At 37.0% G+C, this 121,896-nt stretch overlaps 1 protein-coding gene across 1 annotated transcript; it reads right to left on the bottom strand.

Moving 5' to 3' along the window:
* Nucleotides 1–2,182: 2,182 nt before the first annotated feature.
* On the bottom strand, nucleotides 2,183–58,427 carry GABRA2 (gamma-aminobutyric acid type A receptor subunit alpha2). The gene is made up of 9 exons (XM_082051021.1): nucleotides 58,074–58,427; nucleotides 55,364–55,479; nucleotides 32,966–33,033; nucleotides 21,559–21,779; nucleotides 19,101–19,183; nucleotides 16,035–16,178; nucleotides 15,105–15,257; nucleotides 8,628–8,830; nucleotides 2,183–4,670 (listed from the first exon to the last, which is right to left on the bottom strand). The coding sequence occupies exons 1-9, from the start codon at nucleotides 58,142–58,144 to the stop codon at nucleotides 4,362–4,364; spliced, it is 1,368 nt and encodes a 455-aa protein (XP_081907147.1). The 5' UTR covers nucleotides 58,145–58,427; the 3' UTR covers nucleotides 2,183–4,361.
* Between the last annotated feature and the right edge of the window lie 63,469 nt (nucleotides 58,428–121,896).

Here is a 121,896-nt window from a genome sequence, read left to right as displayed (position 1 = left end):
CACAACCTGGAATTAACAAAGTTCTACTTAATTCCTGAAGCTTCTTTCCCCCCTCCACCCTAGATGGCCCGTGCTACAGGAAGCACACAACATCGCAAGGTTTTCACAGAGTAGTCAGCAGAAGCGTTTTAGTTTGAAAGGCACAACTCATGTCCCTCAATTTCTGCAGAATTATGCAAGAAATATTCCAATTCTACATGCTCTAAAAGTTACTTTCCTATAATTCATATATAGTAACGAAGGCTCAGAACTGAAGCTGAAACAAAAACACACATTACCTCCTTCAAAGGCCTCTTCCTCATTCTGCTGACAGGGTAACAAAGCCATTTTCTTCTTCTCTTTCCCCCTTTCCTCCCCCATACATCCCTACCTCCTCACAGCTGCTTCTGGTTGCTTTCAGGAAGGCTGTTCATGGTCATTGCATTTTAAAGTCACACCACTGCATGTGTTATCTATAATTGCTGGGAAGGGAGGGTGATTCAGTAAGGCTTCTTTTTGATGTCTCATGAAGCTCTCTCCCATGACTATAGAGGCAGACTAGCTCCATAACTTAGCATAATGTTTGGTGGTATGAGTAGTCTCCCAAGTTAAAGCTCCTATCTCAGAACATCTACCATAATATTTTTTTTAAGATGCTCCACAAAGCAGCAGTTACAAGTTAAATTAACCCAGACACGAAGGTGAAGATAATTTCATTGGCTACAACATAATTGAGAAGTTTGGAAGCCACTCTTTTTAAAGCAATCTGTTAAGAAGTCTCCAGCAGGCAACCCTGGCTGATAAACCCTGCTGATCTCTATATTCTTCATGCTGATTTATAAATTACTGTTAAATTACTGACCACATGCATCCAGAAGTACGTGCTCCAGTACTACACTGGAAACCTGTTTCATAAACCTTGTTCGGAATTATGGTAATTCCAATCCAAGTTTACCACAGTGTTATATCATTGTATTTATTATACTCATTTCTTAAGTCACACAAAATATGACACCCTGACCCAATAAAAATTGGAAAAATAAATTAGATTAACATGTTAAGCAAAGCAAAAATTTCACTGGTGGACTCCATGTGCAAGTCTTCAATAGCAAAGCAACTTGTGTTTGCTCACTCATGCTCTCTCTTCCCACTTTAAGTATTTAAGATCAGCAAGTTTTATGCAAATTAAAAGAAACTTCTAGATATTCAGGACATTTGTGAGACCAGCTTTAAAATCCCAGACACAGATTCTATACTGTTAAAAGGAAAGAAGGTCTAACTCTTGTATTCTGGTGTTCCTTGTGTAATGCTTGCATTCAGTTAAATGTTTACATTCAAATTCACTTATCCAGTTGTTAGTTTCACAAATTTGCAACTTATGTGTAGACAGTTTACTCACTAGAAATGTTTCAGTAGAGAAACAATAAAGCAGACTCCTTCCTCCCACAGAAAGAGTTTGCTTCAACACAGACCAACCGTACTAAATGTAAAAGTGACACTTTTCTGGAGTGTATTCACTCAAAAGCCTTGCTGATGTCCACAATAACTGCTCATGGATATTTAAAATGTATTGGGTTTCAATAAGTGTATTTATCTATTATGCTTATTTTTTTGTATTTGTGTGTCATGACCGTACTTTTAGCATGTGAAAAACACCTGGTGTTTTTTTTTTTTGTCTGACTCTAAGCATAACACAAGAGTAGAGAAAATGGTCAATGGATGGAAAAATAGTTGTACCAAATAAAAGCAGTAGCAGCAGAGCTGACTAACAAGGGACATCATTTGCCTTCTCGTGCAAACTGAAGATACACTGTTTGCATGCAGCTCTGAATTATACAGATGTTATCTTCCAGTGAAGAAGTCTTGTTGGAGGAGACTTGTACTGTTAAAAACATTTGAGGGGTCCCATTCATGGATAAGGATGCAAAATCCTTCCTTATCGAGTAATCCAACATAGCTCTGAGCACACTCATGTTGGTAGTCGGGAGAGTTCTGACTATACAGTGTCATGCATGGAGCAATACACAACATTGTTTAAACATTTTAAAGGGTTTTGAGGACCTGGGATGTGGCCAAGGGTGAAACACAAACCTCTGTTTCTCATATCTGAGACTAGTGAGGTTCAGAGACTCCCTAAATCTTGCTGATGCAAAGAGAAAGTAAGAACTCCCACTAGGTCACAGGAAGGAAACCTCAGCTACAGAAAACATCATCAAGCTACTCAAGTCCAAGAGCAGTTTAGCATGGGCCTCCATTAAACTATACAGCCAGAGCCCTTTGCCAAAAACAGAGTTAAAAGTAAAGGGTTTTTTTCTACAGTTCTAATATTTACAATTATTTGTACATATGTACATATATATATATTAATTCATACCTAGACAATGTGACATTAAAGGGATAATTTATAATTTACAAATGAAACATTTTAAAAATGTATAATTATACCATGAAAAAACCTTTTTTTTATTGCTTGCCTTCCAGCCTTATGCTCATAATCACACTATTGCACACACCTCCATGTTACATGGAAGATCAACATTTATATATAAATATATATGAAAATAAGGATATTTCAATTTTAATGTTCTGAGTAAAGTGCTCATTTTTTAACTACTGTTGATGAGGACGGTTTAATCTCACAGTTTAAGAAGAGGGACTTCAAGGGATACGCACTTTGTCAATGCTTCTCCCTTTCATTTATAACTTATGCAATGTCTTTATTTTACTGATGTCAACTCTGTCTTAGCTATTAATTCTATTCATAATATGCATTTGTGACCTTGGCATCTATACTGTCACACAAAGTACAAACAGAATCACATTGAAAGCAAAGAAAAAGCAAGAAAATAAACCAGCAAATAAAAGCAGTGTTTCTCTGTGTTTTTAGCACATTTCCATGTCTTAAGATATTCTTTTATTTGATTTTAGAAATATTTGTACAACTTTGTTAAACTCTGAACATACCTATTTTATGCACTATACTCAAGTACTGTACAAAACTGCAATAAATGACACTATACGACTACATATGTCTCTACTAGAAGACATCATCATAAAGGTGTATCTTTTTTTAAAGGTCAACTAATAACTGCTAATGTATGTGTGAATCAAAATATTTTTGATTGGCCAAGTATACTAAAATCTAAATACAATAAGCAATTATTACTTATGTCATGATTTACCAGGCCTTTAGGGGCATAAAGAATCTTTGCAAAGGCTCAGATGAAAAACAATTTTACTGATCAGTATTAAATGTTCATATAAAATTGCAAATGGCAGCTCCAATTTTGTTATATTTGTGTATACGAAATACAGCTGATACCTACAGATGATGCATGACCTTTTATTAAAAAAATAACATCCAAATCTTAGCAAAACCATTTCTAGTATACAAAGTTTTTGTAAAGTTATGTCAGCGAAATGTAAAGTTGCAATTTACAAAAGCAGCAGTAAATTTTATTGTATGGACAATATCCTGAACTCAAATAATGTTTCTTGTTTCCCTTGAAAAGAATGCTTTGTGGGAGAAATACAGGTAAATATTTTAATGGCAGGTTTTAGGGTAACATTAAGCAAGGAAAAATAATGTATTCTATTAGCGATATACTTAACCCTGAAAAAATTCTGAGTGCTTTTTTGAACCTGAAAATAATCCAACTTTGCCAAACCAGACAACTTGGGTTAGCAACATGAAAAAAAAAAAAAAAAAGGGAAAAGAATGAGTTTCACTGGTGGAAGTTGGTTGATATTGGAAAATTCATTAATACTTGCTTTTCCCTGAAATCAATTAGAAGAGTTTATTAACAACTTCAAACAGGATAGAAGTAAGAAACTTGTGGCTTTTGCCATAGAGTAGTCTTTACTACCTCTTCAGCCTAACTAGTATCCAGAATGTTTGTCAACATTAGAACCGTATGACCTCCGTATTCTGTTATGTACATGGGAACTGCTATTGTATGAAACAATTGCACCTTTTTAAAAAAATCACTTTTCTAAATGACAGTTTCTTTCATTAAAGTAGAATTAGTTACTTTATAGAAAAATATTTTAACTTTAAATTAAAAAAATACTGTTCCTAAATAATTATGTAGGATCATATCTTCATTTCATTGTATGGAGAGAATATAATTCTGTATATTTGAATCCTAGTTTAACAGAACTCCCCTGGGTATAACTTTTGAACAGCTGGCTATATTTGCCATGAGTGCCATCTGTTTACAGACCCATGAATTTACACTGTGTCCCTCCTTTGGAGATACACAGATATCTATATACACTCTGTACATAATGGTTCACAGATTAGCAGTTATTAGTCGTACTGTACATAGCAAACAACCTATCTGATTAGAATGATGCTTTAAGTCCTCAGTGCAATTCAACTTTTAGGTTGATGGCGCAAAGCCCAGTAAGACAGGCTCCCTGTTTAAATATGTAGCCCAATAGACTAAATTAAAAGTACCAAATAAGACTGGAAACACTATTCTAGACATTCTGTCAATTTTGCTGACACTGTTGAATGTCTTCTTTGCTTCCTGTGGCTTCGCTTCTGGTTTTGCCTTGTTGGGTTCTGCAGTTGTAGCGCTCTTGGAGATGGTTGGTAGCACTGAGTCCTTGGTAATATTTGGAGCATAGTTGGCAACAGCCACTGCATAGGCATTGTTTTTCTTAATGACAGACGCTTTTTCTTTTTTCTATTGGAAGACAGCATGAAGTTAAATATGTAAGGTGTACTTCCAGAATAGTCTTAATAAAACATCATTTCAAATGTAAAAGAAACATATTAGTATATGTGAGCATGTTAAAATAAATACCAGGAATACCATGCTAATAAATTCAAATATAAAGAAAGATATTCCAGTCTATCCAAAAAGAAGGTACAGGTAACATAAGAATGCTCTAAAAACATGGACTTTTGAACCATCAAATGCCCTGCTGAAGCTATATGAGGAAGAGTTTTTTACTGCAATTGTAAGGATAACTGCAAAAGAGTTGGTCTTTCTCTAGCTGCTTTGTTATCTGGCTCCCTACAACAGAACTGCAAGATTTTTAAAATGTTCTCTGTTAATAGAACTAGGAGTGAATGGGTGGACTAGGAAAAAAGATTACCCAGCATTGTGATAAAATGAAAACTAGGCCATCTTTCCTACGTAAATCTAGCATCACTATTTATTTGAACATCTCATAACATACCACCAATAAATAAAGGAATTTCAGTAATGGTCTGCATTTTTAAGTGATTCTAGAGAAATATGTGTGTGTGTTTACATGTGTATATACACAGACACACACACACAGAAGTCAGAAAGAGATTGCAATTAAGAGAAAGGAGGACTCCAGCATGGTAGCTGCAGAAGTGAGCTGAGAACTAGCCCAAGAACTAGCTCTGCTTTTCAGAAGTTATTGTTTAAAAAATGCATAACAGTGAAGAAAGTGGGGTTTAGAACCTAAAAAATAAAAGAAGATAAGAATGGTGGGATGGCATGACAAGAATTTAATGAAGTTCAGCAAAGGGAAATTTAAGTCCTGCACCTGGGGAGGAATAACCCCATCCACCAATACAGGTTATGGCTAATGGGCTGGAAAGCAGCTTTGCAGAAAAAGCCCTCGCGGTCCTGGTGGACACCAAGTTGAACACAAGCCAGCAATATGCCTTCACAGCAATGAAGGCAAATAGCCTTTTGGGCTGCATTACAAAGAGTACTGCCAGCAGACTGAGGGAGGTGATCGTTCCCATCGACTCAGCCCTGGCGAGACACATCCACAATGTTGGATTCAATCCTGGGCTCCCCAGTTCAAGAGAAACGTGGACATAATGGAGCAAGTCAAGCAAAGGACCACAAAGATGATTAAAGGCCTGAAGCATGTGAAATATGAAAGGCTGAGAGAGCTGGGACTGTTCAGCCCAGAGAAGGCTCATGGGGGAATCTGATCAATGTATATAAATATCTGGTGGGAGAGAGGAAAAGAGACCAGACCAGACTCTTCTCAGTGATATCCAGTGGAAGAACAAGAGGAAATGGGCACAATACAAAATATATTCCACTTAAACATACAAAAAAATGTATTTTACTATGAGCATGACTGAGCACTGAAACAGGTTGCCCAGAGAGGCTGTGGAGTCTCCATCCTTGGAGATACTAAAAAACTGTCTGGACCTGACCCTGAGCACTGTCCTTAGCTGGCCCTGTTTGGAGTAGAGGGGTTAAATTCAGTGATCTCCAGAGGTTCCTTCCAACATCAGCAGTTCTGTGTTTTTACAGGTTTGTGGAATCTTTCAAATGGCTGAAGTTTAGCCAATGGCAGTCCAATGGGGAGGCTATGTCTATAGATATATACAGGGATGTATAGCTAATGAGTATAGGCTTGAGTTCTTAGACCTGTACGTACACAGACCAGCTCTGCAATAAGACTGTAATGCTACAAACTGATTCACTGTTTTGCAGCAATCCTAAACTAAGGAACTTCTAATAACCTACAGGAAAGAATGGAAGGATTTCAGTTTCTCAGGAAGCAAGTCTCTCCATAGACTCATATAAGAAATCATTATCTGTTGTATTGGTTTGGTTTGATTTTCAATCTAATGGAAGTGGCACAAGTGAGAGAATTCTTGTGACATCTCTCATACCAGTGCATTCAATTTTTTTACTTCCACTGGGAGTCATCTACCCAATTTCCAATTTTGGTTTTAAATTAGCTCCAATTCAATATTTATCAGAGCCATCTACAAATCTTGATAAGATCTTCATGGTAAGATATTGTGTCCCAAATACCTTGTCTCAGGAAATGGTGTCACATAAAAAGAAAATCAGGGATTGGTGGGAATTCAGCATTGTTCCTTATTGACTAGAGTATGAAAAAGGACTGAAGAAACATGTAGCTTGTTCCTGCACCTGCTTTTCTCTGAGACAAATTCCATGTTGACAGCATTTAGATAGGAATTTCCATTTAACGTGAACACAGATAAATGTCACTGAGAAAACATTTTTCTCTTTAATTGATGAAGAATAATCCTGTCTTTAGCTCCGCAGAAGCATTCAACAAAAATAAGAGCAAATTACCAAATCAAATTATTAAATACTCTAACAGATCTATAATTCCTTCCTTTCAGACACAGTATGTTTTTAAAAGCTATCTGTAATGCCATGAATAAGAACTGCCTAATAAGGATGAACCATATTTTTATATGAGAAATTTAGCTTTTTGTTAAGTCAGTTTGAAGCAAATAGAGAACTGGACTTTTGAATGGTATATAAAACTTCAAATGGAATGGTTAAATTTTTCATTCCTAGGGGAGGAACACTGCCTAGCTGTTAGACAGCTGCCACTCCTAAGGTCATGAAACGACACTGTTATATTAATTTAAAGGAACAGCCAAAGGATCATTGGAGAGTTTTCCATACATTATTGCAATGCCAGGGCAAAGTGCCAGTCTGAAAAGCTTCACTCATGACATGCCGATAAACTTGCAGCGATTTGATAACTACTTCTAGCATGAGGGAACAGATCCTGAAGCTATGGAGAGTTCAGGCCCTTCCAGAACCCACAGGGGATTATAAACAATGTACTGATTTCCTCTAATTCTCCTCTATCATTCACTGAACATTTCGCTTCTTCATGCATTGTGCTTTATATGTGCTAAGAAATCATCAGTTAATTAAACTTTGCTTCACATCTACTGTTATCATCTAGAAAGCAAATCATATTCTATCCTGTTTTAAGGAAAAGCACAGAAATGAGAGTATTCTTTGTTAGAAGAAATCCTTTCCCATTGGTAGAATCAGGGACCGGGGAGAGGTTGAAATTCTATAATATACTAAGTCAGTCAAAATAATAAGTCAGCTTTAACATTTGTTCTGGATTATTAAAATGATAAACAGTAAAGCCTGACACAAACTTAGGCCTATGACCAGTTCATTTTGTTCACAAAATAAGAAGTTCTATCAGGTCAAAATATCTTCATGCTATCACACCTATGCTACTATTAATACCAGAAAATTAAGGCATGACTGTGCTTGTGCACACTCAGAGCATCATACATTATAGGTGAAGAAGTACTCGGAATTTTGTAAAACTGCTATTTAAATTAGTTTAAAAATAATGCCTACATATCATAAAGGATAGGTTTCAAAATACTGAAAACATTCAGAATTTCTAGGTTTTGTTATTAATAGTTTTTACATATGTCAGCATTCAGTTGTTTTTCTGATATTTAGTTACTAGGTGCTAGGGAACAGATTAACACCAGGAGAATTAATATACATATATCCTTCTGTAATCCTTTTCTTATTTCCAATTCAAATGGATTAAATAATAAAAAAGTAATCAAACAATACATTTTGCATTATTTTTTCTGAGTAACCAGATAAACAGTTGTATCTGAGGAGTCAAGAAACAAATCACACAGTTCCAACATAAAAAAACAATGTGCTTGGTAACTAAATCTGGATTATTGAAACCAAGTGAGACCAGCTACATCAGGGCAGATATATTTTTGTTCAGGAGAGAAAATACATCTACATTCTTTTGATTTAAAGCATCATATATATTTTTTTATGTAGCAAATTTTATATAAAATTATTTTATCAACAATATATTACAGCTGTTTTAGTGCAATTGACTGGAAAGAGGGCTCTTCCCTTAGGACTTACCTTATCATTCACTACACTTTTTCCATCCCAGGCCCATCCTCGTTTTGTAAAATAGTTTACAGTTGCGAATTCAATTAATGCAGAGAATACAAATGCATAACAAACAGCAATAAACCAATCCATAGCTGTTGCATATGCTACTTTGGGGAGTGAATTTCGAGCACTGATGCTCAGTGTTGTCATTGTCAACACAGTTGTTACTCCTGCAAGGGGACAAAAAAACAGATCATCAGTTTTACTTGGATTTTAAATGTTAATAAAAGTACAAACAAAAAAAGTATTATGGCTTGTTTAGGAAACACAATGGAAAATTTGCTTATCTAAGTTGCTGACAAACTGCCAGAATCATATTAAAGGCTGCAACTAGAGTTTTCTTTGAAATATTTTAGTTCAATTTTGTTGTCTGAACTTCCTTTTTTAAATCAACTTAAGATTTTACTTATAGGAGATAGATAATATTTTATTTTATTGGTTAGCAACCAGGACAGGTAAGGCACGAAATTGACAATTCCTTAATGGAATCATAATATTTTGTAGCATTTCAGTAATAATGATTAACACGTTAATGGTTGGTGGCTTGATTCACTGCAGTGGCTGCAGGTCTGGCACCCATCTTTACTGACAATATCACACAAATTTACCTTTATTATTAGAATAAATGACTTTCTTTTTCACCAGTAGCTGTGTCACTAACCATCCAGTGATGGCTGAAGACACAAACAGGGTAAGTTTTCATTCAGGTGTGTATTTTTTCTAGAACAGTATATTGATTTCAAATGCCAGATTATAACCATATATTATGTGTCAGAAAACAAGACTTGATGATCTGGAAAGATTGTTTTTTCACTGTGGCAGTTATTAAAAGCACTTTACAATACTTTGTACATAATGAAGTCCCAGCAGGAAGCCAGGAATTATATTCCAAAAAATCAGAAAAAATTATACACGGGAGGAAGAGAAGAACATTTTTCTGAATCAGCTTTAGCAAGCAGAAACCCACAGCCACAAATGCAGCATCCATTCCTTAAGTAAATCAGTTCTCCCACCTCAGGCTGAATCACACTTAGGCAAACTAAACTATTCCCTTTGTGGCACACCATTAGATATGTCTCCAGAATGAAAAGCAACACAAAGTGATATACTTAGCACAGATCAGCAAACCTACACTCCACTATGACAGGCAAAGGAGATGCCATGGCAGAAATATTAGTAACAGCACATCACAGCTTCAACAGCTACACACTCATGAAATTATTGTAAGAGGATTTCCACCAGAAAGTCAAGTCACTCTCCCAATGCCAGATCCTCCAACTGTCAGCAATCTGTCACCTGGGTTCTGCAAGATCAGCCTAGCCCAGATTTTCATTTTGCTACAAGAAAAGCATTCTTAACCACTGTGTGAGAGAGAAGAGAGGCAGCAATTACACCTACTCAGACCTCTTCAGACTTGGCAATTTCCACCTCTCCTGTAAAGAATCTCCATTTCTGAGGGTGCTACAAAGGGTGACAGAGCAAACCTAAGTGGACTCGGCCTCAGTGCTCTTCTCTTTTGATGAGCTTCCAAAGGCCCAGGCAGCAGGGAAGACACGCACAGAAACATCCTGCTGGGTCACACAGTACCCAGACACCATAACAAACATAATTCTCTAATTGCTATTTTTCAGCCTCCATAAATTAAAGAAGTGGATTTGGTCTGGAATCAGCCATGACACTGTTGGGATCTACTAGCATATAGAATGAAAAGGAAGCAGCTATCATACTGTATTGTATGAAAATGTGTAGACAATTTATTTTGTAAATAACTTATTCTCTCCTAACACTTACACAACATATGGCTTAATTATTTTCAGCACCTCAGGGAAAAGGCAGTCTATCTTACACTTAAAATTATTACATGCAAATTTTAACACTGGTCCTGAGCTGCAGATAAATCATTTTAATTATAAAGAAGTATCAGTAAAGTGATTGTTTCTCAGAGATAAGGTGACCTTATCCACATGTAAATATATACAGTTGCTAAGGTACTCTTCTATTTAAGTCCTACCTTTTAGAATAAACTAATCTTCCAGAAGCCCCATTGGCTTTTTCAGAAATCTAATTTAGGATCAACTGCTGACCTTTTCTAGTCTCAATTAAAACATAATGAATTTACATCTTGTATCTTGCTACCCATTGACAATTTCTCTAAAAAGTTCAGCAAGCCACACCAATTTGTGACCCAAATGCTAATCAAACAGCACATTGTCAAACAGTTGCCAATGCACTTTCATTTATTCCTTCACTCCATAAATTCAGTGATGTCCAAGCTACCACAGTAATTTAACCTGAACTGAGTGGTAAAAATTGGACAGAAAATTTAATCCATGATACCTGTCAGTTTAGGAATTGCTAGTATTCTTACACTTGCTCACTCAGCCTGGTCCAAAACCTGAATAGATTTAGAAATACAAATAAAATAGAAGAAAGAAAAGACTCTTGTCCCTTTAACAGAGATACAGATTAATACTTCATTTTATCACTCCAAGAGTAAACTCTTGGAGGTCTAAACAAAAGCTTAAGAATTCTGGAGATAGTACAATTTTAAACTTTTATACTATAACATTTGGCTACACAATGTACTGTTTCTTTTCACTTACACATATGTATCATTTGAGAATACAATGCCAAAGGAGTGTACATTGCTCAGACACTGGGAGGTAAGTCCGAACAACCATTGGGAGAAAGATTGTAGAAAATAACTCAAGTGCTCTGTCTAACCTTCTTACTAAAAGAACAACACAAAAGACCTTAAATAGCATGAGAGACCAAGGACCTAAGTATAATCTATTTCCAGAAAAATTGCCTTCAATTGTTTAAACTACATATACATATTATGAAGTTGATGCTCATGTTGGTTCACTGTTCCAGTACCAAGCAATGAAAGAGAGTTCCCCATCGATCAACAGCTGAACTAATTTCCAAAACTGAACATCAAATGCTATTTACCCCCAACTCCAATAAACATCCCATGTCATTATGCCACTATTGGAACATGAGGTAGTTAAGATTTTTTTCAACAAAATGGGAAACGGTATTTTGTATATGCAGAATTGTTCAAAAGGAAGGCTCTATGTTATTCAATTCCCATGTAAAAGTAACCAGAGAACAAATCTGAACTTTTCGTAAGTTTCCCTTTCTGTAGTTGCACAATTTAAAAGACTGTCAATTTCAGGTCTAAATGGCTTTTTGCTTCAAAATGTACATTAATTAATACAAGTTCAGAAAAGATAAAACAAGAACAAGAAAAACACAGGGATAGGAATACAGCATAAAAACAAAATTATTACGAAGAACAGAGACCTGACAAAAGAACATAGCTATATCAATTTAAAATTCAGCATCTTGGACAATGTACTAAAAAATAATACAACTATTATTTTTTGTCCTTCCCTGCTTTGGGTATCAAAGAATATATATATATAACTACATTCATGTTAACATTCTCATTCCTACTAAATGTAAGTTAAAACACATAGGTAACTGTAGCACTAAGAAAACTAATTTCTGATTCATCCATCAGCTGTATCTAATGTTGCTATTCAAATATATGTGATGCTTCTTAATGTTATGACCCATTAAAAATGAAGTGAGAATTCAATAAGCTGCACAAGATTTGCTTTGCTAATATTGTTGACACTAAATGCCTAACAATAAACACATTACTAAATAAAATAGATTGTAATCTTGCACAAAATGAAAGCATTATGAACAAGGCTTATTCCCTTTCATTAAAAATGCAATCAAACGCTTTTCATATTTATCTGTTAGAGAAAACACATTCAAGATTTATTTAATTAACAATGATAAAACTTTCTTCTTCCAATAATTTAAAGCAAAGTTGAAATGATATAACATTAGGCTATAATTCATTTGGGATAGCTTAGGTCAACAGTATTAAATAGATGCCATAAAGGAAAGGGATTAAAGAGCTCAACTATAAAAGGAGTCTCATTATACCAAGCCCTTAAAGTTAACCTAAAACTTGAAACAACATTGCGAGAGAATAGAAAGGGGAAAGAAAAGTAACTACTTTCAAACATGAAATAATAAATTTGAAGTGGTGCTTTGAATAACTGGGAGTTATGTTTCTTTGAAAGGAACATGTATTTTACCTCTGTACTCCAGCAGTTAGCTCCTTCCAGGTCTTGGTATTTCCCAAGAAGGTACTTGAAATACATTTCTCATTGATTCTAAAAAGCACTTTATCAAAAGTAATACTTTTTACTTAATAAAATTTTAATATTTATCTATTTATTAGGCCATGAAAATATGGGTATCTAGCAAGTGACTACATAAAAACCAAAAATTAAGTATGATCAATAAAAAAATAAAGTAAAATCTCCTACATTTTTTATATTCCATGCTGGAAATAGCTTTATTTTATTTTATTTTATTTTATTTTATTTTATTTTATTTTATTTTATTTTATTTTATTTTTTTATTTTTATTAGTAAGGTCTCCATGGATTCTACCTGAAAGTACCACCCAAATGAGACCTCGAGTGTACCTGCCCAGCTCTATCTGTCAAGACTAATTCAGGAGGAGACAGAAAACACAAAGTAGTAATAAATGAACTTTGTTATGAAACTGTGGCTAACTTCACATTTTTGTAACATATCTAGGCAGGAGACAGAGGGTATCGCAAATCCCAGTGACAACTGCTGCCAGTAGGTATGTAGAAAGACTGGGAGATTTGCCTGGGGCTGCATGATTAGAGAGGCTATTGGCAGTTTATGCTGACAATTTCATCTAGAGTGTAAAAGAATGTTAAGGAATAGATCCTCAGGGGACATACAACCCTAAGCCTGAGGTACAAAAGCTGCATGCAGGGGCTAGGGCTGCTCCACCAGGCAAAGCCTGGACACATCTAGACCCCCTGGGTTCACAGTGCCAGTCTGAGCTGGCCTGGAGGGGATAGAGCCCTGACTGTACATGAGGTGCATGTCTGTGTGGCAGAGACAAAATACTAGCATAGAAATTGCTATCTCCTCAATATATCCATTGTGCTTAGCAAATAGATTTTAGATTTTATGTTGCCGTGTTGTTCTGTTCTTGTGCCGACTCTACCCAGATCCCTCAAGACATCCCAAAGCAGGACACCATTCATTATCCATATTATGCTAAAGCCCCAGCAGAGTGAAGCAGATATTACTTTTTTTTTTAAAAAAAAAAAAAAGAAAAAAAAAAGAGACTTACAGGAAGGGACAAAACACTCAAGTAAAATTATCTTAGTGCCTTGTTACTGATGACACAGTAACAGAAAGTGTCTTTTAGGAAAAGAAAATGAGAAACTTTTTTTGGACAAATGAGTTACTGTGTCCTAAATGTATAGGAGAAGGGTACAGAAAAAGGCAAAGACAGAGATACAGAAGGATTTGACAGTGTACTTGCACAGCTGGCAAACAGCAAGGTGCATTTTGATGAGCAGAAATGGACAAATTCACAGCAGATTTTGAAGGAAAAAAAATCTGCCTGGTAAGTGTCTGGGAAAACATGGTAGAATTCTGGTCTCACTAAAACCACTGACCCATTTCACCTGACTTGAGTAAGGGTCATATTCAAACCTGCAATTTTCACAATTCTTCATGTGGCTTTTTCTCTACCAGGAGAGACAGTAAGTGCTTTGTTGTGTATCATACTTAACATGCATTTGAGTCTGCCCTGTTTTTTGAAGAAAGCACGGTGTTTGCTGATGACTAATTGTACAGTTTTATGCAGCATTTCTGTTGGCTGATTCCATACAGACATTACTTTCTTTTTGCTGTACTAGCCTCTTTTTCTTTAAAAGCAAACAAATTAAAAGAACTTTACATTATGCAAATAAGAAAAACATTGTTGCCTTGCTTTAATAAAGAAGAGAGCAAAATCTTAATGTAAGAAAAACACCATTACTTTGCACTGCTGAAGCTGTTTGCGGCCTTATAGTACACTCCAATTAGAATGAGTGAGAAAGATCTGCCTGAACGCCCAGAGTAGGGCTTCTTTTAAAGAACTGCAGCTTGCAAAGTTTAACACATTCAAGTAATTCAACAAATTCAAAATTAATTGTCTTCATTTACAAATATATTTAGAAATGTGCTTATCTACCAAGTACCAAAATATTTGAATAATATCAAGGTAAAACATTTCCAAAAATAATCTAAATTTACTTTTTAAACAGAAACATTATCATCTTTTTTCCATTCTGTGAAAACCTCTTCCTCTTAATAAAGTCAAGGATATATGGACAGTTGTCTCATATGTGCTAATTTCCAAACACTTTGTTATTCTCAGGACCTCTGTAAGCTCCAGTTGAAAGCTGTTTGGACTAGAAATAGTACCACGTTCTACAAACACACTAAGTTGAATGACAAAAGGCCTTTGCCAAGCAGACTTCAGAAATGCTTTTTAACAGCTTCAGCTGTTTCAAACAAAGCTAATGCTACTCAGTATACTCACCAAAGACTGTCCTGGCAGGTACAGACTCTCTGTTCAGCCAGAATGACACTTGAGAGAGAATGACAGTCATGATACAGGGGAGATAAGTCTGAATGACAAAATAACCAATTTTTCTCTTCAAGTGAAAATGAGCTGTCATTACTGTATATTCACCTAAGGTGGCACAAAACAAAACAAGACCAAAAAAAAAAAAAAAAAGGTTATGATCTTTGGCAAAAGAAACTTTGGTACATTTATGAGAACCAAATATGCTAGGGTTAAATTGCACAGATCATATTTTGTAGTAGAAAGTATACTAGAGAATATAAGAAAGTTTTTGAGCACAACTGCATCTTATTCCCACTGAGGTCCAAGAAAGATCAGTGTTCAGGAACTTACAAGAACTGTTTTATGCCTTGACAAGATCTTCAGCCCTGCAAGCTTCTGCACATAAGCAATTATCTGCATTCGCCCAAAAGCGCCATAAGAACTTAGTCTACAGACAGAATCAGGAGGGTCTATCACATGCAGGAACACAGTCTGGAGCCAGATAGAATAATCCAGCATTTATGGATAGGCAAATAATATGATGGAAGAAAAAAATGGTTGAAAACAGTATACTTCACCTTTTAGTAGACCAAAAGTGTCATTTATCATACAAATTAAACAATTAGCCAAGTTTTGGTTACAAAAATTAGGATTCAGGACTAAGCCCCAGCTAGCATTGAAAAAAAACAGTCTCTGAGGTGTTCACTTCTGCTGTCACTGGCTACTTTTAAACTTGAAAGAATCAGTAAGCTGCCACTGTGTGTTACTTGTACATTAAGAAATTCTGCCTAATATCTCACATTTTGCGACACTTTTTTTCAGTAGCCTTCTAACACCACCAGCGACGCCTATGTTATTCATAGCTGAGTGAGTGCCTTTTTCTTCAAAATATCTTCTACTAACCTGTACTTGATTTAACTGTTTCTTTTCCAATTGTTTGGCCTAAAAGATCATATTGATTCAATCTTGAACCATCTGGTGCCACTTGCACTGAATCTGAAGCATTGTAAGTCCAAATGTACGTCACTTCTGAAGTTGTGTATGCATCTGTGGGAAATAAAATAAAATATTTTGTCACCAATTTAAATTAAACAGCTTCCATCAAAACTCACAGAATTAGAAGAGCAACTTGTTTATTTTTCAAAAATATCCCAGCCCAAAAACCTAAAGCGATCTGGTAAAAAGTATGTTTGGCCATTTAAAATAGCTTTACTGCAGGGTAAATGCCTGTTGCAGCATGGGAACGTGGCACTCATTTGTTGATTTTATTAACTTCAATTTATTGCTATTAAATTACAAAAAACACCACTTCTACACTGTTAAAACTTGTCAGAGATTAGATATTATATGTATCCTAAAACTCATGGTAAGCCAAGTGAAAAGAACAACAATTTGCAAGATTTAGGGCACATTTCTGAAAATTCATTCCTATATTGTTCTGACTTTCCATTGTCCCCACTCTCCACTTTGGGAGTGTATCACAGGCATTTTATTATTAGCTGATATTCATACCTAAATATGGGAAGCCAGGCTCTGTGACAATGCCCTTAACAAACTTGTAGGAGCTCTGTGTTCTGCCTTGCGTACCACCTTAAATTTCACTCCTTATCATGGCGTGCTTTTGTGGGACACACTGACACTAAGTAGGCTGCTCTCTCAGTGCATTCCTGATCAAACATACAATTAGCCTAGGGTCTGTCAAAATAACCTAAATAAAAACAAGTCAACACAGTGTTTTAGATAGCATCAATGCCTCTCCTGTAAGAAAAATATTGAGTATGTCCTGCAAGTTTTTCCAGTCTAATACCCTACTAAAGCAATGAAGGAAAAGGGTAAACCACTGATGGAAGAAATTTTGTGTTCATTTTGATTGATTGAGACAAGTACATTTTAATTTTTATACCATAACTGTACTGAGGTGAAATAGAAAAGCAACATTTCTGTTGGTCTGCAACCAGTTTCACTTCAGAAACCTCTGGAGGCCCAGAAAGAAGCTTCTTCTTGCAACTATCTATAAATTGCATGACTAACAAGATCTAGCAGGTGGGCAGCATGTAGGGATTTTTAACACTTTCCTTCTATCTTTCCAGCTTGCCACAAGAAGACCTGTGCTTTAATGAAAACCAGCACAACTGTCAATTGCTGATTTGTCCCCATCCTCCCCACTGTTGGCTAGACTTTTTGATGAGGATAAAGAAAGGCAAACTATTAAGCTACAGCTTCTCCTATACATTGTTTGGCTTTTCTCTTGTGTATAACAAAAAAATGCCTGGGACATTCAGGCCAATGACTGTCCAAGCAATGTAAGATTAGCAGCACATGAAGACCTGTGACATATACATACCACTGGCAGACTTGCCTCAGCTAAACCAAAATCCTCAGGATTCCTCCCTATTTTCACCACTATTCATCATTCAAATTCTATCACAGAATAAAATCTGAAAAATGCACAGTAGTCTAAAAATTAGTTCTAGGTAAAGAAATAAAATGAATGTGAAACTGTTCAAAATGAACAGAAATAAGAGTTCCCTGGATGTGCCACCAGGGTGGCGCACAAGTGACTACAGGGGAAATTCAAAGACAGCTCACAGTTGAATTTTCCTGTTTACTAGAAAACCAGAAATGATGGACAGAGAACAAAGAACAAATTCGTAAGAAAAAAAAAAAAAAAAGAGATAGAGGAAAAAAATAAACTGTTCGCACAATGTCTAATATACTTAGTCAGAAGGGTTTCCAACTTAGGAATGGAAATGAATTCATATTATAAAGTAGCCACTTGGCCTGAGTATCAGTTTCATCATCCTGTTTTGTTTTCTTTTTTTTTAGTTGTTTTGAGGCTACATATGAGGCTTTTTCCCCCCAACACCTTATAAATCAAACATATATTGCTGGATACATATACATAAATATTATCAGTCAGCAGCTGATTTCAGCTAACATCTCTGATGTTCGTTAACCTGTATTATGTATTATAAAGATAATATTTAAGGTGCAAAAAAGGCTTGATGATACAAATATTATTAATTTTAATGATCTTTCATCTCCATAGTTAATATTTCCCTCTTCCCTCTAGGGCAGAAATATCATCAGAAACACAGGATTGGTTTAACTTGCTCCAAACTCCAAGGAAAGGTGATATGTCAGGGTTATGGAGTGAGTGTGCACAGTGCTCTGATAATGTTCATCTGGTCAATGATGTCTTTAGTGGCAGCATATCACTTGTTTTGTAACCCTTGGTGGCTGGAATTAATGTAGAATCAGCAAAAAAATTAAAGGTATTAATGAGTTTCCTCAGAAAAACACTCCCTTTCCTGGGCCCAGCAGAGAACGTAGGCTGCAGCCAAAGAAAAAAGGAAAACCTTTTAGCATACAAAATCCAGGAAATATATATAATGTGATCCTAATTCACAAAGAAGAAGAATAAAGGCTGTAATATAGGTAAATTAAGCTATGCTGCTGTTGAAATAATACTAGTGAGATCAAAGTCCACTTATCTAACATGGAGATGCACTGAGTGAAATTTTTTCTCACAAGGAGCCATCTGTTGTTGCCTACATTGACTAGGAATGTAAAAAGAAATATCATTAACAATGAAGAGAAAATAAATGTTTTAGTAAATGAGAAAAATATTCTTTAATCTGCCTTTCATTAATATGTCACATACATTTTATACAGGCTACACGGACCCAAGTCTGCATTCATTGGTATGGTTTGCATGCTGGAATAAAGGTTGATCAATGCAGTGCTGAATTTGGTGCATCGTGTTTATTGTTAACTGGAACCAAGAAAGCTTTAAAATACATTTGAAGACACAAGACTGAATAGAGAAACGTGTGTAAGGTTACAAATTTTTTAGAAGTGCCATCTTGTGTTTTAAATCTCTCATGTAACAACCTACTGAAAGAAAGTGATGTCGAGCAATGTTAGATATTCACAAACCAACAGCTATACTTCTGGTTATATACTTACAGCTGCCAAATTTCAGTGGGCATGAGTGAGCATCCATAGGGAAGTCCTCCAAGTGCATTGGACATTCAGCTTGGACTGTAAGCCTAAAAGGCAAAAGACCGCTATGCATTTAAGTCAGTTAGCAGGACAAGAAAATCAATTCCACAGAAATGAACAGAGTTCATGCTGATTTAGGAGATGAAACTGAAATGTTATATTAAACTAATTAAAATTTAAATCAGCTCTTGCTTCTTCCCTTTTATGTGTTCCTTTGGAAGGCATTGACTTATCACATCAAAAACTTGAAAGAACTGACCTCGAAACTATGAGGAAAGGCCATTTAAATGAAAATATGAATTATGTAACTGCAGGTTGTTAAGAACAGTCATTTTCCTCTCATAATATTCTGAGGTACATGTGTGGTTATATGGGTCCCAAAGGCTCATTACAAAAGCATATAAAATATGGTTAATTTGCCAAAGGACCATGCTCCATAGCTTTCTTAATTTTTTTTTTCAGTTTGAATGGAAGATGTAGGAAAAGAAACCATGTATGTTCTTTCAAAAGATTGCTGCTACTCATTCTCCATGTTACTTGTGATTATTATTTTATGTGTAAGCATGACAGTACGTTAACAATGTATTCACTTTTGTTCGTTTTGTGAAAAAATCCCAGCAATATCCCAATATCAAGTACAGTGATTAATATAATAAAAAATAATTTAAAACAGTTTGAAGAAAGTTTTTGACAGGCTTTTCTTTCCCATTATTTTAGATTAGATAATAATAATAATAAAAGCTCAGTTTCTCCTTACTAACCTGTAAGTCTCCTCTGTGTAGAGATTTTTTTCTGGATGTCTTTGTTCCTCTTCATTCAGCCTTAAACATCAGCTACATCCTCCTGTACTCTCAGTGGTTCATAGTCATTCTATTCCCCACTATGTTATCCCACCCTTCCACCCCAAAATATTCCATATTTGTATTTCCTCACTCCCCAGGAAAGTTTTTCTGAAGGCAAGGGGCAGAGAAAGAGGAGTCAGCAAACAGCTGAAGGAAAAGGAAAGAACTGCATGAGCTTCTGATGTAAACCACACTATCATTTTAAACAGACACAGATAAAAAATGTCTGTTTAAAATCTAAACAATGAAAATAGTTTACACATTAATCTCATACCCTCAGAAGCAACATGCTCACTAAGGCATGAACTTATGAGGAAGTCAAGAAAATGCTTAGTTAATTCTAGCTGACATGACTCATCTTACAGTTTTTAAAAATTCTTCATAATGGTTTCAAACACCTTATTATTTATAGCATATGATTACAATGCCTTCTATAGGGAATTACAGTCAGTTTATACAGATAGGAGTTCAAATATTGATTTGAGCCCAGGCAAAAGTACTATAAATGGGGATCTCTATTTCCAGCAAACTTTTCTGAACCTGTCCAGCAACCACATCATTCAACATCATTAGCAGTCTACCCATCAACATTCAATACTCTAAGGGTTTGGATGCTGTATAGTAAATCAGGCTTAAGGGATGCTGGTATTGCTGCAAGGAGAAAAATGCACAGTACATGTTTGCTTTACAGCTCACATTTTATATCTTTCTTAGGCTGGGGATTTTAAGTCTACATTAATGACAAATTCCATTTATTAAATATTCACAAAGAAAAAGAAATAAACTAAGTCAAGGTCTCCAGATATTTGGATAAATTTTCAAAAAAAGTCATACAGGTAACATCATTACAAAAAAAGTAGTCAAAGAAGAAATCAGTCTTATGCTGCTTATGCCTAAGCATATGTGATACTTACAATTTTTTGTAATTTATTTTCTAAGCAAATCGAATACATTTTACTAGCTAAATGTTTATCTTAGCTGTTAATCACACAAAGGATGCAAAAAGTAAAACTCTAAGTAAAATGTTGTAATAAGATATAAAGAAACAGTTATTACAGAATAAGGCATATTATCCCTGTAGTTCTTGCTGGAAAGAATTTGAGGCCTTATTAACCCTTTATTCTTCTTTTTTTTTTTTTTTTTGATTGCCACTGATTCAAATAATACATTAATACATTTGCTTAAAGACTCCCATGGTTGGTGTAATGGGTGCAGTAACAGGCAAAAGTCAAATACTATTTTAACTGTTCTAAGATGGAGTTGGTAAACTTTGAGTATTCTTAAAATTCTTAGTATTCTTACACGGTGATTCCCATCTGAAGGTACCAAAGCACTTTATGCAGCTGGTCAGTATCTTTAATACTTTATAGAGCTATGAAAACTGAGGATTATATAGGAAAACAGATCGAACTCATAATCAGCTGACAGACTTGTTACAGAACTGGAAACAAAACATATGTTTTCCTAGCTTGCTTTTTTGCGACAGAAATGAGACAGATCTCCTGGAACCTTATTTAACTGTTATCTGGAAAAATCACATTGAGAAATAGCTTGCCTACAGAACAGATGAAAAGACTTACCTCATGGTGTACAAAAGAGTCCCATCATCTTGGATTCGTAGAAGTTTGTTTGGCATTGTCATGTTGTGAGCCACTGACTTCTTTCCATTGTGAAAAAATGTATCTGGGGTCCAGATTTTGCTGGCCATTAAGTTGTTCAATCGAAGAATGTTCATTGGGCCCTTAAACTTTAACCTCTCATCCTTCCACCTCTGACGGAAGAAAACATCTATCGTGTATTCCTGTAATGGAATAGAGATATGCTGCTTTTTTTTTTTTTTTTGACACAATGAAACATTAATCTGCTTTTTGAGGGCTAACACAGAAAAGCTCTGCTTGAAAAAAATCACTTGCTAAAATTGTCAAGAGAGAATAACCATTACACTAAATTGTTTAATACTGAGAATAATAAACAGGAAGTCAATTTATTCAGAGTATGACATTCTTGTTCATGATTGCTAGCTGTTCTTTCTATACCAAGCCCTTCCAATATGTAGATTTCTGTACCTGATACACATAGTATATGTGACAAGGGTAATTTCAATAAACACAGACATTTTATATTAAGGAGTACGAAAAAATACACAGAAGGATATTAAATAGTTCCTGCAGTAGATGCAATGGAAGGAGAGTAACCCAGCATTTCAAGAGCACAGAGAAGGGCTGCGACTGGTGGGAAGGAAACAAGGCTACCTATATAGGGTACAATATATCCAGGAAGACTGATATAAGGAAGATTTTTGCAAGGGGGAAAGTATGGCTCTATAGTTGTATGGATTTTATTAACAGAAATACATAGACAAGGAACATCAGCTGATGATTAACAGGTGATACACACTGTCTGCTGAACTTTTCTCTGATGCCTAATCTTGGGAAGGAAGTACAGTCTGGAGAAAGGGATGCAAGCAAAACCAGACTGATGACCTAGATCAGATGCCTGTGTCACCAAGTGCTGGGTATACCATCTGCTGGGTCTTGTTACTGTTCAAAACAAACAACAACAAAAATGATACTGATTAAAAATTGATAATGTAAATTCATTAATTAACTTCAAATTGGAGCTGTAAATGGATTTAGTGGTTTGCCACTGTCAGCACAGCATATAAATTGGAAATGGAAGAGCTTAAAAACTTTGTTGGAAGCAAAGCCTACCTTGGTGCAGTTTCAGTTCTGTTAGACTGGTGCAAAATGGAGCAATGATTTTTAAATATTAGCATGTTACAACAAGCTGTACTATGGCAATTCTTCTGCAAATGTTACAGCTTAAGTAAACCATTTTCAGTCTATTATCTTTGAATGGATAGGTCCTGATAAAATTCAACCCATATAAAATATTCAAGTGATTTCAGTGTAAAAGCGATTTCAAGCAACCTATCAGCCCCCATCATTTTTCTGCTGGCTCCCTTGTGTGCTGATTAACAAGGCTTGAGTTTTTCTCAGTCAGTCATACAGTGGTACAAAGGGCTGCTGAGCAGACAGTGAGAAGCAACAGCCCTTCTCAGCTCTTTCTGACTGTGAGCCGGGAGATGTGAGGACCTTTTCCAGGTCAGGGCCAGAGGCTAAGATTAGCATGTGGAACAAAGCAAGGAGAATTCTGCTACCTGAAGGAGCATGGCAAGGGCAGGAGAGAAAGCAGTTGCCATTAGGAATTCTGACAGGTGCTTGGGGAGATCTTTTTGGAATGATGTAATGAAATACATATAAACTAACCTGACAAAATCCACAAGCACAATTTTTAGCTATATCAAGAGGTTTTTCATTACTACAACACAATTTTGTCATTTTTCTAATTAAAATTATAGTTACTCAAACAAATATTAAACTAACACAACAGTGCACTGAAATTTAATTTGTATGGGTTTCTTTAATGCCAGTTGCTATTATCTCTAATAATATTTTAGTAAATATATCTGTGAAATACAAAATTATGCACTTCTAAAACATGTATTTCTTGGACATTATATCTGATTTTTTACTGTATCTCATCACTGCCAGAGGCACAGCCACATCACAGACAATTTACCCATTTCTGTATGATAGATCAAATTCAAATGTTCTTTTATTTGCTCATTTATATGTTGTTTCACTTGCTAAATATCACATGACTTAAAATCCCATTTACAAGTTCCAAGTTATCTATAAGTTTATTTGTAGACCAGGGAAAGTCACAAAATGCATAAAATCATGGAGGATCAGAAGCAGCAGAAGCAGCAGGAAGAATACATGAAATATGGCTAGAAATACCAGGTAATTCAAGGGAAACAATTGCCCTAAAAGCCTCCTTGTGGTTTCTGTCTGAAAGCTTTGCCAATAAATCATTGCTATGTATGATAAGACTGATGTTTGAGGTATAAAGAAGTGGAAAGAAGAGCCTGAGGGAGTAAGACTTTGAAATCCCACTGAAATTCAACAGAAGTGATAAGTCCTACAGGTGCCTTTGACAAATATCCCTGCAAATAAATGATTAGAATATAAATCTTAAGTTTTTGTCATGTTTCCATCAATAAAGATTTTCAAAGGCCCCACTTCTTCACTGTCTTGCTACATGTATAAAAAGAATTACAAGAGATATAAAATAGAAAAAAAAAAAAAAAAAGCAGACATGAAATGCCACTAAATCAAAACAGCAATATTTCAAAAAAGCACATCTGATGCATGGCAACTTCTTAGGAAGCAGAATAAGCAGGAGAGAATCTGAGCTGCAGCCTTGAAAGATCTCACTGATAAATCTCTGACTGATCCACAGGTAATTCTAATCTCTCTATCCAATCCATCCAGAAATATTCATTCACAGAACAACACATGTAGAAGATGGAAAGAGGGAATAATCCAAGGTCTGGTGTGAATAATCATGAACACCTTCTCCTTCAATTTACCACAATAGCAATAAAATCTCAGATGGTTCTTAAATAACTTATCGTTCTGTTCACCTCAGTGCATTTTTCAAAGGAAGTACTGGGATCTCAATTTTGTATGAAGGGGAACCAAGGCACAGAGATGAAATTAACTTGTCCTGGTCCATTTACAGAGCGATTATGAAAAGTAAAATACAATCCATGCATTTTTACATTCCAGTGCTATATTCACTGGTGCCATGTTCTGTCCTGAGCCCATTCTATTCCACTTATGAACATGAATATCCCTAAAATGATTAGCATACAAAACAAATGAAAAAATAGGTGACTGTTAAAGTATTTTGAAAATAATCGATTTTATAATCAATGAGATTTATCAAAACATGCTACATAAAGATTTTTTAACTATTTCCTATTCCATAGATATACCACTTTGGGATAAATGCTGTGTAATGTTTACTTTCCAAGCAAGACTAACATTCTGTCAGAAACACCAATCTGGACTCTAGAAAAAAAGACTCAAATTAATACCCGATACTCATTTCATAAAATCTGCGGATATTCTGTCATATGAAAAAACCCATGCTGTCTCTGGACATTACCAAACCACCCTCCAGTACCTAGTGCAGTATCTCCCAAAATCACACACGCATACGTCCAGGACTACAAAGGACTCCTGTGATCATTTCTAGACATGCAAATGGTTCCTACTAATTTGTTTCTGAAATTGTGCTTTCACAACTGGATTCTAACACAGTACAATTAAACACAATCTTTCAAATATGTATGATACTAGTTTGCATCAAATTTTAGGTACAGGTGATGAGATACTTACTACAATGTTAAGAAGCACTTGAACCTCTGCCAGCTCAATGATCAGAGGAATAAAATGGTGAAGGAATTTCATTCTTATTTTAGTGTGCAGTTGTGCATAACTGTATGCACAGTAAAAAAATTGACGCTGGTATCTCTGGGAGAAACTTTAACTGACCTGAGTATAAGCAGTCCTTCCTCCTTTTTGTTTGCTAAGGCTAGATTTTATGGGAAAAGTTCAAACAACAAAAAATGTACTCTTAGCCTCTCAGCTGAGGGTTAGCAGATTGTGGTAGTTTTTCCATCTGGAGTAAAAATGCAAGAGTTCCAAACATCTCAAGAATTGTGAGCATCCATTAGCAAGCAGTATTGTCATGGAGTAGAGAGAACATTTTATTAATCACCCCCTGGAACACAGCACTTTGTTCAGTGAATAGTTCAGGCCAGAGTTCCTCATTCCCTACTTGTAAAGATTTTTCTCGTCAATCCTGTAAAGAAAGTTTGGCTTTTTATTGACCACTGTCAAAGCCCGTAACTGACACACATGTATAACCATAAAAGCAAATTTTAAATCATGCAAAATATTAAATGTTAAAAAGACAAATAAAATTAAAATAAGGAAAGGGAAAATGACACGCATATCCTTTTATTGATTCCTTAAAGACAGTCAGAAATACTGTGGTTGGTAGACTGATGAAATAAACACATTGGATTCACGTACCTAAATCCCATCTAGCTAATATGGGGGCTTCATATTAATATTTATTTTTACATAAGTATAATTTCTTAATTTTAGTTCTTAAAAAGCACATTCTTGGTGTCATATTTACCTTGAGGCAATGTGTAATTCAGGTTGAAAACATTAACAGTATTAGTATGCAACCAGTACTATTGAATATTAACACTTGGTATGCAACTAAGTATCAAAACCACTTCCAAGAAAACCAAGAAGGAGTTTTAGACAGGAGACTCAAAAAATACAATTATTAAAAGCAAAATAATCTTCTCATTATATGCATTCTTGCTATAATCCGATATTTGTGGGTTTGATGAGTGCATATTTGTGATGGAACTTCTGCAAATTAATTTACCAAACTTCCTCACTAAGCATTTAGATCTAGCTTTTGAGTGAGTGCTGAAATGAGGTTTACAGTGGGAGGTTCAAATCATTAGTTTGTTGTCTTGGTCATTTCATTCTCTGTGGGACAGATTTATGCATGGTGCAAAGAGCAGACACAAGGGCTAACACACAACAACAGTCTACAAAACCCCATAGTTCTTGAAGCACATTGTTATATAGCTTGGCTTTACCTAGGCCTGTGTACCAGATTGGACAATATTTCTACCATCTCCATCTCAATTTCTACTTATCTCTTCCAAAAAAAAAAAAAAGTCAAACAATATCAGGACTGAAAGAGTTCAGGATGCAATTCTCCTCTGTCCAAAACCCCCTCAGGACTCCAGTCACAAACACTGACTGCTCAGGCTCTGTAAAAGTACTTCACTAGCTGTATATCTAACATGAAATCTCACTGCACAGATGTATAAACTCAGTCTATTTGTTCTTTTCCAAAACTTACCTTCTGATGTGTACAAAGCACAGAACACAGAAGGAAATAGCAGACAGCCAGAATTTCCTTTCAAGTCTTTGGGAAGTGTGGATCTTACACACCAGTGAATAGAATTCTTGAAAATATTCTGAATAAACTCCATTATGAAGAAGGGTTGTGATTCAAAACTGCACTGTTGATTACTTTTTATCAAAACCCTTAGCAGCCCTGTTAAAAACTTAAACACTATCTCATCACTGCATTTCAAATGAACATGTATTCATTTTTAAATATGTAAGTAAAGTCTGGCAGATATATATGACTTTCAAAACTATTCTAGGGAATTGTAGCATGATTTTCCTCTATTTGGAGAACTCATTTCAAGCTTTTTATTTCTGCTTTGTCTGCCAACTTCAGTCGTTTTGTTGAAGTGTTTAACGTAAACATGAAGTATTGGAAAAAAATCTGTAAAAAATGTGTTTAACCAGTTTGAATGATAGTGTTTAGGGAAAAGAATGTTATTCCTATTCATACCCATTTATGAGAAGGAACTTCTCTTAACAATTTTCTCTCTCTTTCTTTCCATAGAGCTGATGTAGAATGAACCCTGAGTCTAAAATAAGCACTGAGGGGGGATAAGAGAGGGATGTGAAAGATACAAATAGGGATTGCTTAGACTACAAGATATTATCCACACTGCTGTCACTGAAAACACAAGCATTTCTACTTACCCTTTTTTATTCAGACACAGAGAAAGAGCAACCCTGAAACACAATGAACGCCTGGTGCCAGGGACAAGAGTCCAAACAAGAGGAACACTGAGAGCTAACGTCAGTGAAGAGCTTGGACACAACCTCTGACAAATCAATCTCCAATACTCATCCACTTGGCAGGATGCTGCACAGGGGTACAAGTCTTTCCAACAGATAAAAAGGACAGAAATTCTGCAAGACATCATGTGAGATATCCTCCTCAAAATTTAAGCCTATGGATTTAACTTACAAAAGCAATGACATGAGCCTATAATAAACGGGAATAGAGCAAACAATTTTTTAATTTTCAGAAACATATCGATGATAAAAAGACAATGTAGATGCTCTCCAACACCCAAGAAAGCCAAGTGTGTTAATAATTTCTATTTGTCTTTTACTCTTTAGTCTTCTGTTACTGAGTTAAAACAAGAGCTATGGTAAAATAATCGTGGTGCTGGTTTTCAATCTTTGTAAAAAAATAATCTTGGTACGTTCTGCTATTCTGTCCTGGCTTAGATATCATGCAGCCCTGTAATGCTTCTCTCCAGTTAAGGAACTATAACTAATAACCAGACCCTGAAACAGCTAAAAAATAAGTTTCATGGAAAGATTAAAGAGGATTTGGGGCCTAGAGTACCTTTCTTATGAAGAGAGACTCAGAGAGCTGGGTCTGTTCAGCCTGGAGAAGAGAAGCCTGAGAGGGGATCTCATCAATGTTTGTAAATATCTCAAGGGTGGATGTCAAGAGGATCGGACGAGACTCCTTTCAGTGATGCCCTACAATAGGCTGAGGGGCAATGGGCATAGACTGTAGCATAGGAGGATCCATCTGAATATGAGGAGAAACTTCTTTACTTTGAGGGTGCCAGATCAACTGGAACAGGCTGCCCAGAGAGGTTGTGGAGTCTCCTTCTCTGGAGACATTCAAGACCTGCCTGGACACATTCCTGTGCAACCTATACTAGGCGAACCTGCTTTAGCAGGTGGGTTGGACTAGATGATCTCCAGAGGTCCCTTTCAACCCAACCATTCTGCGATTCTGTGATTCTGTGAATGAGGAAATCCAAAAAATAGACGCAAAAAAAGAAATGTGTTTTCTAGTTCAGCCACTCTCTCTAAAGAACCTTCTGCAGTTGTAGTGAGAGATGCTGTAACAATCCTTTCAGTCATTTCTGGATTTGACTTTCGGCCTCATTGAAAATTTCTGTTCTGGCTATAAGTGAAAAATACGAAACACTTTTTCAAAGTTTTATTGAAAACTGACAAGATGGAAGTGTGTGTAACAATGAACTACCTGGCTATAACCATCTCCACGGAGAAAGGTTCATATTTCTTGACTCCAGAGTGAAAAAATAGAGGTCTATCATCAAGAAACTAGGGAAAATTGTTGTGTACAAACAATAGGGAAAACCAAAGATATAACCACACTAAACAAAACTCCACAAAGACAGAGGAAAGCTAAGGTTGAACTTTCAGAAAGCTTACTGGTTTAAAATTCAAGCAAAACTGATTCAGGCTCTGCCACCTACTTATTGTGTGTTGTAGGAAAGCAGGAAAGACTGTTCCTGGTGACAATTAGAAAGACTGCTCTAAGGCAAAATTTGGTAAAATCTTGGAAAATCTTTCTTCACAGCAGACCTCATATAAAGGCTCTCAGTGCCTATGTGATCTGTTTTACAGAGAATAACTATTGCTTGCAGAGTAAATATGTTTCTCATTTATTATTTATGTTTTTTCATTCTATCAAGGACATCAGCAGTTATGACTATCTCAGAAATTTTAGAAGTTAAAGTGTCAGTAGAGACTGGAAAGAAAGAAAGTCTGAAAAAAGCTGTGAAAGTACCTTCCTTGCAGTGCTAAAATCAGAGTTAGCAGCATATATATATTTATAAAGATATGTCAAACTATCAGACTTCAAATAATTGACTTTGAAAAAAAATCAGAATAATAATCAGTTTTAATGTTTAAATTATTTTCATTTTGTTATCCTACAAAACATAATCCAACCAAAAACCCCATTCATCTCAGAACTACCAAATATTAAATATTTAAATTAAATTACAAATGTTTTAATTAGCCTCTTTAATCATAATTTAGCCTTATAACTCTTTAGAAAATTCATATATGTTTTTTTTCTGATTGCTCTGTTCAATTTTGGTTTGTTTGTTTTTCTAAACAATGCAGCTTTTCTTCTCTTAGGCCAATGTCAAAATAAATTTGTATCACTGATCTGGTTGGAAGCCTAAAAGGCATAGCATCATAATACTGAACTTAAACATTTCAGAGAAATATCAACTCAAAAAGACAGAACAGTGAAAATAAAATCTGTTAATCACATGTTTTGGTTTGCCTTCCTTGATTTCCATTAGTTTGCAAAATGAAGTTGAAAATTCCTGTTGTACATTGGCATTTCCTTTGACATTAAATACTGTGGTTGACATACAATAGCATTTTTGTGACACAGCTAATATAGATACACCAATATTTTAGTCACAGTAGTTAATTAAAAGTGCAATTTGCAATAGAGTTCTGGCCAAGAGTCAACAGATTTAGTAGCTGACTATTTGGGGCAGAACAGAGAGTACCATCTTTTTAACTTAGTCAAAATGTTAATCCACAACAAAAATCAAAAGGTTTTCATGCTTAACGCATTTGGAGAATAATCTCAGCCTCAGATTTTACCTCCTAAATTTATCAATGACAACTTCAGCTAGCCTGAAATCAGTCAAAGACCAAATTCCCCTGGACTTAATTATTTTTCAGCAAAATTGTGATACTGGAGAAATAAAAGGAATATGAATAAAAACTTACATTCTAGAAATAATACTGAGTCACAGATTGCACAAAATATTATATTATCATTAATGGGAACCCCTATACTTAGTGAGGAGAAGAGAAACCTCACAAATTGCTATTAATTCAGCAACAATAAGGGTTAGAATGCCATTTTATTGACTTTGTGAATCAAAACAGCTACGCGACAACAGTGTCCTTAGCCCCAGTCCACCCATCATTTTCAACATGCCACCTCCTTCTTCCATACTGTATACACACATTAACATCTCCAATGGCAGTGAGCACCCTTTCCATTTTTGATAGGTTTTTCTCGTAAGCACTGTTGCTCTTCACAAAATGCTAACCCAGGGGAAGAAAAAAACAAAACACAAAACAAAACAAAACAAACAAAACTGGCAAACAGATGATGCAAAGCGGTGCAGTCATCTGCTGACTTTTGTTGCTATGAAAAATTCCATGGGAAGGAGTGCTCCCAGCAGCCATGGCTATGAGAATTTCAAGCAACAGTAGTGTCCAGCCTAAAAACCCATTGTGACTAAGGGTCTCGCCACTCACACTGTGAAAGTAGAGGACCTCAGGGGCTGGGACCCAACCTTCCTGAAAAGATTTGAGATTCAGTTTGGGATCCTCTGGAGAATTAGGAGGATATGGTCAAGAGCCAAACTTATTCTTCCCATGAAGCCTTTTACGGAGGAAGCTTATAAAACGAGAATATTTCCAAGCTTCCAACTTTTACAGAAGAAAATATCAATAAACCCTCAGTGTAGTAGTTTACATTATCAATTCAGTAAATGAAAGAGTACTCATGGTAAAAACTAGTCACCTTCATGTTTGACAGAATATGTGGTACTTTGGAAGCTATTATTTCAAAAATCACATGTTGAAATTTTCTACTTGACTGCTCATACATTTGAAAATTATTTTATAATTATCAAAGGAACATGCTAAATTAACCCTGAAACTTGTAGCAGCAAGTATTAAATTGCTCTTACTTACCTACTTACTTGCAAATAGACCTACCTATCACAGTACCAGCTGCCGTTCTGATGCACTGCTCTCTGTTTCAATTAACACCTCTGCACAGAGCCATTAGAGCCATAGCATCAAATGACCTGACCCCTTACTGTGGTGTCACATCTGCCTGTGGACACCCAGATTTCTCCACACATTTACACACCGATGTCAAAAGTGGTTTAGGAGCTAGGGATTAGGGTCAAGGAGCTTTTCATTAAATTGCCATTTAAGCACAAGTGACTTGCATAGCCTTAGGTAAGTCTCATTGTGCCTCAGTACCACATCTTTAAAATTGGGTTAATATCATCTCCCCATTTCACAGGAATACTGTAAGTGTAAACACTGTGAAGTCATGAGGTACTAGAATAACAAGGTCAAGATGTTCATACCACCTTGGTATGTAGCTGTGGATACTTGTATTTTATAATTAGTAATAAAAGAAGAATCATTTCAGAAACTTAACATCATTAGAAAAAAACACCTCGAGAGAATCAGTAATATATACAGTGACAAAAAGAAAATAAATGTCTGGTTTTCCTATGAAATGACTTTCATGTGAAGCCTTAGTAATGTATTAACCACAATTGAAGCAAAGCCTGAAAACTGTAATTATCACACACACAAAAAAGTAAATACAAAAATCCAGAATATCTTCTCCAAAGGTATGACTATGTGTGAGTCAGTGACCAAATAACTTTTAAATTGCAGAGCATATGATGAAATATTTAGTATCATTGCAACCTAGCCTGCAACATCAAGATGCTTACTGCATAACCTGAAAATTTTCATAGAAAAAGTAAATACTTCCTAGTTTTAAAAATATTCATTTTTAATACCTATACACATACATAGTATTTTATGTCTCATATATAATCATGACTGTTCAAAATAATTAAAAAAAAATTCATGCAGAAAATAACTTATTGCAGGAATGGTAAGGGCAGATAAAGTAACTTTCAGATTATCTTTCCCTTCTTTTCTCTTAGAGATTTTATATTTGTGAAGATTTTTCTCCCCAGTGTGACACATTCTCCATAATCTGTATGATTTGCAATGAGCTTCCCGAGGACCTCTTACCTCAGAGTTTTTTCCATTACTGTTTTCACCAAAAAAAATGTAATCCAGACCAATATCCTGACAGTTTATTTTTAATGTCACTGACTTCCTTTAAATGGTTACTAAATAGTGCAAATTAAAAAAGACAGATCTGTAGAACACCACAGTTGTGCTGATGACCCAACTTCCAAGCTAGATCTTTCAAGTTTATTTCAGACTGACTCCATTCAGGTCTTTCAGACTGTTCCCAACGTTGTGTTCTCCTACAGTGCACATCTACCTTAGTTTCATCCAAGAGGAATTCAGTTCACCCATCTCAAGACTGGTCCAGAATATAAACCAAAGTACAGTCAGTGGAGACAATCAGAAGATTCACTGTTCTAAACTAAACAGCTAATACAAGTGTTCTTATCATGTAAAGTCTATAAACCAATTCCCATCTTTAGAACTACCAGGATTTGGTACTTCCTTATTTCAGTGACATTATTCCCAATTTGTCTACAATAAGTAAAATCAGAATACAAGTTTAAAAGAAGTTAAAAGTATATATCTTATACCATTTACCATATATGCAAAAGATTCAGAAACTTACCATATCAGTATCTGAAACAGGTCCAAAACTGGTCACATAGATGTTAGTGAAGACTTCAGTAATACTGTCTGATATAAAAAGAAAAAAGCAAGCAAGCATTTTAAATGTACAGTACTTCTTCAAACTCTCAATGCAAAATTATGGGACATTTTGAACAATTTTTTGTCCTTATTTACTTCTAACCAGTATCCTGTTGTAAATACTGGGAGTCTCTACTTGACTTAACACAGAGGTTATTGGATAAGAGTTTGTCCCACTGAGTAGTTTGTTTTAGTTAAAGGACTATACAACCATCAGCAACTACACACGTATTTCCCATTTCTCCACCAGCAAAAATAGCCACACTGTTACCACAGTAGTACAGTTCTAAACATAAAGGCCTTTGTTGCAGAGGTGTTATCTCTGTTGTTGCAGATCGTTCCAACTGCAGTCTTTCTAGTTCAAGGCTGTATTCTCCATCCAGAATAGCTTTTTCAAAGCCAAAGACAAGAAAAACCTTAAAAAGCAATTATTGACTACACCAAATGCAACACTCAACAGCATCCTACTTTTAATTTGGTATGTTTTTAGGTGCCACGTATTTTAACATAATAGTTCCTTTCCTTGATATGCTGTGCTCCTGATACATTGTTGTGGTACTATAAACACTATAAGAAAATGTTCTTCCTAATCATTGTAGTCAGACAGCCATGAAATCAGAATATTAAATATTGTACTGCAGGGAAAAATAATTGCTGATTTTTCTATCTTCAGTTTTCAATTAGGCTCAAAATGGAATGATATTCACTAAGAGGGATAGCACACACTTGCAGGAAATTTCTTACAGCAGTTGCCAACTACTGTCTGCACTCAAGATAGTCAACATGAGAAATTCTCTGCCTTATAGCCAGTTGCTGGCTGGAAAATAAATATTTGAATACAACTAGCTGCAATTTGAATAACCCCAGAATTTCCCATTCCTAAAAGTAATACAACTGCCTTTTATATGAGTGATCCTGCTGTTATACTATGAATTCCATATTTAATCATCATTTAATATAGATAATTAATCATTTCTATATGCCTAAAAGCTACATTCTGCCAAATATGTGGTATAGGCAGATTTTACTTTTAATTGTATTGAGGCTAACAGTATAATCACTGCCCTCTCTTGGTAGAAATCAGCAGTGATCATCCATGATGGCAGATGCTCTACCAGCCACCAGGCAAAGGCAAGACCTTTCTATGAGTGCCCGCAGTGTATTTTCAAAGGGATGTAGCTGCAGAGATGAGGTGATCCTGTACTTTCAGGAAACTTCTGTAGCATGGGGAGGGTACATTCCTGCACTCACACCTTTAAAAAAGCTTGAATTTCCTTCTCCAGTGGAACACTACACCCCTGTTTATCAGAATACAGAACTTTGTAAAGCCTTCCCAACAAGAAGAATCTTCTTTCCCAGATTGTCTCTGCTTTTTAAGCAAATAAATGCAGGCTGATTCTTACTATGCATCATTCTGAAAGCTGAAAAAGCACACTTCCCCTGCGTGTTCTGAGAGATGTTGTTTGTGTAACAGAGACTTCTGTAATCCCATATGCAGCATCTATACACAAGCTGAGTTGACGTGTACTCCAAAAATCTTCCAAACTAATTTTAAGTCAGTGGACAACAAGAGGTGCTGAGTCTGTACTGTTCAACAAGGTTAACATATGAGTCTGGCTGAAATACCTTACAGAAACCACAAGTACAGTTCAGAAGGCTAGTGACTACATGTTGCCTGTGGGAGACTCTCCAGAAAAAACAATTATTCTCGCCAAATGGTTACCTGGCACAGGCTGAGATGAAATGGAAAAGTGACAGGAGAGATACTCTTCGGGGGGTAAAACAGTGCTGCAGGGACTAACTGTGAAATTTGGCCTGTACTGTGAAATTTGGTCTGTGCTGTGAAATTTGGCCTGTACTATAATGACAACATGAAATCTTAATTACAGTTACATGAAAAACAGTGGTGTTAAAAAAATATGACGGACAATCAAGTATCTTGACAGCAGAAAACCAAGGCTAATTTCAATTATACTGGTATAATCCGAAGGAACCCTACTATTAGCAACAAGGTCACTTGGCAAATCTTAATCTGCACATACTGCCCCTCAAATGGTTGGAAGCACAGTCCTCTCGTAACGTCACCCTGTTGCTATCAGTTGTTTGCATCTAACTTGTTTGACATATGGGAATGAGTTTACAATTTGCATATAGTAAACTACAGGACATGGAATATTCAGGCTTGCCTTGCATTTCAAGTTTTAATTAAAAACAAAAGTTCCATATATTATCATCTTATTTGTACATATTTCTGGATCCATCCTCCCACCAGAAATGAGCAGAGATGACAGAGCTGAGAACAAACAAATTGACCACAACACACCATTTAATGCTATTGCAACAGTCTGTAGATTCATCCTGTTGGTGTACATTACTCACTTCAGATCACTTCAAATTCTTGGAGTGAAGGATCAAGACTTGGGGAGTGGAGAGGGTATGGATGGGAAGAAGAAGAGGTTTTCTATCCATAGACCCTCAGCTGCAAGAGCTTCATTTCAGGTTGTCATAATTAAGAAAAGCACTTCAATGTATATAAAAAATTCTGAGGCAAATTAATCCCTCATAGTTTCAGGAATGGGAATGGATGCAAATTAATCATGCAACTTTTTTTTTTTCTTTTTTATTTCCAAACTGCCTTAAACCAGCATAGCTCGAGGCAGTGATGACAGCATGAGTTTCAAGGCAACCAGTTGCTCTTCCCTGATGTGAGGGTTAATTCCAGTGGCAGGCATCCCACCAGGATGCTTTTCCTCAGGCAAGAAGCTCACCACAGCAGAGAGTGAGGGAGTAGGTAGAACACCTTGAAATGGGGTATGAAAGGAACAAGGGAAGCTGAAAAGTCACAAGAAATGACAAGACTGAGGGAAAAAGGAAGGATAAGAAAGCAGAACGAAAGAAGAAAGGAAGAAAAACAAAAGAGGAAAGTACACAAAAGAGGAACCGGCAGATTTTTATTTCTGTCTCCTATTTTCTCTCAAAATTCTGCATATTTTAGAACTTCTAATTTATACCCCACATACAAGGAAACTGGTCCTTATAAACAAAAGAAGATGAAATGTAATAAATCTTTAATTACTCCTGTTCCCATCTGTTAGTATTAGCAGTCTGAGCCTTGTGTCTGCTGCTTCTTTGTTATTTGACAATTACAATTAAGTTTGCTCTGAATTACAAATTTGAACTGAAGGTTTCAGAATCGGTTTCCATTAAAACAAAAAAATTTATCCCTTTTTACAACAAATATTGTAGTTATTACTTTGAAAGAATACATGCTTGTCAAATAAAGTCTGTATTAAAACATATCATTTTGTCCCACTAGTAACTTACTGAAAACAATTCAGAGGCACAAAGCACAGTTTCAGATGGACTCTGATCAGAATTCATCCATCAGGCACCACAGTTACAGGCTTTTTATAAATCACATTCTGTCATGAACAGCACAAGTCATCACACTTAGCCCACTGGAGATTCAAACAGGTCTGGATCATCAGTGCTTGTGGAAAAGCCAAAGAATTGTACTCTAAAAAATTGTTCAATGCAACATGTGTTCGTGCACAAATCTAGAGTCTAGTTTTTTGAGAAAAATTTAGGTCAAGTTTTTTCCACTAGAGTTACAAAATCTTTTTCTTCAATTGACATATAAACATGTAACTAAGAGGTGTGATTTTCAAAAGTGCTTAAATCAATTAATGCCTAGTACTTTTGAAAAATAGTCCAGTTTTTAAGGAAGAATCCTCTTTTGGGAGAAGGGGTGGCTGACTCATTTATACTGTGAGCTCCTAAGTTATTCTGAATCACCGCCTTTGAAGGTTAAACAACAGGAACAGGAAAAAGTATGGATATAATTTCTATTTCTGATGTTTCTTTTAGAGGAAAAAAATCTTGGACAAAGAATATGACATGTAGATGACATTGTCCTATGAAGTGCTCTGAAATTCAACAAATGCCATTATGGCATTGTTGCTAACTTGTCTTGGCCATAAATGTTGAAAGAGAATCCTTATCTGACGTAGCATAGGCAAATTTCTCAGAATATGGAAGCCAAAGGTAAACTGACAAAAAAAGAATAGAGAGCTAAGAATAAAGAGAGGAAGAAAAGCATATCCTATAGAAGTAGTAAAAGCAATAACTATTATGTTTCACATAGTTCTCAAGAAATGGTTTCTTCTGAGTCCTTTTCCTTACTTGAACTGTCATATCAACACTGGGGGGAAAAAAAAAAAAAAGCAAAAGCAATAAATATACCAAATTGCAGAAGATTTATATATATATCCTTATCTATCCTTAGCTGGAAGGTTTACTGTGTGCTTTAATTACATTTACGATTTTGCAAACATTAATTATAATAAGTTTCTCTGAAGAAAATAATTTTATTATCTTAGTTTCTCTGTACTTGGGAAGCTGAGGCAGAAGAATTAAATGAAGTGCAAGTAATGTGAAGCATAGGTGTTTACTAAGTCTGGCTTCAGCTATCCAACATTAAGTATCCATACTGGAAAATGTCAACATCATTGACTCATCAAAATTAGGAGTTTAGAGCTCAGTTAAGAGTTGGCATCAGTGCCTTTGTCCATTCCATTATGCCAGCTCTTCTGCTGCTGGGATACCCTTTCTGATGGTCTGAAGTCCTGATGACTTGCTCCGCAGTAGAAGAGCTGACTCAGCTGAAGTAGGCCGATTGGCAGAGAATTTGCACAGGCTGAAGTCTAAATCAATCACAGGTTGAGTAATGGAAATGGTCAGATGGAAAGGTTCCTCATCAGCATTTACCAATTTGACAAAATTGGAAATTTCCACAGAGGCAACTCAATTTTGAATGAGTTCCTTTGGACTGTTGCCTCCCAGGCAGTTTTCAAAACTTCTCTGCTTTCTTTCAAATGTTGCTTCTCAGCTGCCTGCATCTCTGAAGGGGTACAGAGGGTTTCAGCGACTACAGCATGGGGTAGCTAGACATGTAGGGTTGCACACATCTGAGAGCTCTCCCTTTCCTAGAGAACTCGGAGGCAGGATTATCTTTCTTGAAATAAATTTTCTGAATATCTCTCAAATTTGAAAATTATCTGTGTTTTGCTCATTCCTCCTCTCCTCTTACCAGAACAATTAACAATCCTTTCACTTCAGAGAGTGTAGGGCCAAACACACATGGCTAGTTCTAGGTGCGTTCAAAAGAAGAGAGGAAAGGAGTGCGATCATTGCAAAGTCTTCAGAGTGGACCATCAGCAAAGTTCCAGATGTTTGTTTGCTTGAATCTGGCTACATTATCCATTAATGTGTCAAGGTTACCTTCAAAAGAAAACAAGCTAGCAGATTGGGTTGGACTTTTTTTTAATTTGAATTTTCCGTCAATACAACTGCAAATCCAGGGTCTGGGCAGCTAAAATAAAAGCCAATCTGTTCGAGGTAATCCAAAACCAAGTATTCTTGGTGGGACAGAGCTTTTAAAATATACATACACAGTTCTAATGCATAGCATGAAACAATTTATTTTAAATATTATTTTAAATGTAGAGTAAATAGTACCCAGGAGAACACTGCAAGGTTGTAACTGAAGGGCTGCTACAGCATGTAAAAAAATGTGAACCTAAAATATTGCTCTTTAATTATATCAACAAAAAATAAAAAAGGAGGTCAAGCTGCAGTGCTGTGGGAGCCTTAACTAAGGATTTCTGAGTTTTTGTGGAAATGCTGTCAAAAGTTTGATGTTACTTTAATTATTTTGCTATAAAAAGTATTTAACTGGAAATGACATTGTTCTGACATTGTAATATGGTCTCTAAGGGCACTCTTGGCAATGTTGCTCAAAGGCTTTGAAATTGTCATTCATAATACAAGTCAGGAATTGCACAGGTGAAGCAGCCAGGGTCTTAATCCATCAAACACTGCTCCAACTCAACATGCTCCCCTTATCTGACAAGCTCTTTAGTGTGTCTGTTGACAGCTCAAGACACTCTGGTTGTCAGGGAATGGAGGTCAGAGGAGGTTATGCAATGTGGAGCCGCAAGAACAGCAAAATCCATAGGAATGCAGATACTTCAAAACACTGTTCTGCCAGTTCTTTGTTTTTGGTGCTTTACATGACATTTTATGTATCTAACCACTTAGCATCTTCATTCTTTATCCACTGTTAAATTACAAGAGTTTCAAAGCCACATGTGCACACACAAATACACTTCCAAATTGTAAATTGAAGCCAGCTGTGAGAAGAAACAAATTCACTTCCCTTCTTGACATCAGCACTTCCCTTCCAATAGCCTCACTGTATCCTCAATCTATCAGCAAGACAATCTCTTAATATGAGCCATAAGTAAACTTCTCTTTCAAATCTCCACCTTTTAACACAGCATATGCAGAGCAAGTTCACTAGTAAGACCTAGTAATATGTGTGTTACTGTTAACAGTTGCTCTCTTGATTAACTCTGGTGTAAATGAGACATAAATTGGGCACTATAATTGCATTCTTATGGCATTCACTGAAATAAGAATATATTCTGGAGAAAATATTCTGGAGAAAGATACAGGAATTGAAAGCCAGTAGGCTAACAGACCCTGCCTGATTTTCCTCTGAAGAGTTTATACCTGTTAACAGACATTCTATCATATACTAAATAGACAGCTCCATGTAAACACTACCAGAGACCCTCTCAAGGCCTACACAGAACTCATGAAATTGGGAAAATTGGTAAAGCAATACTGTACTCTTGAAATAAATACCGTTATGTCATTTAGACTAACTGAATACTTGGTCCTGTGTATAAGCTTATTCTTGAACTGGAATTTTTATTTCAGAAAAGTAGCATTTATTTTTCTTAAACTGAATACAGAAGGTCCGAAATAGCAGGAAAATATAAAGTTGAGGGAATGCAATACTAAACTTAAGTTAAAAGTAAATGTATCTTTAGAGACAAGTGAGACTTTTTGACAGTTAAAAAACCCCACACATTAACATGAAAAGAAATTTAGCTTAACTGTCAACATCCTTTTATTCTGTAGACTTGGGAAAACATTTTCAGATATGTTTTTAGCTGAGCTAACATCTTTTTTAGGTGTAGGCTACCCACAAAGTGTGCACAGAATAAAATGCAGGCATATCTACAACACAAATAGTGTGATATTTCTCCACAGTCAATTAATTAGTCAGATTTGTCCTGTATGTAAAAACACTGGTGTAAACTGTAAGAGCACTGTTTCCAGCTAGCAAATGGAAAATTAAAAAGTTTTCTCTGTGCTGACTGGTACATTTACCCATAACTAAGATAATTTTCATATGCATTTGACAGGTTTTCAGTTTAACTCTCACTCAAAAAGAGAAGCAGCATGCAGATCATATACACAAACATCATCTTTACTACTTTTCTCCTCTCTCTCTCTACCAAGAGACCTTTAATTTGCAAATCTTGTTACTTCAGGTAATAAAATTAAGCACATTTCCAAAGGATTCTATGAATGAAGAGCCTTGGACACAAGTGATATTTGAGGTGCAGTTTTAACTTCACTACCAGCTTTGTATGAAAATTTCAAAAAGTCACTCAAGGGAAGGGCTGAAGACTGATTTTAGTGCCCAATTATCTTTTTAAGTATCTTGGACATGTTCCACTAAGTTACTTAAGCTCCAAGTTTCCATGTAAATCAATAAAAGTTAATCTGAATGTCTCTGTGGTTCAGATCATAACGGCTACATTTTGCACTTAGATTTGTCTGAAACTCCTTTAGTCCCAAATTCCTGTCTAACATTTTCAGTACCTAAAATTCCCTGGGTGCTTGTATTTTCACCTTAAGGCAAAAATATACTGATGCTGCCAAGCAGCTTAAAGAACTGGCTTTCAACCAAGTCCCAATGAGTTTCTCAAACTATAAATAATTACAAATTTACTGGGCCAAAGACTTTGAGAGAGAAGCAAGAAAACAAGCAAGAGACTGATACCACAGCCTAGCAGTACTCATGGGACGTAGCAGACACAAATTGAAGTCTCTGCTCAATATCTAATTATTTACACAAAGCAGAACAATTCCTTCCGAAGACTGAGGAAGCATACCCTATCTTAGAAAATTCACCTTTGTGGTCAAGACAGACCCTGACACACAGTAACTGGAGTTCATGTATCTGCTTTAAATCAGAGCATGCACTTGAGAAGAGGTGCCCTCTCTCTCACAAGTTCCCATCATCCCAGGCTATCAGCTACTCTCATGGCTCTTCTCAGGGAAGGAGGAATGGCATGAGATCTAGAGGGGCCACACCACTGTGGACAGATGAAGTGGAAACTGGTAATGTTTTCCCACCCAAACATGGATGTTTCACCCATGTTGGTAAGAAAAGGCTTCATCTGCATGCTTCTCTTCAGCATTTTTTAATTAGTTAGCTTGACAGATCCCCTCTTAGTCTATTGACTTTATGAACTGCTTTTGCAGACAGTCAGGGCTATGCCCACACAATTTCTGAAGGGCGCCAATAGGCCTAGCTTTCCCCATGTTCCACAAAGGAGGCCCGGCTGTTTGAAGCAATGAATTCCACTACACATGGGGTCCAGGAGATGTAGGCACTGCCAAACCTAAGCCTTCAGCTTGTATGGGGCTAATTGGCTAAAGAACGTGAATGGCTCTACAGTTCAGCGGTACAAAACATGGATCTCAGTCCATGTTCTGATACATATATAGATACTTGATACAAAGTAAAACATCTCCAGTGGAAGTTAGCAGATTTGGAAAGTAAGAGACATGGATTCATATCCCTTTTACAAATCAGATAGAGAATAAATGAAATGTTTAAACTAGAATGAACTTAATCACTGATAAGAAGGCTACTGTAGTGACTGGTGCAGCCCATACCACATCAGGCCAACCAATCAACCAGTGTCTAGCTTGAATTCTGCTGGTACTTAAACATGAGAGTTAAAACCAATGCATAAGTGCGTATTTTAATTGGTTCTTTGCATGGGGAAAAGAAGAAATGTAGATACTCTTAGTCATTACTGTTGGACTTCCTGGACTTCTGGCACCTCAAAAAACATTTTGACAATCTCAGAGGTATCAACTGTCAAGTGATTAAGATAGCAATTATCTATCTAGACATCTATCTGGATTTTTTTTTCCTATCCTTCAAACAGAGTATTCCTCCAATTTACAGGTCTGTTGTAGATATTAATACAACATGGGTGCTTTGGTTGTATAAACATTTGAGACAATTGAGTAATCAGAAACGGTAGTCTTGACTACATTAAAATTAACGGCGAAAAAATGTGGAAAATAAGAACAAGGAGTGAATGAAATCATTGGGAAGGGCAATCAAAATACATGGGTAGTATGAAATCTGTTCCCATAAAGACAGACTATCATGAAATCTACCCAGTCTCCGTTCCCTTTTCATTACATCCTCACACATTTTTAGTTGGAGTTGCACAAAATGTTCAATAGAAACATGAAAGTGAAAACACAGTTGAGTTTGGCCAGAAGAAATGTGATTTTACTGAGAAGGGTTACTTAAAAGGTTGAAGTAAAATTAACTTATTAATAGCTAACACAGCACATTTGGCAGCAAACCAGAACTATATGGCATCCAAATGAAAAATAAAACATGATCACTAAGTATTATCCCTTTAGAAACCATAGCTTCCATCAGGATGCGTATAATAACCAGGCTGAGTAACAAATGCGACTACAGCATTGTTTAGATCAGGTGGATGAGCATGATGAAACTTAAATGAACCAGACTGCCCCAACGCTGTCTAAAGAATGAGACAGGGGAAGACAAAGAGAACAAGAGCACTCAAACAAGTCTGGAAATGGAAGGGAGCAGACTTTGATAAAGTGATGCTGTAATTATTTGGACTGACCTGAATCAATGTCATCATACAAGAAGAGATGGCAAAGTTATTACTCCCATGCAACCATATTTCCATCCAATCTGCTTAGAGACTTGTGCTATTAGAAAGGAAATCATAGCATGCAGGTAAGGCAGAACAATTCTTTCTCTTTTTTAATTTATGTTTGAATTTTATGACCTCAGTCATGGAACACCCTGGTAAATTCTGCTGCACTACCCTTCTAGGCTAATTTCAGCTTTAATTTCTGTGCTTATTCCAATTCACAGGATTTATAAATCATCCCATTTGATACACTCACTCTGCCAAACCCTCCTGTACTCCAAAACACATCTCGCCATAGCAGCAGTGTCATTTTAAAAAAGTAGCAGCTTCAAGTTTCTTCTTACAGTCATGAAGTGGCCGAGTTTAGACTTGTTAAGATATGCCTTCATTGCACAATGGCTCCTGACTTACTTGATTTTAGTTGCTAGCTTATCTCCTTGTTCATCTCATCTTACATGGGCCCAGGTGCTTTTCTAACCAAGATTACTCAGCCTAGGTTTTCTCCAGATTACAGTCACTCCAGGAGTCACTTTGGCTTATACTGGTAGCATGTCAACTTCCCACTGAAAGTACAAGTTATGAGAGGCAGCTCTCCTTCAGTACCTTCCCACATTCTAAACATTTAAAAGAAAAAAAAAAATCATAATTCCCCGGAAAAACACCAGAGGTCAAAGTTCTTCCTGATCAAGGACATAGGAAATAGCTGCAGAACTCACATTGGAGCGACCACAGAACTGTGATACTCCATATTGGATTTCAACCTTTGGCTACACACTGCTTTTTCTCAGCTAAAACAAGTATTTTCACAGTGCTTATTACCCTCAATAATCATTTAATGAAGATTTGGGTAGCCAGAGGCCCCTGAAATCAGTGAAAAAGGCTTCCTCTGGTGACGGTCAACTTCAGAGGAAGCCTTTGGAGAATGCCTGTCTCTGTGGTCAGCCATGACAAAGAGTTAGAACCCTGGATCTGACAGAAACCAGGATGAAACTCTGGGAAAAATAGTCTTGCTTGTTCTGTGGCAAATGCTCATTGTCACCAGATGTTGGCATCTTCCCAAGGCTTGCTGCTATCAGGGCAAAGTATGAAATTCACACGTTTCCAAGTCCCAAAGGCTGATGGAGCTCCTCTGAAGATCAACAGACTTAAGAAAGCATTGAAAATGACAATCCTTTCAGACATTTCATTTTACTGTCCATGCTTAGTGCCTGGTTACTATACTCCTGGATCATATAGTCATTAAAAATGGAACTACAGTTCTTTTTTCCTTTGCTAGCCTTGTACTTTGCATTCAAGCATGACAGGAACCAATGGCAGAAAAAGGTAGTGTCTTTATTTAATAGAGCTGTGTATTAGGGGGCACTTTTAATGCATTTTTTGCAGCAGAAGCCTTGAATATATTTTTAATAGGTAACGCTGTATGAAGTTCTGTAATAGCATTTCAGAACATTGTGACACACTGTCAAAAAAATAGACAGCATTCTAATCCTTCTAGCAACCAGCCAGCAGTTCCTATTTTAAGCCAGGTGAAATAACTATGAAGGACAGGAAATTAATGTTTATCCAGACAACTCTAATATTCTTAAAAAAGCTCGCATGGATTTACTAAAATCAGCTGGAGATTGTGGGTATGTTAACAGCCTAAATAGCCAGGATGTATAAGAACAGGTAGGCACACTTTTTCTTTACACTTCTCTGATCCCCACAGATGCTGAAATGCATGAAAAGCACAAATCAGACTGGCTGCCAAGCTGCCTTTTTTTATTCTTAACAATTTTTGTTCAGCAGGACAATTCGTAGAATGTTTTTTTTTAGCTTCTTGCTAAACAGTAGTCAAGACAAACAAGGAGTTCATGACTTGACCCAAAAGAGAATCATATTAGTACTTAAATTGAACAAGTAGCTCCCTAATGACCAAAAAATACTAATATGGACAATAATGGGGCAATCTTCTTTTAAATCCCATTTTAACATGTTACAGAGTTGTCAGTTACTCTTCTGTTATCTGGTTAATAATAAAACAGGTCTCAGATTAATACTGTGTAATGTGTACTGTAGCACTCCAAAGTCCCACGGCTGAGTCACTTGAATGTCTCCAAGCTACTTTACAGATAGAAGTGTTTCCCAGAATCTCCTCTAAAACATACTCCCAGGATACTCCTAGAGCTTGGATTAGGCAGACTCAAATTTGTCTTTTATGGTTGTGTGTGACAAGAGAATTACCCTCTGGCTGTCCATAGGACTTTCAGAATCTGCCAGGCTTCTAAATGTGGAAAGGCTACGTATTTGGGACAAGAATCTGCTTTTAATATTAAATTAACAGTTGGTTTTTTACAGACAGAAAATATAAAACAGTTTATTTCTTTATTTGAAATGATACCTAATATGCATTTAATTAGAATCCAGTTTCTTAAAATGCATATTCTTCTAAGCCGATACTTTGGCTTTCTGAGAATGCAGACAGCATATAACACAAAATATTATTTTAAAACAATTTGTTATTTTAAAAATAGCATATTATGCAGTAGGAAACAAGATTATCTGTTCATTTTTTATGGTCAAGTAAAAAATAAGCCTGGTTAAAAAAAAAAAAAATATCTCTGACAGCTTTTAGTACCCAGCAGATAGAGAGGGATTATTAAGGATGTGACCACTCTATTATCTCAAACAACAGGCATTTATATTTCTCCTTTCTCATCATCATTTATTTATTTACTTCTCCAGGAGGAAATATCTTCCCTTTTGTTCAGAAACTGCGTGAGGCAATGCAGTACCAAATTCACATTTAAAGATCTAGTAGAAAGAAGTTCACCAGTAGTCAATTAACACTATGAACACTGATAAGGACAGTCTGTGAAATGCCCTGGCATGCCCTCAGTATGGCAGAGAGGTTTTATCAACACAGCTCTAAATCTAAGGCTCAAAGTTCTGGTTTTTGCCTCTAAACTGTGAAAAATATAAATTATTTCAAATAATCAGAATAAAAAGGCATCTACAGCAGTCTTTAGATTGTCAGTCAGAGAGAAATATCTAGAACAGGGGCATCAAACTCTTTTTCACCCAGAGCCAAATCAGCCTCGTGGTTGCCTTCAAAGGGCCGAATGTAATTTTAGGACTGCATAAATGTAACTATTCCTACACTTTTCCTACAATTTTAGGACTGTAAGTGTAGGAATAGTTACATTTATGCAGTCCTAAAATTACATTCGGCCCTTTGAAGGCAACCACGAGGCTGATTTGGCTCTGGGTGAAAAAGAGTTTGATGCCCCTGTTCTAAAACATTAGGCTAGTATATTCAGGGCAGGAATTGTCCCCTCAACCCACCGCTAAATTCTTGAAAGATAAATACAGATTCTCCTTCCTCCTCCATTTCATTTCTGCTCTCTGGTGTTGTGCTGAAAGGCTCACACATTTGAGGGAATTGAAAACGATAATAAAGGATCATAAAGGTAATAACTCCCAATCTCCTGATAGGAGTGGTCTGAAGAACCTATTATCCTAGGACAACTGAGAATGGATACAAGAAAGAAAAAGCAGGGAATGCATTGGAAGACAATGACCTCTCTCTTGGATGAGAGAATTGGCACCAAGCAACAGAAACCAACAAAGAGAAGAATAACTCCTAATCTTTCAGTCAGAAGATACACTGCTTTTCTGACATTCAGGTTTTCAAGGAATCAAGAGAATGCAATTTTTAAAATTGAGACAGAGGGTGTTAAATGCAGATAGGTAATTCCAGGAAACTGCATTCACATGAAAGATCACAAATGCAAGCAGCCTAGAAACACTTCAAGAAAACAATTAGGAGTTTCAAAAAAACAGCTTATTTAGAAGTCACCTTTCCAGGTGGAAGATATCTTCTGTATAAACCTCCTCAGTCAGGTCAAATTGGTATTAGAAATATTGTGACCTGCAAAACAAAGCACTGTACTGGAGCTTGGAGACATGGGTCCGTTCCATTACCAACGGTGGGTCACACCTCCTGGTTACTTCGCCCTCATGGACCTTCTGTATCTACTCTAATATAAAAGTCACTCCTTTTGCAAAGTAGTCCGAGTTCTCTGATACATTTTCAGTGTCATTGATGTGAGAAAAGTCATGATGTGCATATAATGGACATGTAGGTTTTATAGCATACGTCAGTTTTTAACTGATTCTTATTGAACTGTATGTGTCAGAACATAGCAAAGGTCAGTGGTCCATGGCACTGAATTTGGATTGCAATCAGTTCTATTAGTCATAACATTACAAGATTACAAGATAAGTAATTCACAGTTCGCAAGAAACACATAGTAAGCAGATAGAACATGGAGCATTCATGTTTTTCCCAAACACATTGCAGATTAGGATGCATGATCTCTACTGGTTCAACAAAAAAAATGCATGTGCAGGACCAAGTATGTGTGTATAGACACAAAAAATAAATTTAATTTGGTCAGATGCAACTAAATCCAATCTCTGACTGCAGCAACATAACTTTACTGAAATGTTTCATGTCCTCTGATGTGCACAATAATCCCAGGTAAAAGGGAAATTGATTTACGCTGCTTTCACAGAGTTAACTGCTCTAATTATTAAATAGCCTCAACATATGACAATGAACTATGTAATGTAAATCAAGAGCTGTGTGCTAGAAAATAATCACACAAATGGCTCCCAAATAGAAACACCACTTCCAGAAGGTTAGCAGAATCATACCTTCCTAACACACAGACTATTTCAGAAAAATAGTGCTGACATATTCTTCATTATAAAGCAAATCATTATTAGGATGACAGTGGTAAACAAAACTCCTTTAGCTTGTGATTAATTTAATTCAAGCATTAACCTGAAAAAACAGACATTAAAAAGTTTGTAAAGATTAATTTTGGCATATTAAAGTGCTTTGATTCTTATCATTAAAATTTATTAGACTTTTGACAGTACTAATTCAAAATCTTCTGCTGATGCTTTAATTTAGCAGGCTAGTGAATTATACAGCAACACAAAACGTTATGTGGTGTATCCTCTATAGCTGCTTTTTGAGACAGAAAACTCATTGTTGAAAATCATTACTGTCAGAAATTCATATACAGGCATATACCATAATGATGAAACTGCTTACGTTATTCTACTTTCAAGCTTTCAAAGAGTATTTGAAAAAAAATATTATTCAGCTATCTTAATCTGCCAGTTGTCTAAAAGTGGTCAGTGTTTAGTATCACCATTTTATCTCCCTTCTTCACTCTCCATCTATTTTGTTCTGCCCTCCTGCCATTTCCCTCATTCCTTGCTCATGATGGTTTTTCGCTTTGGCTTGTATTACCCTGGCACTAGGCTGTTGAAAAACAGTGTTATGTTCTACTTCATGTCTGTTTCCTGGAGTCTTTAGAAGCTATGGTTAGATACTAATAGTAGCTAATAATACGAACAACTAATACAGACCAAAATACTGTAAAACACAAAGCAGATGCAGTTTAAATGTACAGGCAATTACAATGTCCTTCTGCACGATCCTTGTTGATGAAATACTTCTCTCTCTACACACTACTCATTCTAAAAATCAGATGCACAGTGTTGTACAGCTTTTTGGTTCCCTACACTGCCCATCTAATGACGACAAAGTAAACTGAGAATGACTCAATGAAATAAAATACTGTATTTTCCCATGTTAAACCCTTTTCAGGACTCTAAGTTATGGTGATAGTGGGAATAATGTGGCTAGAGTCACTTTTAATCTATTAGTCAAATCCCAGCTTCTGCTGAATGTTAGAAAATCCAAGGCAAAAAAACCTTAAAAAGGATATGTCCTCCATGTTTTTCCAGATCTTTCCTGTTTATCCCCAAGTTTCTGTTTGTCACAGTGGATTGTTTATGAATAATAAACCTTATAATATCTTTAGGTGATTATACAATTGAATAAGAGATCTCTATATCTTCCTTCTTATATTCCTTAGTTAGCACTCTTTCTTTGGTACATCTTAGTAAAGAAAAGATTTGAAATGTAACATTGTGTGTCTCCTATACAAAGCATATAGGAAACTGAGTACTTCATGGCTACACAATAGCAGTTAACATTAAAGGATTTCCCTGATACCATTTATAAGTACACCTTTTAGTGTAACCCAGAACAATACCAATTTTGTATTATAAAATGTGTCTTTGTTGCTACAGAAGGACTAACATTTTTTTCATTGTAAGCATATACACATTGATTTCTACATTTCAAATTCACTCTTTGGTGGTTAAAATCCACTACTAAATATCCATGAAATCCATTAAAATCCCCCAAATATATCCTGGACAAATTTCTAATGCTTTTAAATATTTCTGCAAATGTTTCAGAGTTAGATTGTTTAAATAATAGTTATATTTCCAATTCAGGTGGCATTACACAAATTGTATCACTCCACGCGGGTAATAAAAATTTTGGAACTGTAACATTGCAGTTCCTTGGAACTTGGCTATTAAAAATAGTCAGCCTGGGTGAGAAGCAGCTCTATATTTCAGATAGCAAACTCACTGCAAGATTTATGTAACATGATAAGAGGGCTTAGTGGGAAGCCGTCAACAGCAGAATACCTTGGATATCAGCAAGGCCACTGCATTTCAACCACTTTCCAAATAACCCAGAATAAAGGTATCACTGAAAAAAAGGTGATGTTTGTCTTAGCCCATCAAATCTGGTTGAAAAATTAAACCATCCCATCAGTCTGATTTACAAGGAGTTCCAACAATGAGCTCCACAGGAATCTGCAGGATCTGCTTTCATGTCTTCATTATATTTGAGATAAAAGTAAGCAAAACCTTAATTCAGCCTTGGTGTCATCAGCAGTATTTCTAGCTTTAGAAGCAAATGTTGATACTTTGCCAGGAAAAAAAAAAAAAAAAAAAAAAAAACAGTACTGAATATGCATGTTCAGTGAACTGGGAGATTGGGAGATCCTCCCAGACAGGCTCCTTCATAGGCATATAAACTTTACAGTAAAGTACCTAGATTTTTGTTAACCATTGTGAAGCATAACACTTTGCCACTTTGCACAGTGCAACACTTTCCTTGATTGCAACACTCTGCACAGTTGTAACATTAATTTTATTTTGATATCATCACTGTTGATTTATCCACAGACTTTCAATAAATAAATAAATAAGCTTTGTTTAGCTCCTCAGCCATTATCCTATCCTACATAATTTTTTGCTGGTTTGTTGTTCAGTATCGCAACAGTTTCTGAGGGTGTTTTATCCTTCTACTTTCCTAATGATTCATTCTGTAGAATGCTTCAGCTACTGAGTTAGTTCTGTTCTTAGATTTTAGCACCATCTGCATGCCCTGGATAACTAATTAAATGAGATTTTCATATCCTCCCCTTATTGCTTTTCCATTTTTTTACAAGGAATGCTTTTTGCCAATACACATTACCCACAACTCCAACATAAATTAATCTGACTTTCTCTCTGACTCCTTAGAAAACACTATTATGGCCAGATTCCATGTGACCCTTCCAGGTACGCCCAAGAAAGAGCATAAGGTAGCTTACTCCTTGTATCCCAGCATAACTACATAGATAGTGGACTTTCAGAAAATGCAAGTGCTGCTCTGAATTGCTCCGCAGAGAGACAGAGAGACATCACCATTTCCAAAAGGTGAAATTGGAGCAAAGAAGGGCTAAGGAAGCAACCAGAACTGAACACGGGAACAGTACTTTTCACAGTAGTGAAAGCTTTCCTATATTGTTCTGCAGCAAAAATACTCAAAGGACCTTCTTTTAGGATATTCAGAATGTGTATTAAGCATGACGAGGCTGACAAACACTGCTAAGATTTGAATGCCCTGCTAGGGGACTGCTACAGCTACAAACTCTTCTAAAACCAGTTAAAAACTCTGAGTCACAAAGATATATAAACACACTGCCCTAAATTTAACATATTGCAGATTATCAGCATATGAGCATGGCCTTGTTTCCTGGCAACTGAATACATACAACTCTTTGATTATCACACCCATATACATATATATATATATAACTCTCTTGATCTGGGAGCTGGGAGGAAGAGTTTTCTGGGAAAAAAAGATTTTTTCCCTTTTAGCTCATATTGGTGAGCACATCATACAGCTTTTAATCATAGAGTCTGATACTCTACACTTCTGCAACATTTCTATGCAATGATATATCCAGTGCTGCAAAGACAAGTGCTCACTGCTCACCATCTCTCATAACAATAATCAGAAATAATTCTTCTCAGTTCTCTTTGGTTTTCCTGCTCAATATCTACAAAATGTTGTAAAAAAAAAGGTTTTGCTATGTCTGTAAGTGAAATGCAATGGAGATTATTAGTTCAAGCATCAGAGCCCCAGAAAGTCACCTTGCAGCAGAGATGGATCCTTCAAAATGGAACCACAGTGGCATTTAGTTTTCACCTTTCTACTGTCTGATCTTTCTCAGTTTTTTTAATAACCAACATTCACCTCTTTGGTTATAATGAGAATGCCATTCTTGAAGCTGGTGAGAATCACTACAGTTTGTGGAAAGATCCTCAGATTATATAAACTTGCATAGCTCTTTTCGATGTCAATACAGCAGTTGAAAATCTGGTCTTCAGGCTATGAAGTCCAGTCCTCTGTCCTTGTACCTTCCCTTTATGTTTTTTTTTCAGCATTTAAGTTTTATATTTTCTAAGTGTTATATTCAATTATATTTTATACATTTGGGAGAGTAGAATAGACAGAAGTTATCTAGCTTCTGGAAATGACCAATTTCCAACATGAGAAAGCAAAGCCGGCTGAATAACTTATGGAGATTGTAAGATTACTGAAGCATCCAACATGATATCAAAATCCTAGCAACATCTCTATTTCTTCCCCTTTCCTTCTTCTTTTTCATCTTGAAATGAAGATACATTTTTTTTTTTTAAATAAGTATGTTTTTGTTGATACACCTAATACACAACAACATCAACATATTAAAAGAGACGACTGCCTTAATCTATGTCCCTTTTTCCTTTAATCATGTCTGTCCATGGGGCAGATGAAAGCAGACAGAGCAGACAAATAATTCAGTCACTTCCAGATTTGAATGCAGCTGTATCTCAGCTTGAACACTGGTGTCTCACCATTTGAAGATCTAAATTCTCTTTTGGTCCCTTGATTAGTTTTAGTGTCCGCTGTTGTGTGGATTTCTTTTTCTACATGCTAATAAGAATCAAAGGATTTATGGAAAAGTGCTAACCTAAGTGCCTCGAAAACTTTACAGTAAATAAATAGAAGAAAATGCCTTCATGAAGAAAATCATATACAATCAAACTCTGGATGACTTATCATTTGCATGGTTGTATTTCATATAAATTAGTGCTAATGACATATAGAATTTGTTTTGAAACTGAACTTGTACTTTATTTTGATGTCTAAACAAAAATGGCACAGAATGTTTAGGTAAAATAGTTCAGGTCGAAATTGACAGTTTAGTCAAGAGTGTTGCAGCTGCAATCCTGTGCTAAGCGTAAAATGAGTACAGAGAAAAAATTATCTCCGCTTGAATATTCTTATGCCTATTCATATGAAGGCAGGAGGCTGGGGTATTCTCCAAATCATATGAGATATTTCCAGCTTCAGGGGACAGTGCAGTATTTTCTTTTCCCTGCCCACACCCACTTTGCAGACTATCGCATCACTACCGTGCTCATACATGATTCAAGGACCCCAGCTGCTAGGACGGCCAATAGCCAAAATCTGTTTATACGACAGAGCTGCATCACGAGCAAAAGTTAAAGCTGCCTTAACAGTCTAGAGAAAATAGTACTCACTTCTGCAGTGTATTGATGTATCAGTCAAGCATCAAGTTACATACTATAAGTACCCACATCAAGTCTTCCAGTAAAATTAATTATAAATCTACCCCTAAACTCAAGAACAAATTCCCAGACAATTACTTAGCTGAAATGCCAGTGTTAAGCTAACACTTTTCATTATTAAAAACATGTTTGAGATAAATAATTCTTCACAATGAGCTGAATTTTTGCTAGAAGACATCTCTGAAAATGTCTTACAACAGGTAAAAGTGGGCTGGTGAACATTTCTTGCTTTCAGAGGACTTTAAAAGAATCCATTTCAGACCATGGACTATTTCTGTTGTAGCACATTGGGCCAGATTGTGACTTCAGTCATAGTAGTTTAGCAGAATAATGCAAGCTGCTATGTCAAAGTAAATGCTCTACTGGTTTGAACTGAATTGTTTCAGATTCATATAAATGCAAGTGGAACAGAACTGAGACTTAGTATATTAAATTAATGACATGTGGCATGGTCAAAATGCAGTCATCTATGCAAAACCACTTTTAGAAAATATCAGGACTCACTAGCCACATAACATTTAAAAAAAATGTAGTATTTCCATTTTTCTTTCCAAGGTACATGTTAATAGAAATATAGGAATAAAATGTTACAAAATTTCTGAAATACAAAACTCAGTAATTACTAAGCATTATGTAAGAAAGCACTGTTTAGCATATTTCATATGGATTATCACAATTGAATTTACAAGCATTCTTTTAAACTATAGGAATCTCTCTACCTACAGTTGAAGTATTCTTGCAGATTAACATTAATGCATCATGAATCATCATGGTTTAATATGCATGACACAGTTTCATTTCACACATGTTCCGCATGGGTTGATTGCCATGTATGCCAATATCAAACAGATGTTAATTCTTCAGTTTTTATGCTTCCAAAGTATATTTTAATTACCTAAGAGCCTTGGCAAAATAAAAGAGGGAGTTATTTTGAATTAATGGAAAATCTAAAATCTAAAATAAAAATCCATTAGAAAAATAGTTTTTAATATTTGTGATATCACCAATATAGATTTGAATATCCAAAATAATAAATGCTAGCAAAAGAACTGCAGACTGCTCTCATTAAATGGCACGTTCATTTTTGTAAACAAGAATTTTTCATTATTTTTCTAATTTAAAAAATAATTTTAAAACCCCTGCCAATTAAACATGACCTTTATGATATGAAATGTTTCTCCAAGTCACTTGCAAGGCGTTGTATGTTCATACTGTGTCGAAAGTCTTAAATTCAGGTATTTTGCAAAGAAAGCAAATCTCTGTGCAAAATATCACTACACAAATTCTCACATTTGCAGTGCTGTCTCATTTTATGGATCATCTTAATTAAAAAGTCCTTAAATATAAAATATTTCACAGGTCTTCACTGTACAGAGGCCAGAAATGGAAATGAAAAGATATTCCAGGTTAAGATTAATGTATAATGAGAAAAGTCTTGCCAGCCAGCACCAGCTCCCTCTTTGTGCTGTGTCAGACACAAGACAAGATCCCCCAGAACCAAAACAGCAGCAGAGTCACAGGTCAGGATGGACAAATCTTGGCTAAAAACTGTGAGCTTTAACTAATTCCCTGTTTGATCAAACAGAGTTGTTAGAGCAATTTCCATGCAAGTCAGAGCAGGTCTCCAGCTTTGGGCTTGATCTTACTGAAATCAACAAGAACAGGAACGGCTCCCAGGAATTTTGCACTAGAATTAGTTTTAGCAAGGTGCAACAGTCTCCAGGTTGAAAATTACAATTGCCAAAACTGTTAACTGTTAACTACTACTACTAATAATAATAATAAACATTGTTATATTAAATACATAAATATTTATGTTAAATAGTATAATCTGTACATAAGCAACAATGGTAGATAAAATGTTATCAAAAATAAGATATTCTGCCCTTCTCCATACCATAGAGACCCTTCTGCACAGTAATACTACCAACACCAAAAAATTATTTAAATTTCTTTCTTACATACTTACATGGGCTGGCATACAGGTCTAAAATGAAAATGTGAACTGACATTTTGAAAAATAACTGACAGTCATGGCACAAGAGTGCAGTGACCTCTGTCCTCCAATATTCCCTTATTTCTTTCTTTTTTTTTTTTTTTTTAATGCCCAAATACAAGCAAGGTACCCAGAAACAGCATGCTAATTACCAATGAAACCCTAATTCTAAGGAAGTCAAAGATACAATATCCCCATTGAATTTACTGGGACAAGGAATTAATCTCAAATGTGCATTTTACACACACGACACAAATCACTTGTGCAGATTTCTGAAAACTCATCGCATTGCAGGGATTCAAGCCTGCATTCCTTGCTCAACCAAAATTCCCTGACTGGAATAACAGCTTCAGATGTTATTTCTGTTCTCATTCTGTTTTACTATGTTAAATCACCAGATTTTTTTTCTTTTTACTTAAGATAAATGTGTGAAAGTGCCTCCTTTCCATTCATAGATGTTATCTTGCTCAAACTTCAAATGATTCAGCTGGATGAACATAGAGTTATAAATAATTTATCAAGATATGTACCAGTTGCTAGGAAAAAAAAAAAAAAAAACTGAAGGAAGAATATCACTGCATAAAATCTGAACATTAAAACTGATTTTTTTAAATCAATCTTTAATTGTTTTTATTACCTCCTAATCCAGGTCTGAGACGATTATCATAACCATCCAGAAGTCTGTCTAGAATTCTTGTAAATATGGTGATGTTATTCTTAGCTTCGTCTTCCAAGGAGTCAGCCAGCACTGATCTAAATGGACATTTTACATTTTAGAAAGAGGTAGATATGTTTTCATTTACACTCAAAATGCAGTTTTTGCAGACTGGTCTTGAATATATAAATTATTGCCCTCTAACAGGAAGGGAGTAGTTAAGAGTATATTAATACACAATTTTAATATAACATGTTCAGATACTTAAGAGTCAGTTGTATACTATTTAAAATTTCCAGGTAGTCGTTTTCCAGTAGCCTCTACTTCTAGTCCACATCGCATCACCATGAACACTACTTCAAGTAGTGTTGCACTTGGCTGTGCAGGTGCAAAAGCCTAAAGGAGTTTTCCAGGCCTCAGTGACATGTCACTCCCAGACTAATAACCCAGGTTCCCACACACAAAACTGTCTCCTTCCAGCTCTGTGCTATCTGTCTTCACCTAAGTATATTCTATCTCTGGATAAATCCTGTGGATATGCTTCCACCCAATGGTCATGTAACGTACATGACTAGAAGAACTAACATGAGGGAAAACTCCAGTGATCATGCTCAGGGAGTCCTCTGATGTCAGTATTTGGTGGGTGGGAACAACGATGCTGACTAGCAAGCCGCAGGATAGCTGTGGACAGCCCTCATGTTTCTAAAATGTTATTTTGTTATAAAAAACACTATCTGATGTCCCACTAGGTGCAGACAAACCTTAGGAAAGTTAGATAGAAAAAAATATAAACGAAGTGTCAAGAAGAAACTATAGATCCCTGATTGTTTCAAACTTCCCCGATAAAGAAAGAGATGTTACAGCCTTTATGGGTCATACATCTGTGGAAAACACCAGGAGCTTGAACATGAATCTGCTGCCCAGGCAGCTGTGGTGGTGAAGAGTTCTCACAGTCCTGGACACCTAGACCAAGGGGATTGTGTACTGGGGAAATACTCCCATGCAGAAAGCCTTACACATGCAAACACTACTGTGCCAAAAATCTTAAGTACTATGTATGTGAAATGCACAAGCTCATCACTATTACCTACTTAATACTGGAATATTAGTATCAAGGAAGTAAAGCAGCATATGCTGCATGCATTATTATTTATACCTTTTTCAGACATCTACATTTTTAACATGAAATGTTTGAGTACTTATCAAATAAGCTAAGGCAGTCTATTCCCTAACAATCATATCTAAATGAACTACTGGCCAAGGTATTCTGAATTATTAATTATGTCATAAAAACGAGCATGCTTTCTTCCTGCTCCAAATCAAAAGTAAGTTTGGGTGACATTTTCTTTAAAGCAAGCTATAACACAATTAAAAACAGGGCTTTATGTTGGTCCCCAATTCAACAGCATGGAGGAAGTCTTTAAATGTAAATCATTGCAGTCTGTGATTTCCATCACATAAACCACAGAATCTATGAAAATCAGATAACTTATAAAGAACATATCAAAATGTCATGTGTTATTTTACTGATGCAAGAGGTTTTTCTTCATTTTAATTACTGGATGTCTCCTTTTTTATTTTTGAAATGTATTTCTGTACTGTCTCTGCCATTTTTTAAGCTTCTTTTTGAGATACACCATTTTTTTGAATTCAAGATACCACTAAAAAATTGGATCATGCAATTATATCAAATTAGGGTCGAATCTTATAAACTTTACTCAGGCATAAACTCCCTAATTACGCACATAGTCTCTTTGACGTCACTGAGATTACTCACTTGAGGAGGGTTTCCAGGATCTGGCCCACTGTGACTCAACTAATACTGCACCATAGTTAAGCATAAAATGAAATAGGAAACATAGTTTCAGGAAATATTTTGTTCACTAGGAAAGAGACAAAAATAAATGCAGACTTTTTCAGTCAGAGGAAACATGCATGATTTAGCTTATGACCCTTACCATATCAGGACAAGACCTACTGCAGTCAGAACCAAAGCAAGTAAATCAAAGTTACAAACTACAATTAATTGCATGTTTAGGGACTATGGGCAACACAAAACTATAACATGATTAAAATTACTTGCTCATATGTTGTCACTTTAGAAATTGAGAACTTTGAACAACATAAGAAAAGTTTATTAATAAATAAGGCTATTGTTTTATGATGTGATTGTGAAGTTGTATGCTGTCTCCACCTAGAGGTTTAGAGCTTAAGTATCATTTTGAATTCTGTTATGTTGTCCAAAAAAAAAAAAAAAGGCATGCCCATATTAAAAAATATGCGAGCAATATTTTAGAGACTGTGATTTGTTATTTGACTTCACGATAATCTATTTCTCCATTTTAACTGTTCTGTATGGAACAGAATCACAGTGATACAGTAACTCAAATAAATCTTTAAGATCTGATAATGCATTTAAAGGAATTAGTTGTTTTCATTTTTAATGGTAAAATAAAGCATCAATTCACAAACTGTTTAAGGACCAGACACTAGGCTACACTGCCTTCTCCTACTGCATTTGCTCTGGAAACTATGTAATACTGCATTCAAACAGCTAAGAAAGATTTTATTTTTATTATTATTATTATTACATTACTATGTCCTATACTTTATAACCTCTCACCCAAGCTTACCTTTAGCAGATTGTAATACTCATGTCTGTACTGAACAACAAAATTAAACATCCTCTCACCTTGTTGGTAGCCACACCGATAAAACGAGAAGAACCAACTGCATCTCGGAGAGTGCCAGTTTCCTCTTCATCGCTGCTCTTTGCAAAACCTAACCGTGCAAGAAAAACACAAACCCTCTCTCAGCTACAGTCTCCGTCAAGCGGTGCTTTCAACTTAACCCGAGGAAAAATATGTCACTTCAGTGGAGAAAGGAAACCACTGGATTTCTGCAGCACTTTTCACTACTAGCAACTTATTGTATCTCCATCTTTCCCAACGATCCTGCTCTGTGCAAAGAGGCAACGTATGATCAAAAGTGGCATGTGAGCAGACGCATCAGATGCTTTCCTTTTCCGTAAGCTGAAAGCCCCAAGACGAAAAGGAACAAAAAATAAAAAATGTGTGCATAAAGAGATGGGGCTTTAACCATTCCTCGCCTCACTACTGCACACCGCAGCCGGGGGGGCGTGGGGGGGGCGGGCGACGGGGGGGAGTCACGCCATTCGCAGGGGCTCGGTGCGGGGACCGCGGGCGAGCCGCCCCCAGCCGCCGCCGAGCGCCCAACACGTTTGACAGCTGCTCGGCAAAACACCGGCGACAGCCGCCGGGGCGCGGGAGAGGGGGAGCGGTCCCCGCAGGGCGACTAGTTGCGGACCGCGGCAGAGCCCCGCCAGGGGCAGGCGCTGCCCGCGGCCGTGGGGGCCACGCCGTGGCCGCTGGGGGAGCCGCCGCCGGCCCGCGCTGCCCGCGGCGGGCGGGGACCCCCGGGGACCCTACCTGCGAGCAGCGGGCGCGCAGCCGGGGCGGGGGTGGGGGGCGGGAGGGCGCCAGCGGGGCGGGAGGCGGCGGGGAGCGCGGGGCGGCGGCGGCGAGCGCGCCCGGGACCGAGCGGCACCGGAGCCGCGGGCGCGCGCGCGTGCCTGTCCGCGCGGGGGGCGGCGGGCGGCGCGCGCGCCGGTGCGCGGGGGCGGGCGGGGGCCGTGCGCGCGGGCGGCGGCTCCGCGGGTGCGGTGGGGCGCGCGGGGGCGTCAGGGCGTCCACGGCCCCCGGGCCGGCGCGGGAGCGGGGAAGATGCAAGTCACCCTGCTGAACGGCGGCTCCTGCCACGCGGGCTTCCGCGGCCTTACAGCCTGCGCGGAGCGGGCGGGCGCGGCAACTTCGCCCACGCGCGCACGATGAACGGGGGGAAAAGCGGTCCCCGGAAGGATGAAGCACCTTTTCCCTGGCCCTTCTCAGTCTTTTAATCACCCCGTGTTAAGTAGGTGCCTGATAGGGCATAACCCAAACAAGCGCCCTGCGCCCTTCTCGGTCTGCGTTGGGAACAACCGCCGAGACCCGGTTCCCACCTTCGCTCTGAGACTGCCTCATTAATATTCCTTACCCCACTTGCCCATTGGCACAGTCTAATTGAAATGCAGAGAGAAGAAAAGTCTATCATTTAAAGTGAGCTCAAGATGCAGGCAGCCAAGAAAACAAACCTTCCTTTTTCGCTCAGATTGCATTACTTTCTGTTGTATTGTCTTTTACAGCACGTTGCCCTCCTTTCTTATACCGGGTCCTTTGGCAGAAACTGGACCACTGCTAGAATTCATTCCCATTGATTTCAGCTTTTCCGGTGCAAGTAGATCAGGACAGGCTTGACAATTAAAGAGTTTATATTTAGTGTATCCTCATTTTGCATCATTAACTTGGAAATAATTAAATAACACCAGCAATAACGTTGCTGTTTAAAAAAAAAAAAAAAAAAAAGAAAAAAAAGAAATAAAATCTCCATCCACCTCCTTTCCATCTGTTAATTGCTGAAAACAGAGCTCTCAATTATCCTCTTAACATCACTGGCATCACTGGCCTACCTGCTTATTGTGTTTTCACTGAAGTTGTTTTGCTGAAGCTTGCTTCTGCATCAATACCAAAATGAACATGTGAAGTTCTATGCACACACATGATGATGAGGAAAAAAAAAATCAGTTAACGATAGAATCAACTACCAAAACTGACAAATTCTTTTTCCTACTTTCCCTTCTGCTGTTTTTCCTCTGTTTCCTGTTTCTAATGTTTGCTGCTTGCAACTGGACGTTCTCTTGTTTTCCTTCTCTAGTGGCTTAATGACTCCACAGCACAGCATGAGAGTCAAAAAAAAGGAAGAACAGTGCTTGGGCTGTCAAAATGATCTGTTACTTCCAACTTTGACATATTTCATAACTTGCGGTAAGATTGCAAAGAGAGAGGGAGCAAGCTGGATTTCTTTGTTTTTAAATAACCAGTAAAATGACAGCCTAAACTATGGGAAAATAACAAAGAGAAGGACACAAGTGCAAAAACTCAAAACCAAAGAACACTCATTCAGCAGCCATTTAACCCTGGACATGCCTAAGGTACAAGGCACTTGTCTTTCCCTTTCCAGATCTGAAAAATTCTTCTGCTTACAGTTCTTCATTATCTGATCAGTTAAGCATCAACAGTCGATCTAAAATCTTCTTCAGATCTGCCTGCCTCACATATTAGGAATTAACAGCTGCAGAATTGACAACAGACACTAAAGGCAGAATCAACCCTCACTGTAAAGAAAACAAGTTTTAACTACTTGTCCTAAGATACGGTGACTGCACAAATATCAATATACAGAAAAAAAAACATTAAGAGTGAAGAGCTTCTGTGATTTAGTCTTATGTGAAATATGTTACATTATACAAGCAGAATAATTTATTTTCCACAGGTATTCGTGACTTCCCTTCCGAAAAGGCACTTCAGTAACCACAATACGGAACTAGGATCCAATCTTTGTATGTGACTTGCATCAAAAAATAAAAAAAAAAACACATTTGCTATGGAAAGCAGTCACAGTGTTTCCTTGTTGCAATGACAGCATATTGTCATTCTTCAAAAGCCACATGGGGTAGGTATGTATTTATAATGAGCTTGTGCTCAAAGCCTTCCCCCAGAAAAATGGGATTTAGGCTCTAATCGCAATTACCTGTGAGGTTCTTTGAGATTTGCCATAGCTTCAGGCATTGAAGTCACACTTCAGATAAACCACGTACCTTAAAATATCAGAATCTTGAACTCCTCATTCGCATTCTCAGACAAGTTGGACAGGAGCATCCAAAATCACAGGCAGATTACTGAGGCAACGTATGAGAGATCAGAGGCAACATGATTACTACAAGAGGTTTGTTGCAATAGTCCCACACCCTTAAAGCCCATGCTGCTGATGAACTGGAAGGCATTTGAGGATAAAAGTGTGGTATTACTGGGGTTTTATTCTTTTGTTAGGTTACAAGCATGCATGGCTCACATGGCTAGATGTGTTAGCTCTTGTTGGTTAGAAACAACGCACTTGAGCCCCCTCAGCTGCACAGTCAACAAGGAATTTTCCTTTCTGCATTATCTGCTGAGTGGTATTGAATACTGCCATTCGTTATTGAATTTCAGTTAGACCTGGGTCATATGTGGCGTCCAACGCATCATCAGGTTTGTGAGATTCTTCTGAGTTCTGATGCAAGTGTCCTAGAAGGTAGGGAGCCATGCCATTGGTTTGAATAGGACTTGAAACATTCCACTGGAAGACAGCACGTCTAAGAATTGTTATTTTTACAGTATAAACAAATTGTTTTACTAATAGAGCTGTATTTATTTTCTGCTGTATTTGCTGAAATATACAACTAGAATTCAATCCCTATTATTTTGATATTCTAAAATATATTTTTAAAGGACCTTACAATCCTATTATTCCCCCTGACAATGATCTCAAAGCTCTGCACACACTGATAAATGGTGTTTCACAATACCTTTGTGAGATTGGAAAGACTTCCTTTGTGAGGACAGATTGAACATCGCGGCAGGTATGTGCCATCTCATAAGCACACCTTCCAGTTTAGAGGCAACAGAATCACAGGAGAGGTTAAGCCCAGGCAAGGCATTCGCTGTACTGCAAAATACTAATCAAATGGTTCTTTTACCATTTTGCTTAAAAGAATCATCAGATGACAAAGTTACTCCATCTTTCAGGCAGAATAAACTACTCAAAAACAATACCTCAATTTTGCAGTCATTAGGGAGATGGCAGTAAACATTTTCTGCTATGGACATAACAAAGTAATGCCAAACAGTACAGTATGCTGATCTGGGGTATATTCCGCAGTATACTAGTTCCAGACAAAAATTTTGGCAGATTGAGGTAATCATCATATACTTTGTGCTTCTTGAGAATAATCCTCACCCTTATATCTAGGCCAGCAACTCAGCCTCAAGAATAAAAACAATAATCCTAGGGATTCAGTAAACTGATACATATATATGAAAATTGAAATGATATTTCAGAAATTTTTGTATATGATATAGCAGTATATTTTTTCCTATAATTTGTATAAATGTTTTAATCTCTAAAAAGGCATCAAACACATCTCTCAATCAATATGGTATTCATTATTGGAAAGGCTATTTTATTTATCTTCTTAAATTTATAAAAAATAAATATAAACCATTCATGTAAAAATGCAAGTGTTTGAGATACATAACCACAATACAATGCCTGCGTAATTTTAAATATGTATGTTACTTTAATCTTACCTTATCTTAGTGAATAATGAAAAATAACAAATAAAAAGCTACAGAGGGAATTAGTTTTTTACTAAGTCCCTAGACTAGTTCATCATGTAGCTACATGGATGCTAATCTGAGCAAAAAGAAAGGACAAGCTGGCTCATTTTAGGAGCAGCTCCATGTTATGACTTGATCAAGAAAATAAGATTTCTGTGAGAAGACTCAGGTCTCCAAAACCCCTCTAGTCATTGACTTTCTGCAAGAGAGGTGAAATTATTTTGAAATGCACCATTCAACAGTAGATGCTAGTGTAATAAACCAGGAAGCAGGAAAAATCTTATGCCCTTATGTGATACCCCTGTCATAAGTGCCTGAACAAATTTTAATCTTCAGGATGTTCCATCTAACCATGACACTCTCAGACCGGGAAGAGCTGTTGTGCTTGTTCAAAAGCTGTAACTATCATATACAGACTTCCTGATTGAAAGGCAGAAGTAAATGGCCAGTGCCAGCTTTATTTCAACTCTGTGTAGTCAGCTTTAAGTCACTTTCCAAAGTTCACTGAGAAGTTCAGCAAGACAGGAGATTAAAACAAGCTTTCCCATCTTAGATATCAATTAGTGTTTTTTCTTTATCTTTGAACCTTTCTTTATATATCTCCCAAATGTGAACCTTAAAAACCACATGAGGATTTTTAGTCGTCTCCAAATATACTGAGATCTACCAAAAGAATGAGTGGAGGGTCTTTTCTGTCTATCAGGAGTGGCAAGACTTGCATCATCTTTTTAGAGCAGATCTTCCTTGATGTGACAAATGGAAGGCAAGTAGCAGAGGGCAATGCAACACACACAGCTGGGACAGGAAAGCTCAGGTAAATAGAACTGGCTCATAACTCCTGGTTTGAGTGGTTGGAAGGGGACATCTGCTTCTATAAAGAGCAATAGTTTTCTTCAGCTACAAATTCTCACTCTCAATCTACGGTGAGCTCACCTACCACAGCAGGCTGAAAGTAAGTTTACAGCAAAACAAGACCTTTGCTCTGGGTAGACAAGACAGAATGTAGAAAATGCAAATATATGTTAAATAATTTCATAACTGTCTTTACATTTGTGTTACTTGTACAAATACAGTCTGTTTTGTCTTCCAGCTGTTCACTCAACCATTCTGTGGACTCTGGAGATGTTTTTTCACGTGAAACAACACAAATTTGTGATGTTCATGTTCCAGGTGTCCAGCTTGGGGCAAGTAGACCTTGTTTATTAACAGCATAAAGATATTCAGCATTTAGAAATATCGGAACGACATCATGGAACTACTTTGAGGTTCATTTTGTTTGAACATATTTTGAAGTTCAGAGACAAATGCTCTTTGATTAGTACAAAGAGGTTGATATTCAGAGAAAATTTTACAGACATAGGGCCATTTATGATCAAACTTTTTTCCAGGAATACAAAGAAAGGAGACACTAGATTTCTGTCGGATAGTGTTGCACACAAAATTGACATGTGGTGACTTTGCAGTCTGGAAATACCAGGAATCATTCATCAATAGCTGTCTTTGCTTTTGCAAAGGCCTCATCTGCCCTCTTCGCTGACTAATATTTGCCATACTAAATGATGCTCAGTGGCCAATGGACTTGGCTAAGCCTCAAGGACTTCTGAGGGAATGTGCTTCTGCACGTCTTTTTCCCCCACCATAATGCAGCCTGTAGAGAGATGACACAACTAAGCAGTGATATTTCTGTGTCTAAAATATTTAATTTAATTAGTTAAATTCTGCTTTTAGAAAGTCAGTAGTATGAAAGATTGGTTAAAGACAAGCAGAAAGTTTAATGGAATACAGCATGACAAACAAAGGGAATACTGAGTGTTGAGTTTTCCAGGCAAACTGGTTTAAAAGGTGCTGTCTTTTGTGAACAAGCACAAGTCACTCTGGGGGGAAAAAAAAAAAAAAAAAGGCAAAATACAGACCGTCAGAGTGCCTGAGAACTGCTGGAATTGGAAGTTCTGGCAGTGACATATTTTGAGCAGAAAAAGTTGTCATTTTCTTAAAAGTTCCTACTAAGAGGGCACCGCAATTTTTAATTATTTTTTTTTAAGGGTGCTTTGTTGAAGTCCTCATAAAAAAAAATAAGCCCTTGCCATAATTTCAGTGTTGCTTAAAAGAATGCTCAGGATTTATTTAGCAGTCTGCCCAATAACTGTTCCTAGTCAGGAAAGCTTTTGTTGCTGATCCAAGATTACCACCTTATCTTGGGTGGCAAAAAAATCTGCGTTTTCAAAATGATTCTGCCTCCTGGGACTTCAAAGAGTTTCCTCCTGTCTGTGACTAATGTTAACTAAAACACATGCGAAGCTGTTCTTCTATCACTAACAACAAATAATCCAAAGACAGTTTCAACATGAAATGTCTTGCCTACATTCAACAAGAACAACAAAAAAAGTCACATTGCTCCCTACAGAGTCAACACAAATGTAGCTTCTTTGTCTATGGAGTCTAGATGGTAAGATTTAGGAGGAAGAGTGTTGTGCTGTATCCCACGTTTGTTAGAAAAACAAAACAAAACAAAACAAAACATAAACCACATAATTGCTTAAGGCTGTAGCTGTAGCCTGGGACAGTTTGCTCACATTTTGCAAAAAAGCATTGAGCTATTTATAAACATATCTGGGTTAAGTAATTGCCATTATAGTATTTTTATACATTTAAAAGAATAATTTAGCTTTTCTGCACACTGCAGATGACATGTTATGCAGGATGAAAATTAAATCATAATAAAGACATTTGCATAAACAAACTGCTGGATTTCAGTACTCGCTCTGTGTATTGCTGTTTCCTAAATTACCCTTTGCTGCACCAGCAGACAGAGAGACAGATCAGGAAGCTCCCTGGCTGGGCAGATGAGAACCTCACCAGCTCCCCAGGACCTGGCTGGATGGATTCTCAGCCAGTCCTGCTGGAGGATGTTCAAGTACCCAAGGATGCACAAATCCAGAATGATCCCAGTTGAGCACCTGAGCCCTCAGTATGAGTCCTTCCCCCACTCTTCCATGTTTCAGTGCACGAGGTCTTTACATGAATGAGGCTTCTCCATCTCTACTCCCTTCCATACATGTAGGTGCCAAGCACAGCCCAGAGCCTGAGAAAAAGCATCAGAGGTCAGCAGGCATCAGTCCCACCGCATTCCAGCAGTTACGTGCTCTGAGAATGCCCTGGGCTAAAATAAACAAATAGCAAGATAAATGGATGACACTTGGTGTAAACAGGCCTGATCTGCCTTCCTCTCCTTTCAGGCAATGAATCATCAGTGAAATGGAGGTGACTCACTAAGGGAATCCAAAGTATGCTTTCTGCTTCCCACGTGAGTCTGCAGTAGCCATCCATGCTCTGAAGGGGGAGAAAACTAGGCTGCGTTTTAAAATTAATTTCCATGACACTGAGTCAAAACTGTAAGTGCAAGGCATTTTTAAGGAAAAACAGCACTGCCCTCACATCTCACTAACATAATGAGAATTTATAAATAGTTGCACAGGGTGGATAGTTTGTGTCAACACAGTATCGTACTGTGAGCATCTGGGTAGCAAATGCTTGACAGAAGAGAGCAACAGAGCAGCTGCTAGCAAAATATTATGCTGCTGTCTACAAAGTAAGCACTGTGTTACACAAGAGCTCTGGACAGTGCTATTAAAATCTGCCACACAAAAAGTGGTGCCCAGGGCAAGAGTTTATTAAACATCACCAAGATTATTTGGAAACAGGGAACTTGTTATGTCCTTTATAGTTGATACTGTGGTACCCAGCTTTCTGCTCTGAGCTCTTGCTGATGGTTCCCACTGTCTAACTAAGAATCCGGACAGGTCCTCACCTTAGCCTAGCCGGTCGCTGGCATGGGTGGACAGAGTTGCGTGACACATTCTGAGAACATGATAACAGGCTCTCCTTTTCCCTGGTGACCCTCCACACAGTTTTCTCACTGCACTGTCTGGCTTCAGAGGCTTGATCTGCTTGCCTTGCAAGTCTCCTTTTGGGGGGATGCTGTGCAGGCACAGGGGTGGCTCAAGCAACTCCTTCCCACTTCCTGGGGAATACGGTACCACATCTCCTGAAGGAAGCTTTTAGTTGACCCTGAATCACTGCTGTATCAAAAGGCAGACATGAGCACAGCCAGAAGTTACAAACATGCCCATTAGCCAGGGCAAGATCCTCCCCCATGCTGGCTCTCCCTAAAAGCCTGAATTGTTCTCACAAACACCAGAAGCAGAGGGGCCATCATCTAGGATGCAAGAGACTGGAGAGACACATAAGAAAAAAGTCTTTTTTAATCTAATTTACCAGGTCATGTAACTCCAGCATCCACCTCCACACTCTGTACAAAATTCCCACTCCTCTCATTTGCTTCTCATTTATTACAGGCAATGGTTTAACAGGTACCCCATGTTGTCATATACTTAACTATTTCTGGGTTTTTTGAATTACATATTTGCCCAGAAGGATTGCTTACACAGAAAACTGTAGATGACTCTTACAAACCCCAATCACAGTTCCTTTTCAAGGAATAAAATGTAAACTGAAAGGAGTCTCATTTAATTTTTGAAATTTTAAAGGACAAGCAGGGGGCTCTGTTTGTATAAGGAACTTTCTGTTGCTCTGACCCTAAAGACTACATTGTAGTAAGTATTCAACTAGGAGAGCAGTCTGCTGACAAACACCAACAGACTACATGCAAAAATTTGAAGAAAATATGCAAAGTAGTCTTTGTGTACTGTTTATACAACTCTGTTAGAGATGTACCTGCAGCCCAATGTGGCACACTTGTAGTTTTCACATATTTTCACCAGGGTAATTTGAATTTCAGAAACCAGCTTGCTTCTCTGGTTTTGTGTCACTTAATCCAGACCTTCAGGAGTGTATTTGGAAAATATGGGATGTCAAATTCATTTTTTCTGCACAACAGCAGGTAATTCAGGCATAAACATAGTGTTTCCTCAAATTCATTCTTATCCTGTATTAAAAAACAAACAAACAAACAAAAAAGGGCAAAACAAAACTCAAATGGATCAAGCTATCCAAAGAGACAATTAAGAATTATTAAGATTTTTTTTTTAAATACATCTCTCTTACCCAACTGCCTTCCTACTTCAGTGTGATTTTCTTCTCAGCTTCCTGCATTTTTCTACCATCCTATTCCACCTTAAGAAAGGAATCACAAGCTTCAAGTTGCTCCTCTGTTACGTTATAGATACTTTGGAAAAATAAATATTTCAAAGTTAAATGTTATTGAATACTTTTTCATTTTTTGTGCATTATTTTAAATGGAAAATCATTCTCTGATGTTCCATCACTTAAAAGAAACCGAAAAAAAATATTCTGGTGATGAAGAATTTTGTACTTCACTAATATATCAACAGTGCTGAAAAGATGTCTCAAAAGGCATCAACAGTACTTGTAAAGCCATGTAACTCTTCTCAAATTATACAACATGCTTTTATTTGACTGAAAATTAAAGCGTAAATGTAAGTTGATCTTGGATACTATTCCCACACATTATTTATTTAATTATTTATTTATTGCCATTTTCATGGGTTTTATATGTTTTGTACTTCAGCTCTCTCATAAATGCACAACACTTTTTTCTCTTTTCTAATTACTAATCTTAATTACATGTATCCAATTGCACCTTGTTGCTGCTTCTCAAATTCCTATGTATCACGGCATTCCAGTCATCTGGCAAATGAAGCTGTAGTGTGAAAATTCCAGTCATATTGAAAACAATGCTCTTGACTTCCACAGGGCACATAATTCTTTCCAAGACTTTTATCACTTCAGAGACTCATTTGAAGGTGAGTGCTCTGGACATCTTTCAAAGAAGAATGGCAGGGAATACCACATTATTCCACTCAAATACCTGTGCCATATTTGAATAAAGTTATGCTTGAGTGAGAGAATTCCTATACTGCAGTTATTTGGGAGGTACAGAGAAATGTGAGGTCATTTTGAAGTAGGTCAGATTCTGTTAACAGTGTAGAATTTGGCAGTATGAGTTACAAAAGTTGCTCAATAAAATTGGCACTTCTGAGATGGCAGGGTGAATACATGATGGGAGGTAACTTCAGCTTGCCATGGGTTTAGTGCCATTAATTCAGGTTTGTCTGCAGATTACTCTATACTGGCTGCATCAAGATGAGCCCTCCTACAAACATCAGTTTTTCTGAAACATACTGTGAACCCAAAGTTTGGCCTGTGCTCCACAATCTCTCTGCTACACGTGTTATCTGATGGACCGTGTAGAGGAAAATTATTACATTATAAATTCAAAAAATTCGATTTTTTTATATCTATTGGTTTGGGAATAATCCTGAGGTATTATAAGATCATGGAAGGACTATTAGCATAATATATTTATGCAAGGACAATGTATATTTAATCAGTATTTAATGGTGATATAATAATAGGTTTCCCCATAGAGAATGACAGTATGATTTTCAACTTCCTGAATTAATAATCTTGCAGAATACTGAAAACCATTATTTCACTTCACTCACATGCAGAAAGAATAATTTTTTTTCTGTGCAAGTAAGGAAACCTCTAAAACAAATCAAAGATGTGGGCAGACAGTAGAGAGAACTAATTAACTCAAGGCAAGTAAGCCAGGAAAATTAATGTTGAATTGAAGGTAGTTCAAAGACTTCAAGGGTAACAGTTTAAAATGCAGCATTTATGGCCTTGAGTAGTTAAGACCTTGTGAATGACTATGTTATTTTCAGAAGGCAAGAAACCTCAAAGGCAAGACGAATAAGAATAAATCTGTGTGTACAAAGCAGTAGGAAAGAAGAAGAGCTCTCGTATTCAGAGAAGGGCAAGATTCCTTAAGATCCTCAAAGTCTACTCAAGAGATAGTGACCACTACTACTACTATACTATGAATACGGTCATAGGCACAGTGAGATTACTGAAAGAACATAGAACCTATATGTCTTTTAAACACCTCCATGTACATGTACAGGGGTCCAGGCTTGCCAAGTTCCCCTTAGGTGGTTTGCCTGGTGGATGCTTCACTGTGGCAGAGTCTTCAGTGTACAGCACGTCCCATATCTGTAAGTAGCTCCTTTGCTAAATTCAGTGTTCATTAATCAGAAGCAGAGAAGAAAGATGGTTCATAATCACTGATGTGAAGTGACACTGCAAAGTAAATGTGATCCTAGGACACACCAGGAAGTTTTTTGCAAGAGACATAAAGTTTTAGTAACTCTGCATAATATGCTTGGCTCACTCTGTCAGGAATCATAAGAATCAGTTTTTAAATTGGTGTTTGGAAAGTAGGAATTAAAACTTAGAACACATATCCGAAATGGCCACTGAAACGGTGGGGCTACTTGTATTGCAGAAGAAAGTCGAGACTTGTCTTTTGTCTATTATAATGAAGGCTGAAGAAAAAGGGGCAAAGAGAGAAACAAAGCTGTGATAAAATGCCTCTAGAAAACACCAAAGTGAAAAAGAGATATTGCTGTTGAAGGACAAAAGGAGTGAGTATCCACAAGTCCTGAGTAGATGCAGCCAGGAAATGTGGAAATGCAGCAAAGCAAAGTGGAAGAGCTGCAACAAGAAATTGTGAGGAGAACGAACACAATGGTTGATAAGAAAAAGGGAGTGAAGCAGCAGTTTCAACAGAGATCTTGATTTCCTGGGTGTTTGCTATTTTAGGACACGTTTCTCATTCTTCATTTAAACTTTGAAAGTATTGACTGGAAACTCCTCTTTCATCGTTTTCAATGATATGGTCTACTGAAAGAGCGTTGACTGGGAAAGCATTATGTAGCAACAGAGTAAAGTGTTTTCCCTCTGTATATCTTGCATGTTTCATTACTATTGCTTAGCTTTAAAAGAAAAATAAATGCTAATCAATTATAGCTATAACATTATAATAAACACAGAACAAAACTGAAGAGCACATTTTATCATAAGATACAGACACTTCTGATGAATGCCAGTCTACCAACAATGATAATTTCTTTTGCACAGGTATTTAAATACCACCTCTGTCCAGTTCTTGGACAGAGCTGTTTTGGCAGACAATTGTGTTTTAGTAGAACAAATAACTTATATTGATTCCATCTCATACATACACATGAAACATGCCCTTTTCCAAGCAACCTCACTCTGTCAGCTGGTTATGATTAAGGAAAAGATATTATATTAAAATATTTGGGGTAAGCATTTTTGTTATGCTAAATGTTTACCATATCTACTCCAGAGTTTTTAGATCTAGAGTGTTTTTTCTTTTTTCTTAAGATTTGTTAGCTGATTGAGACAAACTACCTTCGTCCAAAAGACACAAGGAAGAGAGTACAGCTTATTCCATTATTTAATAAGCTTAGGACTTTTCCCTTAATGCTGAATATCGATTCATCACACTTGTATATTTTATAAAAATATACATTCTGACTGCCTCAAAACAGTAAAACAAGTGCTTAGATAAATCAAAAGTAAGTGATGTTTCTCAGATTTCATGGAAGTGTATGCATGGGTGAACATCAGGTGTGGAGATTATTCACTGAATGGGAGAGTATTTTTATGAAAGTGACTATTTTTAAAGCAATATTTTAAATAATATAACATCTTACTATAATTTTACTGTACAGTAAGAATTACTGGTCCTACAGTGCCACTGTAATTTGTTTTAAATGCTACTCCTTCAAATTTATTCTTTCTCCACCAGAGAGAGTAAGCCACGACTATTATATATATATTTGTGTGTATATATATATACACACGTTAAAAAATGTCATTGATTATGCCTGATTTTGATTAAGCAGACATGCACTGTTCATGTCCATCCCAAAAGGGATCGAGAGAGTTCAAAAATGAATGAAAAGGTTTATCAAAGTCATTTAAGAACTAATGTGGTTAGAATCCCTACCCCTCTTACCATACCCAGATATTTCAAGAGCAAATGGCAAATATATTCCAGCCACTGGCAAGCAAAGAATAGATAATAAATCTCAGAAAAATTAGAAAGGTTAATGGAAGATGATAATAAGGAAAGAAAATTATCTTACAGATTCAATCAGGAACTTTGATATCTAAGGCTAAAAGTAGAAACTGAAGGTTCAGAGATACCTGGACATAGAATTGTACATCACTGAAACAAGAAAATGTAGAACACAAATGCTTTTTAGCAGAAATCAGTTTTATAGAGGTGGAAGAGGGACAGAAGTATTTACTCCATTGAAAAAGCTTCTTTACTAGCTGTGCTGGACAGTGTTGTTTTGCTATATTAAAGGTAGAATTACCATTTACAGATTTCCTACAATGTGATCATCTAACAAATCCATTCTCAATGGTCAGGAATCCTCCCTTTCTTCCTTTCTTCCAAGGGGATGTATTCCCCAAGATTAGATCTAGAGCCTTCTTTTCAACCTTCATTAGTTAAAATTATATAACTAGATCAGACTAAATACAGAGACAAAACAGTTTGCAACTACTTTGGGCTGTTATTCATATGGGATGTAGTTACAGAGCAGTTTGCAACCATTATCAACTCACTTTCAGTTCCTTATTCAGAATTAAGTACCAGAAATACAGAGAAGTTTGTGCAAAATGTTATGCTCCGATTTTATAAAACACAACGCCCTTATTTTAAAGGATAAAATGCAGTGGTAAATGTAGTAGGGCATTCATAAATCTTATCGCTAGAATATATGCCTTTCTGGAGCACAAAGCAATCAAGTAGCAGGAAAAAATAAAGGAAGCATCTCCTGGAGCTCAAGGAATAGCTGTTCACACGCTCGGCCAGGAGAGGGACTGCTGAAGGCTGAGTCATGCTCTACCCAGCAGAAACTGCCTTGGTTATGCAGAAAAGGCACCTCCAGGACAGTGCTGCTGCCAGTTAGAGAGTTTTGCTTTTAATACCAAATTGCAGCAGGAAATATGTCCACCTGGGCATTCGGTTAAATGCCCAAGCTTTCAAAAAAATGCACACACACCCCAAAACACTGCATTTTCCCCTAATGGATGAAGAGATTTGTTTAGATTTAAAATGACAAAGGCACTTCTGCAATGCCATTACAATACAGCTAAATCTCATCAGTACTGAGGTTATTCCTAAGTAGGCTGACACCAGTAGTCAGCCAGCAGCCAGCCTTTCTCTCCCTTCCTCTGCCTCCCTTAAGAACCATGCAAACCTTTGGCCCTCCCTTGACATTCTCTGTTTCATTTAACAAGTGCAGACTAAGCCACTAGTTCTTCTGATATCTATGAAAACACGTCATTTTTCTAACCTGCACGCTTTTATGTTTCCAATAAAGAGCCCAGATTTATAAACAACAAAAAAACACCTTTGAAATACATATTTTTATCACACTTCTGTCACTCCTTTTATATAATGACCTAATGCAGTTTGGTTTTAACCTTTTTCAATTTGCAGACCTCTAAAAACCTCCCAGTGGAGACATATAGTGAATTTAAGCCTACTAACAAAATACTTTTCATGGTTACATTTCTCAGACCCTTAGAGGAGGAATACATAGACTTTACAAATTAAAAAACACCATAGTGTCCAAGACTTATCTTGATTGCAACCAATCAGTGAATGGATCCTGTAGCTCTAATTGTACCATTTGATTTTACAGGTCTGCCTGGAGGCACAAGGATATAGTTACAATTAAAACAGCATTAAACTGGTGAGAGTTGGCTTACGTATATTGAACAGAATTGTGTATTTCATCATCAAAGCTTTGCCAATGGTGGTTCATTTTAAAGGGCTATAGCTATTAGAAATTCTTCTTTCAGTCAGCTAGAGTCTCTTCATTCCTATTAGGAAAGGCAAAAAATATGGGCAAGCTCAAGAAATCAATTTAACACAATGCACATTCTTTAGGGCCTTATGAGTAGTATTCTGGAGACCAAACTCCCCTCTGCATGTGCAGTTGTCACCTCAGATATGGCACCCAGGAGGAAAATGAACCTCTCGTGGTCCGGCCTGTCCTTCATTATTCCTGTTGGTGTGTGCACAGTCAGCTGGCTCCAGGTGCACTGAGACAGACAGTTGAGGTTCTATCCAAACCAGGACCAAAGCAGAATCCAGACCCCACATTAGATCCCTCGATACATAGGACAGGCAGAAAGAGAGCGAGCCCAAACAAGGTCCAGAACAGCCACCTGGTAGTTACACACTTATGTCTTCTCCTGAGCTTACAACTACTTTAAAAATCAAGCTGGGGTCTATTTTTAGAAAATACCAAGGCACTGGGTGCTTACACTCTAGGCAGATATTTATCTGCCAAAGACATTCTGACCCAGGTCTCCCATGATGGCACCCCAGCCACTGTCCTGTGTGTGACACTAGGGAAACTTGTCTATTACCACACGGAAACTGAACATATTCCATCTCAATTATGGGACACTATGCTGTTATAGCCATGTTATAGAAATAAAAGGAATGACCAAACAGAGAAGGAGATCATAAGAAGGTTCCTGAGCATTGTGATCAAGACAGGATTGGAAATCAGCCTGCAGAAACTTCATACAGGTTATTTCCAGAACCTATGTGTTCTGGAGAAAAACAAACAATCACACACACACACACACACACACACACACACACACACACACACACATTCATCCACATTCCTGAAGAAATTGTTAAACAAAAAAAGGGAGAAAAGTTAGGTTACCCTTTTTTTTTTTCCCCATGTGCTTCAGAATTGTCTAATTTGGATGAAGAGTGGTGGGTGTTTTATGTGGGTTTTCAAGGACAGTTGCTCCAATTGCATATAAAAGCCCAGCATCTATTCCATTTTTGGCAGAGCAGAAAGTGTGTAAGTAGCTAGCAAAACAGAAACATCAAAATCTGTAAATGCCTACTTGAGCTTAACCTCCAAGCTTCTGCCTATAGGTGACAGACTCCATTCCCCATTTCTGCAAATATTTTTAATCAATGTATTACCTCAAATTAATATACACTATAAAATAAAGGCATTTGTGTTTGAATTTCTTATGCTGCTGGGAAATGATGTTCTCTTCCTACTGCCAAAGGTGTCTAATACCCAAGTCACACAAAATGTTTTCTGGAAAAAAAAGTACAAAATCCAATGGCTTATGTAACATGACACAGGAAAGTGTCGCATGAAAATACAAGCTGTGCTATGCAGAGGTGATTGCAAAGTAAGCATTAGTTTTCAAAACTAGTTCACTAGAGTACTTAAAAGAGCTGTTAACCTGACTTCTCATTCTCATGTAGGAGTTTCATAAAAACTCATTTTAGAATATAAAGCAAATGTCTCCCAAGCCATTTCAAACAGATTTTATCCCCTGTTATTTTAATATGTTAAGATGCTGTGCATATGATTTTATGTAAAGTTTTAATATGCCTAACAAGGTTGAACTAGTGCATTAAATAATCAGTCTTTGAGATAAGTGTGGGAAGAGACAAACTAAGCAATTATTGTGTTCCTCTTGCTCTGACTTTGTATATATAGTTCTGCTATTTACCTCTAAGTTTTTTATGGTACATTTGTCATACAGAATTGTTAAGGCAGGGAAAAAAGAATAGGAACTTTCTAATAGGTATTCCAATTCAAATAAAGGCTTAAACAGACAGTGATGGTTTAAACAACTCTTAAATTTCATCAAATTAGGGATACAAATATGTCACATTTTATTTGAAAACAGTTATGTTACTAAAACGTGTTCATTTAGGACCTTTCTCAAAATTTAAAGATCAATTTAGTATTAATTTTTTTTTAAGTGGACTGAAAAGTAAATTCGGTCATCATGGCCCAACAGGAATCTTTTCTCTCTTTGATTTCAAGAGAAATTACAGCTCTTCCATCTCATGGGTACCTTTGCCACTGAACTCTTATGAAACAGACTGCACATTTCAGATCTTGTATGTAATACTTACTTCCATCCCACAGACACCACTGAACAAATAAATCTCTGCTTTTTGTGCAGAGATCACAAAAATTATACAGGTTAGAGAAATCTAAGTTACATATAAACCAATCTTAACACTCTGCTATGTTATAAAAACATAACCTGGGTTATTTTGCCCACTGATATTCTAGAGATTTAAAAGAACATTTCCAATAATCTCACTTTAACATTTGATTGACACTTTCACAATAGTTACAGCTGAGTCGATTAAATGTTTGTGTACTAGGACATGAGAGGAAGGTGAATTCATTTGAATGAGCAGAAGTTTGTCTTTTTCAGCAATATCAGCTGCTCTATGAAATACATCAATAGCTTGCTCACTGTCCCTGTCCTACTCAAAAGCCACTACCTTTTCTATAAAATATGATTTTAGCTTCAGCACCAGAAAAGAGATGGGGACATAGGAATGTTGAATTATTGGTGTACATTTTTTTGTCCTTGAAACTGCTTTATCTCAACAAGAAAGAAACTTCTGATAAAACATTTGATTTCAGTGGATCCCAGTGCTTAGAGATCCTACCAGACGCCACAGTTGTTAAAAAAACTTTTTTAAAAAAGAGAGGCTCTCTAATTGATTACATTGTTTCTTCAAATATACAGGGTGTTTCAAAAAGATGGACCCAATTTGAAATCACTGTATCACTTCAATGACGAACAGCCCATGAATTCAAATCTCAGTCTGTATAGCAGGTGGATGGAATGTAGAGTATTTATAGAAAGAACTTGATTTATAATAGAACTAGATAACTCATTAAACTGTTTGCAATTTTTTGTGTAACTGTAACATGTTGGGCCCATCTTTTTGAAATACCCTGTATTTTAGACAGCTTTGGCATAGGGAATGCTATGCAGAAATGCAAGTGCTTGGCTGAAGTAGTTTCCAAACTGTGTGTTTTGTGAGGATACTCTTAAGAATAGCAAAGCTTATATTTTCCTCACCTGAGAATATTTATTTTTTTTGTAGAACTTGAAAAGAAAACTACTTCAATCCTTTGAAATTTTAATTTTGGCTCTTAAGCGAATCTGAAGAGCCACCTAAGATATTTTGAACCTGTATCTTTATCATGCTTAGTTGCTGTTAAAGCCTCTATCAATCTGGACCATGCCCTCATTCTTTAATGCTCAGCTCTGGTGACCAGTCTGAGCTCCTTTTCATCAGGGATGTGTGCTTTGGCCTGAAAGAAAATGGATAAATAAATGACTTTTAAAGAAGTACTGTCCTATCATATACCTATGAATCAGCTGCAATTACTATCCATTCTAAATGAACATCCTTTAAACATGGACAATTAATAAGCAATTCTGATCTCTAGATTAATCTCAGGTTTGTTGTTTCCCATTCACTATTGCACAGAAGCTAGTATGGCTAGCATTACAGTCTTCATGGTGACATGTGGTGGTTGAACATCACTGCACTGTGTACATCAGGGAGATATTGCTCCCCACAAATAATGTGTCTATGGTGGCACTAGAAGGACACAGGAAGTTAATTTTCCGTATTATCCACTAGAAAGAGCCATCCTTAAATGAACAGATAGAGAGTACATCAGAAAATTGCTCATTTCCCAAATTCATGCTATTGAAATAGCATTTAGGGACTGATTTTTGATAATCTAGTGATTCACTGCAAAGGACTGAAGGGACAATTTCCCCCCTGTTGACAATGATAAGCAAGAATGAGATTTCTTATTACTGCTGATGCACCTGCTGAAATTACTACTCAAGTACTTTCTGCTATTGCTATTTTTCCTTCTGTTGTAATTAAAGTAACATCAGAGGAACACTGCCTTCTGCTATGTATCAATTAAACCGAAGGTAGCTTCTTCACGCAATCCTATCCAGGAGGTTTACCAAAGGAACGTAGACAATACACTACCTTTAATATTGTTTCAAAGCTCTTAGAACTTTCACTATTTAGTGCTGCTTTTGTCTCAGAGAACTGCACTTCCAAAGACCCATGAGGACCTAGATGTTTTTTTGTTTTCCTGGGGTCACATCCTCATTACCAGTACAATTGCAGTAGAATTGCTGGACCAGCACAGAGGCATCTAGAACCCAGAGGTGCTAGAATGTGACCCGAGGGTTTATGTAGGAATGACTCAGATAAAATTCCCTTTTCTTTCAGTGGCTGCTTTGACTGAAGATAAATAAGCACAGAAATACATTCTATGATCAGATCCCAAACTTCAGGCAGATTCACAGACCTGATAGTACATGTAATTTGAATACCAAGATAAGGAGTATCAACTAACTGCTGAGCAACATTCTCTGCATGCATAAATTTGGCTTGGCTGTGACTTGGGTCCTCACCAAATAATGGATGGACTAAGAATGAGCCCAAGTCAATGGACAGATGAGACCTTGTGCCTGCATGGCCAGAATCTACTCATATCAGTCTCAAGTCTTGAGGAAGGGAGTCTTCACCCTGGTCCTGCACACTGAACTAAGTACTGGACTTGTCAGAGTGAATATTAAAGGTGATTGTTACTTAAAAGGGCTGTGATTAAATTACTTCTGTGGGATATGCAGAGCAATTCTACCTGGAAATTTTTCTCTGTATCACACAGCCTATGTCTATGTTGCTAAACAAAATCCGGACAGGCATGTATCCACCTGAGTAAGGACACTGACATAGCCTTAGAAAGTGAGTAGTCCAAAACAGAGCCAGCCAGCAAGCTAGCTGTTAAGTAACGCAGACAGTCAGGAGAACAGTATTTGGCCTCAGTCTCTGGGCCTCTTTTCTAGCAAATCTTAGAATCATTTTGGTTGGAAGAGACCCTCTAGATCATTGAGTCCAACCATCAACCTAACTCTAGCACTAAACCATGTCCCTAAGAACATCACCTATGTGTCTTTTAAACACCTCCAGGGATGGTGACTCAACCACTTCCCTGAGCAGCTGTTCCAATGCCTGACAACCCTTTCTGTGAAGAAATTTGTCCTAATATCCAATTTAAACAGAGGCATGCTAGGACTACACTGGTACACCCACTGCACAGGACCATAGCTAAAGTCACTGTCCTCAAATGCCTGCCTTTCTGCAACAGCAGCTACCTCTGCTGTGGATGGCACAGGACTCCCATTTTTCCCCCAGGCTATTCAGAGATCAGTTGGCTTAGGACACTGATCTGACGTTTGGGTCATGCTGCTGGGAAATGTGCCAAACACAGGGGAGAAGAGGAAGAAAACAGTAAAAGAGAAATGGCAGAGTATATAATGAAATATAAAAGCAAAGAAGCTATGTCCATCTAATGTACAGTTCTACTGATACAGCTGTTTCCTTACAGTCTGTTAGTAGTTCTGTATCTATGTGCCTATATGTTTATATGCAATTAAGATGCAGTTTCATAGTGCAGCCAAGGAAAACCAACCCATAGCTGCCGCCAAGTGCTCCTGCCACTTTCCTTATGCTCTTTCTTTATCTTTCATCTACCTTGCAGTAGCACAATTATACCCTAACTTCTGTTGGTTCAACTCCCTGAAAAAATTCCCCATTGAACAGGACCCCATCGTGATGAGCCTGTGCTGGACCTCAAAAAGAAAGTGCTTAGCTGAGAGGTAGAATGATGAGCAGGACTGGCCTTTGTATCAGTCAGCAGTTATTTGACAGGCACAGCTGTACTTTCAACTATATGTCCAGCAAAGAAGATTTTAATTCAACAGAGTTTTGTCTGACCTAACAATGTCTGCTGTTACATACGCCATGATACAAGTAGGAACAGATATTTCCTTTTTCTATTTTTTTTTGTTTTCCTCTTGTAAGAAGGAGCAGTATTAACTCAAGACCTGAAAATATGATTAATAAATAGAGTCAGACACATGGGTTAAATTGAAACTGCTGTGCTCTCTACTTCCCAGGATCTGACGTATATCCAGGCATACCCTAAATCTCACATCCACATAAGATCCCAGCATATACCTGCTCCCCAGTTCCAGTGAAAGATGCATAAGTACATAAGCAGCAAGAAACTCCGTAGTCTGAAACTTTTGCATATCCTTTTAGAACCTTGCTTCTGGGCACGTTGAGAGTAAATCACATCTATGAGCTGAGTCTCTCAGAAAGTCGCTGCATTATTAATAGATGATTCAATTTAGCTAGTTAGAGGAAGAATGCTTCCTCAAGTAAAATTGGATTCCAACCACCTTTCTTGGATTTATGTTATTTTTATCCTTTAGCACTAATTGGTCTCTGTGCATGTTTTGCCATACAGCTATAATTCCTATATCTCCGTAATACAAATAACAAATAGCTACTAGGCACTGCTAACCCTTGCTACTGTCACAGTGGAGATTTTATTGTCACCCTTGTTTGGTTCTTTCCTTAAAAGGCTTTTAAGTTCATCTGGAAATGTGTTGTTGCATTTCCCCAGTTATTCCTTTCCACTTCTAGCACCTCCCACCATAGATGCTGCTGCTGCTAATTTTCCTTTGAGCACTGGCATATATTGCAGGGTATCCTCACCACCATGATATATAAGGCACCCTCAGCCATTGTGATTTGAGAAAGCTGTCAGCATGAGGGCTGTCCTCTATCACCAAGTTTTTTAAAAAATGGAATTTATTCTAAGGAGGAAATCTGCCAAGACTAATACCTCAGCACCAAATCCCTTTCATAAGGCAATGACAGTGGCAAACATTTTTCTCTGTACCTTCCTCTAAGAGCAAAAATAAGTAGAGCATGTCCTTCAGCTACTTCTCCTAGATGCAATATATATATACTCCTCCTCCATAACTAAACAATATACAGCAACATTTTGCAATAAAACCCTAATGATATTGTGCCACATTCACTTAAAAACCACCATGAGTTTTGTGTCACCAAAGGATATATGAGTTCTGGTCTGAGGCTTCTTTTGCCTGAATGGCTGCTTCTTTAGTCATAGCCTTACTTACATACACAAGTGATAAAATGTTTCCACAAAGGATTTAAGGTAACGTTTACAAATATATTAAGAAATGAACAACAGTAATGACTTTTCTCCTTGCTACTTTTTCCATTAAAACATTGCTATGGATGATGAGATGGAGATCAGTGGATATGGGGATTCAAGAAAGAGCAATAGTAATAGATTAACAGAAACAGAGAAAGGAGATTACATTAGCAGCCATGCTTTTTTTCTAGGGAAAGGGAGAAAATGATGGGAATCTTGGAGAAAAAGAAAGGGGAAGGGGAAGGGGAAGGGGAAGGGGAAGGGGAAGGGGAAGGGGAAAGGAGAGGAAAGGAGAGGAAAGGAGAGGAAAGGAGAGGAAAGGAGAGGAAAGGAGAGGAAAGGAGAGGAAAGGAGAGGAAAGGAGAGGAAAGGAGAGGAAAGGAGAGGAAAGGAGAGGAAAGGAGAGGAAAGGAGAGGAAAGGAGAGGAAAGGAGAGGAAAGGAGAGGAAAGGAGAGGAAAGGAGAGGAAAGGAGAGGAAAGGAGAGGAAAGGAGAGGAAAGGAGAGGAAAGGAGAGGAAAGGAGAGGAAAGGAGAGGAAAGGAGAGGAAAGGAGAGGAAAGGAGAGGAAAGGAGAGGAAAGGAGAGGAAAGGAGAGGAAAGGAGAGGAAAGGAAAGGAAAGGAAAGGAAAGGAAAGGAAAGGAAAGGAAAGGAAAGGAAAGGAAAGGAAAGGAAAGGAAAGGAAAGGAAAGGAAAGGAAAGGAAAGGAAAGGAAAGGAAAGGAAAGGAAAGGAAAGGAAAGGAAAGGAAAGGAAAGGAAAGGAAAACAAGAGAAAGCAGTGTGAATGCTCACAATGTATAAGCCTTCAGACCTGAAAGTGCTATGCCTCTATGTTGAAAAAGAGAGAAAGCCAGGGTTTTTATATGTGCTATGGGGAGAAAAAACAACAACAACAACAAAAAAGCCAAGCGTAAAAGGCAGCTTGGACCTTTGGATCCAGCAAGTACTGAGGATTGTCTTGTATGTTTTATGATCAATCTCTCAAGATAAATAACAACACTCTTAAAGCCTTTGATACTTTCAGTTTTATTAAATTACAGCAAGCTACTTTGCCATCAATCAGTTAAACAGGAAAGACTGGAACTTGATTATACATCCCTGAATTAGTCTACCATAAATCAAACCCACAGTTGAATAAGTGTTTAATTACATGTTCACAAACTGTTGTGGACAAAGCAACATACCTATCAAATAATTATTTTTTTTTAACCTCAAGAATGTCTTTCTCATTAATCAGTTTCTAGAAACAGTGAACTTTGTCTTGAGAAGGAAAAATAAGAGCCTGGTACCAGTACAAAATCTCACCCAGGAGGATTCTACATTTCTACTGACTCACATACTTCTTTCAGCTTGAGGAAAGGACTCCACACCTTGCAGAAATAAGTTTCATTCATAATCTGAATGTGGGCATTGCTGGCTTTGTTTATCCTATGTTTAATTTATTGGGTCCAGAGAATGCATTTGTAAATGGAGTCCAAGACTGAGAAAAACTGTATATCAAGACACTGGCAGCACACTCCTTCTTACACAACAGCCAGAAACAAACAAACAAACAAACAAACAAACAAACAAACAAACAAAAAACCCAAAAAACCAACACACACACACACACTAAAAACACATAATAGCAAGTGCTTCTTTTTCTTATTGCCACAAGAAAAGCCACAGGATAGAAACCTTCCAGTGTACCCAAGAGCAAAACTGTCTGTTTTCCAGAAGACATTTTGTCCCCCAAGCATACCATGTCTGTTTGTTGTGGACTTGCTAAATAGTTGGACCATCGGCTGACCACTTGTTGAGGTTTTGATTGCGGGGTGACAATAAAACCATGGCAGATGTATTGTTAATCCCTTCTTCCCCTCCCGTTCCCCCTTCAGCCCCTCCCTCTCCCCCCTTCCCACTAAGGACAGGCGATTGGGAGGGAAAGAAGGACAGGGAGAAGAGAGTTTGAAAAATTAAAAATGTTTTACTAATGCTACTGATAAAATAGAGAAAATAATACAAAATATATAAACCAATCTTGAAAGTCCCAGCAGCTGCTCCAGCAGATGAAGGGCCAGCACCCAAAGTCCTGGACTGGAGTCTGCAGCCGACTGGAACTGGATTCAGTCTGTCACTAGGCCTCAGTTCGCAAGGACGACTCACAAGGTCCTCTCCTAATGTCGGCCATAAGGAAAAGGGATGAGATCCTCGTGATCTCCCACTTTTATATGAAGTATCATGTGAATGGGATGGAATACTTCAGTTGGTCAGGTTTTGGTCACCTGTTTCTCATTGACCCTCTTGCAAGATATGCATCCCTTCTTATCAATGACCTCGCATTCCATTGCTCTGTCTACCAAAACAGATATCTGGCTTTTCAGGAAAATGCAGCTTATAAGAAGGCTTTAGCTGACAGGCAAGTTCAATAAAAGAGAAACTTGCTTTTAACAAAACCAGGACACCACTGAAGTCCACAGTCTGTCTTTATTAATTGTTCAAAAGCACCAGTCACCTGGGGTTTTATGTTTGCTTCTAGAAATTTTTAACTTAATAAGCAATCATGTGTAATCTGTCTGCACTTCCTTGTTAATACCAACAATTGAGTTCACTGTGCTTGTTAAGGCTATCAGGCTGTTGATGGAAGTATTCAAGACTTTTAATGTAAGTCATTACTGCCCCGGAGGGAGATGTCCAGAGGCTGAGTTAATACGTTGTAAGAACAAAGTTATTTGGGATGCTGACCCCAGGTTTCACAATCATCATTTCTTTCCTACTAATATCCTAAGCAATATATCATTCAGAGCTGTTGCCCCATCTTCTCTTCTTTGGCCTTTTCAATATATTGTTCTCTTGAGCAAAAGCCAGGAAATCCACCCTTCCAGAGTGGCTTGGTGCCTGAAGGGTGACATACAATCACTGTAATCAGTTAGTGAACCACTACAATAAGTCACAAAGACTGAGAGGAAAAGAAGTTTCTAATACAAAAACTTATAAAACCTTAAAAAAAAAAAAAAAAAGTCCATTAGGCAGAATCCAGATAATTCATCATCTATGACTCCAGCTCTGCTGTGGCTTATGCATGAAGCACTTGAAAGCAAAAATCATCACAAGTTTTCTCCTGATCTTAAACTATCTTCTGCTGTAAAAACATGCCTTTTCATGGCCAGATAAATCTACCATTAAGAAACCCAGATTCTCTTTCTTCCACCATCCCAGCCTAGACTGGTGATCCTTCCCAGAATTCTTTTTCTTGGAAAGGAACAAGTTTGGCTGGTCCCAAATACCATTAGATGTACAGAGAACAGATCACCCTATTACAGTGCCCTTCAAAAATTGATGGAATACTCTTTGGTAAATTTGCATAAGGGCAAAGTTTTAAACTGTAAATTAAAAAATAATGTAGCAATTCTAATCCATGATGCTTTCACCTCTGCTAATATATATATGAAAATGTTTGGAATCCATAGAGATTCCTACTGAAAAGTTTAATTTAGCCAGAGATCCCAGAGTTGCCACCAAACCTGTATCTTAACATTTTGTTGAAGAACTGTGAATTACATGCTCTTCTGATTGACCTCAATCCTGCCACAACAGAACCACATCTACACTCAAACAGTATGATCTGAGAGCAGTAACATTGTACATATAAGGCAATTTTAAAGCTTTCATGGAAGAATCATAGATTTGAAAGATTAATTTCAGGATCTTGTGTGAGTCATTAAGGCTGTGGGTCTGGGAGAAGAATGGTCACATCAATGCAAAGGATAAGATTTTTAAAAGGAGAGAAGGATACAGGTTTTTCCAGCTTGCACATGTGTAATTAGTGTTTTCTTGGCACAGCCATCTAATTATTTTGTGTGATTTTTGGGGGGTGGAGAAGTTCTGCTTCTGCTTTATCCTGCTGAACCTTGGGCATTGGCTGCATAGTTGTGTATCACTGTTTGTCCAGAAAAAGACGGGTTGTGATCCCTAGTGTAGCAACCATTTGTAATTTCAGTTAGTTTCTGAGTAGCTTCATATGGTCAGCATTTTGTCAGATCTGGTACATTAACAGGTTGATATATGAGTATAGGCTAGTTTAAATTCCTAGAAAAATTTCTTATTTACAGAATCCCAAGATAAGAGTTCTCCTAGAAAAAGTCCAAGATTTTAATTTCTCTAGTGCATGTGTCTTTGCCAAGGACATATCAGAGGCCAGATAAGAGCATTGAACAGTTTATTACAGGTCCAAGGTTTTGAACTAAGATAAAGCAAAGGTGGAAGTAATAAATCCTTAATATCTCTTTTGTACTTGAAAGTGTAATATGTTGGATTTTTTCAGCAGAGCTGGAGAGGATTGCATATTTTTTTCTGAAAATAAAATGTGTGTTGTATATTCTTTCATTTAGAGCAGCAAAACTTTACCATTTACCATATTTGTAATTTGATCTGATGCACTGAGGTACTCAAATTCAAGTCCATGGATAAGAATGTGGAGTCAGTAGAACTGCTTTTGTCCCCCATCTAAGGAACATGCTTAGGCTTAATGATTAATTCAGCCTTAATTAGTTTCTAATGCTGCTAAGCACTTCTTAAGGCAAGAAAAATATTGAGTGCACTTTGGTTGGAAAGTTTCAAACTCATCAGGAACCAGGGTTCTTTTGGCCTACCCATGAATATCCTAAGTAATTAACCAGGTCCAAGGTTATTTATGCTTATTTGTGTATTTATTTACTTTAAATAACATGAGTGGCAAGACACCTGAATTTTGAGTCACCCTAACATTGCTAATGCTACAATATAAATTGCTAAGGAAAATGAAGTAAAGAAAAGCCCTAAGATAGGATGCAAACACATCAGCAGAAAGAATGAAGCAACTTCCCTGTTGGTGAAGAATTCATTTAGGTCATCACATTTGGTTTCTCTACCTATTTGTTCTTGCAGATTAAACTGAATAAGTAGTTTAAATTCTATTTACTTAATTAGGAGAGTCATTACATTTGTTTAGTAGAAAGGTGGTGGAGAGAAGAGGATGAGTTGACTTGCCTTTGTCAACTTTATTAATTTTGTTTAGTCACCTTTGTAAATACACTACAGATGCTAATAAGAAATCAGGAAAATGCAGGAAAAGGAGGGACTCCAAGACAGAGAACTCCTATGTCTGCCGATGTAACACTGCACATGGAGAGAGGAGGCAGCTTGAGCGAATGGAAGGAGGAGGAAAATGGCAGATAAGGAGTGTGAGTTAAGAACAGCCTTCTAAGTATTTTTAAACTGGATGCCAAACTAATCAGAAGTTAATGGAATCAGTTTTAAAAACATACCTCTTTTTTCATGCCAGCTCAAGTCACAGCTTTCTGAAATCTTTCATGCTACGCCCTCCTTTCTCATTCTTCAGACTGTCATGGAAATTGTGAGACCTCTGCAAGTTACAAGGATGTATGATGCTTCCTGATTCTCTTCTACTTTATCTCTCTGCTATTTCTTTACTTCCAATATTCTTAAGTACTTCCCCTAATAAGGAAAATAGGAGTCAGAAAACCACTGTAGTAAAAAAATCATTGACAAAGATAAATGTAAATTAATAAAGTAATGGAAAAAGACAGTGCCATGTATACTTTAAATACAGAAGAAAGCAGCTGTCTCGTGAATTTTCTTTCCTATAGCCAAACCTATTTAGCTTGTATTTAAGAAGAGTGGCAAATAGTAAAAATAATTAACAGAAACAGATGTCACTGGGTTACTTAAGTAAGAAAAACTAATGTGAATAAGTACTTCAGGGGATATAACATTTAGTAATGGATACTTATAGGGAACTTTATGTGTTCCAGGAACTGTACTTAGAGCAATTAATCCTTAGGACACCCCAGGGAGATGACTTTGTAAGAAATAGTCTCCTGCTCAGTTTACAGAAGGGGTTACAAGTGTGGAAACAAGCTGTCATTGTAATATGCCCAAGACTAAATAGCACTTTGATAGGAACAACAGGGAAAGAACTCCTGAGGTTCTGGACTTCTGTTCTGCATTCCCATCATCAGAAGTGGCAGAACCAGAGTGACATGGCAAAGAAGCACACACACTTTTGTTGTATGTCTGTCTGGGCATTCTGTTGCCTGACAGAGTGGATCTCATTCATGGAAAGATATTTAGAAAAATACTGGTGTAACTGACAGGCTGGAAATCCATAGTTTTCCTTCGACCAATGAGAATGTAGGTGGATTTCAAAAAGTAAAAAAAAAGAAGTAACAAAATATATAATTTTCACAAATAGGAGGAGAGAAGGGTATTTGTTTGCTTATGTTTTGAGGATGAGACAACAGTTGACATGAGTTGAAAATGTCTCGTATTTTCTCCTGGGCATTTTAGTATCAGTGGTTCATCTGAGCAACAGAGGATGGAAAACAAAATAGAGACACTGTGAAAAAAGACAAAAGAGAATAAGATCAGAAAGGGGAGAACAGGAACTTAGCTTGTAAATTAAAATTCCTGTATCACATATATTCAAAATACTCTCATTTTTTTTCCTCAACAGACTCACATAAGCAAGCATTCATCTACCTTACCAAGGTTATTGTCATGGCACAATAATTTTCTGTGCTCCCATTTAAAAGCATTTTATTGGATGTCCCAATTATAGACTATTATTTTTATTACTAGCATTAGGTGGGAGTAATAGACCAGCATCCCATTATAAAGACAACAACAAAATCATTCCTCCTTCAAACAACTTACATGTTCTTTTTAATGGGATGTATAAAATGTTATAATGAGAAAAATTCTGAAGTGCAGTGATTTTCCTGATTGAATGGTGGCATGTACACAACCTTCAAAGACAATTTTTTCTTCTAATTCTTACATTCAAAAAACCCTAGAAATTTAAAGCAAGCTTAGTAGACAATTTATATGAGCATAGTCATTTTTATTCCATGACAATTAGTAGCTTTTTTTGTAAACATAAGAGTTCTGGGACAAGTAAAAAAAGAATAAGCTGATCTTGATTCAGCTGAGAGTCCTGAATATCAAAAATTAAATTATCCTGCCATGAGTGTCAGTAGCATAAGTCTATGGACTTCAGCTTGCATGCTCAGGATGTTTACAGCAATTCTTTCACTGTTTCTGTAAAGGAAACGGGTAACATTTTTACTTGGGTAGTATTCTCTATCAGATATGTTCAGACACTTCTTTTTGTATGTTGCCATTCGAGCAGATAGTCCATTCCTGAAAGAAGGGCAGACCAAAGACCAGCCATACTGTGAAGGCAAAAAGGGACTTAGAAATCCGGTCATGATTTGAGATATTGTCACTCACCACACCCTTCTCAAAAAAAAAAAAAAGAAAAAAAAAGGAAAAAAATACTTCCTTGTGAGGCTATGGGCTATATGTAATTTGAATCCATCCTGTAGTTCTGTAGTTTTGTGGATAGCAGTTCCTTAGTTTGTGCTTTTATTATTTTATTCTACAATGCTTCTCATATGAAGAAAATAGTCACGATTTGCCCATACTAATACACCATTCACAATGCTATATATTGCAATGACAAGAACTTTTTCAGACAGACAGAAAACAGAAGAGAGTAACTTTAGAAAAACAAGACTCTGAATATCAGATTTTATATTTTTTTACTGTTTTGTCACATGTGGCCTCTGAGAAAGAAGCTAATGGTAAGCTGGAAGTTGTAATCCCTCTGTTGTGTATGAGCAATGGATCCTCCTAATCTGGGAAGCTGAAGTTCACTTACAGCCTTAAAATAATTTGCAGATAGAGCCAGAAGCCAGACAGACTAGCTAAGAAACACAGTGGAAATATCTGTGCATAGTTGCTTCAATTCTAATGAATTAGAGGTGAATTTGGAGGGAAGGGGAAAGAAACCTAACACCTGGTAGCAAGGGATGAGGAGCCTTCCTGCTTATTACAAGTGTCCAAGTAAGTCTCACAAAAGAGAATGTAACTTCACAGCCATATTTAAGAAAACCAAGAAGGAAGTCTGCCTAGAGCAAAAAGAGAAACCCTGTCATCAGGAACACCCAGGGCTCATCACTAAGAAATTACCCCAGGTGCTTTCCTCCTTTTGGAGCAACATATCAAAATACAGTGAGGACTGAGACGAGAAAGTATGGCTGAGAGAAGGGTTCGTGTAAATGTGTATTCCCAGCAACCAGTGGGATTTGTGGTTCACATCAAAAATATCCTGAAGGAGCATGAAAGACATAAGAGCTGCCTTCGTCAAACAGAAACTAAGGGGAACTTTAATGTCTCTCTCATTTTTTCCCCCTCTTTTTCACTCTTTCGAAAGGGGTTTTTTGGATTCAAGCACTAATTCCTCTGGAAGAAGGGGCTAGATTTCATCAGTAAATGTAAGACCTAAGACTCTTTCTTTGCAATCTTCTTCAAGACTTCTTGTACCTCCAAGACAAATGAAATTCCTAAATAATGTGCCCAGGGCTGGCGTTAGCTGTAGAAGTTCTGATCCTCCAGTCACGTAAAGCATGGGTAAAAATAAGCTCAGCAGGAGCAGGCCTTGGGGAGGGCTTCTAGTCCCCTTGCATAACATCCAGGCCTGGTGCTTCTCATTCGCTACCATTTGTTTCTGCAGCACTTCAGAGACGTGTAATTCTTTATCCTACAGGTGACAGATATCTTTGGTGTTATTGCTGCTCTGTGAGCAATAAATCTCCACTCAAATATAAGCCTGGGTCATGCCATATGACAACTTCTTTACTTATTTTCATCATTGTAAGGCAGCCTGGCAATTATACAGAAAGTGTGTTACCATGGCAACACTGAGAAACTGCAGCATCTAAAAAAAAATATTAAGACCGCAGAATTACTTAACATTTTATTCCCCAAAGGCCTCAGTTTTCTGAGTTTAAACTTTGAATGAAAAATCATAACAAACGGTGCCTATTTCATAAATAGTTCTTCCTACACCTTTTAGGAGTAATTGCTTCTTTTCATCAAAGCGTTTCATATTTTCATCTTTGTGTAATTATTGAGTACGGAGCTTAATGAGTAAAATATTCCTCTATCCCCTGTCCAGATTTTCTCTTTTTTTGGCAACAAATATCACTTGATTATTAGTCAAGTCAAATACAGTAATTATTTCAGCACAGTTAATGCATAAGTCCCCTCACACGCCTCCCACACAAATGACTGCAGACAGCTCTGACAGCCCCTGCATCCTGGTAAAGCTCTGGAACAGCATAAAAGAGTAGCTGAGATTTTATTTTTCATAGGATGGGAGGAGCCAAGCAGTCTGAAGGGACATAGGAAGGGACACAAAAAGGCAAGAGATCCAGAACCAAGTTGTGTGCTGGTACCCACTAACTTAAGTTTAAAAATACTCCAGCTTCTAGCATAAGTTGCAATACCCCTGGATTAGTGGCTAATTCAAAACTGAGGCTCAGCTATTCAAAGATGGCTTTGCCACCAATGTCCCACCAACTGCACTGGTTACGGATGTTGTCTATCACATGATTTATGCTCTTCAACCTGGTAGTTACGTACATGGAGATCCAGAAAGCAATGGGCAATGGAAACTCTGCTGTCTTCCATATCAACCTGCTACTGCAGATCACCTTGTTAACCTGGGTTTTGTAATCTATTAGTATAAGCCATTGCTGCCAAGTAAATATCACTATATCTGAGAGCATTTTCTCTTGTGTTGCTGTTCATAAATTATTTCATCTCACAACCATGGTCGAAACATGTAAAGGCAAAAGCTGTTTAGTAACCTAAGACCATTAATTCTGTACCTCTTTGAACAGAAATAATTATAAGCAAATACAAAACAGTCACAGCTTTGTGGTATCCTTCTCACAAACAGGGTAGGCAGAGTTCTCAGCCTGAGCCCTTTTTGACAAAAATGGAGCTGTGTGACACAGATACAGAAGTCTCTTAATGTGCGACTAATGTCCTACACCGAAGTAAATACTGTGGGTTCATTTTTTTTTCTAAATCATTCAACACTACTAGCAGGCTACTTTAAATTCCAATTTTGAAAAACACCACAGCCATCCATTCTTTGGTATAGTCAATAGAAAAGCACACATTGACTTCTGAAGATCAGAGTTTGAAAAGCAAAAGTCCCACTGTTCAGTGTCTCTGATCCACATTCTACACCAATTAACCTACATCTTTCAATTAAAAACAGATCTTGGTTCCTTAACAGGAAGCTTAATTATGTTACCTATATTGCATTTCTGAAATAGGTGATAAAGTCCAGTCTCAAATTTAAGTCTTTTTTAACAGCACTGACAAATACGATTCACAGAGACCTGGTTAGGAACAGAAACTCTAAAAATGTCCAAAGCATTTGCATAAATGAAACATGCAGAAGTTAACCACCATGACCTATCCAGAATTATTGGTTGCCTTAGTACATACAATAAATACACAATACAGGAACTCAAAATAGCCTAACAGTCTTGAGTAAAATTCTAGAGCTTAAGACCAACAATGTGAGGGGAAATAAAATAGATTAATAAGAGCTCAAAAATAATATCAGCAAGGAAATGCTGATTTCTATTCCAAACAATAGTCTCAATGAACAAGATCCAGAATGCCAGGCATAGCAAAAAGCCGAAGCAGCAGGAGGAAGAGAGGTAACAGAAGGAAATACTTGATGTTGTCAGGGAGTCTACTGACATGTCAACTGAAGCAACAAGCTGAGAGCTGTGAAAAGAAAATGACAAACAAGAAGCAGCAGCTCAATTGTTAAGAAGCAAAAGCCAGCTAATGGGAAAACACATCAGGCTATCAGGAAGTCAGCTGCTTGGAATAAAACCACCACAAAGGAAAGATGCCCACTTTGCACTACTAAAAAGAAAGCAACAGCCAGTTGCACATACCAACAAATTACTAGAATTATTGAGTGGAAAAAGCAGCAAGAGAGGGAGCCTGTAGGTAATGCTGCAGAAAGATCTTGGCCCACACAGCAGACATTATTTGAAACTAAATCAATTTTTACTATAGCCTTATGTAGTTGCAATGCAGATTTAGCAAGGAAATGGACTGGCTTCCAGGTGCTGAAAACTCTGTGTTACTACTGGAGAAAGTGGGATATTGTCATAGGAATCGGATTACTTACCGCCACTGACTAACTGCTTACATATTTCTGTTTGTAAAAATGCTTAATTGAGTGATATTTCTGTTCAAAGGATAGGATTGCTTTCACACCATGGCAGGATCTCCTATCATGCGAGGCCCCAAGTGCAACTGCATGTGTAAGTAAAAAGGAGGAAGAAAGTATGGTACAATAACATTGGTATGGGATGTAAGAAGCTGAGCAAGTTCAATTCCCTGCCCTGCCACACACTTCTTGAGTAAACTCATGTAAGCCACTTTAGGCAAGTCTCCTTCTGGTAGACCATGGTTTGGAGGCCCTTGGCATGGCTGTGCACTGGGCTCTGCAGGTGATGCACAAGCCTGCCCTGGGATATGTATATGTTCCTGCAGTCACACTGGTAGCATTCTTATCTCTGAAATGAGGACAACAATCTTCCCTGTCCTATAAAAATGTGATCTGGACAGAGATACAGATGGCAAAAAGCTAGTGAAATAGTGTGCGTCCTCTTTATTCACAAAATGCAAACTGTCTGGTTAAAAATCTAGTGGATATAGGTTGAAAGGAAACTACAGCCACCTCTACAGAAAACATATGGCTGAATTAAATCTTGGTGTAAACAAAAATACTTTAAGTATCACACAATTTCTTTTCCTCCTTTTTATTTCACACCTTTTCAATAGCTGCAAATATCGTCAAAGCCCGTCATACCCTGAGCCTTTTCTGAAGCCAAGCTATGTATTTTTGAACACCATTTTATCTTTTTCCATATGTCACTCCTATTTCTGTTGCTCTTCTTCACCTGTAAGCCAATTATATATCTGGTAATTCTCTCTCCAGTAAAGTCTGATTCATCTGTAACCACGTAAGGACAGATTGCATGATGAAATTTTTAGGTGAGATAGTTCAGAGGAGGAAAACTTCAGTTTCCCCTAATGATATTTTCCAAAGCATTCCACTTCTAGAAAAAAATGTCTCTAAATCCTGTGGAATTAACATAATAAATAATACAGTCCCTAAGGCTAAAATTACATATAGAGAGGCCTGTTTCTGAACAGGTTTTCTTTTATGCAATATTTTCATGTGCACTTTATTCTTTTTTTTAAAGACACCCTTGAGAGCAATAAGTTCTACTTCACCATGTCTACAGTAACTACAGAATTATTACACCCATTTTAATAGATATTTTTCCATGTTGACACTCCCATAATTTTTTGCCTATCTCTAAATCTTTTTTTCTCTATCATTTACTTCACCTGTTTGAAATTTAAGGATATGCTTTACCTTTTCCACAAGGCGTATGTTACTTTAACTACTTTAACTACTAAAGTATTAGAGCCTAAGACAGCTCATTAAACAACTCCTACCTTGTTTGACATATTGTTATTTTTGATACATCTGATAGTCTTTCGGCCCTTTTTTCAGAACAAGCAGTACTACTTTTATTCAAGTAAAGGTGAATTAATTTTTTGTCAGCTGATTTCATAGGATGAGATAAAACTCTTGAATGAAATCCAAAGACATTTCATCCGCTGCAGTCTGTACAGCTATTTTCTATTTTACTTTCAATGTAAGAGGACATTTAAAAACACACCTGATAAACAACTTATGTAAGAATCACAATGCTTCCTGCTCAAAGTGGTTTTATATGTCTAAAGAGACATTTTTTCCCTGTTATTCTATTACTCTTCTAGAAGCAGAAGTTAAATATAAGAAATTCCCATTACTATCTTACCCATCCCCACTTTCATCTCTACTCCCAGCTCACAAATCGGTACAAGTCCCTTGTCCTCCCCTGAAATAATTTCTGTATGACCTTACTTACAAATTTTTGTGTGCATATATGACAAAGAAATTTTTCAGGGAATCTGAATCTTTGACATTTTCAGTTCATAATTAATTCACTCCTCTTCATTGATTAATGAACTAATTTCTTGCTAAGGTTAAAGTTACTCAAAAAGAAAAAAGGCAGAATTTTTTCAGTGCATGAAGGTCTCCCACACATCAGTAAAGAAGCAAGTTTTGGTGGCCTGCTGCCTAGAATAGTTCACGAGCCATAGCAATTAATAACTGAAGTTGCAACTGAAGTTAGGATCTGGCATTTGGGTTTGGATTCTGTGTTTGCCTCTTATTTCTAAGCCCTTTACAGGGCTTAGAAATAAGAGGCAAACACAGAATCCAAAACCTGATTAGACTCTTCAGAGGAAGAAAACAAAAGCAAAATCCTCAACCGTTCCTCTATAATAATGCTCAGAGAAAATCTTTTTCACAGCTTCTGAAGATGAGCCTCCCACCTTCACATCTGGGGATAGTATTTCTTTTCTGAGGACCAGGAAAGCAATAATTTCCATTTGAATACAAAATGCCTTTTATGATTGCTAGAATCCTGGAATGGGAAGCTCAGGATTTTGGGCATCTAATGCAGGAATTCTGAAAAGGCAGAGCAGACTGTATGTCCCAGTACAACATTTCCCATGTTGGAGGAACGCAGTTGTACAGGTTTGGCTCACACTTTACATATCTGAATTCTCCTCTATACAGTCCCGTCATTACACTGAGCTACATGTTGCTGCATGAGTAATATATTGCAAGGTGAGGGAAAACGTGGGTAAGTGAAGATTATCCATACTATCCATACTACCTGCAAAGTTTTTAAATATTGCATTTCACTAGGCACAATTGGTGGGTTACACATGCCTCCTGTTCTGCCTGCCCTCGTCTGTGACTGCATGTTACACACTGATTTCAGACTAGCTTTGCTCTCCTTTCACTAATGTTCCAATTTCTATGTTCTCTTAGAAAATAGGTCTTTAGCTCACTCAACTATGTGGCATGCACATTTCTAAAACAAAAAATAAGGTCAATGAAGGTCATCATTACTAATGGAGCCTATTCTAAAATTATGTAGCCCAGATGTTTTTTTTCCTTTTCTTTTTTAACCAAATGTAGGACAAGAGTAAAGAGTACTTGAATTGACACGTTAGTATAGAAAGGAGACTATGTGAAGATGGAATTAGAATTATAATCAAAGCCTGCTGCGTAAGAGCACACTGGTGCAGCTATGTTCAGAGTGGCATATAACTGAGGGCATCTATCCACATTTTGATTTCTTCATTGTTTTGTTATTGTATTTCTATACACAGACATGCAAACTGTAAGGGAGAGATCAGGGTCACCGTTGGTAAGGGAGCAAGTTACCAGGAGATGAAATCCACATTTTAAATTAGAATTATATTAATATTTGAAGAAATTAATACTTACAATTGTCAATGAGCCTTTATTTGTATCTACCTAGAGGAGGAAACAATTAATTGTCCTAATATATTTGAAGGAAACTTAGTTATTCTCATAGTGTTGAACCCAATAAAGTATATAGCAAATAAATTGCTGAGGAATGTGTGCCCATTCCTGTACACAAATCAAGCACATAAAATTGCAATACCTTGTTTCCCCACAACTTTCAGTAATTGAGGAACCAAGACACTAAAACCCAGCATTTTTTGTTGGTTTTCATGAAAATACAGATATAGACTGTACGTGAATTATCTCATGAACAGGCTGCCTTCCCACATTTGCTACGCAGAAAGCAAGTGATAGAAATTCCCCTTCCTCCTATTCTTGCTCATGTCATACTCACATACAGTCTTCCTTGTAGGCTTCTGCTGAGGTCCCTCGAGTTTCATGAAGTTGTTGCAACTAATTCAGTGCCTCTATTTCATGTTCTATTTTAGGACAAACCAATAAAAGAACATAGAAAAATTCAGTGACTGAAGGTTGTATAGACCTACCAGCAAAACCAGCAGAAAGTTACTAATTATGGCTCTTCTGAAGACTTCAAAAAGCAGCCAAGAAGGGACAGCCTTGTGTACCGCACATCACTAGGATAATGGCAGCATTTTCCTGCCAGGTACCGTTTGTTACCAGAAAAAAAAAAAGTCCAATTACATGGTCATTAAACAAATTTCATTGTTCCTAGATGGAGAGATTTGAACCCGAACCGAACAGTAGTGCTTTATCAGTTTTCTGAAGTAACATTTTTTTCTTCCACATAGCAATTAAACAGATTCAGTAAAGATTACTGAAAATGTTACTGGTTTATGTGGAAACATTAAGTGTGAAAATATGAAGTATTGACAGTTCAAGTGGTAAGTGGAACAAGTCAGCATTTTAAGTTTTCCATATATAGATCTGTTTGTTGCATATATCTATGACAATTAAGACATTATAGCTGAAGAAACTGTAGTTCATTTCCCATCCTGTTCTCATGGTAAGGCTGTATAGGTTGGGAACGTATCATGTCTGAACTCCTCCTTCTGGGAGTTACATACATGCTGTATAATGAGAATAAAACTTCATGCCATATTTTGAAAATGGCATTTATGGTCTATTTATGGCTTCACAATTCAAGGTCATTTACAAGGACCATCACCTCCACTTATTCTGCCAATTCTTTCACTAGTTTGACATAGTCAACTAACAAGGTTTCTGAAAGCACAAGTTGCCTTAGTTTAAAATAGATGCCCACTTAGATACATTGATGAATTTCAAATGAGAAAAAAAAACATATTTACTTCAGCAGCATTTATATTATAAAACTCAAGCATATACAATTTACTAAGCATTTGTTTGTAAAGAGATTCTCATACTTCTGGAATAATTATTAATTTCTGTAAGAAAAATCATTCTTCTAACATTATTTCTTTATGCAAAACAAATGCTCCTTATAATTTTATGGTCAAGTGCCGTTTTAATTTTTTGGTTGAAAAAAAACTTTTTTATTAAATAATCAACCAGAAAAAGATACTTAGGAACAAGTTATTAAATCTTACTACATGTAGAAAGGTGAGTCTAAATCTCTTGGACACTTAGCATCCAACGATGTGCCAAGCACTTATTTTGTTATGAGCTTTTTTTCATCTGAATAGAAGGAAAATTCTTACTGATCTAACTTCATTTACTTTGCTAGGGAGTTTTACATCTCTAGGGACAAATTTTCCCTCTCTTCCCAACAAGATGTGCAGAGCTGTCCTACTAGAAATATTAACCTCTAAGCATCTACAGTAATGATACATTTTCCCAGTCCTTTCCTAGTAAAAATTATTCATGCTTTGAGTACTTTAATTATTACTTCTTAGTACTAATGACTTTGTGCAATTAGAGCTAATAGCACTGAATTATCAATGCTGATACACCCATATAAGTCCAACAGCTAAAGTATTTGGCATCAGGTACTGTTCAACACTGTGAATTTTATTCTTTACTCTGCATATATCAACAAAACATACAAACAAACAAACACTTATTTGCCTACAAACGATCAACGGAAACAAATTATGGACCAGGTTCATTAAAATGTATATATATATATATATCTTATTTTAGTAAATACTAGCAAGTAAGACATATAAAGGGAAAATATTCATATTTGAATGTAAATATAGGCACTGGCTACACTTTGGTTACCATCTCTTCTGCAAATTCAAGCAGAGAGGTGCTCTACTGTTAATATCTTCCCACCTTCTGATATGTTGGTCATGTGAGCTTAGAAAAATCTTAGTTTTGTTTAGAGTGGCTAATTGCTGCACTTGTCAAAGGTGCCTCACATGCTAATGATGCTGATATTTGTCCCAGTCACGTTCACCAAGCAACTTCAAAGCACTCACCATCCATTTCAAGTGGAAATACTTGGATCTTGCGGAAATACCCTTAGTGTTTATCTGGCTTAATTCATCCCAGGACCACAGTGCTTTATAAAAACTACTGAACATAGTACAGTGTTTTATTAGGGCATGAAGGTATGGACAAATTAATCAAATCCATCAATATCTCACACAGGAGTTACGTGATGAAAGGCCAAAAAAGACTTTCTTCTGCTGTAGCCAGAAGACCAGAGTTTTGGTGACTGTTATAGTTAATATTTATAATTAGAATACCTAATAATAAATGACAACTCCTTCATTCCTTCTGCACTGCCCATTAGTGAAACAAGTCTCCTGTCTCTACTTGTATTTCTCTTTGAGCAGGCTTCAAAAGCATGATCCAAATGCATGTGTTCAGCACCCCCATGGCAAGAGGACCACTTCCAAGCCTGCTGTGCTCAAGACCCACGTGCAGAAGGACAGGCTGAGGGAAAGAGGTCTTTGCTGACTCTCTAGTCTTCAACAGGAGTATAGGATTTTGTGTTATTGATGAGAAATCAAGCAGCAGGAATACATATGTTTAACCAAATACTTAAAATGTGTTCCAGCCCTGGTGATACTATTTGTTTTCTCCTTACTTTGAGCCCCTCTCCTCACCCTCCTGAAACTTCCCTTTCTACTCTGCTGTCTGGCTCACTCTGCCCTAACTACACCTTTCACAGGACCCAGTTGCTCTATTTGTGTAAGATTTTATTTTAAATGGGTACAGTTGGGAGAGATGATGCCCCAGATGCAAAGCTGCAGAAGCATTTGCTGAGTATTGTTTTGTGGAGGCCTTTAACCCCATATTTGTATGCATACAGTGTTTTCCCCTTTCCTCTCAACCAAGCCCAGATTAGAAGAAGGGAAAATTTCTGAAGAAAAATTGCAAAAGTCAATAAATGAATTTTAAACCAAAGCCCTTTCATGTCCCCAAAGTATAGGCAACAAGACTGACAACTACAGTAATTGGGTCTACAGCAAGTAGTTCAAGGGAGTCAAGCTGACTGACAGCTCTCTCCAACCTCCTAACTAAAGAATCTGAACTCTTGTTTTTCTACAGATGAAGTATTCCTATGGAAGATTAAAAACACACACTTTTACTCTTTCTCCATTTTAAAAATATTTATTTTATTAGCTGTTTAGAGCCCTCCAGGGCACTTTTCTGCTTTCTAACCAGATTTCAGTGGCATGCCATCCTCAGCATGATGAGGCATATGTCATCCTCATAACAGACTTACTTGCTTTTCCTTTTAGGTCATCTACAACACAATAAAATAATTCCAAATATTATATGAGACTGAAAAAAACCAACCAAACCCCCCCCCGCTTTGTTTAGACTCGTGAAGAGTTCCCAAGATCTGAAGGATATTTCTGAAATTACAGGGAGAGCTTCTCTCTGTTCTGTGTATATTTTCACACATTCCCTGACTGATTCATAGGGTAGTCACTAAGCTAACGGAAGAACCCTGAGGGATTTAAGAAGATTATATTAATTTAGTTAGCTAAAACGCTGGGAGCACATTAAAATCATCAAAACTATTGCATAGTTTGGAAAATATAAAATTATTTAAACCTGGGGCAGATTGTATATTCTATTACAAAATAGTACATTAAGAAAGAGTTGACTTTTTTTTTTTTCTTTACAATAAGCCCTGGGCTAAAAATCTCTTCTTCCCCCATTCAATTTGTCCCCACTGTTTCCTCACAACAACAATAATCCTCTCAGCAGTGTGTGTTAAACTTTATGCAAAGCATATCACCAAGGAGCAATGCACTGCCATCTTTAGTGGAATTTGGTACTCCACACATGCAGTACTCAGATGCACTATGGACAGCATTCATACAAGATACCTCTAAATTTGCTCATTTCAGTAATGTAAAGCAGCAACATTCAGAACAGCTTGTTTGAAAACATTCACCACACAAAATTTTTGCAGATCTTCCATGAACTCTGGTACTGCTTTAGTATCACAGCAATACAAATCTCTGACTTCCTAAACTTATGCGAAGATATTCCTCGTTCTATCACAAACCAGACTAACCCTAAAAGTCAGTATTTTCATGTGATTTACTTCAGCACAGCTGTGCTCCAACTACATTATTGCTCAGAGTAAAGCCAGCTAGCCGTGCAATTGCTCTGTCAGAAACACGGAGTCTTTTAAAGCCAGCAGGCTAAAACATCTGTTTAAAGATGTGTCAAACTATTCAGTGGTGATTAGAATACTGAACAGGAGCAGCTATTTGCTGGTTAACGATGGGTGAGAGATATAATTTCCCACCCATGAAAACAGATGACTTTTTTAGGCCTTGTGTTGTACTACTGCATCCTAATTTACAGCACACACCACTGCATGGGGAAAAAAAAAAAACATCGCTCAATTACGGAGCACAGAGCTTGGCATGCAGAACTTGGGCATCTATCTCGGAGAATGATGTATGGTTTTCTTAAAAAGAAAATTTGAAACTAACCAATTTTATTTCATTTTCCCATCTTGTAAAAAAGTGGAAGTATGACTGTTTATACCCTTTCTATAATTCCCACTTCTAATGCCACTGTAAATACCGTGAAGAGATGTATAAAAGTTTAAGACTTTTTGGACTCCTGTTTACCATCTTCCTGCAATGATATATTGGGCAACACAGAATAGAGATTAATTATGCATTTCAAAAAAAAAAAATCATTTTTTTACTCAGCTCTATGTTCAACTGCCTGAATGCTCTCTTGCTGGGAATTGTGAACATGAAGGAGTAAAAGAGACATCACAAAATCTTTTACATTAATCCACCTCTCAAAGGTCCATGGCAGCATAAATACCACTTGCTCTATACTAGAATGGCTCCATAGTCTGTGACTTTTCAATTTGAAGTTACATACAGTGAACAAACCCTCTCAATTAAAAAAAAAAATCTGAATAAAAATTAACATCTTTTCTTTAATTCAGTAAGTGTTAAATATTGGTCATTAAGCTTATTATTGAAGAAGTTAGCCACTACAGTAAGTTGCCAATTTTGCTTATCTTTGCAACATCAACAGTCCCATTCCATGATTCCTGACTGTCAAAACCATAACGTCAGTTCCTACTTTTGTTATCTTTGAAGTCATTACTACAACTCTTCCTACAGGACAAATTCCTTCTACTTGTAGAGACATCCGGAAAATTTTTGCTGGCTTTTCCACAGAAGAATGCCAGAATGACAGGGTTGTCTTCAAGAAGAGTAAGAAAAACTTCCCAGAAAAATCTATAATAGGAAAGCAGATAAGATAAAAGTAACAGACTATGAGCTGAAGTATAGCCCCACTTCAAATGGCCTTTGGATCAAAGCTGATTTGCTGGGCCAAAGCCCATTCGACACGAGGGAGGTGCTAACTTTTCTTACTTGTCTAACAAGATGGACAAGGCCTGAGTTATCAGGAAAGGTTGATCTAATTTCCTCATATGTTTGTACTGAAGCAAAATGAAGTCTGAAAAAAACCACAACTCCTGCAGGAGCAAGTTTCATAGTTTCATGCTGTTTATTAAGTCAGACCAATACACATATCCAGAACTTTATCAGGATGGATAGCTTCAACACTTGGATCATTTCCAGCTTTTCACTATCAAATCTGATGTGCCCTCCAACAGCCTCTCTGAGCAAAGCACAAAACATTGTGCACACCAGCCACTTCCAATGGAATCCGTTGTATATACATCATCCCAAACTAGGTAACATTCTTATGTTTTGTTCTCAAGTTTTCCAATGAATCTATGAATTCAGTTTGTAGGTGATGGCCAGAACCAAAACGTTGAATGACACATGTGGATGAAGATAATATAAAAATCCAAATATTTTGGTCAAAGTTTGGAAACACTGCTGTTGATTTTTTTTTTTTTTTTTTTAGGAAAATGCATGTGCCTTATTCTTTTGCTGTACTTTGCAGGTCAGTCTTTGCTCCTGAGGAAAGCACCTATTTTCATACAAAAATTCTATTTAGTCAAAACCCACTTTTGCAGTGAGAGTGCTCAAGTGTAGTTTTGCATCAACCATAATATTAGCAAACAATTCCGGCTGAAATTTAAAGTCCTGTTAGTATGTACATTATATAGTTTTTCCTTTTTCATTCTACTCTTTAAACTCCTTTACATGAAAAGATTCATCTCAAACATATAGCTGATGCAGGGGAGCATAAAGTAAGAGCCATTTACAGTAAAGGCTAAAACAGTCCTTACCTCATTAAGGGTTTGCTATTGCAGCTGTTATGGTCTATCAGGGAAGGAAATCTTGCACACTAAATGAGCAAAGATACCTCAGCACAAAAATGAGAATTGTTTGGTTGAGTCTCATCCTACATTTCCCAAGTTTAATCAAACCCTTAATGTTAGTTTAACATTTTTTTCCTCTGGATTCCTTTGTTGGTGCTTAAAAGTAGAGAAGATGAATAAACATATTTAGCAGACATTTTCCTTAAAATTAAATCTGCTGGTGAAGAGTACAAGGCAACCTTGTGGTGGAGCTCAGTATAGCAAAGCTCCAGTTTTACCAAGTTCAGCAGAGTTTCACAGGACCAAGCATTTTGCCAAAGATGAGGTCTCCTCATGACGAGAACAATTTTGCAGAACAGGCATCACTCATCTATGATCTCCCAAACCAAGTTCATGCCACTAACATCATTGTATCGGGACTATAATCATACAGGCTTCTGAATCAAATATTACCAAAACACTTGTACTATGATGCCATGATGCAATCCTTCCCATCTGCCTCACAGTCAGTAGTATTGCTGTCATAAAAGGCATCTTTATCTACCATTAAAAAAAAAAAAAAAAAGTATTTAGTACCGAAGCCAAAGAAGCACAAAGCATGCTGTATATTTCATGGGTTTATTCCAAAATGACTGAAAAAATTGTTTATCCTCTGGTTAGAGGATATAGATATATATCCATCTTTACTGAGGGTGTCCAGCCTCCTGTGTACCAGCTGTAAACCTGACAGCTCTAGTCACACACTGAGGTACAGTAGAGGGCAGGCTTGCTGTCATGAAAGGCTTTAGACTCTCAGACTCAAATTGGGCAGGACTTTGGGTTTAGTAATTAACTGCCCTTGATCAGTGGCACAGGAATATAATTGCATGCATCAGTCAGTTAGATTTTATGTAGTCAAGCATTTACCCTTAGCTGTACATAAATTAAAATGTATCTGAATCAAACATGCAAGGTAAAGTAGCTTGTATAAAGTTGGCAGGTTTATTTTTGCAAAACAATCTACACCATCTAAATATCAGTTGCATAATTTAGTATGTTAAATACTAACTTTGACAGAAATAAAATTCATAACTTCAACATACTTCAGTGAACAGCGAACAAAATGAGAAAGGATATTTTGTTATAACAACAGGCCCGTTTTTTGTATGCACCCTCCTTAACTGGAACAATGTCTGAATAAATAGTAATTGATGTGAAGTCATTCTGGGGTAGCTTTCTATCCTGTGTCAAACAAGGTATATAAATATACCTAGAGTGTTCCCACACGTTCTTCAAGTTTCAGTAATTTTTACAGAACTACCTGGAATCTCGGCACTCAGAAGTTTATCCAAAGACTCTAACAACAAGACTGTCTGGTTTCTCTTATTTTATACTAGAAGGAAGGGGGGGGGGGGGTGTGGAGCTGGGGAGGGAGAGGAAACTCCAAACCATCTTGATTCATGTTCTATACTGTTCAACTAGATCACAGCTTTTCCCATATCTTCTTGTCTCTCAGGCAATAAATATTTCTTTCCCCCCGACACACTACAGCTAAATTAAAAACTGGTTCAGTATTCTTTTTCTACAAAAAGTCAATAAATGAAATGAATTTATTTCAGGAAGTCGTTTTTCTTTGCTCTCTGAGAATATTAACAGAGTATTTGAAAGAATGTCCTTGAGCAGCAAATTTTCTTACCAGTAGCAATTTTGGTCCAGGTATCTATGCAGAAATCTCTTGCAATGGTGAGGAGATTAATAAAGAAGACTGAGACCAGGATAGAAAGCAGACAACTAATAAGAATGTAAGTGACAAAATGAAAAACAGAAAGAAAACTCAAATTTCATACCAGGTTCACAGAGCTTAAACAAAGAGGAAGTCACTACATTATCTACATCTAGAGTCTGGCCTTCAGATCACTGCTGATCTACAGCTCACTAAACAATGAAATGTCCAAATTCTCAATTTCTTTACGACTTTTATGGTAGAGTACAAGTAAATCTAAAGCTCCACAGTGATGTATGTGTGTTCAAAACTTGGGTAACAATTGTCATGAATCATCATAATTTCCTGCAGACACACCTGTACTGAGCCCTGCCACTTGATTTATGCAGAAGTTTTATGCTTCTTAGATGAATACATAAACAGATTTTTTTGCAGGCAACAAACAATAGACCCGTCCCTAAGGCAAGGGCATAATGAGACAGAGGAAAAACATCTATGGAAGCCCCACTACCTTCAGATTCAAGACAAATCCCCTGCCAGCCAAACCTAGGGAAGTAATCTTCCCAGATACTTCTGATGGTTGTTGTGACCCTAAGCATATAAGGGCACCAAGCAGAGGTTTCTCAGTATTATTTAACAACATGAATACAACCTTCCTAACTTACTCCATCATCTAACCAAATTTTGAAGGTTCAGATTAATAGATAGATAGATAGATAGATAGATAGATAGATAGATAGATAGATAGATAGATAAATTCCTCCAGACCCTCCCAGGCAGCGAGCTGACATTGCACATTCAACTGTTTTGTTGTGCAGCTACAAATGTTAAAAACATGCTGGCGGATGGGGGGTGGAAGGGGAAGAAGAAAAAGAAAGAGTGAAATGAAATTCATAAAACCACAGATTTTAAAGTCAAAACAATATTCTAATTACCTAGGACAGTGTGAACAAAATGCTTTTAGGAAATATGTTGCCTCCTTTTTAAGGTTTCAGGAAGTCGAACTGTATCGTACCTCCAATGCTACCCCTCTGAAACACTGAATTATCCTCACATGAAGGAGCCTGCCTCTTTGAAATGGAAGATTTCTAACTTCAGCCTGCATCTCCTGGATTTTGATGGAGATAGGAGTGGAGAAGAAGGGAACATTTTCTGGCTTGGAGGTCCAATGGTGGAGATTGGGACAATATTCACTATATGATTAACATTGAGTATATATCATATTGCATTTATCATTTGCATTCTATTATTTATGCAATATAAATAACTAGATGCCCTTTCAGTAGGATGGATTGTTATCCAGTGCAATTTCCCATTCTCCAACTCTTTTTAGGAGTTCAGGGGTGTCTCAGGGTGGTGTGTTTCACCACAGACATGTTTACAGCTCTTTGGACTGCTTTGGACTAGTCTTTATGAGGAAGCTGCATGCAGTTTCATAACTTGGGTTTTCTTCATTTTTCCCAGAGACAGACCAAAAAATTAGAAAAAAAAAAAAAACACAAACAAAAGAAAAACAAACAAACAAACAAACAAACAAAAAAAACCCACCTCCCCAAAGCAGTGGTGCAGTGGTGTCACCTGGAATGAAACACAAGTGACTTCTTCCAGCATCAGGCAATGAGAGACCACTTGGGTGTTTCATTTCACTTCAAGACAAATGAGAGGAAGGATACCAACAGCAAAGACCACAGTACATGTTTCACGTTAGACTTGCCAGCAAAGCCCACTTCCTCTGAGACTCTGCTGTTTTGCTAATCCATACAACACACATCAAGGCAGTATGACTGTAGGAGATAAAGGAAAGGATGCATACAGTTAATCCTTATAAGCCAAAAGGATACAAAGAGCATTTCTCTTAGTTTGCTCTCAGACTTCTGGAGTGTGTGATGGCTCCTGCCTGGCAGACATACTAACTTTGAAATTACTGAGACAGATCTGACATTCATGTATAAAAGGATGATACTCTACCAAGGCAACTCTGCCAGCATAAATAGCTGTAACACAAGAAAAAAACCTTTATATTAACTTCAGCAGTGAATGATTTAGCTGTCTAAAATTTCTCTATTCAATCTTCGTACTTCACCTTATTGCTACTTTCTAGGGTAAAGAAGAAATGAAAGGAAGTACTACCATGTAGAAAAATGTCTCAATTTAAGGCATGTAAGGAAGTATTTCATTTTGTGCCATGTGTGTTGCAAAGCCACAGCATGCAAAAGGGAGGCAAGTCATTTTGCACTGCTGCCTAGATAGAATTGCATCAGGTAACAGTGAGTGCATGAGCCACACACGCCTGGGGACAATAGTTAGAACTCCCTTGGAGCCTCAGTACAGCTCTGTCTTCCTAGCGTTGCCTTTTCATAACGGGTGTCTGCTTTTGAAGGGGTATTTACACAGTGTGTAAATCTATCAGTCTTAATACTAAGAACTGGCTTTTGGAGAAGGCAAAAAACACTGAGTTGAATAGAAAGCAACTAAGAGAACACTTAAAAAGAAAAGGAAGTTAAAAAGTATGAATTTTGTGAACAATGAAATCCAGTGGGCAAGTTACTAGATTCATAAGCCAAATTTAATAGTTCTGCTAATTAAGTTAAAGTGACATAATAATTCAGAAAATATTTTAAGCTAGCCACAAGGAACGAAACCAGAAAAATAAAAGTATATCCATTTTTATGATGATGAACATCATGTTACAACCATGCACACGAATATCTTTGCCAGTGCCTGTGAACAGCTGCTTAATAATCTTAAAATAATTCAGATAGCCTCTCTGAGACATATCACCCTCTTAATTTTACGCATTTTGTTTTGCTGCAGGAGTCATGAACACACAGATACACACAGAGTAAGTAAAAACTGTCATGGAAAAAAGTAAATAAATCAGACTTTCCTGCAAAAATAAGGACATTGTGTTCTCCTGTGATAAACTTTTACCTTTAGTTTGTCATAGATTACAATATTTCTTACACCTTTCATATTCTGTATAGGTGATAAACAGTAATCAAAGAGTCAATAGTAAATATAAGAAGTGTTATTTTCTCTGTATTTTGTGTACAATCAGCAGACTTCAATATTGATATCAAAGGTGATTATTTTGTTCATATAATTCCCACTGGTTTGGTCCTGATTTTGCTTTTACATTCTGCTGTGAGAAACTTTCCAGTAAATTTCACGGCCGTAACACCTGAAAAACAGTTGCTCATACGGTTATATTTTTATTGCTTTCTTAGTGACATGAAATATTTAAACTAATTAAAGAAATTAATATGTAATCTGTTTTCTTCTATCGGAAACAAAAGGGAACCTACCCTCTTAGCTCTGAACCCAAGTGTACTCTATCTGAAGGAATACAAATGATTCTTCAAGGAAGTTTGTAAGTTTTATATTGCTTCACAACTGGTATTTTTTAAATGAGCTTTTGTTGTGTTTTGTTGGGTTTTTTTTTATAAACACAATGTTATACATAAAGTGGTACTATGAATCATACCAAGCATGGAATATTTGGTAGGAGTTCCATTATAACCATTCTAGAAATGGTTATAAATCTAAAAGCTATTTGATCAAAACACAAGCAATACAACACAAGTGTCTTCTCACTAAACACCACGCATCACTCTTGTAAATGTAGCGTCAAGTTACAGAGATAGCTTGTCAAAAAGACAGAATCATGCTTGTACTTTAGAAGGGGATCTGCCTGTGTAAAAGGAGGATACTGAACAGATAACAATCGCAGAAACAGAAGTGATGCTTACAGTATATCTTAAGAGCTGAAAGCTACATCATCTGGTTTTCTCATAACCATCCTTTTGGCTAAAAAAAAGGCAAAAAAAAAATCAAGTATTAACTGTAGAAATATAGTTGCGATACATTTTTAAAGTTCTGTTGTTGCTGAAATATCAAATGATCCCACTCAATTTAAAAATTTCCCTGCCGATAGTTTCACTCTAAAAAAGCAAGTCTTCATATAATTGCATGAAAATTTGCTACATAAAAGTTCATGTAATTGAGAAAGATAAAAAATAAATAAAAATCCTGAATTATCAAAATACAGAAATAGAAGATTTCTGTTTATTTTTCAAGTGTTTGTCTTAAAGTGAATGTTTCTCCTCTCATTTTGTACAAAGTGTTGTTCCAAGCAAAACTGAATTATATTCGCCTGCTCCATGTTGTGGCTACTGCAGAGAGGAAAACAAAAAAAATCTTCACTCTGATAAATAGATAAAATAGATTACTAAGAAAAAGAAGGTTTAAGTATTGAGTTAACATTCAAAAGATGTTCCAAGACCTTTCCTACTCCAGAGGTGAAAGCAATTACACCTTCATTACATTAGCAACACTGAATATGCATTTTTATGACCTGTCCTCTTCTCTTTGCATTGACTTCAGATAAAATTCATAAGGCACAAAGTTGTTCTCATCTGAAATAGTCTGTCACACAACACTGATCATCCCCTTCCTATCTCACGGATTTATGGAACATGAAATGATCAGTGTGTGTGTGTGAGCTACTTAGAAACTGAAATGATAAATGAAGATCAAATGAAAAACATGAACACACACAAGGTGTCAAATAGTACTTTTCTGATCTAAAACACCCCCAGTTAGTTTGTAGGTGAAATTTCTAGTACCATAGTTCTCAGAGATTCCAGTTTTGTCAATCTACAATGCTTGTATGGCCAGCCTAGTCTGAAAAACTTTAAATGAAGACCACCAAAAGTTTCTGTAAATCCAGCAGAGAACACACAGCAGTAAGGCAGTACGACCTTGTTTTTTAATAATATTCTCCTTTTCCAGACATGAAGTGCAGTTGCTGGGGATCTTTTAACAACCTCTGATTACATTAAAAAACAAAACTCTGTAAGAGGGAAAACTGCACTTGTCTCAAGTACTCTGTGTGAGTTTTAGACTTTTTTTAAGCTAGCATTTTTCCTTTCAGCAATTACACATTATCTTTCTAATTTTTGCATTTTGCATGAATATTAAGTTAAAATAATAGCAAGAAAATCACATATACTGTTTGTACTACATCTTTGAATTTGTTCAGGTGGCACTTTAACCATTAACAGGTGTTTGCAAGCAAAGATAGTAAGGATCAAATATCTACTGATTCTTTCCATGCATAGGAGACAATAGCTTGTAGCTACACCCTGAAATTTAAGGAAAAATTTCAACAGCCTCCTGTAGGCATTATCTTCCCGTGTATGAAAGTCATTTTATAAAACAAAAGATATATGGAACAGAAAATTAAATTTGACATCAATTCAGGGAATTACACACCAATAAATCACAGAGGTGTTTGCACAAAACACGAGGCACACACTTGTACAACTTAAGCATTCTGAGTCTTTTTACTCAGTTCCCCTGCCTATTGATGTGAATATCCAACACTAAAGATCTCTGGTCCCACAGTTCCCTCCCACTTTCCAGAGACCCCCTGCACACTATCCACAGACCCCGGCATAAGCCTACACGTGCACCCTGTTAAATCGTATTGCCCTTTACTATGAATTTCATTCTGGGAAAACCCTAGAGCCCTTTCTCCCTTCTCTCTGCATCTCTGGGGCATCTGAACTCACACAGCCAGTGGCCCTTGGCTGAGATCTGGTTAAGCAGAAGCCTCACTCACCCTGCATCAAATTCAAGTCATTTGTTGCTTATTCAGTCGGTAAGGATAACATCACTTCATTACCTCTATAAACAGAGATTTAAAAGTAGAATTAACGAGACCAGCCAAGGTGTTTGTTTGCACGGGCGTAGGGGCTGCGAGCTGTGCCAAGGCAGCCTGACTCGGACTGGCCTTTCTGCCGCTTTATCAATAGATGGCAGCAAGAAGCTCCTGCTTTCCTGAGCATCGGAGAAGGAGGATACAGCCCAGTAGGAACACAGGACAAGTTTTCCAGGCGAGTTTAGATACTGATGTTAACAGCCATGTGTTGTGCCTGGTTCAGGAACAGCTCCATACCCTCTGCAGCAACACACAAGTGTGGAGATGGCCCTTTAGTAAAGTGTCCCGATGCATTTGTAGTATATTGAGAACACATCAACAACAGGGATTAAAATATTTTTTCCACTTTTGTTTACTTGTATCTTAACTGGCACGTGCTAAAATCCTAAAACGAAGTATAACAATCAGTGAAAGCAATAGCTAAACCAGGTCAGGTTGTCACCAAAACAAAGGCGGCAGAGGTTCTAACTCATGGGCAGCAAGACTTTGGTAACAGCCCACTACACAGTTTGGCCCGTCTGTGTGTTTAGAAGCAAGATGCAATTTACATTACAGGAAAATTTGGATATGTATTAAAAATAACTTTTTTTTCCTGGCAAAGATGAGTCCTTCAGGAATCTCTCAAAACCATTGCATCTTTCCTTCCTGTGCATGATTTGACTCTTTTTTCTAGACCAAGCTTCCAATCCCTGTTTGCTGGTTCCTCAACTCAGAATAATACCTCTTCTGTTCTCAGAATGTCTCAACTCCCAAAGAACTTTTCCTCACAAACACACCCACCCCTTGTGCACCATTCATTTTTTCTTTCTATTTTTCTCTTTCTTCATTTCTCATACTCCTGGAGTAAAAACTCTTCACATCAGAGCATCTGTTTCCAGTCCCACATGTTGCAAATTCACTGAGTTGGACAGGTTATCAAAACTAGGCAAGTGAACTGGAGACCTCTGAAGGATGTGTGAAATGTGAATGAATATGCCCAAGCTCTGTCACTGCCACATAAAAAGAGACACAGTGTTGGGATCACTTGACATAGAGCTTTTACTATGATACTTAGATATATCTGCTTGTACATAAAAATATTTAAGCTACAAAACTATTTAAGCAGACCATTAATATTTTTTCATACAAAGGATGTTTCAATATAATTTCCTGAGCTGATAATATCCAGTAAAAGAGAAAACTATACCTTCTTTGAAACATTCAGGCAAAACCTCTAAGAATCTTGAATTCCATTGTTCAATTTCAATATTAAAAAGATTCAGAACATTGACCCTAAGACCTTTCATTTCCTGCATCATGCTATTTACTCTGAAAAAGTAATATTGAAAAAAAAAAAAAAAAAAAAGAGTTAACATTTAGCTATTCTTCTCAGTATCAGACCTATTACTTCTGCTTAAGATCTGTCAAGTTCTGGAGCAATTAGCAGTTCCTTACATAGATATTGACTAAGAATTCAAATGCAAAATCTACATCACTTCTGAATGCCTAAAATCAGCCCTAAAGTCAGCAAAAACAGGGATAGTGCCATGAACCCAGAACCCTCTGCATATCGTGTGAAGTTCTCTCAGTCTCCTGCGTGTTAAAGCAGAAAGGATCATGAGTGCCAGTGGCAGCTGAAACTACATTAATTTCTGTCTTGTTATCAACAGTGTCATGCTATCCATGTTAAGTGGTATGATAAGTTGAGGTGGACACAGATGGCTAGATTTGTGGAGGGATCTGACCTTTTGTGGTGAAGGTTCAGCAACGCATGTCCTGGACAGTCTAGGAGTGCCTCAGCACATCACCCAGCATGTTTAAGAGCTTGTTTCTTTCTCCCCCATCCCCCTCTACAAGTTCTGTTGCTGGAAATACAGAAAGACAAACTATCTTGGGGAAAACCTACCTTCACCACAGTCAGTGGCCTTTTTAATCCACCAGTTTTACAGGTTCTTCCAGCTTTGCTGACCACAATTTCTCTCTCAGGAGTCATTTAGGGATTTTAAATAAAATCGTGTAGTTATATCACCTTGTCTTTAAATTTAAGCTGGATGATGTCAGGCTTGGTTTACTTGCAGCCTTTTCTGGTATTTTACCTGAAAGTCAAATATTCAGACTTCCCACAGGAGTGTTTCCTTGCTTTTTGCTATTGGCAAAACCAAACTCAACAAGTATTTTTGCAGGCACCACAGATCATGTTTAGCAAAGCTTCAGGTTGGGCACCACTTCAGCCAAGTTAAAAAGAGGCAGAGCAGAGTCATGAGCTTAGGCAGAAAATATTTCCCTGGAAGAGTGAAAACTAACATTTCTCCTGCAAAGTTCCAATAACAGAGAGATAGCTCAGGACTTTGAGTAGAGGTAAAAAACCTCATGCTTGTTAATTTATTCTCTTTTTCTGAGCAACAAAGATCACAGCAGAAAGGTATGGCTGAGGAGACATGGATTTTTGAAGTTAATTTATGGTATACAATTTTGTTTCAACTTATCAAAAATGTGCAGAGGAGGGAAGCGACACCTACACTTGCTGCCAGAGTGTGGCCATAGATCTATTTCTGCTGCACTGGAAGCTGCATCCCCCTCTCCTGTCACGATTATTTGGACATCCACTACCCAGCCAAAGTACAGTCACATCCTGGCTGTGTGGCAGCATCAGTCATGAGACCGCAGCAGGGGGGCAGGTAAACCAGCTAGCTGCTGCACTCCTCCTTGCAGGTCATGGACGTTGCAGGATGTACATCTTGCAAATGTTAAAAAAGAAGCATTGCTTTTCACATGATGGGCATGTGACTGGTCACAGTAGAGGAAATGAGAGCAGCTTCTGGCTCAGACCCCAGCATTTTGGCTCCATGACCCTTCCCCAGGTGCAACGGTGAGAGACAGTCCTGAGATGCACGAGGGCAACAGGAACTTGTTATGGAGGGGAGGAATTTCATAATGAAGTGCATCTGGCACATGGGCCATATCTCAACTAACACTAGTTTGAAGGACAAAAGAATGACAGACTGTTATCCTAGTTTATCCTAATCCACTAGACAACACAGATTCTATACCCTCCAGGAAAATATTTTCTATTGTGGAGGGTCTTTCTACAGAAATTAAGACACCATTCTGCAAGCCACTAACAGTTCTGTTCTAGTGTACTGCACACAGTTAAAAAAATCATTACATAGGTAAAAACTCTGTTTTCTCATAATTTACAAGTAGGCATTAGCAAACTATTTTCATTACTTAATCAAGGTAAATATTAAATTTCATTACTTAAAAGATTCCATTCATACAGTGATCTTGAAGTAAAGGATGAATTCATATTTTAAATGCTTATATTAATCAGATCTTATACCCACACAGACCAATTTCAGCATGATTCCCCTCGTAATGCTTCTGCAAACTGCATCTCACCTAATGATATTTCAGAGCAGTTACACCAGAGTCCCACTGCTTATTGGAAATAAAAGATTTTATATCTAAGCGTATTAATATTCTGTGGTCTTATTTTCATTATGTATTGACTTTCTTGTGTCCTATGTTTGATATCAAGGCTTTACTTTTTTTTTAATTTAGAAGCTAGAAGAAATTTGATCATTGCCAGATTCTTCAGTTTTTTAAACATGCATTTCAATGGAAAGTGGGTAGCTCGGATTTTTGAACTAGATATTACAATTTTTAAAAGAAAAAAAATAAAAGTATTTATTCATCACAGCTAGATGTGCGATATACATAGCTTCCTTTTTCATCAATTTCTTGCTGAGTTTTGCAGAGTCATATATACAGCACAGATGTGGGAGGCTTCACAGGGCATCAAGCTTCACTTGATCTTCACTTCAGCTAGTTTCACACAGCAATACCATCACATTTTGTTTACTCTATTCCGAGTTATGACTCTTTCTACAATATCATAAGTTTGTCTCTGCAAGGAAGCCATATAAAGAAGGATGTAATCAGTGGCAAGAGACAGAAGCTGGCTTCTCAAAAACGTGCCAGAGATCATAGAATAGAATGGAATTAACCCTGAAAAAAACCTGAGGAGAAGTGGAAATAAGTTTGTATGAAGCAGTGAAGTAGAATGGAGAAGAAAACAGTGACATTTCAAAGCTATGAAGCAGGAATACGGTCTATGCAACATTCAGCAAAGTAGCATGAACAGGATGCATTTACCAGTTCCAAACAACCACATGGCACATTTAAGAAAAACAGCTTTAAGGTGCTGGGTGAGAGGGAAGACGAGAATTTAGTTGTCAAGATTACAGTTTTATTTTGCATTATGTAGTTCTCTTGGCCCTGTACAGAAATCTATGAACTGCCCTGCTCACTGCTGCAATAACTAAAATTTTTCATCCATTTTAGTACTATTAGCAAGACCTGCAGCACAGCTTTTCTGAAGAGGTCTTTCCAAGATGTAGTATTTCATGGTCAGCTTTTGTATCCTTTAAAAAGAAGTGTTCAGTGTCAATCCTGTTACCGTTTTCTCATTGTGTAGTGCACGGTCAAGGTAAGTCTAGTCATTATAAATATATTTTCCCTATGCAGAACTTTACTCATAATGCTAAGAAAGCCTTATCTCTTTGCTGTGATTTCTTTCCCCTAGAATGAGAGCAGATGTAAAACTGCACAAGGTTTTTCAAGGGCCGAGAAGACGACGATTACCTTTGCTTGATGTGGGCCTACACTGATTTCAACTCCATCGCTTGGTTTACAGTAACCTTTTACATGCAGGGAAAAAAAAAAAAAAAAGGAAGAGAACTTCAGAACTTCAGGCCCCCTCCTTGTCTGGAAACCATAGAAACCAAACTGAAAGTACAGCCAAGAAGTTCGTCATTTGGCTATCTCTGGCTGATCTCCATGGAAACATTTCACTTTTTATTGGAAGGAAAGATTTTCAAGTCAGACAAATGGCCACAGTCTGATGGGTTATGGCATCTTTGGGGAGAATTTAAAGAACAAAAACAATGTCAAGTGTTTCTGGTTTACATATCCCTATTACACCTCTATTTTACGCTATTCATGTCTATTTTATTTCATTATAATTATAATTTTTCTTTCAGAGCTGTGTTATCAAACAAAACATTGAATTTGAGAAAAAAATTGATACCATGCCTACAACCAGGGTCTATTCACTCTGGTATCCAATTTAGGTATCATTTGCTGTAAATTATATAGGTCACCCAATGCCTTTTTTTTGCATGCTTCACCTGAAAGATTGAATAGAGGCAGTGAATGCATCATAAAAACTAAGACTCAGAGCTAAGAAAACATTCAACACTGGGCAGTCACACACACCTCTCAGAGCTGTTCTTCTGGGAACCCTGCAGAACCAGGAAGGTACTTTTGCCTGCTTCCCACCCCCTTACATTTGAGTGTTTACTACAATGAACACAAGCACTGGGAAAAAGGTCTACAGACAACTGATAAGAAAAATGCTCCTGTGGGACTCAAGGCTTTTACAGAGCCCACAAAACTAGCTGGGCACTTTGAATACATGCCTGTGAGGGCACTTCTGACAGAGGGTGGAGTTACCTGGAGTTCCTACTGAGGCTTCAGAGTGCGGTTGGGCCACGTTGCTCAGCCACATCATCAGCAAGGCTGCTCTGGGCACTGATAGAAGGAGAAGGTTTTGAAAGACTCCACCTTTATGACTACATTTAGTAGTATGTAGTGCCATGTGCACTGCATGTACCACCTACTCCGATAGGATGTGGCTAAGCAGTGCAGATACCCAGCTGAACTACAGATTCAGCAGTGAAAATTAAATAATAATTTTTTATTTGCTTCTTTTGCAGATAGTACACTGAGCATACACAAGAAAAGGGTAAGTTTTTCTGCTAACTGAAATACACACAGAAGCTCCACTGCCAGACAGCTCCTATGCAACAAAGAAAGGAAAAATGCTGATGCCATCTTAGCTCATACAGAAAAAGAAAGAATCCAAGCTAACCTAACATTGTTAAGGAATTATTCTATTTATCATTATGCACAGAGAAACAAACTACAATGCACATGGGATATGACTTCCAGTCTTCGAAAAATGCCTAGATTTCTTTGACTCACCATGCAATGGATATTATTTCCAATGTCAACATTATTATATTAAGTATCATTAGCTAATGCCTAGTTGTGTCGGTTTATCATACTGCTCCTATCAGTGACCTACCTGCAAAGAAATAGTGACAGCAGAGACTAATGTAATGGAAATATTGCCAGCAATGAAGAGACATCATCTGATTTCAGCTGCAGACAAACTGTCACTGAAAAGAAGAGTGAAAATGTGCTGATGCTTCCTGAAATTTGAAAGAATGTCAGAAAGATTGCAATGAATTATAGAGACAGAAGTAAACAGAGCAGGAAACTCAAGAAAGTCATGAAAGAGCATTCATAAAAAGAAAGTGACAGATGAGATATGACTCTGCTGAAAGTTTTATCAAACAATCAAAGTAAAATAATAGTCCAGAGCCAAGAGGAAGAAAAAGGTCATATCTGCCTCAGTTAGAAATTACTTTACAAACATACAAATGAAGACTTGCATGAAAAAGGATGGCAGAGTTTGGACCAGATTATTCAAATCTGCCTAAGCAGAACTATTCTAAATATTTTTAGTTCATCTGTTTTCTCTGTACCTGTACATTTCAAAATTTACCATCTGGGAGATTAGTTGTAAGATGCTCTTTTTATTAAAACCCCTCTAATATCAGAACATAGTAGATTTGTGCAGAAGCAATCGTACAGGACTTGGCAGTGTTTAGGTTTGCAGTTGAACTCAATGATCTTAAAGGTCTTTTCCAACCTAAATGATTCTATGATAAAGGTGGTTAACAGTGGTATAAGTTTTTGCCTTCACTGCACATAAGTAGGGGATGCAGATACCAACTCTTTAGGTTACTTGATCTGTAACCATATGGTAAGACAGGGTGTATATTATTTTTAACTCAACAGGTATAAAAGACTGGCATTTTCGAGCTCGATTCTATTAAAATTTGGGGTTTGCTTGGGTTTGTTGGGTTTTTTTGTTTTGGTTTGGTTTTTTGTTGTTGTTGTTAGGTTTGTTTTGTTTTGTTTTGTTTTAATTAATGCTTGAGAATTCAAACTAATATCAACAAATTTGTGGAATGACTTGGGGGGGGGGGAGGAGGAAATAAGATATTTGGTGTTTGTACTTAGAAGGGAACAGCTGCACAAACACAAGAATCAAGATGATCAACTGAATGGTACACAACAATGTCAATCTTGAAAAGCTATCTTTGTGCCATGATATATATAAAAAGAGAGTTGTATGCAAGGTATACAAATTGTTCTGCTCAGCACTGCTCCTGAATCTGCATCCCACAGAGTAACAGCTTCAAGAAATCTGTGGAGGAGCTGAAGAAAATTCAGAGGGATATAAGAAGAATAATCAGAAGGCTACAAAGCATCCTAGAGGGAAGGTTTGAATTAATTGCAGCTATTAAGTTGGCAAAGGAGAAAGCTAGAGAGAGACTGAGCACTCTTCTAATATGCAAGAGCTCCTTGTAAAGAGAAGAGATTGTTGTCCATGTCCATTGCAGGAAGGCCAAGCCATAACAGACTTAAATTGCATCTAGAGAGATTTGGGCTAGAGATCAAGAGAGAAGTCTTTCCAGCGTTAAATGCTGTGATAGATTTCCCAGTAGAAGTGGAGAAATCTCCATCATTAGGAGTTTTTGAGAGCACATCATACAAACAACTGCTTGGGGCAGAGGAATTGGCTAGATCAGGGTTTCCCTGCTTCACTCCCGAGGACAGAGCCCCTGCAATGGCAACCGAAGCACAGGGCAAACTCCCCTACTCTCTTTAACCTGGAAAGCCAGAGAGGAAACCGTCATTTTAATGTAAAGCTCTAGCCAAGTTATTTCAGTTGTGCCAGACTAGACAACCTCCCAAGGTTCTTCAACCTTGTTTCCTACAGTTTTCAGATAACTGGAAGTTGGAGCAGTAGAAACAGAACATTCCAACCTTTTAGCTTATGGCAAGCAATTACAGCTTAAAACTTACATTCCACTATAAAAATATGACTCTGAAGAATCAGATGAAAAAATAGTTTGATTAAATCAATTTAGGGAACTTTTAAACATCCTACCCAGCATAATAGTAGGAAAGTTTTTTTTAAAAAAATCATCTGGATGCTTACTTGCAAGTCAACATTTTGTAGGAAAAGTAAAGCATATAGCAGCATCTCCCCATCTCCTCTGCCAGGCCTTTCCCTGTTCCCAGCAGCAGGACATGAGCCTGCATGAGCTGCCAGGACACTGCCAGTCCTTGAAGGCAGTAAATCTTCCTTCAGCAATGAAGAGCAGTAGTCAGATTGGGCAACCATTTATCACTGTGCAATCTGGATAAAGCACTCTTCAAATGTTAATTTTTAAAATTCACTATTGTGCTTCAAAAAATATGAATATGTATTACTACAGGGTAGTTTTAGATGGGTATTTCCTGCATTTCTATATTTAATAATCGCACTTCTATTGTTCTTGCCTCAATCTAACCTACTTTATGTCTACTAAGACCATCCTCACATTAACAGCTGCTTCTTTGCTTTCACACAAAAATATTAAAATTTCCCCTTGACTTCTCTTGGTGCAGCTTGTAATAGAACTGCATCTGGAAACATTATACCATATTCTTATACTACTTTTACAGCAGGAACTGCTAAGTACTTTGGCTCGCTTACAAATTCCTCAATTCACTAAGATATAATTGCTCTGTGATTCATGCCTTTGCTAAATCTATGCAAGTTGCGGGCATGATTATTAACTTCAGATTAAATTCTAGAACTAAAAAGATTAACAGTTCTTTGTTTTTTTTTTTTTCCTGGACATTGACACTTAGCAGATAAATTACACTGTCAAAATGTTTAAGGAAAACAAAGAATAATTATGACAGAAATGGTTTTATGTTACAGACTGCTCTACTTTTAGGAGTTTAGCAATTGTTATATGGCACAATATAGCATAATTTCAGCATTTGTTTATCTGTGGAACAGCACAAGCCCAGCATAAAATAACATTAAGTGTTCAATTCAGGAACTTATGGTGTTATTTCTTAATTTCTGTAGAATTTCACACTCTGGATGTCATAAGCCTCTGTAGTGACATACAGTGGCATAAATAGGCCACTGATGTCACCTAGTAATTGTTATTGAGCCTATCATGTCTGTTTGAACTACAGCCCTTGGGCCACAAATGGACCCATTGATTTTATTTCAAATTTAAGTTTTGCTCAGCTTCATATTACAATTACTTCCTTTTCTTATGTGTTTTTCCGCTGACTGAAATTTCTTCCTAACATAGGTGTGCATCAGCTATGACTAAATGACCATTCAAGCATACTAAAAGATGGCCTCCTATTTCTTATTGCTTGGCAGAATTTTTTTTTCCACATCCTCAAAAAGGTTTGACAGAGCAGGTTGGTTTTGTTGTTTTTGTTTTCTATAATACTGAGGATTCTTTAAGGAAGTGAGTGGCAAAATAGGAAACTGTCATCTAGGGTAGAGGTCACGAACTAAGTTGGCGACAACACATGCCATTAACTTTAGCAAAACTTTAAAGTGTGTTAAAGAGCAACAGGACTTACCTTGTGGCTGCAAGATACCATCATTGCAAACTCTCAAGAATCTCTCCTGAAAATTTCCAAAGAAATTCTAGAGGAACAGGGAAGGCTGGCAAGAAATAACAGCTTTCACTTTCTTAATGGCTTATCTGGTGATGAAGATAACTTGCCAGACCAGTGTATAGTGACAGTAGCCACCTTCTTAAATAGTTGTGATAATTTATTCCTTTAAAATGTACTTTTTTCAGCAAAATCAGTGCAAAGAATTGCACTGGAGAAATTGTGGTTAGGGAAAACATTATACTATAAACATTATCCATCACTAGAAATCTGTGTTAATATGATGATATAAACAATCTGAGCTAAACATAAAGAGTTTGTTGCATTTATTATCACTCATTTTATCACATGTATAAAACAAACAGATAAAAAGAACATACTAGTCTCTAAAGCCAATAAGGAGGTCTGCCTCATTAATAGTACCACAAGATTTATAATAAATGTTATGCTGTTCTTATCCCTTTTATAAGTACATCTTATTATTTGCAAAATAAGTTGTTAAAAACCATCAGTACTTCTAGTCAGTAACCAGTCATATCTAAGAACTTTCTTGTAGCAATTGATTCTCTTGGTAGTTTTACACTAGAATGTTTTCAGATAAAGTGTGTTTAAATGCTTTCAGCAAAGAACAAAGGAGCTGAAAATACTTTAGTGAGAAAACTGTAACATCAAGACCAAACAGATTTTTGGTGTCTAGTAGCAAGAACAGATCAAGGCTCACTGTTAATAAGACAAAACTACATTGCATTTTGAATTTCAGTATTCTCAACACACACGCATACACAAGAGAGACTTGCAGAGATTTCAGAGCTACCTTCCGCAGGAATACGATTCACTTTAAAGCAACACCAAGACAAGAGGGGTAGCTCAGCACACCAAGCCAAAAACACCAAGACAAGCCTGGAGGGACACAGCGGCGTGTTTTCTGAACACTTGAGCAGCCAGACACCGTCACTCACCACAGGCAAACAGGAGAGGAAGGCCGTGCCCATGGAAGCCCTAATAATCAAACTAAGAATTACTAGGACTCTAATGCCTTGATTATCTTTCATAAGACTTCAAAAGAACAAACCTAATGAAAAGTCCCAACCTGGGCAGACTGCAGTTTTCTAACAGCCTGTTGCATTAAGAGGGGAACACCACTTCTCTCTATACACTCAGTTAAATCTTGTTTTAATTTAAAACATACTAAGTAAAGATTCAAAGCAATGCAAAATACTAACCTGCATAATCACTTGCCAAACAGGCTGCAAAGGAAGAGCCAAAAGCTACAGGGCATCAGTTGAAGGCAAAAGTCATTAACAGATAGTCAGTGAAAGAGAAGTTTTTTTGATCAGGTACAGATAAGGACAATTGCCAAGTGATTGGTTGTCTTGTTGTTTGTTGGGGTTTTTTTCCTAATCAATTCGCCCATCCCAAACCTCACCCCTGTTTTATTATGATAATGGTTGTAATGCTTTGCAACTGTGAACATGACAGATTTTCAAGACTGTTTTCCTCTACAAATATTAATGTCAAAAAGAAGAGGACATACCAGACAATGAACAATTTCTTGCTTCATTTATCACAATCTTCTTGTTAGTCACAGGGTTTATTTTAATTACGTTGTCATTGTTGGGTCAGCTGATTTCTTACCTTTGATAATTTTGTAATTGTTAGCGTCTTTCTTCATCCAATGCTACCGTTAGCAAAAGCACACAGCACTGAACCTGACATCATCGTCTAACATCTACCCAAAGAAACCCTAAGAGAGATTTATCAATGTGTTTTGTTTGATTGTTTTAAAAATAATGGCTGTAATGCAGAAGCCTGACCTAATTAACATTCTGAGGAAGTAGCTCATTAAGCCATTAATTAGCAAACACATATCTTTCAGTCTCTGTGATTGTCACAGTACTAGGCAATATCTATGGGCAAAAAAGATAGAAATGTTTCCTGGTTTCTTTTTACGGCAATCTAAACATTGTCGCTTGTGGAAATCAGTGTGATAGAGAATATGTCAAAACAAGAATTGCAAGCACCATTTAACCACTGTTTTTTTCTGCTTTCAGTTGTTTAGAGTTGAGGTAGGGTTTTACTTTCACAAGCAAATAACAGTAAAACTCTGAACCAGTAATATATTAATTTCTCCTCTACCGGAAATAATCTTCACTCCTTTCATGGTCCACTGTATGTGTTATGCTTTAAATTAGACTGGAACAAACAATAAGCAGTTTGTTATGCTGGTGAATACAAATGAAGCACACACAAGCACATGGTATGGTGATGATTAGGAGATATTATTATATTACTCTCTACAATCACTTTAAATAGGTATTACTAAAAATGTTACTGATTTAAAGAATTTTAACTTGATAATGTGGTGCAGTTATAGAAAGTAAAATGACCATTTTAGCACAGTTCAGGAAGAAGAAAACGGGATTGACATGTCTATATTTCTCACTATAAAAGAGAGTTTCTTGAGCTAATTTTGAACAAAGGAATGTATCTAGTGGAAATAAACTTAGTGTGCATGAACTTCATACCTCCTATAATGTATCATGATGCTATACACAAATGCAGAAGACTATTGCTCTCTTAGGTGTCCAGCGGGGCCTCCTGTTTTTTTTTAAGACACACATTTGAACATGAAAAGCAACAGATAATTCAAAATACATATTTTATAAAATTGCATTTAAACGAGTTTAATGTTTATCTGAACAAGTTCACTGACTTCTCAATACAAATCCTTAAACAAGCTAGTTTTATTCCTACTATTTAATTATTTATTCTGTAAAATTATTTAATTTGCATACACATATATAATATTTTTGTAAACTATACTTATCATACTACTCATCGTAGTTAACAGAGTCCATCAGCCCTAAAGTTTATCCTGGTTTTGTATCAGATACATTACCAGGAATACAAGCTGAAAAATGGGTACTTGGAAGTATATTGGAAAACAAGGCTTGAGTTTACTAAACCCTAGAAGAACACTTGATGCTTAAATGTCTTTATTGCCTAATTTATAAACATCTTAAACATAATAAATGAATGTTAATGTCCATCGTTAACATCCAGTGTTAACACCTGTCCGTCCATCCATCGACCCATCCATTCATTTTCTGAATACTCCTTAGTCCAGAAGCTTTCAGGTCTCAAGATGCAAATACCTGTGAGTGTACATAGTAGCATGAATCATATCACTGTAGTCAGTCATTGTGTAAATCTTAGAGTTAAGCTTATACTGAGTGTTTTCAGCTTGAGAATATAAACTTACGAGGCTTAAGGGCAAACTTCATGGCTCCTATCTGTCCCAACTTGCACATCCTATTATGTTTGGTCTGGCAATGATCAAAGAGTGCACAGTGCAAGCATATAGCTAAGGACCATGCCTAACAAAAAGAAAAAAAAAAAGGCAATTCATGCAAACTAAGAATGGAAAACAGACACTAAAGACTTTATTTCTGAAGATTATTTGATTATGTAAAC

Source organism: Streptopelia decaocto, assembly GCF_964273445.1.
Source record: "Streptopelia decaocto genome assembly, chromosome: 4".
NCBI classification, from domain to species: domain Eukaryota; kingdom Metazoa; phylum Chordata; class Aves; order Columbiformes; family Columbidae; genus Streptopelia; species Streptopelia decaocto.
Note: the sequence above shows the minus strand (reverse complement) of the source record. Positions and strands in the feature narration are given on the sequence as shown.

Bases quoted from the DNA above. Each gene is read 5' to 3' on its own strand.
- GABRA2 (XM_082051021.1), bottom strand. From the start codon at position 58,144: ATGAAGAGGAAACTGGCACTCTCCGAGATGCAGTTGGTTCTTCTCGTT. The intron at 33,034-55,363 runs GTAATAAAAACA...TTTTTATATCAG, and splicing joins TCTCAGACCTGGATTAGGAG to ACAGTATTACTGAAGTCTTC. The intron at 21,780-32,965 runs GTAAGTTTCTGA...ATTCCATTACAG, and splicing joins CTGTTTCAGATACTGATATG to GAATACACGATAGATGTTTT.